A 138,337-nucleotide genomic window follows, 5' to 3' on the forward strand; every position below is an offset into this window, starting at 1 on the left:
GAACCTGGTTATGTGTGGGGAGAGGATTTGTAGTAACGTTGGGTTTCTCAGGGGGTAAAATCACCCCATTATCAATGAGATCTTGAATCTCATGACGTAAACGGAAGCATAGGTCGGTGTCGTGACCGTGCTGCTGGTGGAACGCACAATACTTGGCCGGATTGTGGGTGGCAGGCAGTCTTTCAGGTAAGGGCCGCGGCTCTAGGGGCTTCAGATGCCCTTTTCTGATCAAAACCCCCAAAGCTTTGGACAGGGGCATATAAAGTGGAGCGAAGGTTCTGGTGTTTCTGGGAGGGTATTTGGCTGTTTGTGAGTGGCTTCCGGACGCACCGGAGAATGGTGTGGCTGCCGTATTTCTTGGGGAAGGGTTAGTGGTGACCATACTTACTTCGGAGGTCCTGGCAGTCGTAGCGCCGCTCGGGCCTGCATTAGTATTACGATTGAAATTTCTGCGGGGTTGCTCCCGGTCATTATCAATCCACCCTTGTCTTAGGGCGTCCTCGATCTGTACCCCCATTTCATGCAGATCAGCAAAGGTAGGGAAGGGGACTATGATCATCTTTTGCATTAACTTCGGCTGGAGATTGCGCACAATCATCCGAATCTGGTCTTTGTCTGTGGGTCTCAAGGTCATCATCGAAGCCTTAGCCCGCCATCTGGTTACAAATTCTGAGAAGCTTTCCTTGGGTTCTTGCCTTGTTGTCTCGAGATCCCGGGCCGTGATCTCGATTTGTGTGTTGTATGAGTACTGCAGGATGAAGGCTTCAGCCATCTCGTCCCAACTTCTCTTGACGTCGTCCTCCAACTTGGCATACCATTGGCCTTAGGACGTCTGAGAATAGTCGCAGGTGTACCATGGGATCCTCAGATCCGTCAAAACGATCAATTTGTGGCATCTTAAACCGATCTGACAGCGTCACGGCCGTGTCGATGTATCCGTCTCCAATGTCCGGAATGGACTTCGCACCTTGAGATTTCTTGAACAACTTTTCAAGCTTGTGCATTTTCAATGCCACGGGGTCCACCTCGGACTCGAAGGGAGACTCCGATAGGTTGATGGGAGTGGGTGCCTTGGATTGCTGAGGCAGAATCGGGGGTGGAGCTGGCCCCGTTGGGATGCCCGTATCTTCTTGGACGTTCCGGGCGTTTGGAGTCTCTTCGGGTATCGGAACCCTTAGTGGGGGAGGGACTTGTTGTGAAGTTGACGTCCCAATTTGCTGCTGCAATCTCACAATTAACTCCGCTTGCTCACCCATAACTGTGCCTTGTTGTTTCGTGAATTTTGCCTGTCAGACAGCATCCTACTGTATTATTTTCATGCTTTCCTGAAGTTGGCGTACCATCTCCTCTAAGCTAGCCATACTGTTCTGCTCTGGTTGGATTACTGGTATGCGTTCCCTCTCTGTGGGTGAAACGGGATCCTGATCCCTACTGTACACAGGTGGGGTAGACGAAGCCCTCTGTACTGACTGTTGAACTGATGCTCTCTGCCTAGTTGCCTTCCGTTTAGTAACCGAGGGTAGAGAACGGTACACTGGTTGTCCTTCTATCAGATCCTCAGATCGATGGAGCCGATGACCTCTGATCCAGAGTGCTTGGGGAATGTCTACCGGGTTGGAAGCAATGATGCTAAACTACCTAGCAAAAAGATAAATAAAGCAATAAATAAACCAATAATCGGACAGCACAACGGCATAAAATAAACATGTAATACACAGTTGGACATTCAAAATACATAGTCGGTAAGCCGAACACACTGTTCCTCGGTACTGATCACTGTTCCCAAAATCTCTGTTCCCAAAACTGAACCTGATACCCGCAGATAACTGATTCATAAACTGATACCGATGCCCTCAGGCCTACTACTCAGTCCTGTAAACTGACATGCGCGTTCCTGTAGGATCACATTCTAAAAAAAAGCACATAGCAAGCAAAGAGAGCCAAAACACCCCTATGTTGGGGTAGGGTTTCCCTGTCCTATTTTGTCCGGAGCTAGGGTTTCACTACGCACACAGCGGTTTCAAATAACCTAAGATCGGGTAAGCAACCTGTCCTAACTTGGAATGGTCACTATGGATTCCGAATATGCACTAGGTCGAATGGTCAAAAAGGGTGCCCCGGTAAATCGGGGTTTGTGTTCCCATGCTGTCAGAGCCCATAGTCGGTCAGCCTTATGGACATGCCTTGACAAGGCAAGCCTCCGGCAAACCGTTCAGGAATGGCAGATGGCAAACACTATGTTCCTAGGCACACCAATGCACATGCAATGCAAAGAAACACATAAGCGAAATCAAAACAGGATATCACGGGTTTGAGTCAAGCTCTCTAAACTCCCCAGCAGAGTCGCCAGAAACTGTAGACGTCCCCGAACGCCCCGGGAGGATGAGTCCCGTTCTGTTCATTTGGGGTTACTACAGTTCGGACTCGACTTGTGTCACGGTTCTTAATCTGAACCAAAGAGTCCAAATCCGGCAAATCGTTTTGAGAAACAGATTTTTTGAAAAGAAGTGCCAAACATGGACTACTTTGCCAGATACAGAGTCGCCACCTAAATATTTTAAAATGGGAGAATTTAGGAAACCCTGACTCGGTGCCGAAGGCCACATGTCCGTCATCACCGGAGTTGTCTCGGCTCGGGAGCTAGGGTACGATTGGGAAAGGTCAGCTATGAGCACCCCCTCTCGCCCGATCCGAAGATCGGCCTCTACTAACTGTGATATCCGTTTTTGAAAACGTTATGTGTTTTTAAACCAATTGTTAGCCTAGAATTACTATGTTATGCGCGCAGCAAACAAGTATAGACCAAATCGCCCAAATTGGAACAAAACATTTCATGTTTGTTTTGAAAATGGTTTGCTACTCGCAAGTAGGCTAAAATGCAGATTTTGCCACCCTTAAGTGGGCTTTTAGAGAAGATGATTTTGCCACTATCTAGTGGGCTTAAAACTCACAGTTTTAATGCATTATTCCAATTTAGGTAATTCAACCTCCATCCACAGGCATTCAAGCAGTTTATATCACATAAGCAGCTAGCCTCATGGTAATCATGCTATCATGGTAACATTCACACGCATGCGATATGCTAAAGCATAAAAGCTTACCTAGTACTCCGTGCCAAAACAATAAACTAGTTAGCAAAATGTGCGTGTCCTAGTTCATGTTAATTTGCCTAATGCAACGCATACAAGATGCAATTTAGATAGGCTCGGTTAACCTAATCATGGCATATGTAATGCGATCAATTATCACATATTCGATTTGTAGATTGAAATACAAATGCAGTTAGCGTGATGTACCGAGCCTAATGCATGTAATACTAATGAATGCACGCATGCACAGCATAAGGTATGCTAATTTCAAAAAATGCCCTAATCTACCATCATAAGCAGGTAAATAAAAGGGAAGAAAGAAATGGGGATTGGAAGACATGCACACACTCACCCACACTTATTACATATTTACCCTCACTCAGAGGGTCCAAATGAATATTACAGTCCCAAAATAATAAACAAACGAAATTATTACAAAAAAAATTCTAATTAATTAAGAGAAAAGATGCAAAAGAAAGGAGAGGGTGGCCGCAGCCTCTGCCTCGGGATGCGCAGATGATGCATGCTCGGAACTTGACTCGCCCGAAAAACCCGTACCGTACCCCTGCCACCTCTGTTTGTACTGCCTTGTCTCTCTGAAAATTGCCCAAGTCCTGGAGCAGGTTCCTTACACGCTGCAGAGCACCACCAGCCAGACAGAATTTCCACCGGCACTCTACAATTTTCATCGGCTGTTCTTGGATTCATCGGCACTTAAAAGATTGCCGGTCGGCACTAAATTCTGCCGGTCGGCAGAAACTTCCTGCAGAAGACAGTTTGACAGCAAACAGAGAATAGACAGTGCATGGCATGGGGTTTTCAGGCATATGTAAGCATGGCCATACTTCCTATCATGTTTTGAACTCAAGGAAGCATGTCCTTCGATCTTCGAGCCACCAATGGTGCATGGTGGCTCAAGGAATCAAATTTGCCATTTGATATAAAGATGCATGCAACAAACAAAATGAAAACCGAAGCCTTATCAAGTTGGAATCAAAGGCCCCGGTGACCGGGAATCGAGGCACATTACATCACTTGAAGTATGAATGTTCCTTGATTCCCACACTTGGTTTGACACCCCAAACCAAGTAAATGCAATGCATGTTATGCAAACACGGCTCAACATGCAACATGATGCCAAGATGCAAGGCACAATAAGTACTATGCAACTAACATGACAAATGTGTAATGCCAAGCATGCAAGATGCAAATGTGATGCGAATATGGACCAATTTGGGAATGGGATTCACATGCTACGAGGCTTGATGGAACAACCATACAACAAACATGAAGCAAGCATGCAATGGGGGCCTTGAACCATAAAAGGACAGACCTTAGTCCACCCCAAAACAGCATCAAAAAGTGCTCAAAATGTTGGGCAACATCTCATGTTAACAAGCAAACTTATGGTCCTAAGGTTAAGGCACAAAAAGGAGACAACTTACCCCCACCAACATGACTTCTCATGGCATGATTTAGACAAATAAGAACAGAAATTTTACATGCAAAATGGGACTCCGAAACCTCCTAGTATGGCAGCTACAATACCTCTCATGAAATGCTACCACCAAGACTCTTTCCTAGGCATAAGAGAGTACACCCCCAAGGCATGAAAGAGGTCAAGCATGCACACATGCAAACATGATTCTTGGACTAAAATAGCATGGCAAACAACTTCAACTCATTAAAGTGGATCAACTAAGGTATGCTAGTGATTCATGTACTTGAGGGTTCACAAGCCAAAATGCATGGCAACCATATCAAACATGTCAAACATGACCAAATGGATAACCAACAGGTTTTAAGCATGAAAAAAAAAGTGCTAACATCTTCATAGAACCAACCCAACACACACAAGAATCATGGCCTAATCATGAGATACACTTCTAAGCAAAATGGAGCAATACAAAGCAAGTATTACAAGCATACAAGGAGGCACAAATCCAGCCGAAAACAGAGATCCCACATGACCTAAAAACACCCAAAAAGTTCTGAAATGAAGCAAAAACCAAGCAAGCATGCATGTCACCCTTTTGGGCCACAACTCAAGGAAACAAGACCATAAAGGGAGAGGGGTGTCCCTCCCCTATGCAAGACTTCAAACCGACTTTTTTAACACTAAAAATACACTGATTTTCAGTGGTGAAGGGATCAAGATACAAAGATGACCAAAGCTTAACCAAAGAGGCAACAAAAGTGGCCAAACAAGGCCTAATAGAGTGAGTTTGCACTCAAAACACCAAACCACCTTAATGAAAGTTCTAAAGCATGAAAATATAAACCTTTTTTATGTTATACACAAGAGCTAAAACAGCAAGCAAGATAGGTAGAAAACTATTGCAAGTTTGGGGAATAAAAAGCAAGATGCTCACCCTTGAAGAACCCTTGAAGAACAAATGGTCTAGCCCTCTTCTTTTGATCAAAACCAGTCCAAAAACTCAAGAAACAACCCTCCAAGTCCCTCAATCTCGGAATAAGGTGTAATAGTGTGTGTAATGGTGCAAAAGTAAGGTAAAAATCACCTTTTGAGCTAAGAAACACACACAAAGGAGGAGAGAGAGGGAGATATAGAGATGATATGTATCTATATCTCAAAGCTCTGATTTTTGGTTGCCAAAGTCTAACCTAGATCCAAGAGGAAAGCCCCTCTCTTAAAGGACTCCCTCTTGCAAAGCTTATACAACAAGCTTGGCTAGAGGGAGATCCCTCCATACACGTGTATGGAGGGGAGAAGAGTTGGTGCTAGCTATCACAGCTGGCACAAAATATCTCCATAAAGTGGATGAACAGTGGTCGGCTGCCCAAAAATGTCACTTCGACAAAAAACAGTGCCGACCGGCAACAAAATATGCCGACCGGCAATAAAATGTGCCGACCGGCAAACAAAAGTGCCGATGGAAGCAAAAACCAGCCGGTGGCCTCTAGCCATTGCCGGTGGTGGGTGGGGATGGTCCACAAACCCTACCCTGCCTCTCAAAGGCAAGACAAGAGTGTTCGGTGCAAAACCAGACACTAAACGGTCAAGTTCGGAGATCCTGAGGCAGGGCGCGCGAGCCGAGACCTCCGGGAACTCCAAACGAACACGAACATGGATGATCACCGAGTGTTCAAACGGTGACGTCCAAGTCTTGAGGACGGTCAAAAATGGGGTGTCTACACGGCAAGACTAAATGATAAGCTACCTTTCCAATCCACTCTAGGATCTCAAAAAGTTCAATAAATCTAGGAGATAACTTCTCACTCTTCCCAAACTTCATCAAACCCCATCTAAGCGATATCTTCAAGAAGACGTGATCTCCTACCGTAAAGGATAACGGTCTCCTCCTACGGTCAGCATAACTCTTTTGATGACTCTGAGCAGTGACCAACTTCTTATGGATAAGTGCAACTTTCTCCATCATTTTCCGGACTAATTCTGGACCCAACATAGGTGCATCGCCCACTTTGGCCCAACACACAGGAGATCTACACGGTCAACCATACAAGGCCTCAAATGGTGCCATGCCAGTACCTGACTGGAAGTTATTGTTATAGGAAGACTCCACTAAGGGCAAGCGTCTCTCCCACAACCCCTTAAAGTCAAGGACACAACCTCGAAATCCTCAAGAATTTGAATAGTGCGCTCTGACTACTTGTCAATCTAAAGATGATACGCGGTGCTAAAAGTCAATCTCGTGCCCAAGGCATTCTGTAGGCTCTGCCAGAAAAGAGCCTTAAAACGTGGATCTCTATCTAAAACAATTGTTACAGGGACCTCGTGTAACCTCACTATGTCCCTAACGTACAGGTCGCTAAATAATCTATCGAGTCACTCGTGCGCATAGGTACAAAATGCACTGACTTGGCTAATCAATCAACTACCACCCAACTGGCTTCATTACCCTATTGAGTTCTCGAAAGACCTACAACAAAATCCATTGTGACATGCTTCCACTTTTACTCAGCCATAGGCAAGGATTGTAACAAACCTACTGGCCTCTGATGTTCGGCCTTCACTTGTTGACAAGTAAGGTACCTCGATACAAACAAGACCACATCTCTCTTCATACCTCCTCACCAAAACTGGAGACTAAGGTCATGATACATCTTTGTGCCTTCCGGGTGCACCACAAGGCGTGAGTGGTGAAACTCTCGGAGTACATCCTCTCGGCAAGACTCCGACTCAAAAAGACGGTCAAGGTATCTAACACTTGAGTCAAAATATATGTTCAAGCCTTTCTCTAACTTCTCATTAGAGATCTTTTGCAGGAGGGTTTCTACCTCAAGGTCACCCCTCTGTGCTTCTACAACTCGACTCATAAGTGTAGGTTGAGCAACCATGGTAAACAAAGTTGCCGACTCAACAGACTCACCAAGATATAAGTCAAACTTGCCAATAACGCCCAACATCTCCCATTCCTGAAAGACAATACTAGCTACACTACTAATGGATTTCCTACTCAAGGCATCGACCACAACATTGGCCTTCCCCGAATGATAATGCAACTCAAATTCATAATCTTCTATAAACTCCATCCACCTTCTTTGCCTCAGATTCAAGTCTTTCTGTGTAAACAGATATTTTAGACTCTTGTGATCGGAAAATACTTCAAATTTCTCACCATACAAATAATGCCTCAAAATCTTCAAGGCAAAGATCACCGCTGCTAACTCTAGGTCATGAGTGGGGTAGTTCCTCTCATGTATTTTCAACTGTTGTGAGCCATAAGCTACTATTTTCCCCTCTTGCATCAATACATAACCCAAACCTTCTTGTGAAGCATCACAATACACCGAATAACCCAAACCCCTCTCCGGAATAATCAATACTGGAGTAGTGGTAAGTCTAACCTTAAGCTCTTGAAATGACTTCTCACAAGTCTCACTCCACACAAACTTAATTCCTTTTCTCGTCAATCTAGTCAATGGTGAAGCTAATCTAGAGAAATCGTTCACAAACCAACGGTAATACCCAACCAACCCCAAGAAACTACGGATCTCAAAGGCATTCTTAGGTTGTTCACAATCTTGTACGGCTTCTATCTTGCATGAATCTATAGTCACTCCTTCCCCGAATACCACATGGCCTAAGAACTTAATTTTTTTCAACCAAAATTCAGATTTTCCAAACTTGGCATACAGTTTCTGGGCTCTAAGCAACTCGAGTACAACTCATAGGTGTTCCTCATGCTCCTCCTCATAGGGTGAGTAGATCAAGATGTCGTCCACAAAGACGACCACAAAGTGGTCTAAGAACTTGCGAAAAATTTAGTTCCTTAAATCCATAAACATGATAGGTGCATTGGTTAACCCAAAAGGCATCACTAGGAACCCATAATGGCCATACCATATACGGAATGTCGTCTTCTGGATATCCTCCTCCCTTACCCTTAATTGGTGATAACACGATCTCAGGTCTATCTTGGAAAAACAACATGACCCTTTTAACTAATCAAATAAATCATCTATACAAGGCATTGGGTTTTTGTTCTTAATAGTTACCCGGTTCAACTGCCAGTAATTTATACAAAGTCGCAACGCACCATCTTTCTTCTTGGCAAAAAGAGTTGGTGCTTCCCAAGGCAAAGTATTAGGGTGAATAAAACCCTTATTTAACAATTCTTGGAGTTGAATCTTCAACTCACTCAACTCGACATGTGCAAATCTATACGATGCCATAGAAATCGGTGTCGTGCCAAGCACTAAGTGAATAGAGAATTCAATCTCACGGTGAGGTGGCAAACTAGTGAGATCCTCAGGAAAAACGTCCGGGTATTCACAAACTACCCTCGGCAATTCAACTTGGACTTTATCACACTCACTACCCAAGAAGTTTGCAAGAAGACAACTCAGCTCACTCCGACCATGCAGATCATACACCGGTGATAAAACTCTATTAACCTAGTCCCCTAAGAAATAAAAACAATCACCACTAAAGGTACATACAGCAACCTTCTGCCGGTAACAATCTATGACAGCCTGATACGATGACAACCGGTCCATACCTAATATAGCATAAAAACTTGACATGTTAAACAACACAAATGCAGAAGGAAGCCGGTGACTGGAAACCTCTATGTCATAACCCTGACACCACTGTTCCAAAACAATCTCACCACTAATAGATGACTCTACACTAAGTGGAGATGCTAACCGAGCCAATTCTAACCCCCATGTCGATGCAAATACAGACGAAATAAAAGAGTGGGATGCACCCATATTAGTCAACTCATTGGTAATAGAATTGCATAACAAAAAAGTGCCTCTCACAACTAAAGGTGTTGGCACTAAGTCTGGTGTGGTAACAGCATACACAAGCCCTGAAGGTCTCTGCTCTTCCTGCTCACCCCTCAGAGCATAAGCCTGATGTAGTGATTGAGTCGAAGAGGCTCCCTGATTGTCCATCAAGGCCTGTACTGACTGTGGAGGTTGATGGCTTTATGTCTGCCTCAAAGCAGATGCACTAGGTGTGCCACCCAACTGTGGGCAAAACCTCTTCATATGCCCTGATTGCCCACACTAATAACAAATAGGGGGCTGCCCTCTCCCTTGACTCTAGCTCTAAGAATGAGCCTGTAGACGTCCCCGAACGCCTCGGGAGGGATGAGGTCCCGTTCCGTTCGTATTGGGGTCACTATAGTTCAGGACTCTCAAATTGTCACGGTTCTAAATCTGAACCAAAGAGTCCAAATCCGGCGAATCGTTTTTGAGAAAACAAATTTTTTTGAAAGAAGTGCCAAACATGGATTGCTTTGCCAGATATAGAGTCGCCACCTAAATGTTTTATTTTTGGGAAATTTAGGAAACCATGACTCGTTTGCCTAAGGCCACGTGTCCGTCATCACCAAAGGTGCCTCGACTCGGGAACTTGGGTACGATTGGGGAAGGTCACTTCGTGAGCACCCTCGCTCGCCCGATCAAAGATCGGCCTCTACTAACCATGATATCTATTTTTGAAAACATTATGCGTTCTTATTCTGGTTATTAGCCTAGATTTACTATGTGATGCGCACAGCATACAAGTATAGACTGGGTCTCCTGAATTGGAACAAAACATTTCATGTTTGTTTATTTTGAAAATGGTTTGATGGTGCTACCCGCAAGTAGGCTAAGACGTGGATTTGCCACCCTCAGTTGGCTTAGAAAAAACATGATTTTGCCACTATCTAGTGGGCTTAAAACTCACAGTGAATGAATTGTTCCAATCCAAATAACCCAACCTTCACCCACAGGCATTCAGGCAGTTATATCACATAAGCAGTTAGCCTCATGGTAAGCATGCTATCATGGCAGTCACTCACACGCATGCAATGATGCTAAAGCATAAAACTTACGGAGTACTCCAAGCCAAAACAGAAGCTAATTAGAAATCCATGCATGATCCTAATTATACAGAAATGCCTAATGCAACACATGCAAAAGTGCAACTATAGCAGGCTCGGCTATTCTAGACATGGCATATGAAATGCTACAGCTAACATGTATTCAATTTGGAATTGAAAATACAAATGCAGTTAGTATGATGCGCCGAGCCCGGTGCATGCAAGACAGATGAAATGAATGCAAACATGCTATCATACTGTATGCTAATTGAAACATGCCCTAATCTAACCATCATAAGCGGGTAAATAAAAGGGAGAAAGACGTGGAGTTGGAAGACATACATCACACACACGCACACTTATTACAATATTATCCTTGCGCAGAGGGTCCAAATAAATAATATACAGTCCCAAATGAATAATTGCAGTCCAAATATGTACAAAATCCTAATTAATTAACAAATTAAATTAGGAAAGCAATAAATTGGCGTGCAAGCCAGGGACTGCCTCAAATCTGCTCCGGATGATAAATGATGCATGCTCCGGTTGCCTTTGTCGGAAAATCCCTTGTGATGCCCCGGTTTGCCTCTGTTTGCAATTGTTCTTGGAATGCGTGCCAAGTTCCAGAAGGCTGTCGATTTCTGATTTGCTGCAACAGAGAGCAACAAAGGGGCATGGCAAAGTATTTTCACCTATGTATGCATGACTACTCTTCAGGGAGTGTAATCCTCGATCCTCGTGCCACCAATCACGCACATCGATGCATGATGGCCGAGGAGTCGAATTGCACGACTCAATATGAAATGAATGCACATATAAACACAACAAGACCTAAACTCCATCATGGATAATCCGGAGTGTCGGTGATTGGGAATTGAGACACGTTCCGTCACTCGAAGTACGAAATTTCCCTCGTTTCCCATGCTCGGGCTAACTCCTATCCCAAACACAATGCAATATGCATGACATGCATGAATGCAATCCTAACATGCAACCTAGCATACGCAATGCTATGAAATGGCACACACAATGCATGATGTAGCATGGCATACACAATGCTCTAACATACAACCTAGCATACGCAATGCTATGAAATGAAATGGCATACAAAATGCATGATGGACTTACACTAACATGAGTGGATCTCAGTCACACTCACAGCAGTAGCCATGAGATGAAAAATGAGACACTCGAAATGCGTGCACATATACACGCAAACCGAGGACCGATCATAAGGCACAAATGCCACTCTAACAAGGCATGGCAAGGCACGAAATATGGCATACAGACATGCAAGTTTCAGCACTGAAATGTGATGCAAAATGATCCCAAAATATGGAAACATGGCACCCGATGCATGGAATGGCCCCGAAACACAAAACTAGGCATACGCATTGGCCTATAGCTATACAAAACATGCATTATTTTATCATGAAGCATGAAGACAGATGTAAGAAAGTCCCAAAACATGCATATTTCCAGTTTATAACAAGCCTAAAAAATGAACATAAATAGGGCTAATCTATCATGCGAAAATGGCCCTAAAAGAGAGATTAAACACAAAGGGACAGCAGATGGCACCAAATGGAAAAGAGCCCTTCAACAAAGTTTAATAGAGGCTCAAAAAAAGGCACTTTACAGTTTACATCAAGCCACAAAAATAATCACAAATAAGGCCAAACCATCATGCAAGAAAAGGCCTAAAATAGGGGTAAAGAGACAAGTGGCAGCTGTTGTTCCCAAAAAGAGGAGATCCCTTGAACAACGTTGAAGAGGGGCTTGAGAAAAGATATTTTACAGTTTATGGAAAGATTCAAAACAGCTCACAAATAGGTCTAAAATACTATGCAAAAATTGGCCTAAAAGAGAGATAAATAAGCAAGTGATAATAGGAGGCCTCAACCAGAGGATATCCCTTCAACAATGTTGAAGAGGGGCTCAAAATAAGATATTTCATAGTTTATGGAATGGTCCAAAACAGCTCACAAATAGGCCTAACATACTATGCAAAAATTGGCCTAAAAGAGAGATAAAGAAGCAAGTTATAGCAGGAGGCCTCAAACAGAGGAGAGCCCTTCAACAATGTTGAAGAGGGGCTCAAAGCAAGTTATTTTAAAGTTTATGGAAAAGTCCAAAACAACTCAAAAATAGTCCTAAAATACTATGTAAAAAAAAGGCCTAAAAGAGAGTTAAAGAGGCAAGTGATAGCTGCTGGCCTCAAACAGAGAAAGACCCTTAATCAAACATGAAAAGGAGCTCAAAATATAACTATTTACAGTTAGGTTCAGAGCCCAAAAATGCAAGAAACTAAGGGAAGAAAAGACTAGAAAAGGGAAGAAAATGACTCACCCATGTAGAACCAAACTTCAGCAGCTTTTGGACCAAGGAAAGGTGCTCCTAAACTCTGAAAAACAGCCTCAAGTTTCTGGAAGTGGAGTGTGGGTTGATAGGCTATGAGTTGGTGTAGAAATGGTGTAGGAGCAAGGGTATTTTGAGGCTTGGAGTAGAGGGAGAGGGAGGCTTCAATGCAAGAGCTCCAATGGATTTTTCTAACCCTTCAAAATGCAGCTGAGGGGCTGGTTATATAGGCAAAGGAGGAGAGAAAAAGGGGGGAAAAATGAATTCAAATTTCCCCCCAAAAGGGCACCCCCCGGATACAGGGTCTAGGGAGAAACAAAATACACAGCTGGAAGGAACCAGGTGACGGGATTCTGGCCGACCAGGTTCAGAAGGCTCAGGTGGCCGGCCGGCCACCTCCCCTGGTCGGCCGACCAGGGGTCAAAAAGGGCAAGTAGAATTACTGGTCGGCCACCTCAAAAAGGTGGCCTCCCATGTGTGCACAACACAACTATACGGTTGGAACCCAGAAAAAGTGAACCAGGAGAGAGAAAAGACCAATGTTTAGAGGGGGTCAAAAGGGTCAGGCACAATTACTGGTTGGCCACCAAATATTGGTGGCCTCCCAGATGTGTACAACACAAATATGGAGTTTAGGGTTCAAGAAAGTGGTCCCGGGGTGGTCAACATTGGCTTTCAAGTGAGGAAAACGGGCGTCGGAGGGCGATGAAGAAATAAAGCTGGCTTTTCAAAACAATGGCTGGCCTCCCACCCTCCTACAAGCTTCCTAACTATGAAAACAAGGTCTCCACCAAAAATGAACCAAAACGGAAGCAAAACGGAGGTTCGGGGACCGAAATGCGCGGCCCGGGGCCCCGAAAATGGGCTGTTAAGCATCGAAGGTGGCGTTCGACCACGAAGTTGGTTTCTCGGGCCACAGTGTTCCTCAAAAGGGAGGAAATAAGGTGTATACCAAAAACCGGAGCAAACGAAGATGGTTAGGCAGTCCCGAACCGAGGCACACGGCCGTCGGCTCCGAAAAAAACCGAAAACCAGGCTCCAAACGGGAAAAATGGCCTACGACCACAAAACGTAGCCTACGGCCACTGATAGATGATCTACGAGACCTCTCCCTCCCTTCGGGAAGAGAAAACAGAGCCTGGTTCGCAAACCGAGACAAGGCACAAAAGAGTCTGAAAGTCCGGAGACAAGGCTCGCAGCTGAGACTCTGAAACTTCTGAATGAGCACAATATGCAATATCACCGAGCGCTCAACTGGTGACGTCTGAGTCTTAAGTTTGGTCAAAAATAGGGTGTCTACAGAGCCGAAGACGATGCAGACCGCTGCCCTCCTCCTCTCTGGGAGCAAGCTGGAGACTTGTGGCCCAACTGGCCACACTTAAAGTGAAATCTCCCTGAGCACCTCTCCTATAACCCAAACTCAGTATTGGAAAAGTGGACCTCGATTGAGCTCCCTAGGACTGCTGTGGGGTAAAACTCCTCTATTTCTTACTGTCCACTTGAGCATCTTGATTCCGCCTAGAGCCCCTCATCCGTTCTTGCTTCATTTGCATCACGGTCTCAAGATGGGCCACCGACTCTACAAGTCGCCCGTAATATTTAATCATCGAACTATCTACTTTGAAAAGAAGCCCGGTCCTTAACCTTTTCTCGAACTTCATACAACGGCACTCCTCTATCGCCACTGACTCCGGTGCAAACCTTGATAGACTAGTAAATGCATCCTCAAACTCGGCCACTGGTGTGTTCAACGGCTTGAGCTATGAGAATCGTTCCCTTAACTTCTCCCTAACAGTGGGAGGTAAGAACTTGTCCTGGAAGGTGTCTACGAAAGCCTTCCAAGTTACTCCAATGCGCTGACGCGCGTACTCCCACCATTGACCCGCATCTCCCTTTAGCTGGAAGAACGCCAACGTCACTCTCAAACCACCATTTTTTATGCCAAGCATCTCAAACGTCTTCACCATTTGTTCGAGCCATTCATCTGCTTTCAAAAGCTCTTTAAGATCACCCAAAAACTCATTCGGGTTAGATCGAAAGAACTCTCTCTTCAAGAATGATGGCCCTACCTCAGCTATTTGGGCCTGAACTTGATTCTCAGCCCTGAGAATGTCCATAGATTCCCGCAAAGCTTCGGCCGTCTCACGAGTCAAAGCACCCATGGCCTATTGACTAACTGGTACGGACACATTAGCCTGGCCATCCCTTTCTTCTTGTGCCGAAATCTCGTCCGGTAAAGGCACCTCATGCCTTCTAAGCCTACCATGGCTACCACAACCACGTGCACGTCCTGATATCCTAATGAAGGTAACAAAAGAGATTAGCATATTTACAAATGTGCTGAAGCTAACTCACTTGTGTCCTAATGTAGTGGACAACAATACTTCACTCTATGTAAGCACGTAGTCACATAAACATATACGAATTTCCTTTCTAGATAATGACCATTCCGCGACATTACCAAAGTTCCAATTAGAAACAGCAGTGATCAAGTGCTCTTCTAATAGGACTTCTAGAAACCCGTAGACCCAATCAATATCTTAGGAATTAAATCTGATACCCATATAATCACATAAGCATGTTATCACATAGCATACCATACATACAAATATCTCTATCAAGCAAGACAAATCCATTGTGGTAATAACCACTTCCCACGTACCTAAAGTATTCAAACTGGATACGCTGTCATATCAAGTTGTAACGCCTCCAAATAAATACAGTATATCCACTTCATAACAACTAATAAATACTAACAAAAACAAAATAATAAGCTTTCATTAATCAGAGTTTAATATACGAAATGTGACACATGCGTTATACATTCATAAATAGTACATCTTGAATCTACAGCATATGTTACAAGGTAGGAAAAAGAAACGAAAGCTATGCAGATAACCATACGCCCTAATGGCTACATCTTTCCAAGTCAATGATTGGGTACATCAAAAGTGAGTCTTAAGCTCAATACAAATAAAACCCCAGGCTTGAACAAATTACATAAAAAATAACAACAATGAGCCTTCAGCTCCACAATCCTCCTAAGCTAAGTTCTTGGTGAAGGCATATCACCAGTACCTGAAAATGGTTTTTCCCACATAGGGTGAACCAAAGCTAGTAGAAACATTACAACACAATGTATAAATCTTAACAAAGCCATAAGGTTTTATGCATATGCAATGCCCATGTCAAAACGCTTTACATTTCTTTCCAAAAACAATTCTACGCCCAGTTTATATCACAATTCTCAAAATCATGTTCTTTACAATAGAAAACAATGGGGATATCTCAAACTAGTACAACCTTTCAAGGATATTTCGTCCATGGGAAATCGTCAAACAGCACCCATGTAAACATAGCCTATACAAATGCTACTATTGTCATTTTACGGATATTTCATCCGCTGAAATTGGCACCCATGTACACGTGCAGTTTTCGGGACTTTCACCCTAGGCACACAGGCCAACTTGTTTTGGTGATACACACCTCTTTCCAATGTTCACCCATTTTTCTCAAAATCATATACATTTCCAACGTATTAAATGAGCAACAATGTTCAATGCACATGGATAAGAAATTAGTTTTAGTTCACCTAATTCTCATGCAATTTGTCACGCCCTAATTTGTAATTACTCGGAAACATTACCAAAGTCTGTAATTTAGGTCCATTTTTTTTGTTTTGTTTTGTTTTTTTTTTGTTATAGATATATACAAATATCTATTACACTTGAGTAATAGAAATACAATATTACATGTTCTCCCTCTCTCAATGAATATTACAATGATAACAATACATGCCAATCTCCTATCGTGCTACAAATAAATAAATACAAATACAAAATCCATTTCCTTTACATCTACTATGAAATTATACAAAGTGACTCAAGAACTCCATAAATCTTCAATCAAATAATCCAAACTTTCTTCCTGTAAAAAGATAAAACAATATCGGGGTGAGCACTAATACCCAATAGAAATCTCATAGTTCTCAATCAATAACTAACACATAGATAAAAATGATCATGCATGCAGAGTGATACCATATAGTAGAGTCACGTTTTATAATTTCAAAATATCATAAGTAGAGTACCTTTTCTCAAAAACTATTTGAACACTTTTAAGAAAAACCTTCAGTCATTAAAAATCATCCCTTAACTTTAGAAAACCATAGATCCTTGTGAAACAAACATATTTAAGAAACAACATCATTTAAAAGATATTAACAAATTCCCAAGATATTTCTTATTTAATTTTCCATTAAACTTATTTAATTTCCATTTTTAATGCTCATCTTTTCCTTTCATTTTTCTTTTCTACTCTTTATTTTTAATTTAAATCCCCATAACTTCAGTTTCAGGTTCCTTTTTTACTCACCAACAATTCTCCTATACTCAATTCACACCGTTAATTACACCCGCAAAGTTTCATTTCAAGATAACATAATATTAATAAACCCCTTTCAATTCAATCCTTTATTTAATTACAGAACAACACTCACAATTTACTTTCATTAACACAACTACTTCCTTAAGTTTACCATCATAGTCTATAATCCTCATATCCATTTTTGGTTTCCATTATTTACAAATAATGCCTATGCACATTTCCTCTTTAAACCAAGTTACACATCAATATGTAATTTCACAAATTCAACACAAGTCACAAATAACATTATCAACTCAACACACTTCTCAACACATAGCTCAACACAATCTACCTTTTGCCGACATACTACGACGGAATAGCGGGCACCCAATTCATAACACTTTCCACCTTTCGCCAGCTACTATACGGCTGGAAATGAACTCCCAAAAACCATTTTCTCAAAAATTATTTTCTTTCAAAAACCATATTTCTCCAAAAACCAATTTTCAACTTTTTAAAACCATCCCCCACATTTGTCGGCTACTATACGGCGGGATGTGGGCACCCAAAACATTTTTGAAAACCATCCATTTTTCCACTTTTGCTGGCTACCATATAGTAGGACTGTGTGGACACCCAAAAATTATTTTTCCACTTTCGTCGGCTACAATACGGTGGGACTGTGTGGACACCCAAAAATATTTTCCCACATTCGTCCAGCGATAAGCCGAGACAGGGCAATTGGGCACCTTTAATTCAAACCACCCCCGCATTTGCCGGCTACTATACTGCGGGATGTGGGCCCCCAAAAACCTTTTTCTCAATTTTTAAAAGCCATTTTTCAACTCCCCGCACGGGTACCAACACAACACCACCCAACACAACTCAACCCAAACTCCACACACACAACACAACACAACACAACTCAAAATCCACACACCCAACACAACTCAATCCAAACTCAATGCACCCAACACAACACAACTCAACACAATTCATCATAGTTCAACACCATTCAATTCAACATTATTCAACACGACTTAATTCAACGTAAGTCAACACAACTTAATTCAACAATACTATTTACAATTCAACATAATTCATATAAATTCTTGAATCCCATTTCAACATTCCATAATCAAGTTTATGTCATCCATATCCTTAATAAATCATTTCCCCAATCTTCTTTGCACATTATAGCATGATTTACAATGTCCATAATAAGAGTTCAATCGCTAATTTTTAACATAATTTTGAAACATCTCCAAAATCCAATTAAACTTGTACATATATAATTCAACCTACCAATTTCATGATTCTACTTTCAATATGGGCAAAATCATTATTTATCATCATGAATCAACTTAGGGTTTCAAGAAAATCAAGAATTTCAAGAAAATTCAAACTTCTTAAATCACTACTTTTTATTTCAATTTTCCCATTGATTAAACACCTAAGGTTCATAACCCACCATATTAACCCAACAATTGAACCCCCAACACTTCAAACCCTAAACCCCCAAATCTCAAGATGTACACTATATGCTCAAAAATGTGGGTTTTATATGTATATAATCAAAATACCACAAATCTATCTATTTATGGAAGTATTGAAAAAGAACTAGGACCCCTACCTCAAGAATCAAGCAAAGGAGTAAGCTTTGACGAGATTCCTTCACAAATCCAAAATTCCAATTGGTTGAAAATGTTGATCTTCTCTTGTTCTCCATCCTTGATGCAAGATCCATGGTGGATTTGTTGGTAAAAATGGATGAAACTAAGGTTTTGAGGGCTAGGTTTTCGGACATGGAGTAGGGGAGAGGAAGAGAGGATGAAAGAGTAAAGTTTTTGGGCCAAAATGTCACTTTATAATGCCTGTTAGCGACTTGGTCGCTCGAGTGAAGAAACTCTCGCTCGAGCGAGCATGCTTTCAGCACAAAAACTCGAAATTCAAACATGTGTAACTTTCTCGTTCGGACCCCGTTTTAGGTCGTTCTTGTGTCCAAATCCTCACACTCGAATTCAAAGTATGGAAGGAGAAAAGGGTAAAAGAGTGACGGCTAGTCAAAAACTCAAACTCAAACTTTGGGCTTTTTATCTAATCTTACCTAAATACCATGTTAACGCTTCAATCAAGGTTCCAAACATCACCCAAGGGTCCTTAATTATAATATTTAAAGTTCACTTGTCAACCCATCAATATCAAGAGTCCAACAGCCATACAAGTTTTAAGGTGACAGGTACCACTTTGCATCAATCCAATGTGAATTAAAATCCAAGTCATTACACAATTTCTACAACATTCATAGCTATCCTCCACCGATAGCCCAAAACAGATATCTCTAAACAGATAAATAAATTTCATTAAAGATATACTTTTTTGAAATCTCAAGATGGGAGTGATAATACATATCCAACTCTGCCATCGTCATCAACATTACTTAAATTTCATAATTCTTAACATTAATTCCATTTTCTCTTTACAATCTCAAACTCTCACATTTTTAAGGAAAAATCCCTTTCACTTAGAAAATTAATTTCAATGTAGGAGATACCTCATTTTAACATATATCAACTCCAATTTCATAACAACAAGCTTTTCTAAGAAACCATTTGAAAACCCTTCTTTTTCATTTTAATTCCAAACCCTAGGTTTTACCCAAAACCCTCAAACCACTATAGTCTTTTGAAATAGCAAATAACTAAGGTAGATCTTATACAAGAGTGTGAAGAATCCCTACCTCAAGCTTAGAAGACAAGAGAGAGTGAGTGAAGAAAGTTCAACAACGCCGAAACCCAACTTTGTTCGGATGACACTGAAGCTCCAACTGAGCTCTACCTTTTTCTCAAAGGGAGTAAGGTAGAGAAATCAGTGGATCTAGGTGTTTTAGAAGAGAGAATGTGAGTTTTAGAGAGAGAGAGAGTGTGTAGATTTAGGGTTTTTAGAAAGTTTAGAGAGAGAGAGAGTGAAATAAAAATGTGATGTAAAAAGTGACTGTTACGGACTTATATACGCGTAATCCACTCGAGCACAAGAAGTGACGCCGAGCGTAAGAAACAAAAGATGTGACCGCTCGAGCACAAGAAGTTGTCGTTTGAGCGTGAAATACAAACTCTCAGCAGTTTTATAGACAAAAGACCAATGCTCAAGCGCAATAAGGGTCGCTCGAGCCAAGCCCGCTCGAGCGAAGAATACCAACTCCCAGTAGTAGTTTTGCAAACCTGAAAAAGTACTGAGAGTTCACAAAGACTGCTTGAGTGCAAGAAGTGACACTCAGGCGTAGAAACAAAATTCTAAGCAACAAGGTTTTTGAAAAACAAGTTACCAACATGTTCCAAATGCAACCAATACAACCCGAAAGCCAAACTCAAAGAGGTATAAGGGAAATAAGACATACATGACTATACAAGGCAATGAAACCCAAACCCAAAACATCAAATGGTTTAGGTCCAAACTAGAATCGCTATAGGCACTTGACCAACAAAACATAAAGGCCACATATGCCAACAATTAACAGAGCTATCTCTAGCACATGCACAAATCTGAGGTCATCTCAAGGTCATGGCATGTTCTCAACACTTCAAAATTTATTAACAATGTAGGGTGAACATATAATCTAGTAAAAAAATATTTATGTCTACTAATATGCATCCACAAAAGCATTTGATAATGATACTACACATATATGGGATGCTCAAATTTGTTTTCTATCAATAACAATGTTTACTTTCCAAATTTTATAAATTCTCAAAGTGTTTGGTAAGAAACCTCAATTGTCAATTCATTTCACTACATTCCATTGAAATCTTCTCAAGGTACATTCATTTGTTAGTGGCCATCACTAAGCACCATCTAAACACCAAACTTTACCGATTGCTGGCTGAAAGGACAAATGGGTACCTATTCTGTAGTGGCCCAGGTCAGGGCTGATCTATTTTATTCTCTCGGGTTGGGACACGGAATTATCCCAGGTGTTTGTGGCCTTGTTGGTGTGGTGTAAGGCCTCGAAGGGTCTTGGCTTGGCTGTGCAATAGAAACACAAAACTTTCTATTTAGGAAGGTCGTGTCCGCGACCATAGGGCTCACAGTTGCGATGGTCTAGTCTAAAGGTCGCACTAGCGATGGATTGTAACCAGGCCACAACGAAAACATAGCTTCTGGTTGGTTGGCTGGAGGGAGAAATGTGTTGTTCATGAGAGGCCATGGATTTAGGTCACGACTAGAGTAGTTGCACCAGCAAGGGTCCTGGTAGCACCTGTGACCAGGTATGCTAGGTGATCGCGCCTGTAGTGGTGCTGGTCGTGCCGACGACCTATTGAGGTGGCTAGTTCGCGGCCACAATGGTTCGTCTATTTATGTCATCAATGTTCTGAAAAGTCACGACTGCCATTTTGTTTATCTCTCTCTTCCGCCATTTTTGAACCCTTTAAGCTTTGGGTTTCATCTATTTTGAGTGATCTTTGACCCCTCGTTCCATAGACCAAAATGTAGATGGTTGTGAGGGCTTTGATTTAATCTGAGCAGATCGTATTTTTGTCGTTGGTGGATTTTTGAATTTTTTTTCCTCTTCGTGTCGAGAGGTAGGGATTGTAGAGGTTCATTTCAATACCCCGCTATAGATAGACCTATGGTACTTTTTACGGCATTTAAAAACATAGTTTTATTGTTGATTTTGTTAAAAAGCATATGGGTTGCTTTGGGTTTAAATTGGTGGGTTTATGGATTATATTTATAATTGATTATGGGTTATAAAAGTATGTTTAGGATATGGGGTTGGAAGGTTTGGTATTTCATTTGTAAATTTTGGAATGTTAAAGAAAAAGCTTAACGTTGAATTGAAATTGGATTATGTTGTGGTTGTTTACGAATTTGTGGCTTTGGATTAATGTTATTGGATGTTGGCAAATGTTGTGTATGTTGGGATTTGGAGTAGTGAGGATATGTTTTCAAAACAAAGAGTGATTAATTACCCTTTTTATAAAACATGAGAGTTTGGAACGAATAGGACTATGGAAATACCTATGGGTGTATTTATTGTTTTGATTATGTAATTGGTGTCTAGAGTTTTTTCCTTGGCCATCGGTGAAGGATGGTATTGATTGTTGCTAGACATATGTTATGAGTACTATTATAGGATGGGCTATATAATGTAAGATGATATGTTGTTGATTGTAAATGGACATTGTGAATAGACAATTGCATTGTTGAGTTGTGGATTACGTTGTTAGAGAAGGAACTGGAATGCTTATGGATGTGTTTATGTTATGAGACTATCATTGGATAGTTATGTTTTTGATGTTTAGTAATTTGTATTATGTTTTGGAAATGTAGAAAAACCCGTTGTTGAATGGTGGTGCATGGAGTACATTTTTAAAGAAGTGTGCTAATGTATTTAACTGTTAATAGTCGTGCTTGTGATAATTGGACTAAGTGTATGTATTACCCCCGTGTATTATTTATGTTGGTTAGCGTGTTATGCTTTTATTGTGATGTTGTTTGGGGGTCCGTTTCTCGCTGTATTAAGCCGGCAAAGCGTGGCGCCTTGACAGAGATTTCCTCGTCCCTTTCGGTTTGCACCCGGTAAAGTGTGAAAGGGGTCAGTTTCCTGCCGTATTTGAGCCGGGCAAGGGTGGCACCTTGTGATAGGTTCTTCTCCCTTCCGGTTTGCACCCAATAAAGTATGACCTGAAGGGCGCCTCCTTCCGAGTGAGGTCGAAAAAGTGTTATGTGTTATTTGTATTGTGAAATCGGCCATCTATGCTATATGCAGTGGAGATGGAATCAGTTATTTATTTTTGGATATATGTGTCATCGGTTTCGCATCGTGGTTGTATTTTTTTCTCTTGGGCCTATAGCTAGGGAAGATAGTAGATGTATTGGTGCATAGATGCACATAGTGTATTGAGATATGGGGTTCGGCTATGAGTTGCATGTGGGCTTGTGTTTTCAAAACAGATGTTTAAGTGAGATTCTTTTATGTTAATTTGGAAGGTTTTATTAGAAGAATGGGGTTTCGAAATGTTTTTAGAAGCAAAATGAGAATTGAAGAGAGAAAAAATAATTTTTATGTTGTGTTGTGTTAAGTGGAACTTTTTGGGAAAAACATATTTATACAAGTATACTTTTGGATATTAACTGTCACATTACATATATGGTCGATTATGGTGCATACATGATCATTTCTAGCTATATGTTGTGATTGGTTAGGATCTTTGGAATCTCTACTGGGCTTAGTGCTCATCCCACGTATTGACAAATTTTTCATGTACATGGCTAGAAGATTTTTCAGGACTTGAAGTCTTGTGTTATGTTTGGCCACAAGGCTTTTCTATTTGTTGGCCGAGTGCCATGTAAATATTCAATGTAAGCCTAAGGACATTGTACCATGTTTTATTTATATATCATCATTATTGTCGTAAGAGAATGTTATTATTTATTCTTGATTCATATTCTTGAATGGAATGAAAGGTTTAAAATGATAAAAATATAAAGGATTTGGTAATGGATTCGGGTACTAAAAATTGAGGTGTTACATATTCTGTGCAAATTTTCGGTCCTCTCTCACCAACTTAATCTCATTCCTTTATATATTATATGGATTCACCATGACCATTCAATTTAAAATAATGATTACTCAATGCAACAACACATGCAATTTTAACGGATTTGCATCTCATGAATTCAACAATTCAATATACATCACATGAGTTTCAATTCATCATATACTGATGATTTCTACAATGATGTCATTTTTCCACCAATGGCTAATAATAAATATTTACAATATGCTAGAATTTGACAATTTAAAGGTATTCAATTGAAACAAATTAGGTATGGCGATCGATCACCCCAACTTTGCGATCAATCGTTATGCCTAGAAAGTTTGGTTTCAACTCTCCTATACTAAAGCAGATTTCATAAAGCAGATTCAAGAAAATGAAGAAGAGTCAAAACAGATTTTTTTTTATTAATTGTCTAAATCAATCTGCACATGTACAGTATTTATAAACTAATATACTCTACCTAACTATAGTTACAATTAACTATAGTTCTAACAACTTTACAACTGCTATAGTTAATACTAACTAGTGTTGACTAATCTAACAGACTTCAAACAGATTGATCATCATGCTGTGAATTCTGCAACTGATCATGCTGTGAATTCTGCAACTGAGATTGCGTAACATATACAATGCCACTAACACCAATATCAACTTCTCAACTCCCAGACATGATTTATTGTTTTAGAAACATCATGCACGTGTGATAATGATACATATAAGCAAATGTACGTACAAGACTAAAAAGGGTTGTTCCTAACATCAAACAAATATGAGTAATTAGGTCAAAAAAAGACTGAAGTGTTACAAATATGGGCAATAACACATGGATAGATAGGTGGACAAATAAATGACACTTGAATCGATAGGTAATGTGGATAGATAGACAAATAGATAGGGATAATATGGCCTTTTCAAATTATTGTATACTTTTGAACTTACAAAAATACTAGACCTTGGGGTTATGGTCCCAAAAATTTTAAAATTAGACTTTGTGAAGAAAAAAAAAAAACCAACTTTTGCAATAAAAAATAAAAAAACCACCCAACTATTTGTCATCAACTAAAAAATCAAATATCACATCAAATATTTTTTTTTTCATTAATCAAAAGTAGGTTTTTAGTAATTTCCCGAACACATTTTAGGGCTTTTAATTTTTAAAAAAAGTCAAAAATCAATTAAAAAACAAACTTAAACAAAGAGAAAAGTGGGTTTGGTAAATTTGGAGAAAATGAAAGGAGTTGAGCATCATGTTATGGTGGTAAGTTATGACATTTGTGGTGTTGATTATCACAAATTAATGTCATAAGTAGATCATTTTAAGTTATAATTTAAAAAAAAAATTAAAAAAAAGTCATAACCAAATCACATATAAAGTACGGAAAACGACTTTTTTAAATTATAACAAAAATATTGTCGTAATTGTTGGAAAATAATGGTTTTTAACAACTTTAATTCAAAATTAAAGTGGGATCCAACTGCCGATTGAGGTAAGTCTGAGTGATTTTGTATTTCATTTCTATTTAATTTATTTTATATATTTTTCATGTATTATTATAAAAAAAATACAAACAATAACTATCATCTCAATAGGTTATAATCAAATTATAACTAATATTACAATAACTCATAATCAATAATTCCGAAAGTAATAATTGAAGCATAAAATCTATATCTAAAAAGGTGTATATATCATAGAATTTCTCTAATTTTTAATTTTTTAATTATGATAGCATTAGCAGCCACATGGAAAATGAAAAAAAAAAACAAACTTTAACAAAAATCAATTAAAAAAACAAACTTAAGCAAAGAGAAAAGTGGGTTTGGTAAATTTGGAGAAAATGAAACGAGTTAAGCGTCATGTTATGATTTCAAGGTATAACATTTGTGGTATTGATTATCACAAATTAATGTCATAACTATATCTTTTTTAAGTTATAATTAAAAAAAAAAAAAAAAAAATCTATAACCAAATCTGATATAAGGTACGACAAAAGACTTTTTTAAATTATAACACAAATACTGTCACAACTATCATCTGAGTAAGTCATAATCAAATTATAACTAATATTACAATAACTCATAATCAATAATTATAAAAGTAATAATTGGAGCATAAAATAAATATCTGAAACGGTGTATATATCATAGAATTTTCTCTAATTTTTAAAATTTTAAATTATGACAGCATTAGCAGCAACAGGCGGGTCACATGGAAATTATAAAATCACCTACACAGTAAGAGACAGAGAATCGAAATCTGTAATAATTGAATAGCCGGGCATTAATCAAGATCTGTGTCATTATATTTTATTTTTAATTAAAAATGTTATATATTGCTGGTTTTTTTTGTCCATATTTTGTATTACAGCCTATAAAGAAGATTCATGGTTGATTATCTTAAAGAATTACTTAATACAAATAATTTCTTATCACATATATCTTGATGACATACAAATCTAAAATAAAATAATATATAGGACGTGTTTGGGTAACATTTACATTTACAGTTATATGTTTATGGTTACAGAATTTTTAAAAATTTTATTCAAAAACTCCTTTAATTTCTGTTTTTATTTTCAAAAAGTTGTAATTAGTTTAGTAACCACAAAAAAAAAACAAAAAAAAAAGAAAAAACAAAAAACAAAAACAAAAACAAAAACAAAAAAGAAGAAGTTGATTTCACTTTATTTATTTATTTATTCCATTTCTTCTTTTTTTCTCCAATCTTTTTCACCCACCCTTATTGCACATCACTACCATCGACCACTATTGCGAATGACCTCATTTGCCAACCACCTCCCTCGACTACAAGCCACACCTTCTACCACTGCCAACTACCTTCTTGCGATAACCACTTTTGCTAATTGATCACAATCTCTGATCGTCGACAACCACTTTTGACCATTCATTTCCGTGGTCGACAACCACTTCTAGCCACCACCAATTACCTCTTACCAATGACAGCCATCTTTAGTCACCGACTCTCGCGTCCGCTAACCATCTATGACCGTCAACAATTACATCTTTCACTTGTTTTCAAAATACAATTTTATAATACTTGTGTACTAAGGATGAGTTATATGGCACCAACAATATATCAGTGACATGACACCATTTATATTATTGAAGTGAATTATATATATATTTTTCTAAACTTTCATCATTGTAAGGCACATTTGTTACTAAAAAGAGGAAATAAATAATTGCATGTGAAAAGTCCATACTTATGAGGTCATATATGTTATTTGGTCTAAGATTTAATCTTTTTTGGTGATAAGGGCACGCTTTATCGTTGCAATAAAATTGGCCAAAAAAAGTCATTGGGCATCGAAGGAGGTGGCTGGTGGCAATGAGGTGGACAAATATGTGACATTAGCCAGATATGTGACATTTGGACAGATTGGTGTCAGCTTTTGGACAAATAAGTTACATTTGAGTAGATAGATAGATAGATAAACTTTTGGACAAATAGATGTGCTTTCCAACATGTAATGTCTTGTTGGCCCCAAAAAATTTACGAATGGGGCTATTGGCCCAATAATTTAAGAAGTAAACATTTGACTTGAATACCATATTTTATTTCTAGATCCACTGGAATCATTTTTCGAACAGGCTAGAGAGCATGGATAGAAAAAAAACAACATTGCATCCTTATAAAATGGTGCTTATATAAAAATAGTTGCATCAATAGATAAGACAATGTCTTGTATTGGAGTTTTGGCAGCTTGAAAATGATCACACTTTTGGGTGTTGGCACATCCATTTGGGTAAGGTAAAAGATTGATCATAGGGGTTGATTAGAAATCCATCTTTCGAACATAGCACAACATTCAACAGGCTTGTCCTGTGGAGCTATATGTCCTCCTCCCTGTTAACACACATAGAGTTAACATACAAAAACAAAAAGGAGAGGGGGTTAATTTCACTTTCTTTTATCCTTTTAACAATTGTCATTTTTCCTTTTTAGTTTTATTCTTAAATTATTAATTTTATTTATTTAGTTATTGAAGTATTGAGTACAAACTCATCTAAAAGCTGAGGTTGCTTGATAAAATGACAACTTTATTATTTATATTATATTTTTAACATGCCCCCTTACTTGCGCTTGAACTTTTATTCTTCATAACAAGCCAAACATATGCAAACAAGTTTTAATTATCAGGTAGGCGGTGGGGCTCAAAGACATGATATATTGTCTGCTCATATACCATATTGAAATATTGACTACAAAGTCAGCTAAAAGCTCAAGTTGTTAGAGGGAAAGGGCAATTTATTATTTATATTATATTTTCGACATTATTCTATACAGTGTTTTATTTATTTATATTTCAGTTCATATGATCCAGTTCAAGATAAAATGTACAATTGTTAGAGGGAAAGGGCAATTTATTATTTATATTATATTTTCGACATTATTCTATACAGTGTTTTATTTATTTATATTTCAGTTCATATGATCCAATTCAAGATAAAATGTACAATTGTGGTGGAATTCTAACATATTACATCCATACAAAAGGTAGTTTTATAATCCACACAATCTAAATTATACAATCAACCATTTGTCTTCTCACTCACATTATACTAGACAACTCACAACCTATAACCAAATAACTCATATTCTTCTTCACTCCTTATTTCAAAATAATAAGCAAGAAAAATGAGTGTCGTGTTGGGTGGTTTAAATTGTATAAATTTTAAAATGACATTTTTACCCATCAAATTAGTCTTAGTGGTTATATTTATTCTTCATTTGGCTAGCTTAAAAGCCAACTTATTGGTCAAAAAGGTTTCTTTTGCTAAACAGTCTTATATCTTCTAACTAATTCATGTTTTGCAAAAAAGTGAACTTTAACTACTCAATGAACGTTAAGAATATGCCAAATAAATTAGTTTTTTATGTTTTTTTGTTGACTTATTTTTACCCAAGAAACTAGTTTTGAAACTAATTTTCAATAAACAATCGTCTCCAAATAGACCAAGTCTACCCTCAAATTAGAAACCTAGCAATGAATTTGACAAAATTGATACAAATAGAATAAATCACGATGATTTAAGAGATAATAGTGAAAATGACCTAAAAAAATACGAAGAACGTAAACAAAAAATAAAGAAAGAAAAAACAAAAGAATAAAATAATGCACTTCACCTTTTGTACTATTTTCATTTTTTTTTCAAAAAATTAAAAAGAAAAAGAAAAATGATGCAGAAAACTTGTTTGACTATTGGTTTTTTTTAAAAAAAATATTTTTCAAACGTCTCCTTTTTGTAGAAATACTTTTCTCAATTTTTAATAATAACTATTTTCACAAAAAATAAAAAGGAAAGTGTTTTCATTTTTTGTAATTATTTTTATTTTAAAAAACATGAAAACCAAAAATAAAAAATTCGAAATGATACCGAACACATTTGAAAAATATGCAAAACAAGTGAAGAGGAAAAATATCATACCTTAACCGTAGCAAATGTCATCCGATTGGAGTAAGTCCTTGTATAACTACACATTGTCAATGAAAAAACTAAATAAATAAAACAACATTTGCAATAAGCTTTCATTTAAGAAAAATGAATATGAAAAACTGAAGTGAACCCACCCGGCAACTTGACCTTGGACCCACCATGAACGCCAGTCATCAACAATGGAATAGTTGAGAGCTCTAATCCATGCTTGGGTTCCCAAGAATGGAACTACCATGTCGTGATCACCACTGTTTCAGCCATCATTACACCAACAACTTCTTTATTATTATCATTATTATTATTATTATTACTAATTTATTGTTTTTGATGTTGTCGTTGTGTGCAGGAACCAATTCTCTACCATTAAAGAAAAATTCGGTTATGTCTGGTTATGTCTGACTTTAATGATCTAAACAATTTATTATGTAAATTTTTTGCATATTGACTCTTCAAAAAAAAAATATTTAATTAAATTAAATTAAATTTATCTAATAAGGATTATTATATATAATTTCATCAGATTTAATTTCAGAAAATAAAGGTAGGTTCTTTTCACCATGAATCTTAGTTGTTTAATTGTGTTTCAAGAAAATATAATGAAATCATGTAACAACAATTTATTACTTTTTTTTTTTTGGGTGTGTGTAGATGATCAATACTCAAAAGACCTATAAAAATGAAGAGTTTGATAATTAAAATGAAATCCATGACAAGACTGACTGCCAATTGGACACAATTAAACTTCTCTCCATGTAGAAGCCAAATCCTTTTTTTCTTCTTTTTGGTTTTTGTTTATGAGATCCTTTATTTGTCCGCACAAATCAGTCTCTTTACCCTCACCATTTTATAAATTTTGTTTAATACCATTTTATCTCCAAGTAAATTACCATTTAAAAATTGAAACCTGAAAATGATACAAATATTGCATCATTGCTAAACCCCCTCCCTTTGTAATCCCATTCTCGATAACCTCTTCTTTACACCTCACTACCCTTCCCCACTTGCAACCTGCTCTTCCCCACCTTATCACCATCTGCATCCCTAGCAACACCTGCCTCTTCTTCTCCTTCCTTCCTTGCCACACTTGTCCACCTCATTTCTACTCTTTCGCACCAACTATCCGCTACCATTCCTCTCTTTCGCCTTCCTCATCTTCTTACTTGCAATATCTTTCATCTCCACTACCCTATATCTTCATTCCCTTACAATCTACGTGACATCCCCAGTTCCTTCCTTGCTCTTCTCACAACCTCCACCACCTAAAATCCTAGTTATCGTCATTGATGTTGCCTACAAAACCCTCAATTGAGAGATCTAGGTTCATCTTCTCCTATATATGAAGTATGAGAGAGGACAGAGAGTAAAGAGAAAGTGAAGAAGAGAATGGATGTAGAGAGATGGAGTGAAGTTAATATTGGACCTAAACTCATCCCTAATTTTTTTGTTACAATATTATTCCCATTTCTAACTTTTCAAACCCTAACCCTACCTCTACACCACCCATTGCCACCATCTTTGGCTGCCACTCCTAGCCCTTACTAACCTTCTCTTACTACTCCCTACCACCATTAACCCCTTCCTACCTCCACACTCTTTTCTGTCTTACTGAAAGTGAGATAGTGAATGTCCCAAAAGCATGTATTGACTTCTTGGGCCAGTCCTGGTTTCGAATCCACATCAGGAAGGCAAAGCCAGAAAAGAAGGGAATGAGGATGGCATAGAATCATCTATGGTCTCAGCTATGATGGCTCTTGCTTACCCCTAGCCGCAACCTAACCCTCTTTGTAACACTTTGTACTTCTTAAACTCATGGAATTGCTTTTGACACTCTTATTATTGTACTTGGAGCCTCTTTGGTTGATGTTAGAGTATTGATTGGGGTGATATCACAATGGTAAAGTAAGATTGGACCAAAAACATTGATTCAGATAATTGTCCTGTGAGTAGTCTTCACTCTTTTGCCATTTTCTCTTTCCACATTTTGAATTTGAATGTGCATCTAGAACCATTGGAACGCTTGTTTTCGGGGCTTCGGTTTGGACACAAAAATGACCTAAAATGGAGTTCGAACAAGAGAGTTATTATCACGACCCGAACCCGCCCCTATGGGTTAAGGCCATAACCGGCCAGTAATCACGAGATTACCTACGGCCTCAAACCAAATAAGACAAGACTCATCAGAGTAAAAGGGGCCAAACGGAAGCAAATTTAAAACTTTGTCCATAGAGCTGTGTTTATATGCACACCATAACATTCCATATGTACATATGTTAATAACTCACAACAGAAAGTGTAATGACATAAGATTCTATACAGACAGGATCATCCAAACTAAGTCAACCCATGAAAACTATTTATAGACGTATTCAAAACTTCACCAACCTGACAAAATGTAAATACATAACAAAAGGGCGAAGATGGGTCTCGTGAGTGAGACACAAGGGCTGACTCTCTCAAAACCTTAGTTGTTCCATACAAACTTCACTGAGGTTGGGTTTGGACTTCTCTTGGCTCACCTACAAACACATGAATGAGCGTGAGCGAAAGCCCAGTGAATAATATCAAATCAAATACAAAAGTTACATAACAATGTAGAACAACATGTTCCAAACGGCCTTGGGCCCAATTCATATTTCTATTTAACAGATATATAACTATACGAAATTTAAATCAAGTGACTGTAGTTCCAAACATTCTGGCCTTTGGCCCATTCAAATTTCTATTCATGTCAAAATGGCCTTCGGCCCATTCATTTATGTCAAAACGGCATTTGGCCTATTCATTTCTGTCAAAATGGCCTTCGGCCCATTCGTTTACGTCAAAACGACCTTTGGCCCATACATTCATGTCAAAAATGGCCTTCGGCTCACTCATTCATGTCAAAACGACCTTAGGTCCATTCATACATGTCCAAATGACCTTCGGTCCACTCATTTCTATCAAAACGACCTTTGGTCCATTCATTTCTGTCAAAACAACCTTCGGTCCATTCGTTTACGTCAAAACGGCCTTCGGTCCATACATTCGTGTCAAAACGGCCTTCGGCCCACTCATTTATGTCAAAACGACCTTAGGTCCATTTATTTCTATCAAAACGACCTTCGGTCCATTTGTTGACGTCAGAACGGCCTTCGACCCATACATTCGTGTCAAAACGGCCTTCGACCCACTCATTTATGTCAAAACGACCTTAGGTCCATTTATTTCTATCAAAACGATCTTAGGTCCATTTATTCATATCGAAACGACCTTCGGTCCATTCATTCGTTCATGTCAGACTTTTGTCCACAATCCCAATTAGCAACTCATAAAGCTTATAAGGGAATAAACAGTTGGACATTGCTAAGCTTTCAAATATCGATATTACTCACAGTGACCGACTTGTGGATTTTCCCTGGAGCTTGACCCTACACATTTCATGAACACAAAAGGGTCACTAACAGTTCAATCCATTCTTTAATTCACGCATTCCTCTTTAGGCTTTATTCTTATCTCGTTAACTCATTTACAATGCTCAATGCATGCCTAAGAGTGCTTACAAGTGAAAGAGAACGGAAAACGAAACACAGAACGAGCATACAAAATTTCAGAAAACAGGGTCCATGCTCGAGCGTGGACTTACCCGCTCAAGCGGACCCGAGAGGCCTGCAAAAGTACTGGTTACCTCAAAATTACGCTCGAGTGTGAGTTAGGGCGCTCGAGCGGAATGCTTATCTATAAAAGCTCCCCGCTCGAGCGTTAAATATTCTGCTCGAGCGAACATCCAACTCTGTAAAAAGTGCTGGGAGCACGATTTTCCCGCTCGAGCGGCAATCACCCCGCTCGAGCGGACATCAAAAATCTGGGTTTTCCAGATTGAGTTTTTGAGTTCCCTTCAACATTCAAACCATCATTTCTTGTCTTTAATGGCTCCAATTTCTCATATACTTGTACTAACATGGTATACACACCAAAACACGCCTTCATGGAGCCCAATTTCATAAATCAAATACATGCATGGCTCAATTTAATTCAAGCTCAATTCTATCATACACATTCATGCATTCAAAGCTCCTATCTTTAATTATTCAAACATGCATGCTAATCTTGACTTCATTTCCATTCCAAATAATGCAAATGGTGTTCATTCTCATGGAACTCAACAAAAACATGCTTGATTATGCAAAATCATGGTGATCCTACACATGCATGTGCACATTAGCTTCAAATTCATCAATTGTAGCACAACTCTTGTTCTTGATCACCAATTAGTCTTTAATTCACAAAATTACAAGTTCAATCTCATGAATTTACTCACCTAGGAGTTTAATCTTCCAAACCCTAGTCAATTCTTGGACTTAATCTTCAAGATTCCCAAGCCTTGAGCCAAAACCACACAACTCTCTCCCTTCTCTCTCTAAGGCCGACCCCCCTCTCTCTCTCTATTCTTGAGTTCAAAATCAGCCAAGGTGTTAAAAAGAGGAGGAATTGAAGTGTAATGGCCCTTATGTATAAGCCCACTAATCAAGTTTAATAATAATAAATAATATGACACTAATTCATTAATTAAATCAATGTAATCTGGTCTGAATCAGTTTTTCAATTAAATTTCACCGTAAGCTCTAAAAATTATGCCAATCACAATGGCGTAATCAATTTTGGATTCTGTGGCCGATAAGGCCTCCAATTTAATTTCTGAAGCGGTAAAATCAAACAGATATTCCTACAGTGAATAGATAGAAATTCAAAACCACATATTTTCACATAATGACATACAAAATCATAACAAACACATAATCGTATACAAATTAAGGACCAATTAGCATAGTACGGAATAGGGGTATCACAGTTATGTTTGTTTGAAATTTGAATATTTGTGTTGGAAGTAAGTCCGGTCGACTGAACTTTGCACCGCTCGAGTGGTATGTGCGAATTTAAGAGATTTTAGGAGTTTCTTTTCACCGCTCGAGCCAAGCTTCAACCGCTCGAGCGGTCTGGTCGATATCAGGCACTTTAAATTCACTTTTTGGTTGAAAATATTTATTCTTTCTTCATCTCTTCTCTCACTTTGTTCAATACCCAAACCCTCGGGCCCCAAAACACTTGATTTCTCCAATTTTTACCTTAGATCCACCTTAGATCCTTCAATGAGGTTGAAAGGCAAGCTTGGATCAAGAGTTCTACTGATTATTTCATAATTTTGCCAAAGTTACAAGTGGATTCTCATCTTCAACTTCTAATCTTGAGGTTGAGGTGTCTTTAACTTGTTATATCTTTAATTTGAGACCCACATGTGGTAATTTCATTAGATATTCATCCTTATATATATATATATATGTATGTATATGTGTATGGAGTGTGTTGGTTAATAAATGATTTGGAAGGATGTGGCCAATAATTCATTCATTTTGGATGGAACTATGTCTTTTATTGATGATTTTCGATGTTGATGAGGAAAAGTAGTCCTTAATTCATAAAAGAGAGAAAACCCCAAATTTTCCATAAACCCTAGTTTTGAGATTTGTTCAATAAAGAGGGGTTTTGCTCAATTGGTTTCAAAAACATGAAATTGAATGTATTTACTTAACTTTAGGGTCAAAATGTGAGATTTGAACTTTTCTCTATATACACCTTGAGTTGGTTAAGGTTGTTAATGAGGTATCCTCTATTATTGATGTGTAAAGTAGTGACTTATTATGAATTGAAATCATTGTAGGGAAAATTGAAGATTTATAAATTCATGCATCATATGCATTCGAAATTTCTCTTTTGACACTATGATGAAGTGATTGTTGAAAAACGGAAGGGGGTAAATAGTCTATAAGTCTAAGTAGTGAGTCGGGTTGGTTTTTGAATTGTGTAATGTAATTGGTATCTGCGCGGGGAGTCAGGGTGCCCAATTGCCCTATCTGCGCATATCACTAGATGAATACGGAAAAAATATTTTTTGATGTCCACGAACCCACCGTTTCTTGAGCTGGAAAATGTGGAAAAACATGGTTTTTGGATGCCCACAAGCCCGCCATTTCTGGAGCTAGCAAATGTGGAAGGGAAAATGCTTTTGGGTGCCCATCGCCCCGCCGTTTTTGGAGCCGGCAAATGTGAGACTTTTTTCAATATACAAAACTACATTTATATATGTATGCTTTGATTTTTGGTTCATACTTGGGATGTCATAGTATATTTACCACCCGTGGATAACGTGGAAAGATTAAGCAATTTTCATGCATTGCATGTTTTCACTCACATACATAGACACTTATATACATCTTCATTTCTATATTTCAAATGTTTTCATTGCATGATCATGTGTCTTTCAATTAATTATATAATTTGTTAAATTCATTACCTACTGAGCTTTGCTCACCACAAAGCTAACCAATTTTAGAAAATGAAGACTAAGCATCTCCTAAGTGATTTCTTGAGAAGAAGAAAACCCTTTCGGAGTGTGAAACCTTTTGTTGAAATCTTTTTATGTTCAAGACTAAGGTTGTATTGTAATTGGATGTTAGTTTTATGCTAGTGTAACAAAGGACACATTTTTTAAAGAAGTCAACTTGCGACTTGTCATGTTATATATTTTCTTACTTTTGAACTATTTTGTTTTGTTTATGGATGTAATGAGACAGTATTGTAAATCTTAGGGGATAGATTAAAAGGGAATGAAATGTAATAAATGTTATTTCATTATTTTTGTCTCTATTGGTATGGTGTTTTATATGGCGGGAATGCCCAAGTGAACAGGATTGGGAGGTGTTCTCCCAAGGAATTACATTCTTTAGTCCTTCTTTACTATTTATTACCCCTTTCTGGCCTATCCTTACCCTCTTCAACCTCTACCTCATCCTTTCACTTCCTTGTGCAACCCATTTGATAAAGAAAGAGGAATTGTATAAGAGTGCATTCGATAAAGAAAAAGAGGGGAGGAGGAGAAGCTTAAGAAGAAGAAAAATGAGAGGCATCGAGGGAGGATAAGTAGGGGTTGATGTGCTAAAGAAGAAAAAAGAGGGGCTAGGGAAAGGCATGGGAGGGTGTAAACGGGGTCGGGAGCTAGTGGTAGTAGGTAGAGGTGGGATGAAAGGTAGCGATAAGGTGAGGGATGGGTTACTTGACGTAAGGTAGGGGTAGGGGCTAGGGTTACAATTTCATATGATAGGAATGAAGGTAGAATTGAGATTAAGGTTGGTGTTCGAATTAGGGTTTGTGGGGGTGGGTGAGGGCGGGCTTTAAGGCGGTAGAGGTATGGGGGATGGGCTACTTGAAGTAAAGGTGGAGATAGAGGGCTAGGATTAAATTTTCATATGTTAGAGATGATGATAGAATTGAGATTAAGCTTGATGTTCAAAATCAAAAAAATAAAATAAAATAAAATAAAAATTATGGTGGTGTTGAAAGAAGATAGGGGTCCCAAAAAAATAGATGAGTGCTATTAGCAACATTATTTTTAAATAGTCACAATGAAGTGAAATATTGTGTAACTAGAAGCACCATTATTTATTGCACTTAATTTTTTTGTTTTAATGCAAGAAACATAGTGATCTCACCTGTATATGAGAAACTTGTAACCTTTAGTGCTGAGGTTCACATGATATTGGAAACTGTTCCAAATTGATTGAGTGTAAGGCAATCCATCGGTGCACCTATTCCATTCCTTTATGCTTCCCTATTTTAAGAAATACAATTCATTTTCATGATATTTTTCTTATAAATAGTTTTAAATATCGATAGAAACATAATTTTTTTCCCTTGATACATTTCAACAAATCAATGAAAAGGAAAAAGGAGAAGAAAAAATACATGTATATTGGCCAATTCCCAATATGTAGCAATTTGTACCTAATACCATTGCTTCACCATATTGATACGACAAGTTATGCTACCATAAAACACATTTTTTTCACGGTTAATGATTTAAAAAAATTCACAACCCATCTCTTAATTTTGAGACACTTCACTTGATCTTCTCAATACTAATTTTTCTCTCAATACAACTATTTAAACTTCTTATTCTAAACAAACAATCAAAGATGTACCTTTCGGATATGAAGCGCTTCTCGGACTGTATCATCATTAAGCCACAAATGGGAAAGTTTCAATGCATCAATCTACAATCAAGGAAGACAAGTGAAATAGTCATACGACACAATCTCTTTCTCAAACCATACTTATGCGATCATTGGGATAAAATGCAATTTCAAATGATATATTAGAGCATCAACAGTGCTAAATCTCATTGTCATATTTTAGCTATGTGACAATACAAAAACTCAAAGTTTAGGAACCGTGCTCCAATTGAATAGCGCAATTTAAGGTTTTCCATTAGGGTTTTCACCCGTCTTGGCCATCATCTATTTGTGGAATACTTTATCATTTTTTAGACAGCTATCCAACTAATGTTGTATCTCTATATAATATAATATATATATATAAAAGGATCATCCAGAGGAAAGATGGACTCTGGAAAGTGTTCTATTAACGGAGCAATTTGAAGAAATGCAGGGACTTTTTACGGTTTTCGTGGATAATCTTCCAGGAGCAACGAATGCTGAGTCTTTGTTCAAACTCTTCACAAAGTTTGGCATTGTGAAGAATGTCTTTATACCTCTTAAAAGAAGAATAGTGTCAAAATCAAGATTTGGGTTTGTAAGATTTGATTGCCCCGTTGCAGCAGACATTGCCATCCAACAAGCGAATGGTATGTTGGTGGATGATATGGTGCTACAAGTCAAGAAAGCTACACATGCCAGGGGTAACAGAGATGACCAAAACAGAGGGTTATCACAGAATACCAAAAGATTCTTCACAACAACCAGCATGAAAGGTAAAGCTCCATATGTAGATCAAAGATCCTTTGCAGAGGTATTAAAAGGGGAACCACCCACTGCAGCTGGTAATGTTAGCATGAACATAAAAGTTGATGAAGTTGGTCATGGATGGCTATATGATAGTGTAATAATCAGACTCAATGCTAAGTATTCCACTCATGATATTGGTAAAGCTCTGAAGGCAAATGGTCTGGACCAGGTTCTAGTTAGACAAGGGGGAGGCTGTGATGTAGTTTTAACTTTCAAATCTTCAGAGGAGCTGAAGTCTAATATCTGTAATATTAAAGATTGGTTCAAAGATTGGAGCCAGTTTGTGGTGGAATGGAAACCAGATTTCCACTATGAACAAGAGAGATGCTTGTGGTTGAGATGTTATGGCATCCCCTTAAATTGTTGGAACAGAAACACACTTAACAGCATTGGAAGTATTTGGGGCTCTGTTCTCAATTTGGATGGGGATATCTGTCAACCAAAATCCTTCTCCTACGCCGAAGTCAGAGTGGTTACGTCATGTATGGAGCCTATCAACAAAACTATTTTGCTGGAGTGTAAGGGTAAAGTCCACCCCATCCTTGTGTGTGAAGATCATAGTGCAGATCTTAGCATCATGAAGCTTAATGGTATGGAAGATTGTAGTTCTAATGTTCTTTGTTCTAGTAAAGAGGCAGAGACTTTCCTAGAGAAGGGCTGTAGGGAGTATGAAGATGATGATGAGGTGGCAGCAGGATGTGACAAGCTTGCTGCTGAGTTGGTATACACCAATGAGGTAGTACCGAGGAAGGAGCCTACTGCATGTCGCATTGGAAAGAAGGCAAACACGGTAGTTGAGGAGACAAAGTTGGATTCAGAAAGCTGCAGCAAGGAGGGAGCGTATGTAGAGGTAATGATGCTGGAAGAGCCTATGCACAGTCCTAAAAGTAATGATGGCAATCAGAGGTGTGTTGAGCAAGTCTTTACACAGGGTTTTATGAAAAGCTTTAGTGGGTCTAGAGAGGGTCTCCAGCCTGGCATTAATCTGGAAGTGGATCTGGCCCAATCAATTAGCAACAACCTTGTTAGTGATCCTTTCTCCAGGCCTATTGAGCCTTGTAATGTTAAACCTGGTTGTAATGGGCTCTTGGCTTTGTGCCTAAACCATTCAGGCCATATTAGGCAATCAGCTGCTATCTCAAAACCTCTTCGAAATGTAAAGAAAAAGGGGAAACAAAAGGCCCACCTAGAGGGTTTTACTACCTTCTCCAGACTCCATGGGTACAAAGCTGTCAACAAACCCACCTCAAAATCTATCATATACAGACCAGCAGCAGCAGCAATTGCACAGTCGGAACTGTCTGAGTCTGAATCAAGCCTGAATAATTACCTTCTTCAAGAAGCCACAGCTACCATCCAATTGGGGAAAACTCTTGGTATCAACTTCAATGGTCAAGAGGATGTAGCCTTAAATAAGATCATGGACCTAGAGCGTAAGGACAAAAAGAGAATCATCAAAGAGGGGAAGGTCAAACAGTAAGGTGCTGTAAGTTGCTGTACAAGGGTGATTATTAGGGGGCTAGGAATAGGAAAGATTGTGAAGAAAGCTGTGCCAGAAGATCCAGTTTTTGGTGGTTTCAGTTTGTGCTGCTGGTCTCAGTTTTTTGGTGGTCTCAGTTAGTGCTGCTGTAAGTTGTTGTACAAGGGTGATTCTTAGTTGTGCTGCTGGTCTCAGTTTTTGGTGTGAGCTTGTTCGGTTTTTGGTGCTATTTTGATGCTCCAAGTTTCTGCAGTTTTTTTTTGTGTTTTTTTTATCTTTGTTTTCCTTGTTTTGTTGGTTTCTCACCAACTTGGAGTTTCACCAACTTGGAGCTTCTTCTTGTTGGTTTCTCCTCTTTGTTGATGTAATTCGGTTGTCTTTCATCAATGAAGTTTCTCTTTTGCCGATCAAAAAAAAATATAATATATATATATATATATATATATAATTTTTAATAGTAATATCAAAACTTTGGCAATCTACCAAAGCTTGTGCCAACTTGGCATAAATAATAGCAATGCTAAAATTTAGAAACTTCGATGGTAGCCTCATTAGAGCAGCCAGTTAATTCAAATAGTTGCTATAATGTTTTAAGCTTCAAAAATATTTGATGGACAGGACTATGTTTAGTGCATTAGATTGTTTAATGTCAGTTGTGAGAGGCTTATGGTTCCAACAACACCCATGAGGCCAGCTTTGGGACCCGCAGGCATCTCACATCCGTGCAATGGACACAAGTTATTTTTTTTTCTTTGAAGTTCTTCAATTGGGCCTAATTAGTTACATGCGAACCCCTTATACTAGGATGTTTGGCATCTAGTTGAAAAAGTCGTGATTTTTTTCTAATTTTTTTTTTATCTTTTAGTATTCTTTTTTTTCAAATTTGTATCAAAATTTTTTATTTTTCCGATTCCTCTAGTGTAGAAAAATCTAAAAATTAAAATATAAAAAATACCATAATTAAAAACCAGTTCAATGAAGATCCAAAAAAAGTTTTAAAAGCCAACTGTTTCTATTTCCTTTTTTTTTTTTCTTTTTTTTTTTTTTTTTTGTAGTAGTAGTAGTAGTAGATTTTTTTTTTTTTTCAAATTTATTTATTCATTTACTTTTTGGTTCTTCAAGTTGATTAGACTATAAACGTTTAAATTTTTTTTTTTATTTATAAATTCACTAAAGATGATAAAGTAAAAAAATAAAATTGATAACTCATCTTCTAATGTTTAAAAAATCATAAAACAAACTATTTAAATATAATTTTGCATTGCTATAAAATTTTAAATATGAAATAGAAGATAGCTTATAAAAATCCGATTGAATATCAAAATTTGATCCATTGGTTTTTCTTAATGCCATGACATATTGCCACTATTTTTAATATTTTTTAATTGATATACCATGCTAAATCTCTATTGGGACCGAATTATTGGAATTAGGAAGGCTTACAGAACTAAAATCACAGGGCGATGGTTGATGAACAACAAGCTCTATGTTTTTCTCATCGACAGATCTTCTTTCACTAAACAATTCTTGTGATTTTGGAGAAGCAAAACCACACGATGGTTCCAGAATTTGAAGTGTGTTAAGTCCATCAATACACTACAAAGGCAAACAATGAATTTTCATCAGCTTAGTATGTAAGTAAGGCACAAAATAAGGTAATGGAAAGGTTTGTAGAACAGACTAGAACATATATATCAGTTTGTTGACCTGAGAGTAAGCTTGATAATCCTGCAAACACCGTGCATTACTAGGATCTATATTAAAATACTGCCCTTGACAACTTCTCTGCAATGACTGAAAAAAGAATAAAAAGAAAAAAAAAAAAAAAAAAGATTGCTTTTAGGAGGTCATGGATTCAAATATGGTCTCTCTCCTTATCTGTGCCATTGGGCACTCAACATATTTTGGCTATTCTTGTCTTTTACGAACTGAGGTCGCACGTGATTAGGGAGAGTTCGGCTATACAAGTTTTTGTGGCAATTCGTTGCAACAAATTAAGGTTTTAGAGACTACTTGAGGGACAAAATCACATTTCAGGGATGAAATATTTTTGTTGTCAAAAGTATATTATTATACTTTTTATCCCTAAAAGTGTATTTATTAGTGACAATTAAAATTCCTTTTTTGGACTTTTTGAGACGACATTTTAACAACTATTCTCGCGACCACAGGAATTGGTCTCCAAGTGTTTTTTGCAACAGAATTTTAGCTTTTGGAGATTTAAAAAAAAAAAAGGGTTCCCAAAACTCTTATTTGTTGTAGTGTGATGTCACACGTGATTGGGGGTCATTTTTTACCATATAAGTTTTTGGGATTATAGCGATTTAATACCACTACAACAAAAAACACAAACGGCGACTAAAAAAAAAAAATTCGTCGCTGAAAGTGCATGAAATGGCGACTAAAATGGAATTAGTCGCCGAAAAGCAGGTTTTTAGCGACTAAAAGGGTTTAGTCGCCGAACAGCGTGTTTTTAGCGACTAAAAGGAAGTTTTGTCGCCTAATATACGGTTTTCAGCGACTAAAGTTTGTTTAGTAGCCAAAAGTCACGGTTTTTAGCGACTAAAATAATTTAGTAGCGAAAAGGTAGGGTTTTGGCGACTAAAAACAGGTTTAGTCGCTGATTATAGCAGTTTTGCCGACTAAAAGCAATTTAGTCGCTGAAAGTGGAGGTTTTGCCGACGAAAATCCATTTTAGTCGCCGAAAGTAGTGGTTTTGGCGACGAAATTTCTGTTTAGTCGCCAAAAGTGCTGATTTTTAATTGAGAACTTGTTTTTTTAGCGACAAATAAATAATTAGTAGCCCAAAATAATACAATTAGCGACTAAAAAATGGTTTTAGTCGCCAAAAGTCGCCTAATTTTTTTTTATTAAATAATTTATTTTTTGACAAAAATTATATTGAATTAAAAAAATTATATTTATCAATATTATTTTGTATTAATTGCGGTTAATATAGTATATAAATAATATATATTGCATATATGATCATGTGATGATGTACTGGCATAGTGGAGGGAGTGTTGTGCAAAGGGTTTGGCGTGTGCAAAGGGACGTCGCAAGTTCGAAACCTTGTTGGGAGCAACGGAGGCGAAATTTTTTTTTTCTGAAAATACTTTCAGCGACTAAAGTGAATGGTCGCCAAAGGTATTAATAATAAAATAAAAATGAACTATTGGCGACTAAAAGTTTAGTCGGCAAAGGTATAATTTCCAATACAGAAATTGACTATTGGCGACGAAATATTTAGTCGCTGAAGACATATATATTGGCAACTAACAGTGTTTTAGTCGCCAAAGGCATTCGCGACCATTTATTGGCGACAACACGGGCGACTAAACTTTTTTGTCGGGAAAAGTGAAATTTTGACATTTGGCGACTAAAATCGGACCTTTGGCGACTAAAAATTTAGTCGCCAAAGGTGTATTTTCTTGTAGTGTACCATGGTAATGAAATAACATTATACATGATATTTGAGTGGATTTTGGAAAGAGAGGGAAGGGATTAATTTCAAAGTAGTAAAGCACCTCGTAGAGTTCATCTGAAATAAGTCCCATTCCATGAGCAAATGGGATTGCGTAATTTCCGTCATCGAGAGTTGTTAATGGGTTGCCAAGTATGTATCCCTGAAACCATTTCCAAACGACAACAAAAACACTTTGTAACTTTGTAAAGCATTAGAAAGAAACTTTGAAAGGATAAATTACACGGTTGTTCCCTCTAGTTTGAATGAAATTTTGTTTTGGTCCTTATAGTTCTAAGGGTTATTTACATTGAGACCCCCTAAACTATAAAATCACACAAATGGACCCCTTACCCTATTCTCAAGTATCACTTTACCCCCTAAATTATAAAAGCATACAAATGGATCACGTAAATTATTGGTGTCATTACTTTGACCCCTTCTGTTAGGGGGTTCCAATTTGTACTCTTTTATAGTTTGGGGGTCCATTTGTACACTTTTATAGTTTGGAGGGGGAAAGTTACAGTTCTCAATAGTTTAGAGGGTCCATTTATATGCTTTTATAGCTTAGGGGCTCAAAATGATATTTTCAATAGTTAGGGGTCTTCATGTAAATAACCCTAGTTTTAATTTGAACCATTTGGCCTTTATACTCTTATTTTTGTTGCAATGAGGTCCCTCGGTCAAGCATTGTTAACATTTTGAACAAAAGAAAATCATCTTAGGGGTAGTTTCATCAAACTTTCCAAATCTACTTAAATTACAATGAATATTCATTTATTTGAATGCTGGCATCTTCCGATTAGGCAGTTATTTTCGGTACGAACAATGTTCCCCTCAAACATTTCCTCTATTATGTGCAATTAAGAGGAGACATTTGATTGATTTCCATTTCTAGAATCTTTTTGATGTGTGGGGATCTGAAAAGGGGGGCCTCGACGGCTGTACATTCCTCGGGCGACCGGCCTTGTGTCTCGCTCACGATGAATAGGATCGGTCAGGCGTGCAATGTGGGATATGAGCGAATGGCCTAGATTTAACATATCCAATGAAAATCCACCAATCAAACGGGAGTGCTAAATTTAAATCAAACCTGAGACATGGAGTTGCCACCTAATCTATAAAGGAAAACTAGGAAACCTTGACTCGTATCGAAGGCCAGTGTCCGTCATAACTAAAGGATTCGGTCCGAGATTTAGGTATGAGTGGGGAATGTCATTAATTGAGCAACCCCACTCACTTGATCAAATATTGGCCTCTACTAGTTCTTGATATGAAAATTATTAACACAATATGATCATATGACCCAATTGTTAGTGTTAAGCAAGCATAGATCGGATCACCTACTTTGGAATAGTCTAATCTCTTGCAATTTGAGAAGGGTTTGAAAGTAGAAAACTCATAGAAATGTGAGGTAACTAGCGTGCAAAGAAATTAGAATCATTCTCACTTAAGTAATGAGGCCTCCATACAATGAGCAATCACAGAGATATATCACGTAAACATGTAGCCTCATAGCAGTATACTAGACATAATAAGAAGCAAACACACACAAGACTCAATAGAAAGGGGCAAGGCTCACCTAGTACTCCATTCACATTGCCATAAGTAAGGGCTTAGAAATCCATGAATGATCCTAGATGCCATAGTCTAGGGGATAATATGCAATGGAATAAAAAAAAGGCTCACCGGATACTCTAGCCAAGTGTGACATAAAACAAAGGGTTAGAAAAGATGCAAGATCCTAGATACGATAATCTACAAAATGCAAACACACGCATGGAATAAATCTTACGAGCCCAATCACAACTATGATGACATGTGAATCACTAAGGAAAGCATACCACATAACAATATTTACCAAAACATAATTATTCGGGCTCAGATGCATGATCCTAATTTAATCATGTGAATACCATGATGACAACTCAATAATCGAAGCAAAGTAAATAAGCTTAAAACGAGAGAGAGAGAGAGAGAGAGAGAGAGAGAGAGAGAGAGAGAGAGAGAGAGAGAGGTAGGTAGGTAGGTATAGAGAAAAGAAACCCATTCCAACACACATGATTATGAACTACCCGAATCCATGAAAAATAGGTTTAAGGGATAGGTTCAACCTATCCTTGTAGAAGAAACCGTCCTAGGTTTCTCAAGATAATAAAGACGACTAAATCTAGAAAATCATAGTAATAACAATCACCTTAGTGAGAGTGAGGAGTAAGGTTCCAAATCGTGGTATCGGGTAACGTAACGGTATAGATCGCGGAGTATCGGTATCGGTAGTATCGATCGATACGTATTAGGAATCGGGTGTCACGACGATGAAATTTTAAAAATCCTTTCACAGGTTTTTCAGCTTTTTCTTTCTTGTATCAATCCAAATCGGTGAATATCAGCCCATCGCGGCTTGTGTAACGGCTTGTGTAACGGTTACAGACCGATACGTACCAAGCCTCGACCGATACTCCTGCGATTTTCAATCTCAGTGGTATACCGGCCTATATCCGTTACGGTACCCCATTTTTTTGATACGTATCGGCCGGTATTTAGAACTATGGTCAGGAAGTTCTACTTCTCAAACACATGAAAAATGGTATAAACTTCCCAAATCAATGAAAAAGAGTAAGAAGAGGGGAGAATCAACTCATTCTCACTGAAAAAAGCCGTGATTGGGCTCCTATAGCATCAAAAATCAACGAAAAGACAAAATAAAGAAGGCTCTGACGAGGATAAAGAGATTATCACCCTCAAACACATGAAAAATGGTATAAACTACCCAAATTCATGAAAAAGAGTGATGAGATGGGAGATTCGGTTTATTCTTATAAAGGAAACCTTGCCTGGATTTTTATAACAACAAAAATCAATAAATCAATAAAATGAAGGAAACTCTAATAAGAATGGAGGAATTCTACCCCTCAAACATATGAATAAGGGTATAAACTACCTAAATCCTTAAAAATAGATGACAAGAGGGGAGAATGAAACCATTATCATAGAAGAAGCTATGCCTGGGCTTCTAACCCATAACAAAGAAAGAAAAACAAGTTGGACTTGGCCAAAGTCTCTATATTGGAGGCCAAAATGACTACAAAAATGGGTAGAGAAAGAGAGGATCCAACTAATCTATCAACAACAACCTAACAACGATCTCAAGATCTCAAGAAGATTTCAAAAAAAAGAGGAAAATGGATAAAAGATGAAATAAAATGGAAGCAGGGATTAACTCTAAAGCTAGCAGAGATAGCGCCCAAGCTAGTCACAAACTCCAATCCAAGCTTTCTCATGCTGATTAAGATCTCTAGCTTCAAATCTTCAAACCAAAGGATGAAGAAGAGAGTCCAAGTGTATACGTATCTTAGATATGTGTAAAACTCAATGTCCCTTAGATTTAACAACTAGAATCAACAACTCTTTTTTACAAAATTCACCAACCCCTCACCCCATAAAAAATGAATGATTATATAGGCTTTGGATGCTTGGATTATGCAATTTGGGCCTCAAGGATCTGGATGGTATATTCCAAGAAATTAGGGGACACCTCATGAGAAATATATTTGGCGATTGTTGGCGGACTTGGTTAGACAAGAATTTGTACAGCCGACCTAAAGTGGTTTGTCGTGTTTTCTCAAAAAAAGTCTATCAGAGCAAAAAGGGTTCAGATGTGCTTATCGAAATAGAAGTGCTTGTGACATGCTTATCCTAACGAAAGTTGTCCATCGTGTTTCTAAACAATTGTCCAGCCAATCACGTCCCGTCCGGCCACACTTTTCTCAAAAAATTTTCCCATCTTCTCGCTCATTCCAGCTTTTTAAGCTCACTTTTCTAAATATAGATAAATACTTTTTGAAAAACACAACACTAGAAAGAACCGAAAAAATGAGAAAGTATCACTCACCTTAAGTGTAACGCCCTAGAAAGAACCATTCTAGATCATGTTCTCCCAAGCGTTACCAACACACCATACTAAAACAATAATAAACATAGTAACAAGATCATAGCATTCTTTTCCATTTCTTACCCTTTGAAATATCTCCCAAAATAATTTTCAATGTCACTTTCTTACATACATAATACAAAAAAAAAAAAAAAAAAAAAAATTCAAAGAGTGAGAAACATCTACAACCATTACATCCAAACTGAACTTCTTACAAAATGTACATCTTCAAAATATATCAACATATAATTACAACCCTTGTAAACCAAGTTCAACAAAATATCCCAAAACATGCTATCAAGCTCCCAAAAAGGTTCATTCTTATCAAAACAATCACTTGATGGGCACTTCATCATCATTCTTTGAAATTGTTATCTTTAGGGTGAGCATAAGCCCAGTAGGTGATGAATTTAACAAGTTATATAGTCATTTGGAAAACATATGATCATGCAATGCAACATTTGAATTATAGAAATGAAAATGGGTGCAAGTGTTTATGTATGTAAAAGAAGAGATGCGATGTATGAACTTTGTTCTATCTTTGCCACATTCGCTTCGGGTGGTAAACATACTATGACATCCCAAGTAAGAGCCAAAAGTCAAAACAAATATATATAATTATAGTTTTTTATACTGAAAATAGTCTCACATTTGCCTGTTCCAAAAAGGGCAAGGTAATGGGCACCCAAAAACATTTTTCCATTTCACATTCGCTGGCTCCATAAATGGCGGGGACGTAGACACCCAAAAGTATGTTTTTTCACATTTGCTGGCTCTAGAAATGGCGGGCTCGTGGACACCCAAAAATATTTTCCCACATTTGTCCGGCAATATGCGCAGAAAGGGCAATTAGGCACCTTGACTCCCCGTGCAGGTACCAAGTACAATATACCACTCAACTCAACCCCGACTCACTACCTAGACTTGTAGACAATTTACCGCCTTACAACCTTTTAATCTTCATTCCATTATGATGTCAAGAGAGAATGCAAGAAGCATATGATGCGTGAATTTTGAAACCTTTAATTTGCCCAAAGATAATTCCAAAACATAACAGTTTTACATTTCTCACATCAATAATGAAAGATATCTCATAACCAATTCTCATTATCATCAATGATTATATATGGGGAATAGCTTCAAATCTTACATTCCATCCTTAAAGTTAAATAAATATATTCAATTTCATGTTTTTGAAACCAATTAAGCAAAACCCCTCTTTATTGAATAAGTCTCAAAGTTAGGGTTTAGGAAAAAATTGGAATTTTCTCTCTAATGTACAAATTGGAGATCGACTCTCATCATCACTTCTATAATCTTCAATAATAAACATGATTTCATCCTTAATCATAGAATGTCACCAAATTTTTCCCAAATCACTTACTAGCACACAATTTATACATATACACACATATATACACAACATGAATAGCTAATTAAATTACCACATAAGTGTTTCAAAGTGAAAATATAATGAGTTAAAGACACCCCTACCTTGAAATAGGAAGCTAGGCTTGCGAATGACACTTGAAATGTTGATGAGCTCATGAAACAATCGGTAAAAATGTTGATCTAGGCTTCCTTTCAACTTTCCTTGGATGATATTGAGGAAATCTTGGGCTGAAGTTAGAGGAATTTAGGGTTTGTGGGTTAGGGTTTTTTTAGGAAAATTAGGTTTGAGAGAGAGAGATATATATGAAAAAGTAGAGAGAAAAGGAGTAAGAATTAACTTTTAAAAATCTGCTGTCCCAGCTGACTGCTCAAGCGTAACTTCCTTCGCTCGAGCGAACAGAACAAATTCGAAAGGGTTGCTCGAGCGACACTTCCTATGCTAGAGAGAAAAATGAGAGGTCCCAGAAGTTTTGCAGAGCTACAGTGAAATTACTGGGAGTAAACATTCTACACTTGAGCGACAATTTCTTTGTTCGAGAGATCCGCTTGCAAAACTAACAATTACTGGGAGCAAAGATCTACGCTCGAACGAAAAAAGCGTCGCTCGAGCGGTCCGAAAAAACCAGGTGTCATAACCTACCCTCCTTAAGGAATTTCCCTTCCGCCCCCCAAAAAAAAAAAATTCAATAATCCCAATCAAAAGCAACCCAAACAATTCCCAAGAAGACAAATACTAGTCTTGTACTCTCTATAATCATCATAACATCATCACAAAACAATAATTCAAATTATGAATAGCTAAAGCTCGTGAACTTCTCATAATTACAACACATGTTGCCCACAAAAAGTTTATTCATATTCTTTAGGCCACATTACAAATATCAACATTATAAAGTCAATAAGATTACACATTAATTTCTAAACAACTCAGGGTTTTTTCTCGAACTTCAACTTCTCTCTCCCAAGTGGCTTCTTCTACTCCATGATGGTGCCATAGTACTTTGACTAAGGGAATCATCTTACCTCTCAATACTTGTTCCGAGTAGTCTAGGATCTCTATGAGTTTTTCCTCGTACAAAACATTTTCATCTACCTCCAAGTTCTTCCAGTCTAGAACATGAGAAGGATCTGGCTCATATTTGCAGAGCATTGAGATGTGGAACACATCATGTATCTAAGATAACTGTGGAGTTAAAGCAGGGTGATAGGCAGCCTCTCCTACTTGTTCAATGATATCAAAGGGACCGATGAATCTAGGTGATAACTTTCAAACCTTTCCTATGTGATATCTTCAAAATACATGGTCACCTACTTCAAAGGATAAGGGTCGTCTCCTCCTATCTGCATGGCACTTTTGCCAACTTTGTGTTGTGATTAACCTCCTCCGAATGAGAGTTATTTTTTCCGTGGTCTCGCGAACTAAATCTAGACCAAGCGTGGGTGAATCTCCTACTCCAGTCCAATACATGGAGGATCTACATGGACACCCATACAAAGCCTCAACATGTGCCATCCCAACACTAGCTTGAAAACAGTTGTTATAGGCAAACTCAGCTAATGATAGATATTTCTTCCATGACCCTTTGAAGTCAAGTACACAGGCTCTCAACATGTCTTCTAAGATTTGAATTTTAAGCTCAGATTGACTATCGGTTTGAGGATGGCAAGCGGTGCTAAAGGTTAATTGAGTTTCCATGATTGTTTGTAAACTTTGCCACAACCGTGTTTTGAAGTGAGGATCTTTATTCGAGACAATACTCATCGGAACCCCGTGAAGATGAATAATCTCCCTAACATACAATTTTGCTAGATAAGCAACTGAGTCACCCATGCCATTGCAAGAAAATGTGCCAACTTTGTCAGTCGATCTACTATGACCCAAACAACGTCATTACCCTTTTGAGTTCTAGGAAGACCCGAAACAAAGTCCATCGTAATGACCTCTAAATTCCATTTTGCTACAGGTAAGGGGTGCAACAACCTCGGCTAGCCTTGATGTTCCGCCTTGACTTGATGACAAGTTAGACATTTTGACACAAATTAAGCCATATCTTTCTTCATGCATCTCCACCAAAATTGATGGCTCAAATCACGATGCATTTTTGTATCTCTAGGATGAACAGTAAAGTGGAAGTGATGGAAGTCTCATAATACGTCGTCTCTACAAGATTGTGGAACAAATAGACGATCTACATACCGTATACTTAAGTCAGAATGCACCTTTAGTCCCTTTTTCTCTTTTCCTTGCAAAATTTTCTCTTTAATAGCCTCCACTTCTAGATCATTTTGTTGTGCTTTTAAGACTTGGGTAATTAATGTTGGTTGGGCTAAAATTGAAAATAAGGTAGCTTGACTAGGTGGTTCGCCAAGTCGTACATCAAACTCGTTTAGGTCTCCTAACATCTTCCACTCCCTTATGGCAAGGCTAGCAACCATACTCATAGACTTTCTGCTCAAGGCATCTGCAACTACATTTGCCTTCCCTAGGGTGGTAGTGCAATTCAAAATCGTAGTCCTCTATATGCTCCATCCATCTCCTCTGACGCGAGTTTAAATCTTTTTGAGAAAATAAATACTTTAGGCTCTTATGATCAGAAACTACATCAAATTTCTCCTCATAAAGATAGTGTCTCCAAAGTTTCAAGGCAAAGATGACTGCGGCCAACTCCAGATTGTGAGTGGGGTAATTTCTTTCATGAGTTTTTAGTTGACAAGAATCGTAAACTACAACCTTGCCCTTTTGCATTAAAATGAATCCCAACCCCTCTCTCAAAGCATCACAATAAACGGTATAACCTCTTCCTCTTTTTGGGATAATCAGGATAGGTGCAGCAGTTAATCTACCTTTTAACTCTAGAAAGGATTTCTCACATGCATCATTCCAAACAAACTTCACCCATTTTCTGGTTAATCTAGTCAAATGCGCCGTTAGAGTAAAAAAATCCTTTACAAAATGCTTATAATACTCGGCAAAGCCCAAGAAGATACAAATCTCAAAAACATTTCTAGGTCATTCCCACTTTTGCACTGCTTCAATTTTAGAGGAATCTACTGTAACTCCCTCATTCGAAACCACATGACCCAAAAATTTCACTTCCGAGAGCCAAATCTCACACTTCTCATATTTGGCATACAATCGTTGTTCTCTAAGGAGTTATAAGACAATGTGAAGGTACTTCTCATGCTCCTCTTCAGAAGGCAAATAAATAAGAATGTCATCTACAAAAACTACCATGAACTTATCAAGATAATCTCAGAAGACTCGATTCATTAAGTCCATGAAGGTGGCAGGAACGTTGGTCAAGCCAAATGACATCAAAACAAATTTATAGTGGCCATATCGGGTACGAAAGGTCATCTTAGGAATGTCCTCTTTCTTCACCAGCAATTGATGATAACCAGATTGTAAATCTATCTTTGAGAAACACCAAGAACTCTTAAGTTGGTCAAAAAGATCATCTATTTGGGGTAAAGGGTATTTGTTCTTGATTGTGACATTATTGAGCTTATGATAATCGATGCACAACCGCAACGATCCATCTTTCTTTTTAGCCAAGAGGGTCAGTGTTCTCCATGGTGAAGTGCTAGGGAATATAAAGCTCTTGTCTGACAATTCTTGTAACTGCTCCTTTAGGACAAGTAGTTCTACTGGGGCAAATCTATATGGTGACATAGTGATGGGTGTTGTTTCAAGCACTAGATTTATAGGAAACTCTACCTCACGATGAGGTAATAACTTGGTGAGATCCTCAGGAAAAACATATGTATATTCACAAACTACCTTAGGAAACATCCCCCGAACCACATTATTCTCATCATCTATGATGGTTGCAAGAAGTAAGCTGAGTTTGCCCCGATTTCGTAGGTTATACAATGGTGACAACCCTCCGTTAGCTCTATCCCCTAGAAAATAAAAATAGTCCCTTTCTACGGTACACACTGTAACCCTTCCACGATAGCAATCTATAATAGCACGATAAGAGGACAACCAATCCATACCAAGAATAACATCAAAGCCTGACATTTCTAACAACACAAGATTAAAAAGAAGTTGACTTTCCGCTACCTCGATTATACACCCATGACACCCCCAATCCAAAATGACTTAACCCTCAAGTGGTGACTCAATCATAAGTGAAGATTCTAACCATTCTACGTTTAGACCTAACGTGGATGCAAGTGCAGATGCTATGAATGAATGCGATGCCCCGGTATCTATCAATACATTTGCCCAGGTGTTATAAACGAGATAGGTACCTCTCATCACTGATGGCCGGGATGACTGTTCGGAAGCAGAAACAACATAGACTCATCATTGGGGCCTTTAATCACCCCGATCACACCTCGAAGTATTGGCCGATTGCGTTGATCACCCCTTTGCACTGCCCTCGTTGTCTATCCAAACTAAACCGGTTGATAACTCTATCTCTATCCTTGGCGTGACTGATGTCCCCCAGAATTTCAAGACCCTGAAGTACTCCCCACTCCAACCAATTATGGACAAGATCTTTTTATATGGCCCGATTGCCCGCAATGATAGCACGTAGGCAATTAGCCCCTTCATTGGGCTTGGCCTTGAGAGCAAGTTGGTTGTTGGGGACTCTGATTCTGTTTCAATCGAATGCCTTGTGACCTTACTAGCTACATCTGAAATAAGTAACACAGTAGGGACCCGCACTCCCTGAACTCCTCATGGAAACGGACCTCGATGATTTGACTTGTTAGGGTGTGGACTAGGAAGATGAAGAATAAAAATCCCTAGATTTCTTAGAAGATCCTGTATCACCCATAGATTCAACATAATTAGGCCTCCTTTGCTTCTGTCTTACTTCTTCGGCCTCAAGCATAATCTCTACATGAGCCACAGCCTCCACCAGTCTGTCATACTCTCGGTACAAATTATGCATCACTTTCATTAAAATTTTGGGCCTTAATCTCTTCTGGAATTCCAAACACCGACGTTCTTCGGTCGTTGCAAGCTCGAGTGCAAAATGGGCTAAACTAGTGAATGTGGCCTCAAATTCTGCCACTGTCTCAAGTCTTCAAATTGTTTCCTCAACCTATCCCTTGCTGTAGGAGGCAAAAATTTCTCCTGGAAAGCATGGGTGAATGCCTAGGGTTCGTCAAGAAGCTCAACTTGATCTTGATTTGAGCAGCTATTAGAGCAATATCAAAGGGCACTTATAGTGCCATTTTTTATAACTTACAACCTTTTTTCCCTTTTATATCCTGCCCCCTTCTTTGGTCTATCTTCGCGGGTCACTAAACTCACTCTGGTCCACTTTGGTTGTGGAACTAATCTTCTTTGAACCTCCGACCAAACTCAGAAAGTCCGACCAATGTATTTCTTGGTCTAATCTTTTTTCCTCTCTCTCTTCATTTCTATCATTTTCGTCCGTTTAAGCTTTTTAAACTTGGGTTTCATCTATTTTTACCCACAATTTACCCCTGGTTTTGTATACCAAAATGTAGAGCTCGACGAGGGCTTCTTTTTAATTTGAGCAGATCGCCATTTCGTCGTCGGTGATTTTTCCAGCTTGTCTCCTTTTCGTTTTAAGAGGTTTGGTCTATTTCTTAAACTTGATGTGAGTTTGGTAGTGTATTTGTGGCGTACTTTGATATAGATTTTGTGGTCATTTGGTTTATTTTGGAGTTATGTTTTGTGGGTTGGGGGTTTTATTAAATTAGGGGTTGTTGGGCTATAGTTTTACTACTAAATCTATTTTTGTTATACAAAATTGCATATGCATTTCTAAAAATGGAAAAGCCCCAACTTGTGAACAACCCTAAATGATATTGTTGTTGGGAGTTGGGTTCATTCTGGAAAATGGTTTGGTTGGAAAGAGATGGAAAGAAAATGGTTATGGGATTTTGAAAACAATGAGTATTATTACTCTTTTGGAAAATCTTGAGTTGTTGAGACATATATGGGTTTTGAAACTGTTGGGTTATGTATCTATATTGTTATCTTTTAATTATTGTATTAGAGATAACTATTTTGGCTATTGGTAGAGGATAGCATTGTCGTGTGTTAAAAATTGCATGTGGATTAGGCAAACGGAAACATTTATGAAACCATTCACATCATGATGCATATCATAGATTTGGAACTTAAAATTGTATGTTTTGAAAAGGCTGTTTCGAAACGTTTGTATTATGTTTTAAAAACATTTGTATGGTTTTGAAAGTATTATTTTGGAACACATGTATTGTACAAAGGGGTACATACAGTGGTAAAGTTGTAAGGAGTTGTTAGAGACAAATTAAGTTGGCCTGTGTGGCCTTCGTGCAAGACCAAAAACCCGCGTGGTAGGTGTCGATTCCATCCAGAAAATCCTGTGACGTATATAGTTACTATTATGAACACTAGCCCTAGAGATTTACCCATTTTATTTATTATCGTTTGGTTTTGAAAAGGATGTTTTGGAAAATGTTTAGCAATGTATTTGCTGGTTGGTATTGAGATACCTGGATTTGTTTTGAAAATGAGTTTTTATCAAACAGATGTTCTGATTTTGGAAAATGTTTTGATTAAATGGAAAGGTTTTGAAGATTGAAAAGAAAGGGTTTTTGTGTTGAGAATCAGTGGAATTTTGAAAGTGCATTTGACACATTGTATATATGTATTGCATCATGATCATATATGCTAGTGGAACATATTTAGTTTTTGAAATATACTCTATTGGAATTTATGCTCACCCTACATGGCTGAAAATGTTTTTCAGGTGTGTTGCATGTACAGATTTGGAATGAGACAATGGAGTGTGATTGGAGCTAAGTAGGGTAATTCCATTATTTGTAGGTTGCGGGCCATTTGTTCATTTATTTGGCCTCGTACCATTTTTGTAAGGGTTACACCCTTTGTATATGATGTAAGCCTTTGGGCATTTCAATTATGTATGACATCGTTGTATGTGTTATATAAAGAGCACTCATACCACTTAGATGTTGAATGTAAGGTGCATAAAACCGGATGAATTCATATATTGTCTAAGTTTATAATAGAAGTCATTTGCACAAGAGATGTTATTTTATTATATCTTATTGTCGTTTTTATTTATCGGTTTTGGATTTGTTCACATGGATTGAACCTTGTAAATCCGGGGTGTGACATGAAACTTCATGTAGAAGGTCTTTAAGGAGATAGTTTATATCACAACGAAAATATTGAGTTTCATCTCCAAATGATCAATTTTATCCATGAGCTAATCAATTGTATAGTTCAATCAACTTTTTTCTTTGTACCCCCAACTGCACCCTTCCATAGAAGATATAAAATATAAAGGCATACGTTGAGATTTTATCTAGTCAATATGATAAATCTCATTTTTAAAGTTGTCAATCTCATCTTCGCACCAATGCACAGCTTCTTTACAATGCCAAATTGCTAATTCTAACTAAAGATAACGAATTGATATAATAACAAATCAGCATATTCAACCACTTAAATTCCTTAGGGGTTCCAATGGACATAGCAAAATATGTTTGAACAAAAATTGGCAAAGTAGGGAGATTTGGGATACAGACGTGCCAAGGAAACATATTACCTGAGTGAAAATGGATCTGATTGCTTATCAAGAGATTGTGCTAGGGCCAAGGGGATAAAAGCCCCCTAGTCCTTTACTCGCCTCAATGAAAAGGACTTAAAATCTCCTAAAGGTTATAAGATAAGAAGAAAAGTTAGCAGAAGGAAATACAAATAAGAAACTATCAACTTCAATGTACTCAAAAGGATTGAACATACACAAAGTGGCAAAAACAGTTTTACATAAAAAGCAATTGAGTTACAACAGATTGTAATTACAATTGAAGTAAGAAAAATCAGCCACAAATGACAAAACTAATCTACATTGACACTGATGTTAATGGCACTGATGCCAAACAACTAACTATTGCATAGGTGCCTTAAAGATGAACTAATGGTAAATACTAAGGCTAAGTTGACATTAATGTTGTTAAATGTTTTGTTAATTTAAGTTGGTGTCGATGCGTTGAACTTGAGCTTGTAAATGGCCTTTGTACAGCCGCTGGGTGCCTTCTGAAAGTTACAAACGACCTCCTAAATTTTTTCGGCCACTTTGCTTAGTAGGATGCTAGGTTGATTCTATGGCTACCATGTGCCCTATGAACAAGTCTTGAAGCCCAAAAATTTCAAACATGTGTTGAATTTACATTTACTGAATTTTCTAATTTGCAGGAAGAATAGTTTCTGCCACATTCTTCTTGTCGTTGAATCATAGGTAGTGGGACTCAAGATGTGATGGATGAATAACATATGTCATAATCACCAGACCAAATCCCAAGATTATAGCTCTATGGTGGTCTGAAATAATGGTCAATAGCCATATCTTAAAATATTACGAACACATTCTGCTAGAGATATTAATAGAAGAATATCTCTTAACTAATTCCTATAAAATTGGAAACAATCACCACCATTATCTGATAAGCATTTTGATAGAACCACCAAGAACTTTTAGTTTCATAGATCAATAGCGCAACGTGTCACCTTCTGTTTTGGCTATTCCTCCTAGAAAATCACCTTAAGGGTAGCTTTATCAAACTTGCCAAATCTGCTAAAATTACCATGAACATTCATTGATTTGAATGATGATCGCCAAGTGGCATCATCCGATTGGGTAGTCGTTTTCGGTACAAATAGTTTTATGCAAGGTCTTTTCCAGTTACAAATTTAATGGTAAGTAACGAAGAGATAACATTGCAACAAAATCAAAAGTGTAAGGAATAAATTCTTCAAATTGAAACTATGGGAACTAAAATGACATTTCACTTAAAGTATAAAAACTAATGGTGTAATTTACCCCATAAAGAGCTACCAACCTTGAGATTGATAAGTGGTTCAGTGCTAACTTCATTTCCTGCATTGCAACACAGTTAGTACATTTGAAACATCAGCAAATAGAGTTTTCCTTCACTTTTTTATGGTAATATTGTCCTCCTAGCCAAATGATTTTAGGAAAAAGTTGCACTTGATTCATCCATCGCTTCTTCAAATTGCTACCAAGTCCTACTTTCAACTTTGAAAAGCTTGCTATTTATTTATTTATAACAAATTCAACATATATATTTATATCAAATATGGGTATTTAGTGTGGATATGTATTTAAGTGTCCAATTCATCTGATCACACATCCAAGGACATGAGGACACAACAAAAAAGATCATGTTTGTTAATTTACTTCTTTAATGTTTCAAAGTAAAATAATGGAAACCGGGGTTACTGTTGTAAGTAAGCCATATCAGTAGCAGTTGTGACATCTATGGTGACTTTTCCTAAGCTTATTTGGATAGCCCAAATGTTTATATTGCAAGGTCCATCAAGTAGATTGTTTATGAAATGAATCATGTTAGTCGGATATTTAGTCCCTTAACAAGATCACATTGTTGTTTGTAAAAAAATAAATGGCTAGCATGATTTTGATAATGTTTTTAAAAATAATTAGAACTCGATAGGGTTACAAATATTTGATTAACCTAATTTTTTAGATGGATGATATGTTCGACAAACCTTACAATATAAATAGTTTGGATTATCAAAATAAGTCTAGAATAATGTTCCACGGAAGCTCACAACAGTTACTATTGTGACTTACCGTAGTAACATTGAGTCCAAAACAATATCAAATGATCATTTCCTTACCCACATATTCATATGTCAAGTATTTAACATGAATACTTTATTTATGTAGAAAATGAAAAAATATGTGTAAGTGTTTGTACAAAAAATGACAGCCCTATCAGATGATACCACATGGCATTGATTATTCAAATAAATGAATGTGCATGGTAATTTTAATCAATTAATAGATTTGTAAAGTTTTATAAAGTTATCTCTATGGTGTTTTTCCCAGAGTAACCTCCAAATCAAGGGGTGATACGTTGTGTGGGAGACCCATAAGAGTGAAGGTGCTTGGTAATTTTATCAAGTATGCTTAAGTAATGATGGTTTCCTATTAATATGTTGAGATATTAACTCATTATATCTAGAAAATCATGTACCTATTTTCAAGGAGATGTTTATTAACTATTCCTATTGACCACCATGGAGCCATCATCTTGGGATATGGACCGGAGATATGGACATGTGGCACCCATTGGAGGTATTTATTGACCAGGCTGATCCGTCAAAACTAAGTCGATCCAGCCCAATCCACTCACTTTTAAGTGGTTTCAATAGTATGGGCAAGCAGATGCGGATGCAGATTTTTCTAATCTGCTTATGCGCAGATGGATGGCAGATAAGAAGCCACTCGATCCACCAACCCTCCTTAAGAAAATGATGTTATGTTTTCATGATTTGTATGTTAAAAAAAATGACATTTTATTTAGTAATAATATTAGCTACTTATAAAATATGAAAGTTTGGCCTTTATTTTAATTATTAAAAATGAAGACTAAAAATTTTTTGACTCAAATAAAGCCCAAAATAGTAAAAAAATTACTCTAAAATAGTTCAAATATATATATATATATATATAAACAGTAAAGCCCAAACAGCCAAAAAGGTTCACATCCACCCGCCAATCCACACGGCCTACTCAATCCACATCTACTAACTAAGCAAATGAGTACAGATTGATTTTTTATAATCCACCTAAGTACAAATGGATGGCGAATGGGAGGCACCCAACCCAACCCGATCTGTGAGCACCCTTAGCACCCATCCATTTAAATTCAAGACCTCTTACTACTTGGTCCAACAACTAGGAGAAAATGAGGCAATCATCTGCATCTCTTGAGGGATACATTAGAGATATTAGGGCAACATGGTTGTTGAGGGACACTTGGCACTCTAGGAGGTGTTCTAGAAAACCACTAACCATAAGTAGTTGAGGGATATATTAGGAGCTAGCTCAAAACGGCTAGAAAAGCATATGAAACCCATTTCAAGATGGGAAAACCCCAACCAATCATCTAGTCAATTCAGAAAATACTTAGCAGTTATCTTTGAAGATTCAGTGTCATTTCAACTTTAGATTACTAGTAAATTCATTTGTTGGGATCTGGGATCCCGCCCAAGACCTTATAGAAATCATTGCAAGCAGAAAAACACACCCACACACAAGGAGACACAATATTTTACGTGGTTCGGCCCAATGCCTACGTCCACGGGAGAGTAACCGGTTATCACTATACCAATGAGGAGATTACAGAAAGATTACAATAGAGGAGGAGCTCACACTCTCCTCACTCAGCCACTCACCCGTCTCCCTCGCTCACACCGAGGGAGACGGTCTCTCCGCCTCACATCTCTCGCACTCTTTGGTTCACGGTTTTCTTCCTCACTTACTCCACATTTTGCTCTCTCCTCTCAACCTCCATTTATAGGTGAGGGAGTAGGTGGGAGAGCCTTTGGGAAGCCTCCATGCTTGACTTCGGCAGCCTCCTTCTTTGACATGGTTGGTAGCCTCCTTCCTTGACCTTTGTGTGTGTTCCCATGGAAGAGAGACACCTCCTTTACATGGGGTGAATTCAACAAATCACCCCCTCAACCCATGTGAGGTGATCCACTGCACATACTGCTGCTAATCTTGTCACGCCCAAATTCAACATAGTTTGCATCTCCTCACTGAGACGCTGCATCCCCTGAAGCTAGAGATAAAACACCAGAGATACAAGAGGAGGAGGGAATCCGACATCCTCAACTCAACTCACACCACTCTCTGATTTGGAGAGAGCCACTGCTCCTATCTCCCACAGATCTCTTCCATGCTTCCTGTCTCGGATGTCTATACCTGCTATGCTTGAACTTGCGCAACCAAGATATCCGACACCCCCTGATTGGATGTCCTGCACCCCCTGCTGGAATGCCCTTGACTGTCATGCATTACCTCGCAGGACTAGTCATTGGAGCAATAGAAAACTCGTTGTTTATCTCATCAACGTCCTCTGTCTTCTTTGCTCGGAGCTTTTCCTCTGAACTTTCAGCCTTTGCCCTCTGCACTTCTGAACAACCTCCTGGCGTTTCCACATACGCTTGTTGTCTGTGCCTTTGCAATCCCTGATTTGCTGTCCAGTAGATTGATGGTTGACAGTAGCTCCATCTGTCAAAGCATCGTCAGCTATGCAATTCCTTGCATAGTGCCCGTACCCATGGCTTCTGGTCTCCTTGCGTCGAGCTCGCCTGAGAGATCCGCATCAACTCTATCATCTGCTGCCATGGAACTAAAGAAACCACCATAGAGAAATAAGACTTGCCACTCCTTGGCACGCACTCTTGCGTTTTACCTATCTCAATTTCTCTGTCTGGAAGTTCCTGTGAACTGTCAACAACCCGCTGCTGCACACTCTTCTCGCGCCTCTGTACGACACTCTAGCGTACCCTTGCACTGTTGCACGTCTGCAATTGTACTTCTGCGCTTAGTATGCTCCTCTGCAACTATTGTTCTACATGTCCACATACCATTAGTACCTTCTCGTATACAGTAGCTCCAACAGCCACAGTATTTCCCTGAGCCTGTACTGGCTGCCAAATCATCTATCCGTCGATGAATGGTCTTCTCTTTTGATTGAACCAGATCCTCCGATCACCTCAACAACCAGGAAAGTTCCCAGGAAAGACTGGTGGGGTCACAACCGGTCCCACTTAAGAACCAGTCTCCTTAGACAGTGTCTTTTTGACAGAACTTTCCTAGACCTTTGATCTTGAGATAATCATGTCTGCAATCCTCTGATCGCCCCTGACCAATCCTGATCTCCCTCGATCTGCCATTTGATCAAGCCTGATCTCCTCTGGTCTTCAATGATCTATATCAATCTGTATCTGGTTGTCCAATCTGGTCAGAATCTGCCCATTCTAACCTCTTCAGTGAATCCGCAGCGTTCCACAATATCCGGCAACCTTCCTTCGAGTATTGAAGATGAAAAACTCCCATGTTTTGACAATCTTTCCAAACCGTTCAGAATTTCACTATTCTGACCTCGCGGTTGCGTCCGGAGCGGTCCGTTTAGCTAGGACCAACCTTCGCTGCATTTCCAGGGACCTCACTGAAAAACTTTCCCCGAAAACTGGGCCACACCACAATTTTTTGAAAATTCTGGGCCAAATTGAAATTTTCAGAAGTTCAGGGAATATTCCGTGTACCAACAGAATATTCCGTCCACTGCCCCTAACGCCGTCTGCCACTTTAATCTGCCTTCTTTTTACAGAAACTTCATCTCCAAAATCTGACCGTACGGATGTGTCCGGAATACTCCAAATAGTCTGAAACCACTATTGGATCACCAAAAACGGACTCCAAATGGCTTCGATCTAGCCAAAACATTTTGTACGCCTCAGATCTGCGGCTGCACCGTAGCCGCGAAGCACTGGATTCTTCCTCCTGCCTCTGGTTGACTGGTCAACACCACGCTGACGTGGCAGACACGTGGCTGCCACGTGGATGACACGTGGCGGAGATTATGACACGTCGCTGCTGACGTGGGTCCACGTGGCGTGCGCGTGGGCCTGGCGCGTGTCACGGACGCGCGTCTGCATAGTCACCTTCTTCCTCTCGCCGCGCGTGTGGCGCGTGCCTGAGACTGGTCCGACGCGCCGGCTGCCTTCACGGCGCGTGGAGGCGCGTGCCGAGACTGGTTCTCACGCGCCTTCTTCAGGCGGCGCGTGGGGGCGCGTGCCAACTCCTCTGGGTGTCTGCTTTATATGGTTGGACTCCTCTTCTCGAGCCCTTGCTCCTGGTATGCTCAAAACCTGATTTCGAGCAACTTGATTTCTGGGCAGTTTCGGACAACACGTTGTTTTTGTTCCGAAACGCCACCGACGAGGCTCTGATACCACTTGTTGGGATCTGGGATCCCGCCCAAGACCTTATAGAAATCATTGCAAGCAGAAAAACACACCCACACACAAGGAGACACAATATTTTACGTGGTTCGGCCCAATGCCTACGTCCACGGGAGAGTAACCGGTTATCACTATACCAATGAGGAGATTACAGAAAGATTACAATAGAGGAGGAGCTCACACTCTCCTCACTCAGCCACTCACCCGTCTCCCTCGCTCACACCGAGGGAGACGGTCTCTCCGCCTCACATCTCTCGCACTCTTTGGTTCACGGTTTTCTTCCTCACTTACTCCACATTTTGCTCTCTCCTCTCAACCTCCATTTATAGGTGAGGGAGTAGGTGGGAGAGCCTTTGGGCAGCCTCCATGCTTGACTTCGGCAGCCTCCTTCTTTGACATGGTTGGTAGCCTCCTTCCTTGACCTTTGTGTGTGTTCCCATGGAAGAGAGACACCTCCTTTACATGGGGTGAATTCAACATCATTTGCTTGCCATATTTTTCATTTCTATTTCAAAAGTTAGCTTAGTTTGTTCCAATTATTGTGCCTTAATTTGTTTGGATATAATAAAATTCTTGTTGTGTTCTCTTCTAACTTCAAGCGCTAAGGAGATTCTAAGTCCTATTCATTGACACAACAAATAAACCAAGAAGATTTTTATCCCTGGACCTCACATATTCTCTTCAGAAGAAATCAGCAATATTCATCAGATCGGACTATACTTAGTCCTAGCACACCGCTCACAGGCTTCTGCAGCTTCTATCACTCATTTACACCCATTTTTGTGGAGACAGTAAAATAACAACAACAACAACAAAAGAAAAGGAAAAAAAAAAAAAAAGAAAAAAAAAAGTAAATACTAATGTGCCGTTTGGTAATACTTACGCTTTCAGTTTTCTGTTTATATTTACAAAAATTTTAAAAACTCAAATAAAAACTTATTTGGTAAATTTTTGATTTGTAAATCAGTGGCCTCAGTTTATAAATTTGGCTAAAAAATGTAAACTCAAAAAATGTGTTTTTGTTTTGAGTTGAGTTTTTTTTTTTTTTTACCACCCAACACTAGCCACCACCCGTCACCATTTTCCACCACCGTCTTCCTCTACCACCACTCACCACCCACCTCTCACCACCACCTGCCACCACCACTCACCACCCACCGGCCACCACCCACCTGCCACCCACTCGCCACTACAACCCACCTCTTGCCACCATCACCACCACCACCACCCGCCACCTACCCGCCACCACCACCCATCTGCCACCACCATCCACCACCTGCCACCCACCATCACCAGTCACCTGCCACCCACCCGCCACCACCACCACCACCTACCACCCACCCGCCACTCACCTGCCACCACCACCCATCACCCACTCGTTACCACCCGCCACCGTCACCCACCCACCCACCACCACCTGCCACCCACCACCCGCCACCACCACCACCACCACCACCCACTCGCTACCACCCACCACTGTCACCCACCCACCCACCATCACCACCCACCACCCATCCGCCACCCACCTGCCACCACCACCTACCACCCGCCACCGTCACCCACCCACCCACCACCACCACCTACCACCCGCCACCGTCACCCACCCACCCACCACCACCACCACCCACCCACCACCACCACCCGCTACCCACCATCCACCGTCATCACTTTCCACCACCGTCTTCCGCCGCCACTTGCCACCACTTGCCATTTTTCACTTTTTTTTATATTTTTAAATTTTTTAAAACATTTTGTCAATTACTAAACGCGTTTGTAGTTTATGTTTTTCTAAAAATAAATAAAAAATAAACAAAAATCAGTTTATAAAATTTTTGTAAATATAAACTGAAAACGTAAACGTTACCAAACAAACCCTAAGTTTATCACCGATTAAAGAAGTTTATTTCATTTTTATTAGTCCAACTTAGAGGGTGCTTTTTTTTTTTCTTTTTTTAATCTTGCTTTTTCCCTAATTTTAAAGAGTTAATTACAAGACCAACAACCACTTCGGAAGAGGACCAATTTGACACAGAAAGGTAATATATATAGAAATGGGATCAATGTATGGGACTCCTGGTAGAGCAAGAGACTTCTATCTAGTAGAGTATTTTCTAAAGAGCACAAGATATATGCAGTTTTACTCTATTTTTAAAGAGATTAATTTATGACTCAAACTAACATCATGAAGGATGCTAGAGACAAATTTTAAAATAGGACCAAGATAACAACCTAATTTTTCTAAATTTTCACTGACCTGATAGTTTCTTACCATTTGATATTAGTTGAACGATTATTGGAACCGTAAGGCCAGTGTATGAGTCTCCACCCACATAAATAGGGTTCGAGAAAAACTCTGAATGATCAATCAACCACTGCAAAATGTTTTTTTTTTTTTTTAAGCAATTGATAAATGGATACAAAAATAAACAAAATCTACTATTGATAGCCAAAAAATATATATATATATATATATATTTTATGAAATTGTGTACAATTGTCCATTTACTACCAAAATCTACTCTTAAGCATTGTTTCTTGTTGCTTTTGTTGGAGAGTTAACAAATTACCTTCCTGAGAAATTCGTAGGCTTGGTCACATGATTGCAAATCGGTAGATTTAGAAGCAAGAGAGGTAGTTCCATAGGAGAATCCAGTACTAACAGGCAAATCTACAAAGAGTATGCTCGCCACCTGATATTTAACATCACCATGATTTAACATCGCCAGAGGAGATTGGCTTTCTTCAGTCAATTGGGCATGCAGTGCAATTTTTTGTGAGAGGACTGGTAAAATAATAATAACAATAACTTGAAGATCTAAACAAATTTTTGTGTGGGACCATGTGTGTAGATTATTTATATAATAATAACAATAAAAAATTTGTAGCCATATGATTGACTTTAAAAATAAATAATAGGATAAATTACAAATATGTCCCTTGAGGTTTTCTTAAAATATTATGATTCTGAAAATTACATTCCACGCTATCAAGTCTCTAATTTTATAATAAATGACTCATTTTATTAATAAATTATAAAGTCAATTAATAATTTTTAATGATATCAGAAATATATTTCAATTAACAATTCAGGTAATTTTGTTGTTGTATAGAAAATCAATTAGAAATTTCAATTTCTGTTTATTCTGTTAAAAAAATTTTTTTGACAATGGGGTATTTGTAATTTTTCATAACCACAGGAATAATATGTATTTTAAACAAATTTCAAGAGGTGTATTTGTAATTTTTTTAAAATAACAAATAGACGGCAAAGCAAACCTTTTATTCTTTTAAAGATAAATATTATATGGTTATAATCAATCAATCAATTAGATTTATTTATTTATTTATTTATTTATTTATTATTATTATTATTATTATTATTTTGGAGTGATAAAACCACAATGTGAATATATCACCAAAGTAGGACACATGGTGGATCCTATGACCCCAACAACAATGTGTAGTCACAGATCGTTAGACTAGATGTTTGGTTTACTGAAGAGAAACTCATCCCTAATCTGTATATGCACATGTAGTTATACAATTTCTTACAAAATAGGCCAGTTGTTAAACAAACTATGGTTGCTGTCAAGGCAACATCTAACATTTTAATGCTTCAGATAGTTATATATAATTGCTCTTGACAGCATATAAAATTAGTATGACAATAATAGTGTCAGCCTTCTTGTATTCTATCTACCTTCGTCCATGAGTTTGGATTCAAGACTAAGGTAGGCAAACTTCCATCATTCTGCTTGACCTCGAAATATAGTGGACCTGCAAATTAGCTAACCGATTATATATTGTCAATAAATCAACAGTTCAAATCAATTAGACATAAGATATTGTATTAATTATTTTTGTTATCAAAATCGGATTGTAATGGTGTATTTTATTGTGTGAGGCTATTTTGATAATTTGACTCATTCACTCAGTCCCGTGCATCAAGATTGAAAGCTTCGCTCCATTACCCACTCAAGTAACAATTTCATTCATGTTTTAAATGTCTGTTAAAAAGGTTTTTCACAAAACAAACAAACAAAAAAAAAAAAGAAAAAAAAAAGGGTGTTCGAATCAAATAAAAACATGTTTTGAGAACATGTGCAAAATTGATCCTACTAAAGTGAGAAGAGAAGATCTTTAGGTTTTTGTTCATAACCAATGTAAAGGGCTTAGTGAATTATGTGAGAATCTCGATGCATAATTCAATCACTATTGTTCTGAAATATGAAATAGAAGAATTTGAGGAGAGAGAAAGTGAGCATGGAGAAGAAAGATTACCTATTTCATAAATGAAAGCAGAGAAGGCAGAGCAGCCTGGGCCTCCTGTCAACCAAAGAATCAGAGGGTCCTCTTTGGGGTTGGATTCAGACTTAACAAAGTAGTAAAAAAGCTGTACATCCTCTGATTTATCCACACCCACATACCTGATCATTACACACATACATGTATGCACAATACATATCATAACATAAATGAACTATATATTCATGCACAAAGACAGAAGAAGATGATGATGAATCGAGTATGCTGAGTTGACCCACCCACCCGGTTTCAAGTTCAAAGGGAAGGGGTCCTTCAAATCCTGGGAGAGACTCAACCACAGAGTGACAGAGTACCAGGTTTGAACAAGCAATTATCAAAGTAGAAAGCAGCAAAATCAGAAGCAAGTGTGCCATTTTTTAAGCCATGTTTGTGTTCAATTGGGAAGCAATTATTAATAGGGATGTTTGAAGCATGAAATATGGGTAAATTACGCTTACGTCCTCTAAACTTTACAGAAAATACAGATTGTCTCACATTTTTAATATAATTATTGCGACTTCTCTTCAGGTTTTAAATCATATAATACTTAAGTCATTTTTCATAATTAATTCGTGAGTCGTACGAATAAAAAGATATATTATCATATCTGTTTTACAAAAATATATATTTATTTTGTTTATTTGGGTGTATCAAAATTAAAGAGTTAATTCTATGACAATTTATGCATGATGGCACACAGATAAGAAAAAGGGACAGGAAGGTGGGTTTTTTTACCCCCTTCTCTTTATTTTCTTTGGACTTTCTTTCTTAATTTCTTGCTGATATGACGGCAAATAAATTCATGTATTCTAGTTTCTTCGTGATAATGACAAATAATTATATTTTAACCATATAAAAACAATGACAAATAATTGTACGTGTCAAATTTGTTTTCGTACATAATTTTAAGATAAACTATCATGTATGGCCTTGTTGTTTACTTTGTTTTTTAAAATATATATTTTTTAATTTTGATCATGAGCTAATAATTTTTTATTTTCTTTTTATTTTAAATATAATCCAATTGTTACCCACCATCTATGTTTTGAGGAAAAAGGGACACTTAATATTAACACGTTGCTAACTCAGCCTCAGCTCAAGAACAATTTTTAGAATGGGTCTAGCTCTTCTCCAGTCCAGAAATATTGTTGAGCCATGATGGGTCTAACTCCGGCCTCATCTCGATAATTCAAATCGTTCAATGTGTAGAACTCGTTAAGTATATAATTTTTTTTTACAAAAAATCACATTAATCGGATATCGATAACCACTTGATCAGTTTGCATTTGTGTCTGCAATTTATTTTTCAAATCATAATTGCTATTGAAACAAATGCAATCTGTGATTAATGAAATTGATGAATGGTTTTGTGTGCTTCAAAACAATTTCATTAATTATGTCTTCATTTCCATGAAAAGGTCACCAAGCAATTTCATTAATCTGCCATTTGTTTAGTTGTATGTTTTGAAAATAGTTTTGTAATTTTGTAATTGGAGTTTTATAGTTTGGGTTGATTTGTAGTTTTTTTTTTTTTTTTTTTTTTTGGGGGGGGGTAATTGAATACATGAGTATGAGAGAAATAGTGATTGAATGATGTGTAGTTAGCAAATGCAATTTGCGATATCACTTTTTTATGAAAATAAAGACATGATTAATGAAATTATTTGGTGAGAAGAACAAATTATTGTTTTGATGAAATTTGTTTTCTAATTTATCCCCCTGATACTAGATCACTACCAGACCACCTCCAATGTTGGAAAATTTACTAGAAAAATGGTCGAAAATGCCGCCGGATGTGGGGACTAGTGGTGGTGGTGATATGGACAGATAGACAGATTACCTGGATAGATAAGTGACATGCGGACAAATATTGTCACCCCTTGGATTTTCGAGATCCAAACTAAAATATATATTCCTGCACAATAAAGGAAAAACAATGGATACTGAAAATAAAATATCATTCTCCTATGTGTGTATCATTTAATACATTAAACATATTTATTACATACATCCTATATTCTATATGGCATGAATCTACAATAAATTAAAAAATATCAATATTCTTACAAAGGAGATGCCTTTAGGCTTATATAAAAAAATGTGTAATCCTTAGCAAAAATATAGGCACTCGACCTACAAAATATAAAGGGCATATAGTCCAACAATTAACAGAGCTGTCTCTAGCTTATGCATACATCTGATGTCAACTCAACGTCCTAGCACGTTCTCAACACCTAAAAATTTATTAACAACGTAGGGTAAACATATGGTCCAATAGAAAATTCTTTATGTCTACTAAAATGTATCCACAAAAGCATTTGATAATGATACTACACATATATAGGATGCTCAAATTCATTTTCTATGAATAACAATGTTTACTTTCCAAATTTCATAAATTCTCAAAGTGTTTAGTAAGAAACCTCAATTCTCAATTCATTTCATTACATTCCAATGAAATCCTCTCAAGGTATGTTCATTTGTCAGTGACCATCACTAAGCACCATCTAAACACCACACTTAACCCGTTGCTAGCTGGAAGGACAAGTGGGTACCTATTCTGCGCAGATTTTCAGTCTTTCATTGTGGACTCTCTCGCCAACTTAATCTCATTCCTATATATATTATATGGATTCACCATGACCATTCAATTTAAAATAATGATTTTTCTAACCTCAATGCAACAACACATGCAATTCTCATTTTCATCTAAAATATATTCAACAACACTTTCGCTCATCTACGGATTTGCATCTCATGAATTCAACAATTCCATACAAGTCACATGATCAATTTCATCCTAAAATGATGATTTCTACAATGATGTCATTCTCCACCAATGGCCAATAATCAATCTTCGCAATATGCAAAAATTTCAAAATTTAAAGGTATTCAATTGAAACAAATTAGGTATGGCGATCGATCGCCCCAACTATTGATCATTCTGCCCGCAAAGTTTGGTTTCAACTCTCCTATTCAATGCCACTAATACCAATATCAACTTCTCAACTCCCAAACATGATTTATTATTTTAGCAACATCAAGCATGTGTGATAATGATACATATAAGCGAATCTATGTATGAGACTAAAAGGGTCGTGCCTAACATCAAACAAATATGGGTAATTGAGTCGAATAAAGACCCGAAGTGTTACAAATATAGGTACATGGATAGATAGGTGAACAAATAGATGACACTTGGACGGATAGGTGATGTGGACGGATAGTCAAATAGATAGGGATAATATGGTCTCTTCAAATTATTATGTACTTTCTTATCATGCAAAAATACTAGACCTTGGGGCTATGGTCCCAAAAAATTTTAAATTAGACTTTGCAAAAAAAAAAAAAAAAAAAAAAAAAAAAAAAAAAAAAAAAAAACACCAACTTTTGATGTACAATATACATATATAATCACCAAACTGTTTGTCATTGACTAAAAAATCAAATATAACATCAAATATTTTTTTTTTCATTACTCAAAAGTAGTTTATTTAGTAATTTCCCAAACACATTTGAGGCTTTTTAATTTTTATAAAAGCCAAAAATCAATTAAAAATACAAACTTAACAAAGAGAAAAGTGGGTTTGGTAATTTGGAGAAAATGGAAGGAGTTGAGCGTCATGTTATGGTTGCAAGTTATGATATTTGTAGTGTTGAATGTCACAAATGTCATAGCTAGATCCTTTTAAGTTATAATTTAAAAAGTAATAATAATAATAATCAAACCCCACATAAAGTACGACCAAAGATTTTTTTAAATCATAATAAAAATAATATCATAACTATCATCTTAATAAATTTTAATCAAACATAATTAATATCACAATAACTCAAAATAAATCATTAAAAAAGTAATAATTGGAGCATAAAATACATATCTAAAAAGGTACATGTTTCATAGAATTTGTATAATTTATAATTTTTAATTATGATAGCAATTGGCAGCAACACGCGGGTCACATGGAAATTATAAACTCACGTAGAGTGCAAGACATTGAGAATCAAAAATCTGTAATAATTGAGTAGCCAGACATTAATCAAGATCTATGTCATTATATTTTATTTTTAATTTAAAAAATGTTATAGATTGCTAGCTTTTTTTGTCCGTATAGCCTATAAAGAATAGGGTGATTATTCACACACTATTAATACTTTCAGTATCATTATAAATCATTAATAGATTAAATTTATATTCCAATGATATTCTCTAATGAAATGACCATTAAAGACAACATGATGTGCATTCTATCTATTCAAAAATTTCATACTCAAAAATACAAAATACTTTTCCCATATCATCATTCCTATGTGCTTTAGGGTTTTAATATATAAATATTGTATTTTTTCATCATCTTCACTATTAACATACACTTATAATATCATTTATTATCAATTAGCTCACTTCTTTCTCTTATTCATTATACTTATTTTTCAGACTCAAAACATTATTGCCTTTGAAGATTTGCATACAATGGATGACACTGAGATGGTTAGTTCTGATATAAACATTGAAAACATTGATTTGAACATTGAAAATGTTAGTTTATGATTTAGTTTTTTGATTTTTTATTTATCTCGTTCGTATGTTGGAAAGCTAAGTTTGTTCGTCGTGTTCGAATAACCAAAGTTGAACTTTTATACAATGTTCGATTATTTATATTTGAACAAAACAATTTTGTTCAAATTATTAAGATTGATAAAATATTAAATATTCATATATAAAAAACTGAAAATTTTAAATTAATTCGGTTAAAATAAGTTAAATTTTATTCATTGTTTGGACACAAATTTTGAACACATTAAATTTGTTCAACTCTGTATTTATGAACATGACTAATTTAATGAATTTGAAATGATGACGAGAGACGAGAGTTCAAGACTGATAATGACGATCAATACCGGCGAATATGAAGGCTGAATAAAACACTCTATCGGTGATTTGAAACAACGAGATGACGAGATGAGGCATGATGATAGTTCAACACCAACTATGGAGATCAACATCATTGAAGATGGAGGCCAAATGAGACCTTCGTCGGCAATGAAGATCAAGACCGACGAAGATCGTCTCTGTTGGTCTTTGTTTTGAAGATTATGGGTTTTTGTTGTGTGTAGTGGTGAAGATGAAGAGTTTTTTATGTGTGTAATGGTGTGTGAAAAATCTAGAAATCCCCTAAATATTGATTTGTGATTATGTATCAATTTTAACGAGTAAATAATAATCTCAATCAAACAATCAAAGATAAATCGACACAACGATTTAAGGTGAAAAAACCAACAATTGGAGCGCCTCCAATTGTGATAAAAAAAAAAACCATAGGCAAAACCCACAAAACAATCCAGTAAGAAGACATAAAGGAATTACACAAGTATACTCTCAATTACCTAGAGAATTCACGTCTGAATCGAACGACTCCTATGTGCCTCTTCCAGCCCCGTCTTTATCTCGGAATTATCTTGCCCAACGTTGAATCCACAAACATTGATGTCGAATCACAATGATGAGCTACTCCAAAATCTACCAAAGCTTCAGGCCCGAATTCCACGGAATCCACCGAAGAACAACACTTTCTTTTGTATTGAATGAAACAAACAATCCTTTGATGTATACTTTTCAAACCAGATTTAAACTCAAAAAAAATCAAAGAAACTAGCAAAGAAGCTCCAGATATAAACCCTAATATCCAAAAAGAAGATCTGGAAGTTGTAAACCTAAAAACGAACTGAAACTCATATTTATAGAAAATAGGGCCGCGATGGTCGCATGAGCGAAGGATCTCTCGCTCGAGCGAGGAAATTAAAACGCGTGTTTTTTCAAGAGTCTTCGCTCGAGCCACCAAAGTGTCGCTCGAGTTAGAAATGCAACTTCACAGAAATTTTACAGTCAAGGAAAACTTCTGGGGCCAAGGATTCTTCGCTCGAGCGAACAAACAATTTCGATTGTATTTTTGCGTTTTGCTTCGAGGGTGCTGCTCCTCGATCCCCGACATAGTTAGCGTAGTGGCAAACATGAAAGAATTAACTTCTGAAATTTCTTTGCAAGACACGATTCGAATTGGATTCACATCTAAAACTCATAGCCTCACTTAAATATAAGATCAAATAAAATTACAATAAAAAAGAGTTTTGTCAAACGGGATTGCCAATAATAAAAACCTAGCAGTGTGTATTCAAGGAGTTAGTCGTGTGTTAATATAGAGTTAGTAATGGAAAGTTAAGGTATTAACTAAGATATTTTTTAAACCCTAAAAATAATTTTGTGTGTATACTAAGTAATGGTGTGTATTAAGAGTACTAGTGACATGTAAATAGAATCACCCTAAAAAATACTAATGATTGATTATCTCAAAGAATAAATTAATACAAATAATATCTTATCACATACCTCGGTGATATAAAAATGTAAAATAAAATAATATATAAGGCATGTTTTGGTAACATTTACATTTACAATTATATGCTTATACTTATAGAATTTTTAAAATTTTAATCAAAAACTCCTTTAATATTTGTTTTATTTCCAAAACGTTGTAATTAGTTTGGTAACCAAAAAAAAAAAAAAAAAAAAAAAAGAGTTGATTTCACTTGTTTATTTATTTATTCCATTTCTTCTTTTTTTTCTCCAATCTTTTTCAACCACCCCCATTGCACATCACTACCACCAACCACTATTGCGAATGACCTCCTTTGCTAACCACCTCCCTCGGCTACAAGCCATACCTTCTACCGCTGCCAACTACCTACCTGTGATAACCACCTTTGCCAATTGATCACCACTCTGACCATCAACAACCACCACGGTCGACAACCACATCTAGCCACCACCAACTATCTCTCCTTGATGGCAACCACCTTTAGTTACCAACTCTCGCGTCCGGTAACCAACTCCGACCGTTGACACTTACAGCTTTGACTTATTTTCAAAATATAATTTTAAAATACTTGTGTACTAAGCACGAGTTAAATGACACCAACAATATATCAATGGCATGACACCAATTATATTATTGAAGTGAATTATATATTTTTTTTCCTAAGGTTTCATTATTGTATGGCATATTTGTTACTTAAAAAAAAATAAATAATTGCACGTGAAAAGTCCACACTTATGAGGTCATGTGTTATTTGATCTAAGTTTTAATCTCTTTTGGCGATAAGGGTACTTGTTGAAAAGTTGCCGTTGCAATAAAATTGGCCAAAAATAGTCATTGGGCACTGAAGGTGGTGGTTGTGGGAATGAGGTGGACAAATAGATGCGTTAGCCAGATAGGTAACATTTGGATAGATAGGTGTCACCTTTTGAACAAATAAGTTACATTTGAATAGATAAACAGTTGGATAAGCTTTTGGACAGATAGGTGTGCTTTTGAACAGGTAATATCTTGTTGGCCCAAAAAAATTTATGCTTGCGCCTACTAGCCCAATAATTTTAGAAGTAAACATCTGACCTGAATACCATATTTTATTTCTAGATCCTCTAGGATCATTTTTCGAACAAGCTAGTGAGCAATCACTTTCTCATAGAAATATAATAAACATTGCATCCTTAAAAAATGGTATTTATATAAAAATAGTTGTATAGATATGACCATGTCTCATATTGGAGTTTTGGCAGTTTGAAAGTGCTCATACTTTTGGGTGTTGGCACATATATTTGGGTAAGGAAAATGATTGATCATGGAGATTGGTTAGAAATTCATATGTCGAACATAGCACAACATTCAACAGGCCATGTACTCTGGAACTATATGTTCTTCTCCGTGTTAACACACACACAAAGTAGTCATTTTTCTTTTTTAATTTTATTCTTAAATTATTAATTTCATCTATTTAGTTATTGAAGTGTTGACCACAAATTCATAAAACCTGAAGTTGCTTGATAAATTGATAACTTTATTATTTATATTATATTTTCAACATGCCCCCTTACGTGTGGCCGGGCTTTTATTCTTCATAACAAGCCAAACATGTGCAAACATTTTTTAATTATCGAGTAGGTGGTGAGATTCGAAGACATGATATATTGTCTGCTCGAATTCCATATCGCAGTGTTGACTACAAACTCATCCAAAAGTTCAAGTTGCTAGAGAGGACATTTTTATTGTTTATATTATATTTTCAACATTAGTTTATAGCGTTTTATTTATTTATATTTCATTTCATATGATCTAGTTCGAGATAAAATGTTAAAATTAATAGTGGCAGAATTCTAACTTAATACGTCCGTAGAAAAGGTACTTTTATAATCTGCACAATCTAACTCATATAATCAACCATTTGTCTTCTCACTCACATTGGTCCCGTTTGGTAGAGCTGTGGGAAAGTGATTATAGATTATAACTTAACAGATTATAACTTACAGCTGTGAATATAAGCTGGTAACCTGTTTGGTGCAGCTGTGGGATTATGGATTTAAGCAACAGAGTAGTGTTTGGTAAATAAGTTGTAAAATGGATTTTTGCTGTATAATTGTCATTTTTGCCCTTATAGGATATAAAATTTGTGATTTTATTTATAATACATTTTTTTCATTTTCATTTTCATTTTATTTTATTTTCTTTTCTTTTTCACCTTATTTTCTTTTCTTTTTTATTTTTTTTCTTCTTCTCTTCTTTCTTTGTTAATTTTTTTTAATATATTAATTCATTAAAATTAATATTCATGTTCTAATTTATATTAATGTATCAATTTTTCCAATTTTTTATTATTATTATTATTATTATTATTATTATTATTATTATTATTATTATTATTCATTTTAATTATTTTTAGTAATATTTCATTTTTTCTTTATATTAATGTACCATTATTATTCTTTATATTAATGTATCAATTTTTCCAATTTATTATTATTATTATTATTATTCATTTTAATTATATTTAGTAATATTTTATTTTTTCTTTATATTAATGTATCATTATTAATTTATATTAATGTATCAATTTTTCCATCAATTAATATAAATTACATATATTCATCAATATTATTTTTTTTTCATCAATTATTACATAAATTACATATATTAATATTATCAATTATTATTAATTTTTTCATCAATTACATATAAAATTTTTTCATTTTTTCATTTTAAATTAATTAGTCTCAATTAATTAGCATCAATTATTATTTTTTGTTCATTAATTATTTTATTTTACTTTTATTAAAAAAACACTGAAAAACCTCAACCAAAAAAAATAAAGTAATGAAAACCCTAGCTCTGGCGGGAGGAACCAGCGTTAGGGTTTGATTCAGATCCACAGAAAGAGCGAGAGAGAGCTAGGGTTCAGATTGCGATGGTTCATCCCGCCAGCAGCCCGTTCTTTTCCTCCTCCTCCTCCTTATCTCACTGCCGGCATCGATCGCGATGGTCCAAATTGCGATGGTTCAGATCTCCTCCTTCTCATCTCATCGTCGGTGTCGATCGCGAAGAGGGAGACAGACGGGTTCACGCTGTCGATCGTGATGGTTGAAATCACGATGGAGAGCGATCGGAGAACAAGGGGGAAAGACAGAGAGAGAGAGAGACAAAGAGAGAGAGAGAGAGAGAGAGAGAGAGAAGAGACAAAGCTCAGTCGCCGGAATGTTCGCTGGAAATTGCCCTAGCTCGTCGGAAATCGCCTCTCTCGTTTGTGTGAGAGAAGAAGAATGAGTAAGAAATGGTTTATATACATGGCACACTTGTAATTAGCATCAATTAGGAAGGGCATTTAAGTCATTTTACATCTCCCATTTCAGCTTCCCGTATAAGCTGATTCAAGAAGCACCCCCTGAGGTGCATATAAATTTAAGCTGAAAATAGATTAATAAAAGTTATAATCTACCCCTTTAAGTTTTACCAAGCACACCAAAATGACTTAATTTGCTTTTAAGTGCTACCAAACAGCCCCATTATACTAGACAACTTATAACCTATAACCAAATAACCCATATTCTTCTTCACTCATTATTTCAAAATAACGAGCAAGAAAAATGAGTGTTTAATTGTGTGGTTTAAATTGTTTAAATTTTGAAATGACATTTTTGCCTATCAAATTAGCTTCAGTGGTTACTAATTTATTCATTTGGCTATGGCTAAAAAGCAACTATTGGTTAAAAAAGCTATTTTGCTAAAAAGTCTTATCTCATCGGACTAATTGGTGTTTTTCGTAAAAGTGAACTTTAACTGCTCAAAAGCCTATAACAAAACCATAAACGTTAAGAATATGTCAAATAAAATAGTTTTTTTAGTATTACGTTTTTTGTTGATTTATTTTACCCAATAAACTAGTTTTTAAACTAATTTTCAACAGACAATCATCTCCAATTAGACTAAGTCTACCCTCAAATTAGAAACTCTAGAAACTAATTAAACAAAATTGATAGAAATAGAATAAAGGACGATAATTTAAGAGATAAAAGTGAAAATGACCTAAAAAAATATGATGTAAACAGAAAATAAGGGGCGAAAAAAAAAAACAAAAAACAAAAGAATAAAAGAATGTACTTCACCTTTGGTACTATTTTCATTTTTTTCCTTAAAAAAAAAAGAAAAGAAAAGAAAAGAAAAGAAAAGAAAAATGATGCAGAAAGTTTGTTTGGATACTTGTTTTTCTTTTTTTAAAAATATTTTTTGAGCATCTCCTTTTTTTAGAAATACTTTTCCTAATTTTTAAGAATAACTATTTTCATGCAAAAATAAAAAGGAGAAGTGTTTTCAAATTTTTTATTATTTTTATTTTAAAAACATGAAAAGCAAAAATAAAAAATTTAAAATGATACCAAACACATTTGAAAAATATGCAAAAACAAGTGAAGAAGAGAAACATCATACCTTAGCTGTAGCAAATGTCATCCGATTGGAGTAAGTCCTTGTATAACTACACATTGGCAATGAAAAGTAAATAAATAAATAAATAAAACAACATTTGTAATAAGCTTTTAATCTAAGAAAAATGAATATGAAAAACTGAGGTGAACCCACCCAGCAACTTGGCCTTGGACCCACCATGAATGCCAGTCATCAACAATGGAATAGTTGAGAGCTTTATTATTATTATTATTATTATTATTATTATTATTATTAAATTTTATTTTATTTTTTTGTACGTGTGTGTAGATGATCAATTTTCAGGAGGCGTATAAAAATGAAGAGTTAGATAATTAAAATAAAATCCGTGACAAAACTAACTGCCAATTGGACGGAATTAGACTTCTCTCCATGGTGAAGCCAAATCCTTTTCTCTTCTTTTTGGTTTTTATTTATGAGAGCCTTTATTTGTCCCCACAAATCAGTCTCTTTTTTTTGGGTGAATAAAATCAGTCTCTTTGTCTTCACCATTTTCTAAATTTTTTTTATTACCATTTTATCTCTAATCTCTAATTAAATTATCATATAAAAATTGAAACCTTAAAATGACACAAATATGGGATATTTATATACAAGTCTTAATTTATAAACTTATAATCCATTAAGTCCTAACTAAGATTTTTTTGAACCTTCATGTCTCATTTAATTTTTAATAATCGGAATTGCCTTTCAAACAATGATTGTTCATTATTTATGATTATTTATAAAGGAAAATGATGATTTGACATTTATTTTGATTTTCAAATTGAAAAAACCAAAAAAAAAAGCTAATTTCTTTTTTTTAAAAATAAAAAATTGATTTTTTTTTTTTTTGTAAAAATCTGAAAATTTTGTGTCTATAAATGAGTATGATGATGGAACATTGATATACAAAACTGAAAAAATAAAAAAAAAAACTTAAAAAAAAAAATTGATAATGTTATTAGTTTTAAAACTAGAAAAAAGCTGCTAATATTCTCAGTTTTATTGGACAATTGAATCAAACCAATAAATAGAAGGGCAAAAATGTTTAATCTCATGCTCTGTTTTTTTTTTATCAGTTAGTTAAACAATTATCTAGAATATTATTATATAAAATTGATAATGTTCTTAGTTTTAAAAATTGAGAAAAACTGATTATATTTTCAGTTTTACTAAATAAGACTTATTCGTTCAAGACATTTGAAATAAAACCTGAGTTACCATAACATTTGTAAATGAGACTTTTAGGTAATTAACTCTTTATATATATATATATATATTTGTAAATATATTTTTTTAAATCCAACTAAATTGTAATTCTTCCTAATTTTTCATAAGGAAATTACAATTTAAGTGTATTTTAAAAAATAATTACATAAACACGAAAAAAATGTAATTTTAATAATTAAAATTTATAAATTTTATCATCAATTTGCGAAAATTTTTCAATCATCCACCTATGGTTATTCCCCCCCCCCCCCCCCTCTTTCTTTTTTTATTCATGATGGCAATTAGCAGCAACACGCGGGTCACGAGGATCATCCACTTATGGTTATTTTCTCCTTTATTTATTTATTTATTTTATTCATGATAGCAACTAGCAGCAGCACGCGGATCACCAGGAAAATTATAAAGAGTTAATTATTTAAAAGATCTATTTATAAATTGTATAGTAACTTAGATCTTATTTAAAAAATTTTAAATTAATAAATTGTATTTAATAAATTGAGAATGTTATCAAATTTTTTTTTTAATTTTTAAAATTAAGAATATTATCAATTTTACATAGTAATTTTCTAAATAATTGTTTTACTAATTGATAAAAAAAAATAGATTATGAAATTAAACGTTTTTGCCCTTCTACTTATTGGTTTGATTGAACCATTCAATAAAATTGAGAACATTATCAGTTTTTTCATTTTTAAAGTTTTTTTTTCGCATTAATGTTCAATCATCATACTCCTTTATAGATATAAAATTTTCAGTTTTGCACAAAAAAAATAATTCAGTTTTTTTTTTAATTTTGCGCATATTTTTTGTTTAGTTTTTTCAATTGGAAAGTTGATATTTTAAAGTTTTGAAAATTAAAATAAATGTCAAATCATCATGTTCTTTTATAAACATCATAAATGATGACCAATTATTGTTTGAAGGTAATTTTAACTACTAAAAATTTAATAGGACTTCAAGTTCTAAGAAAATCTTAATTAGAATTTAATGGAATATAGATTCATAAATTAGAATTTGTGAGTGAATGGCTCAAAACAAATTTAGCATTTTGATTATTAATATTTATTAAATTTATCATTTATGTGTAACTTTTTTTTAAGTATACACTGCATTGCATTTTTTCTTAAAAATTAAAAATTAACACGATATGTCTAACGATATATTGAAATTTGAGATTATGATACAATATTGTAATATGATTGTCATATCTCGAAATATTAAAATCATATCACAATATGTTACGATCACTACAAGAAAAAACACTTTCCGTGACCAACATTTTGGTCGCGAAAAGTACCATATTTAGTCGCTAAAACCTTTTCGCGACCAAAATATGTTGGTCGCTAGTTGGTCGCTAAAGCCTCGTCACAGATAGTTTTCTGCGACCAAAAAAGCCTTTGGTCGCCAAAAGTGACCATTCGCGACCAACTTTTTTGGTCGCGGAAAGACCAATTCATATTAGCCAAAAGTAAACTTTTAGCGACCAAAGATAAGTTGGTTGCCAAAAGTCAGCACCTTGACCCAAAAAAAATAATTCTTTTGTGCTGCGTGGGACTTGAACTCCTGACCAAGGAGTCACCATGCACCCAATCCACTTCTTGTTCATATTTAGCAAAAAATATATATAACCCATAAAAATTGGGTTATATATTATTTTATAAAACTTTTAATGCCTAAACAGAAAAATAGCATGTAATTACAGTAGTATCATTTTTTGTAAAATTTATCCCGCCATAACTTTCCGCGACCAACTTTTTTTTTTTGGTCGCCAAAGGGTAATCTTCTGCGACCAAAAAAGCCTTTGGTCGCCAATAGTATATTTTCCGCGACCAACTTTTTTTTTTGGTCGCCAAAAGGTGATCTTCTACGACCAAAAAAGTCTTTGGTCACCAATAGTATACTTTCCGTGACCAACTTTTTTTTTTGGCCGCCAAAGGGTAATCTTTCGCAACCAAAAAAGCCTTTGGTCGCCAATAGTGTACTTTCCGTGACCAACTTTTTTTTTTGGTCGCCAAAGGGTATACTTTCTGTGACCAACTTTTTTTTTGATCGCCAAAAGGTGATCTTCCGCGACCAAAAAAGCCTTTGGTCGCCAATAGGTATACTTTTCGCTGCCAACTTTTTTTTTGGTCGCCAAAAGGTGATTTTCCACGACCAAAAAATTGTGGTCGCCAAAAGTTAAATTTTGGTCACAGAAAGTGGACTATTTGTGACAAAAAAAAAATAGATGGTCGCCAAAAAGTGTTTTTTCTTGTAGTGGATGCATAATATTGCTTTAGTATTGGAGAAAATTCTAAAAGTATTGAGCGGCTTTAGCAGCATCCAAAAAAGTTAATATATCTTCTCCAATTTTATGTTGTAAAAATTAGTGTTATTTACATACTACGAAATGAGCACAAGTTATATATCACAATATTGTGACTTAGACGGCTTGTGATCCTCTTTATTTTATATTTGTAATAGAGAAGTTTTATTTTATCATCCAGCAGTGAATGTAATAATCTTTTTTAATTTAAATTAATTACAAATTTACATTCTAATTATTACCTCAGAAAACTCTTGCTTACTACTCAGATCTTGCTTACCAACCAGAAATTCCTGGGGGGCAAATGTGTAGGCTTGTGTTTATATGTTTGATTGCAAGCGTGCCAAAACTTGTAAACCTAATTCCAAATGTAGGAATGTTTAATTATTTTTGACTTCTAACACCGAAAAATGATTTTGTGTGGCTTAGAAGAGTCGCCGTTGGTTCATATCTTGCTCCAATAAATAGGACTTTTATTAAATTTGCTAGGTGATAAAGATAGGCTAAACTAGAATTGAATTTTCATTGATTGATGAATGAAGTACAATTGACTAGTCTAATTGATCTATATTGAGCTAAGAAGTTAAGTTACAACTTTGAAGATAAGATAAATATATTGAAAGATTGTTGGTCGAGTTGTTTGGTCCGGAGCCCTTTGAATATTGCACTTACAATTTTTTTTATAGTGTTAAGGAAACCCTTATTTTTGCTCAACTACAAGAAACATTATAGCCTTTCCTGCTGACATGTGTCCTTGATCCTTAGCTTGACCCCCCAAGAATAGGAATGATTTTGACCTACATGGATAATGCCTATCTTTATAGATTAACTTGATCTATCAGGCTCCTTGAAGCCACCATGTGTCTCTCAAGAATCAAATTTGAATTTATTTGCATGATTTAGAGAAAAATCTCTTTTGGATTGATCCTCAAAGTCTCTTCATTTTCCGTATATGTTTATCCACCAGAAACCTAAAAATCCAATCTTGCATTATTGGAAAAATGGTTCCTCATTTGTAGTATACTGTTATCTCAGTCCTCCTTCCAAGCTGACACGTGTCCCATAAAAACCCCACTTGCCTTGAGTTGGGAAAATTGGTTATACTTTTATACCTTTGTTGTTCATTTGCTAAATCTTCAAATCCATGTAATTTTCATACATAGCAACAAACTTAGTAACAAACTAAGAGATAAGGCACCAATCTAAGAGATAAGTCTCAACAACCTCCAAATTCTTAGGAATGGTTAAGACTTACCTTATCTATCAAATCTAAATTATTTTATTTAATTAGTTAATTAATAAAACCAAATAATTTCTCTTTGCTCAGTAGCCATTTGACTTCGGTGATGGATCCCAAAAAATCTTCGACTCTTCATCTTCCACCACCATATGGCATTAATAATTTAGAAAATTATCGCATAACAATTTTTCCCAAAAAAAATAAAATAAAAAATACAAACACATTCATATTTCATAGTTATTAGACATGCATTGAGGATCTTTTCATAGTCATTAAATTTGCATTCCTATTAAAGAGTTAAATTTTCAACTCTTTTCATTCCATCCAAATTACAGTTTACATTTCTCTGGTTAACTCATCAAAACCTTAACACTAAATTTTTCTTTCTAATTAGAAAATACGTAAAAATTAAATAGAGAAATTTGATTAGAAATCCCTCATCATAAGATTTTAGTATCCAAATAACATCTAAACTTTTGTTAATGTGTAAAGTCCTTAACAACTTTTTTTTCTTACATGCGTTGAGGACATGGAAAATGAACACCTCTTTCTTTTAGACATTTTTGGCCATCATGAAACCATTCATCAAGGATTTCTCTTCAGTGCTCCCCAACAATTCTTTTGTCTGTCTGAACTCCATGGCCTCGACGAGATGTGGATTGAAGGTTTGGTTCCATGTCATTATTCATATATACACTACAAGAAAATGGAGCATAAAACACGGGAGTTTTTGCGACGGTGCGCTTCCCGTCGCAAAAAATGATTTTTTGCGACGGCATTTTTAACCGTCGCAAATAAGCGCTTTAGCGACGGCGTTTTACCGTCGGTAATAAAACTACACGGATAAACAGAAGTATTAGCGACGGCGTTTGTTGCCGTCGCAAATAAAAATTTTGTTGAGACGGCATGAGTTGGCTGTCGCAAATAGTGGTCCATTTGCGACGGCAAAATGTCCGTCGCCAAAAAAGCTTATTGAAACGGGGTCGGTTTAGCTATAATAATTTATCATTTGCGACGGTATAAAATGTACCGTCGCAAAAAGTAAAAAAAATTTGCCGCTCTTATCCCTTTTATCTTGGCGCTCGCATTTGGGTCGAAAGCCCTAAATGTTTGAAATCCCTAAATGTTCGAAATCCCCAAACGACGAACGGCGAGCTTTTTCCCCCTCTGGACGAGCGACGAACGGCAAGCAAGTTAGCGGTGGTGTGGTGGTGCGGCGACGACGACAACGAGGGCCGGACTGGCGACGACTTTCTCACTCTCTCTCTCTCTAATCATGTGAAGCAGCTTCTCACATTTTATGACAAGGAACTTCTATGAACAAAACTTTTGAAAACCTGAAGCATTGAGGTTCATTGTAAGTGTACGCCACTTGGTCCACTCAGCAGAACACTTTCCGTATCCCAAACTGTCTGCCACAAACCCCTCAAGTAGAAGACGACTGTCCCAACTTGCTCTCTCTGTCTCTCTCTATGGAGTCCACGAGGGTCATGCTTTGTTTGATCGGTAACACTGACTAACCCTTTCTCGATTCTTTTGATTTTTTACTTCACCACTACTATTGTCATAAACCCTAATCTTCTTTGTGATTTTGATTGGATTGTTTAATAAGGTCGATTTGATGGTTGAAAAAGCTTCAGAGGTCATGGATTCAGAGTCATCATCATCACAATCGGAGATTGGTTCAGCAGAGGATGTGGTACAGGCATTGCTGGACTACTTGGTTGCTCCTATGTTGCCTTTGAAGTCCGCTGGCTGTGAAGTTCCTTCTCTTGAGCAACAACAATTGGTCGCCAAACAGGTCTCTCATTCATTTGCTTTTATTCAAATCAAACCCCATTGTTTTTTCCCTTAATTTCCCTTAGTTTTTGGCTCTTAAATTAAATTAATTTAGTGTTGGTCTGTAAAACAGTTGATCCCAAGAAAAAAAAAAAACCAAAAAAAAAACTCAGGGTTCGATTAAAGCCTATTGTTAAATTTTAGGGAAAATTGCGAAAAATAATTAAATTTTTATAGGGTTGGTAGTGAATTAAACCCAAGTTTTTTTAATTTCATCAATCTAAACATTGTTACACTTTGCCCTTTATGTTTGGTCTTTTTTTCAATCTTAAAGTTTATTTTTTCTTTACTCCAAAGGTAATTTTTGTTCAAAATTAGACAGAAAATATCACAATAACTATCAAAATTAGACAGAAAATATCACAATAACTGTCAAATAATATATTGACAAGGAACTTCACATTTTATAACATCTATTCTCTTCGCACTTTCTTGCCAATTTTGGATGCCATCTAAATCAGAGTATGTTAAACATTTTATAGTCCCCACTTGTTCATGAGAAAAAAAATGGTAGAATCGATTGAGGATAAACTAACAGTTTGGTCTTGGACATGGGAAACAAGGGGAGGGAAGAAGAATCACTCCTTTGGTATTCACGTATATGATTTAGATTGTTAATTGCATGAATGTATTTTTTATGCAGAAACATTTTTGACTTATTCCATCATTAGGTTATATATGTCCCATAAGTGGAAGTCTGGTTTATTTATTTTTTATGTCACTACAAATTGGAAAGATTAAAAAATATAAAAAATAAAAAGAAAAAAGGTGTTTCTGTAGAGTTACAAATGCCCTATTTATCATTTGCTTTTACTATTTAGCATTTTGAAATTGTACCTATGAATCTGCATATAGGTTAATTGTATCTTTTTAAAATCTATGTTCATAGGGTTTCCTAAATCTGAATTCTTGTTGGCTTGTTAGGTGTCTACATATCTTTAAGAATTTTGTCTGTGCATTTTGTATTTTTCATATAGTCTGTGCAAAGAAAATGAGTACACATGTAATACATTTTTTTATCTATTTATTTAGGTTGGTGCAATTGTTCTATACACCTATGTTTATCAGATGCTTGAACCCCCTCCTGAAGGTACCTTCGACATTGAGGAAGGAAATCTTCCCATCAAGTACACTGCTAAGGATAGCACTCCAGTGGAAACTCCTTTGCTTACGGAAGAGGTGGTTCCAACAAATTCAGATGCTCCAAAGAAAGGAAAGGTGAGAATCAACTATATTTGCTTCAAGATGTTGTGGCACTGTATTTTTTCTTCAGCTCCGCCGAAATCATGGTTGTTTATACACCCTCCCCCCCCCCCCCAAAAAAAAAGAAAAAAAAATGAAGAGCAAAATGCTTTACCCTTACTGTAATGGAAATGATATTGGCAAGGAAAGAATTAGCTTGTAAGTATCAATATGTAGATAAGTATCATCCTGACCAATTTAGTAGCAAGACACAATGAATGATCACAATTTCATCCCCTCACTATTACAACAACTTATTAGGATTAAAATGATAGAATGCATTGAAATCAGGGGGGTAGACATAGAAATGCAGCCCTCTGTCCATTTCCTGGATTTAGGAATTACATATTGGGGGTGATCCTTCACGTGTATCCCATTGCCTGGTTGGGATTTTGGTTTACCAGTGTCAAACCACTGCTTTAGGATATGGCAAAGTTTATGCTTCATTATCTGCTGGCAAGTTTTGATAGTTGACCTGAATGTGTACCTTTGATGGTATGTAAGGGTACTCCTCTGAAATGTTTTTCTCCCCCTCGGGATCAAAAATGATCTAGTTGAATCAAAACTAGCTTAAAAAATGTTTAAAGAATTCGTTCGTACTGGAACTTCCTTATAGAATTATGTTTGTAATACTAGTTTGCTTTGTTCCAATAACGTTCTATTCTTTAAACTCTTGTGCATTGGAACGTTCTATTCTTTATGTAACGTTCTATTCTTTAAGAACTCTTTAGCACTCATATATGCAACATCAAACAGTTGGTCACCATGGCAGCTTTGCATCTGCAATACTTGTATCATCCAAGAAGAAAGATTGCTAAAAATGAAGATTGGGTATGTGGGGACCAATAAATAACATAAATTATGGTCTAAGATAAGGAACATATTTACCAGAAATGATTAAAATATTATCGCCTTCATTCTTTTGAATTCATAGCTGGCATATTTATCCATTACATATATAGCTGTTAAAGGAAAAAAGCATTTGGGTTAGAACTACTAAATGACAAGTGCAAATCTAATTAATATGCAATTGGAAGTGTGAACAAGAATACCTAATGAAGATATGCAGGTTAAGAAACAGATCTTGTGTTAAACAGATCTTGGTAATCTCACACATGCCATCAAAACAACCGATTATTCCATATATGGAATTTTAATATCCTGATTCAGACATCCATGAAGACCTTTACCAGCTCATCAAATATTCCTGTGGTGAAATTTGTACAAGTGAACAGCTGGATAAAGTTATGAAGATTTGGACAACCTTCTTGGAACCGATTATTGGGGTTCCTTGTCGGCCTCAGGGGGCAGAGGACACAGAAGATGTTGTAAAGGCTAAAAATCAAATTTCACAAAGTGGTGCAGCTAGTGTTGGAGAAAGTAATGGTAGTCCAGTTGGTGGTGCAACTGTCATTACTACCAAGGATTCAAATCCTTCCAAAACTGGAGATGAAAGTAATCCACCTGAGCAATTAAGTTCCTATCAAGCTTGGTTGGTAACTGGTGGTAATGAGATGAAGGAATATGTTGTCAATTAAAAATCAGAGTATAGTTTCTAGCAATAATTTCATGAAATTGGCATTCTTTGGTTATTGAGTAGGGTAACTCTAATCGGTCGAGCGCTATTGGTTTTGGCTACTTGTATTTTACTTTGATGTCTTTTTTTCCTACCTATTTCAATGAAGTACTTAATTACATCAAATTGGGCAAACAAATGCAGTTGGTAGATATCAAGGTAAGAGTTACAGATAAAATAACTAAGGCTTAAATTTTCAGGAACTGGCATCGGATTGTATTTGAGGATTTCCGAGGGTTGGTGTAGGTTAAGTTTCGCTATTTGTCATTTGGTATATATATATATATTAATGTAATTTTAACACTGAAAAAAGAGGGAGATTGTGAAATCAAGTTTACAGTCTCTAGGCTGAATTTTTCTTATTAAAAAAAAAAAATATTGGTGAATGACCCTCTGGCCTAAAGCCTAGAAAATATTTGAATCCCTAAACTTCCCTTCCCCATCACTTCCTTTTTACACACCAATTGAGTAGTTTCTAACTCTGCAACTAATTCTACACACACACACACACACACACACACACACATATACACATATCTTTTATGATCACTCATTAATCACATGATATTGCCTTGATCTTTCTAGTTTCAACTGAATAGGTATTAAGCCAGAAAGTTAGATATTTCTTTCACCGAAACACTGACTTTATAACTTAAGATTGTTGAAATGCTATTAATCCGCAAGTTTCCATCAAGTCCTGACAGTAGGACACTCTCTTGGCCTATTGATACAAGTTGGATTGCTTATGAATGACAATATTGTGATTGGGATATTGATGGTCTTGATCTTTAATATTGATTTATTGTTTATTAATGTAAGATCCTTGATCATCTTTGATGCTACAGGGTGGTTGTACAAGGCCAGTTTCATCTTCAAATGAGGTGATTGGGCACTTCAAAATTGAAAGAGAGGAGGGTGAATTATCTCCAAATGGAGATTTTGAGGATAATTTTGCAGCATATGGAGATGGTGAGGTGGAGGCTGCATGTAAATCCAAGGATAATTCCCCATTCTGAGATTTTTATTAAAACTGAGTTAAGTAGTGATCATTGGTTACCTTTGTGAACTCTTGTTTTGTTTGAATCGTGAATTTATAAATGAAGAAAAAAGTAATTTATATTCATTTATTTTGTGTTTATTTTTTTCATTTCTTTTATATTTTTAAATTTTATCGGAGGATAATTATGAAACATTATGTAGTGGGATAATTTTGTTGATGTGTAATTATGAATAGAAGAATATTTTATTATGAAGAAATTGTTATTTTTATACAGGAATTTTTATATTATTATGGAGAAATTTTAATATTTTTAATAATTTTATCGGAGGATTTTTTTTTTCTTTTTTGTGACGGCACTATACTGTCGCAAAAAATAGAAAATTGTATTATTTTTATTGATTTTGTTACAGGTTTTACTTTTTGCGACAACACTAAACTGTTGCAAAAAATAGAAATTTTATTATTTTTTTAATACTTTTTGCGACGGCATTACACTGTCGCAAAAAAAAAAAATTTCATATTTTTAATACTTTTTGCGACGGCACCACACCGTCGCAAAAACAGTGTTTTTGCCGTTGCAAAAAAAAAGACTATTAGCGACAGTATTTTTTGCCGTCTCAAATAACATTTTTAGCGACGGTAAAATAGTGCCGTCGCAAAAAGTCAAGAAATTTCAAATATTATTAGCGACTGCATAGTGCCGTCGCAAAAGGAAAAAATGCTGTCGCAAAAACATTAGCGACGGCAGTGCCGTCGCAAAAACTCTTTTGCAACCCCTCCATTTGCGACCCCCCTCTTGCCGTCGCAAAAAGTCATTTTGCCGTCGCAAAAAGTTTTTGCGACGGCATTAAGAGTATTAGCGACGGTATTTTACCGTCGCAAAAAGCCAATTTTTTTGTAGTGATATATATATATATATATATATTATGGCTCTGTTTGGAATGAAAGTTTCGGGTTAAAATAGCCAATAAAGATAAAGACCTCTTTTGGAAAGGTAAAAAAAAGTTCAACTGAATGGTTTGTTGGCTTATTTGGGTCATATCACATCTTTACCGTTTTGCACATTTTTTCATAATAAACCAATAAGTCAAAAAAAAAAAAGTCACTTCTCAAAATATGCCAAAATAGATTAAAATAGCCAATAAAATAAATGCCGCATCTAAATATAATTATTTCATTTTTTCCCACACAATTACCAAATCTATTATAAAAAGTCAATTATCTTCCTAAACACAACTTTATAAACTAGACTAAAATTATTAAAAAATTAAAAAGCCAGCTAAAATAGCTAACTTCTCAAACGAGCTCTAATTAATAATGAGAAAAAGGGAAGTTTCTAGATGGTGACAAAACTTTGGACAACACCTATATACAAGGATAGCTGGACTTAAAGGAGACATGTGGGGGTTCTTCCTACGATTTCTAAAGTTTCGTTTGGAAACATGTTATTTTAGTAATTTTTAACTTTTTATGAAAAAGAAATACAGAAAAATAGAGAGAGTGATGTGACTAACAAAAATTGGACAAAATATGATAAAAAAAATTAAGGGTCCATTTGGTTTAGTTTTAGAATTATAGTTTGAGTGTGAAGTTGTAATTTAAGTGTGCAGTTGTGAGTTGAATTTTGAAAAGAGAAAATTTGTTTGGTTGGGAGTTTTGAAAAGAGTTTGGAGAAGAGTTTTAAAAAGAGTTTTTTAATTTTGAATTTCGAAAAGAGTTTTGAATTGTATTTTGAAATTTTTTTGATTTATTTTTTAAAAATATGTAAAAATGTTTAAGAAAATTTTATTTTATTTTACTTTAAATATATAATTGTTATTTAATTTTTTTGTTTTAAATATTTTATTTTGTTTTGTGAATATTTTAATTGTTTTAATATTTTAAACTCAAAACACAACTCCACACTTAAATTGTAACCAAACGCATAACTCAAAACTCAATTCAAAAACTATTTTTAAAACTCATAACCAGCCCCATAGCTAAAAACTCATAACTAAACTTTTTTCAAAATTCTATTAAAAGAAAATTCAAATTAGCCTTAGTGGTTACTAATTTATTCTTCATTTGGCTATGGCTAAAAAGCCAACTTATTTGCTAAAAAGTCTAATCTCATCTAACTATTTCATGTTTTTCGTAAAAGTGAACTTAAACTACTCAAAAGCTTGTAATAAAACCATAAACGTTAAGAATATGCCAAATAAATTAGTCTTTTTAGTATTAAGTTTTTTGTTGATTTATTTTACCCAATAAACTAGTTTTTAAACTAATTTTCAGTAAACAATCATCGCCAATTAGACTAAAGTTATAGCGATCCGGGCATAGACCCGACCAATTTATTGCTTTCGAATTAGGGAAACCATATCTGTGGCGATCATTCTTTACTCTTCATAGTTAGTTTTGGCTTCAGGAGTCAACACCATTCTGGTTGGTGTCGACACTGCCTCATTTCCTTTGTCTTGCTCAGCTTCTAGGATTGACACTAGCCTTAATGGTGTCGACACCATCTTGCTACTGTGTTCTTGGATAGCTACTAGAATTTAGGGTTGACACCAGCCTTTGATGGTGTTGACACTTGTCTTTTGTTGTTGTTGGCCTCTGGGGTCGACACTAGTTTAGGAGGTGTCGACCCTAGTCTGGTGCTAAAACTGGAATTAGCAACTAAAATTTGGTGTTGACACCTCTCGTCCGAGGGTCGACACCCTGTCTGCTACCAATGTTGGCATTTCTTACTGAGGGTCGACAACTTTGGTCCGAGGGTCAAACCCTATGTTCATTTTCCAAATTTTAGTTCTGATTTGGGCCCTGCTTTTGGGGGTTTTGACTTATTCTTTTGTGTTAACTTTGGGACTTTATTTTACTTTAACCTAGTACTATAAATAAGGCCCTCACTTACTCTTTTCTTCACTTTACCTTCTCTCTCTTCTTCTTTAAACCGCAAATCTCTCTCTCTCTCTAAACTCACTTTTTCTCCCACAAGATCTTCAGATCTACTCATTTAGCAGCATCACCTTACCTTGCTTCTTTGGGAATAAGTGTAGAGCTTTTTGAGGGCTGCGCTTTGATTGGAGTAAATCATCATTTCGTCTCCATCGAATTTTGGATTTTTTCTTCCTTCTTGCTCTTCTAGGCTTGAGGTAAGGCTTTTCTACACGTTCTTATGATTTTTAACTTAGGTATTTGCTATTTCTAAAACAACTTTGTGATTTGGGAATTTTTGGTCAAAACTAGGGTTTTGGGCTTAAAAATCAAATGAGGGATTTTCAAATGAAATTTTGAAAATGGTTGTGGAATTGGAAATAGGGTCAAGTTGTGATAAAGTGGTTGGTTTTGACACTTGGACTTGATTTTGGAAGAAAATGGGGCTTTGCCCTAAATATCTTAAATGTTGATTTTGTATAAATATATGGAGTTGATGTTGGAAATGTGGAATTGGGTGAATATTGTGGAGGATGGTGGAGTTGGGGATGTATTACCACTTACATCTTGAAATTTGGAAAGTTATCTTTATGGAAAATTGTTTAACTGTTTAGAGATATCTGTTTTGGGCTGTTGGTGGAGGATAGCCATGATTGTTGTAGAAGCATAAGGATTTAGGTGAACTAAAACCAATTTCTTATTCATTTGCATTGAACATTGAAAATGTTATTGTTTTGAAAAAAATGGGTGAATATGGAAGTGGATGTAATCTTGTTGAAATAAGTTGGCCTGAGTGTCTATGGTGAAAGTCCTAAAAACTGCTCGTATACATAGGTGCTAATCTCGCGGACGAAATTTTCATGAAATGAAAATAGTACTGCTTGTACAACCTACGTTTACATGGGTCCCAGTTTATGGTTTCCTCTGGACGAAATTTCCAAGAAAGGTTGTATTGTTCTGAAATTCCCAAAATGTGATTCACTGTCCTGTTTTCTAAAGTAATGGAAGTGGTTACGAATTTTGATATAAACTTGACATCACATGGTTTGAATGGAAATATAAAATGTATTGGACGAGCATTGCACATGCATATCACCTTATATCTTTGTTAGGCTTCATAAATTGTGTTGAAATATTTCTACTGGGCTTTGGCTCACCCTGTGTGCAAAAAACATTTAATGTGCTGGTGATATGCCTTTGCCAAGGTAATAGTTTTGAGGGACTTGGAGCAAGGGCTTCATTTTATGTATTTGTCATACATATTTTTGTACAAGCCAAGGGCTTTAACTGTATTGGACCTAAATCCACTTTTGTTGTAACCAAGTGTTGACTTGGAAAGCTGTAAGCCTTTAGGGCATTTCTTATCTGTTCAACTTTCATCCTATTTCTGTATTTTGCAACATATGTTATAGATTCATAGCTAGGCTTGTGAATGTATACCCGCATATGTTACCCCCCTTTTTTTTAGCTCAATTGGACTTAATGGAAGATAATTACTTTATCATTATTGTCATTTATTGATACTGTGGATGGGTTGTTGTATTTATTTCGGGGCGTTACAACCTGGTATCGAAACGTACTAGGTTTGAATACTTTGGGTACGTGGGAAGTGATTTTTACCACAATGGGTTTATTTCGCTTGATAGAGATATTTGTTTGTATGGTATGCTGTGTGGTAACATGTTTCTGTGACTAAATAGGTATGAGATTTAATTTCTAAGATGTTGGTTGGGTCTACGGGTTTCTAGAAGTCCTGTTAGAAGAGCACTTGATCATTGTTATTTCTAATTAGAGTAACGTCGCGGGATGATCATTATATAGAAAGGAAATTTGTATGTGTTTATGTACTTATGTGCTTATATGGAGTGAATTACTGTTGTCCATCACATTAGGACTCGAGTAAGTTAGCTTCGGCACATTTGCAAATGTGCTAATCTTTGGTGTTACCTTTATTAGAATGTCAGGACGTGGGCGCAGTGGTAGTAGGCGTGGCAGTCCTAGATAGCAGGAGGTGTCGTTACCAGATAATATTCCAACTTAGGAAGAAGGGGATGGTCAGACCAACGTGGTCGAACTGGTTGGTTAGCATGCCATGGACGCTTTGGCCCGAGAAATGGCCGAAGCCTTGCGAGAATCTATAGACATTCTTAGGGCTGAAAATCAAGTCCACGCCCATATTGCTGAGACAGGGCTGTCATTCCTGAAGAGAGAGTTCTTCCAGTCTAATCCAGATGAGTTATAGGGGATTCAAAATGCCCTTCAAAGCGGATGAATGGCTCGAGAAGATGGTGAAAACATTTGAGATGCTAGGCATTGAGGATGATGGGTTGAGAGTAACCTTGGCATCTTTCCAGCTGAAAGGGAGATGCGGGTCAGTGGCGGAAGTTCATACGGGGACGCATTCGAGGGACTTGTGAGGCTTTTACTAACGCCTTCCAAGACAAGTTCTTACCTCTCACTCTTAGGGAGAAGTTGAGAGAGCAATTTTTGAAGCACAAGCAGTTTAGTTTACCAGTAGCCGAGTTTACCTGCTTAGTTTACCAGCAACTTAGGGAGAAGACAAGTTCTTACCTTTCACTAGCCTCTCAAGGTTTGCACTGGAGCTTGTGCAACGGAGGAATACCGTTGTGTGGAGTTTGAAAAGAGGTTGAGGACCAGACTCCTTTTCAAGGTGATAACGTCGATGATTAGGGATTACGGATGCCTTGTAGAGGCGGTAGCTCATCTGGAGACCGTGATCCAAATAGAGGAAGAGCGAATGAGAGCCTACAAGAGGAGTCAAGAAGTTTAGAGGGAAATGCACGACAATAAAAGGCAGAGGGGTTTTACTTCACAACAGTCCCAGGAAGCACAGTCTAGATCCACATTTCTTGTGTCGAGTTCGGGTTCAGGGAGAGGTAACCCAGGAGGCTTCTCTTGTTACAAGTCTGGCCAATTAGGTCACAAATCTCCAGCTTGCCCACAGAGAGAATGAGGGACACAGTCTACTCCATCAACGGCTTGTTCTCAGAGCCAGAGTCAAGGGAGAGGGCAGCTTCCTACCTATGATCAGTGTGGACAGTCAGGGCATATGTAGAGGTTTTTCCCTCAGTTGGGTGGCACGCTTGGTGTGTCTAGTTCAAGGCAGACACAGAGTCATCAGTCTACTTAGTCAGTACAGGCCTTGAGGGCCAATTAGGGAGCTTCTTCGGCTCAGTCAGTGCATCGAACTTATGCTTCGAGGGGTGAGTACAATCAAGGCAGACACAGAGTCATCAGTCTACTTAGTCAGTACAGGCCTTGAGGGCCAATTAGGGAGCTTCTTCGGCTCAGTCAGTGCATCGAACTTATGCTTCGAGGGGTGAGTACGTAGAGTAGAGATCTACAGGGCGTGTGTATGCTGTTACCACACCAGACTTGGTACTAGTGCTTTTGGTAGTAAGAGGTACTTTCTTGTTATGCAATTCTATTGCCAATATGTTGATTGATACGGGTGTATCCCATTCTTTTATTTCGTCTACATTTGCATCAGCATTGGGATTAAAATTAGGTCAGTTAGCATCCCCACTCAGTGTAGAGTCACCTGTTGGTGGTGAGATTATTTTGGAACAAGGGTGTTGGGATTGTGAGATAGAGATTGCCGGTCATCGACTTCCTTTTACATTTGCATTGATTGACATATTGGGTTTTGATGCTATGGGTATGGACTGGTTGTCATCATATCGGGTTGTCATAGATTGTTACCGTTAGAGGGTTATTGTATGTACCTCGAGTGGCGATTATTTTTATTTCATGGGAGACAAAGCTGACAGAGCTTCATTACCAGTATGTGATCCGCAAGGTCGGAGTGAACTTAGTTGTCTTCTTGCAAACTTCTTGGATAGTCAGTGTAATGAAGTTCGAGTTGAATTGCCAACGGTAGTTTGTGATTACCAGATGTCTTTCCTGAGGATCTCACTAGTTTACCACCTCAAAGTGAGAGTGAGTTCTCTATTGACTTAGTGCTTGGCACGACACCGATTTCTATGGCACCGTATAGATTTGTACTCGCCGAGTTGAGTGAGTTAAAGATTCAACAGCAAGAATTGTTAGACAAGGGCTTTATCTGCCCTAATACATTGCCTTAAGAAGCACCAACTCTCTTTTCCAGGAAGAAGGATGGTACACTACGACTTTTTATTGACTACCGAAAGTTGAACTGGATAACTGTCAAGAACAAGTACCCAATGCCTCGTATAGATGATTTCTTTGACCAGTTAAAGGGGTTTTGTTACTTTTCTAAAATAGATTTGAGATCAGGTTACCATCAGCTGAGAGTGAAAGAGAAGGATATCTAGAAAATGGCATTCCGTATGCAGTATGGCTATTACGAATTCCTAGTGATGCCTTTTGGGTTAACCAACGCACCTGCCATGTTTATGGATTTGATGAATAGGATCTTTCAAGAGTTCCTGGATTGTTTTGTGGGCGTCTTTGTTGACTACATTTTGATTTACTCATCCTCTGAGGAAGAACACGAGGAAAAAGGAACCAAGGTTACAATTTCATATGTTAGGAATGAAGGTAGAATTGAGATTAAGGGCATAGGTGATGACGGGCTTTTGGGTGGCAGAGGTATGGAGGATGGGCTACTTGAAGTAAAGGTGGAGATAGGGGGCTTGGATTAAAATTTCATATGATAGGGATGATGATAGAATTGAGATTAAGCTTGATGTTCAAAATCAATAAAATAAAAATTGTGGTGGTGTTGAAAGAAGATAGCGGCAAAAAAAAAAAAAAAAAGAGTGCTATTAGCAACATTATTTTTAAATAGGTACAATGAGGTGAAATAGTGTAACTAGAAGCACCATTATTTATTGCACTTAATTTTTTTGTTTTAATGCAAGAAACATAGCGATCTCACCTGTATATGAGAAACTTGTAACCTTTAGTGCTGAGGTTCACATGATATTGGAAACTGTCCCAAATTGATTGAGTGTAAGGCAATCCATAGTCACATCTTATCCATTCCTCTATGCTTCCCCATTTTAAGAAATACAATTCATTTTCATGATATTTTTCTTATAATAAATAGCTTTAAATATCGATAGAAACATAACTTTTTTTCTCTTGATACATTTCGAGAAATCAATGAAAAAGGAAAAAATACATGTATATTGGTCAATTCACAATATGTAGCGATTTGTACCTAATACCATTGGTTCACAGTATTGATACGACAAGTTATGCTACTATAAAACACATATTTTTCACGGTTAATGATTTAAAAAAAATTCACATCCCATCTCTCAATTTTGAGACAATTCACTTGATCTTCTCGATACTAATTCCTCTCTCAATACAACTATTTAAAATTTTTATTCTAAACAAACAATGAAGGATGGACCTCTCGGATATGAAGTGCTTCTCGGACTCTATCATCGTTAAGCCACAAATGGAAACGTTTCAATGCATGAATCTACAATCAAGGAAGACAAGTGAAATAGTCATAAGACACAATCTCTTTCTCAAACCATACTTATGGGATCATTTGGATAAAATGAAGTTTCAAATGATATATTAGAGCATCAACAATACTAAATCTCATTGTCATATTTTAGCTATGCGACAATACAAAAATATCAAAGTTTAGGAACCGTGCTCCAATTGAATAATGTAGTTAAAGGTTTTCCATTAGGGTTTTTGTTCGTCTTGGTCGTCACCTACTTGTAGAATAGTTTATCATTTTTTTACACAGCTATCCAACTAATGTTGTATCTCTATAAAATAGATATAATTGGTAATAGTAATGTCAAAACTTCGGTAATCTACCAAAGCTTGTGCCAACTAGGCATAAATAATAGCAATGCTAAAATTTAGAAACTTCAATGGTAGCCTCATTAGAGCACTAATTCAAATAGCTGCTATAATGTTTTAAGTTTCAAAAATATTTGATGGACAGCACTATGTAGTCGCCAAACTTCTCTTTAGTGCATTAGGTTGTCTAATGTCAGTTGTGAGAGGCTCGTGGTTCCAACAACACCCACAAGGCCATTTTTGGGACCAGCATGCATCTCACATCCGTGCAATGGACAAAAGTTTTTTTTTTTTGGTTTGATGTTCTTCAATTTGGCCTAATTAGTTACATGGGAATCCCACACTAAGATGTTTGGCATCTAGTTGAAAAAGTCAAAAAAAAATTCTAATTTCTTTTATCTTTTAGTATTTTCTTTTCCTTTCAAATTTGTATCAAAATTTTTTATTTTTCCGATTCCTCTAGTGTAGAATAATCTAAAATTTAAAATATAAAAAAAATCAAAATTAAAAAACAGTTCAATGAACCCAATAAAAGTTTTAAAAGCCAACTGTTTTTAACTACTTTTTTTTTTAGTAGATTTTTTATTAAAATTTATTTATTTATTTATTTACGTTTTGGTTCGTCTAGTTGATTAGACTACAAAAGTTTAAAGCTTTTTATTTTATTTTTATTATAAATTCACTAAAGATGAGAAAAGTAAAATATAAAATTGATAACTCATCTTGTAATGTTTCAAAAGTCAAAAAACAAACTATTTAAATATAATTTGGCATTGCTATAAAATTTTAAATATGAAATAGAAGATAGCTTATAAAAATCCAATTGAATATCGAAATTTGATCCATTGGTTTTTCTTAATGCCATGGTGAGAGGGTAATTTATATATAAATTGGCCCGAGCTGCGTAATGGGCCATTCTGTGGGCCACAGTAAGAAGGACTGAGTAAAAGGGCCTTGTAATTAGTCCAGTCCAGAGGAGCCTTGCAGATAGCCCAGTCTGAAGGAGCTTGGTGGTTAGCTCGGCCACCACGGTCGGTGCGGTGACAGTTAGCTCGGTCGTACTATATTGGGCCGAAGTATGTTGAGCTTTCCTCAGAACCTTGCTATTGGTTAGCTCGGTCCAAGCTCGATGTGATTAGTTCGGTCTCAGACAATACGGTTGGAATATGTCAAATTGAGGTACACGCAGTGAAAGGAAGAACCGAGCTATTGGGGCACGGTCTAGTCTGCGGCTTTAGCATGGCCATGTTATCTTGGTCGTATTGACATCCAACCTTGGTAGAACCATCTCACTTGGTTTAAACAGTGAGGGGGGTGTTGAAGAATAAACATTATCTTTCAAGAAAGTGATTCCTAGGAGGACTCTACATGGAGGAGTAAGAGTCCTGCTTGGATTGTGCCACACGGAACCTATAAAAGCTCACAATATCACCCATGGAGAGGTAACACAACTTTGATTCTCGAATACACAGAGCTTTTGTCTATTTGTCTATTTTGCTGACTTAGCAATCGGAGAGGTATCCGGTACACACCCGCCGGCTAGCTCACGTTTGCGTTTTCAGGGAGTAAAGCGACGACGTTTGGAGGAGCGCGGATTTGATCCACAGGATTATACGAGAAGATTATTTCTTGCTCGTACAATTGGCGCCGTCTGTGGGAATTACAGAAAGAACAAAACCTCTTGATCAAAGTTTTTCTCACTAGATTAGACGCAATGACGCACAATGAGGATTTGCCGCAGTCCGCCATTGACAGGCAAACCCTAGAGGGAGGTGGGAGGCGCGAAGGCTTGCCATCCATCCTTCCCATGGCAGATCTGGAGCCCCAGTGACAGAATCCCCGGAGGGATGCAAGGGGAAGGTGGGGTAACAGCCCCCGTCGCTCATCAAGTCCTAACAGACAGAGGCGGAGGATCGACCCTCAAGTTTTGGAGGATCGGGTGAAGGAGCAGAACGAGTTAATCAGGAAGATGGCGGCGGACATGGAATTGATGAAGCGCCAGATAAAAGGGAAAGGGGTGGCAACAGGAGAGGGGCGCAAAAGCAATACGCCCTCTCGCCACTCTAAAGATCGTGGTAGGCATACCACGCCATCACAAGCAGAAAGTAAGAGCCTCAGAACAGGCGATAGTCAATCAAGGACTTCCAGAACTTGTTACTCCAGGTCTGAGAGAATGAGATCATTGAGGTCTTACACTGACGGAAGCACCTATCGACCCTCACATACGCACCAGACATCATCCAGGCAAACGGAGTTGCCTAGATCGTTCGACTTACGGACTGTGCTTGAAGAAAGGGCACGACGGAAGGAGGATGCTAGGGCACGCGACCCATACAGAGTTTCAGCCCTTCAGCGGTTGGCTCCTTGGACGTATGGAAGCGTCGAGGTAGGAATGCCAATACCGCACCTTGCCTACGAACCAACAGATAAAGCATTGGCAAGGCTACACAGCTCACCGTTCATTCCAGCGATTGAAAACGCACCCTTACCTTCAGGCTTCATCCAGCCTAAGTTTACGACGTACGAGGGGAAGACAGACCCTTACATGCACCTAAGCCACTTTCGCCAGGTCATGGCAGTATACCAGCAGAATGAGGATTTGATGTGCATCCTATTCCCATCCAGCCTTAGGTTTAACCTGGTTCGAAAGGCTACCAGAAGGCAGCATAGCCTCCTAGACGCAATTAGCGAAGGCGTTCGTGACGAGGTTCAGAACAAATACCAAGACGCCAGTAGAGATCGACCAGCTACTCTCCATTGACATGGGCGACAAGGAGACATTGAGATCCTACAACAGTCGTTATTGGGAGACCTTCAACCAGATAGGAGATTGCCCCACAAATCTCACCATCGCGCAATACCAAAGAGGTCTTCCAGTCGGGAACAGGCTAAGGGACTCAATTACCATGACACCTCTCGTCACAATGGAAGCCTTAATGGAGCGGGTACACCAGCACATTCGGATAGAGGAGAATAGCGCCCGTGCTAAAAAAAAATCTGGTACAACCGCAATACCAGATAAAAAGACTTCGGCAAAAGTCAACGCGGTAGAACGTCCAAGCAAAAACGGGCGAGGCAGGCGAGACAACGGAGAGGACCAAGATAAAAGGTGGTTGACAGTCCGCACTGCCATTACCACGGTGTTCAAAAAACTGATCTATCGAATTCTCAGTGAGATACGTGATGAACCTTTCATCAAATGGCCAGCTAAATTGGGAGAGGCACAAAAGGACTATGACGAAAGATCCTGGTGCATCTTCCATAAGGAAAAAGGGCACCGCACTGAGAATTGCACACCATTGAGGCAGCACCTGGAAGAGTTAGTGGCAGTTGGGCATCTAGACAAGTACATTGAGGGAGGGACGCAGCCAGCGCCCCAAAACCATGATCATCCAGATGGAACGCCGATCAAAGCCCCACCTCAAGGTGTGATAAACGTAATACATGGGGTATTCGAGCCTGAGCGAGTATGTGAGCTCAGGGGAATGATAAAAAAGGCTGAGCACTTAAGGGAAGTATTAAGTGCGCAGCCCACCATTAAAAAGGGGAGAACAGAGGCCACAAATGTCATGTCTTTTTCAGACAGTGACTTGGCAAGGATATATTACCCTCACAATGATGCACTGGTCGTCACTCTCCGCGTCAAGAATTACGACGTCAAGCGAATTTTGATCGACCAAGGGAGCTCATGTGAAATAATGTAATACGAAACTTTCAAACACTTGAAACTGGAAGACAAAGACTTGGCGCCTGCCGTATCTCCCCTGATCGGATTCAACTCAATGCCAGAGTGGCCAGTTGGCAAGATTATCCTCCCAATTAGAGCAGGAAGCATGACAAAACAAGTGGAATTCTGGGTATTGAAAATCCTTTCCACTCACAACATAATCTTGGGGAGGACATGGCTGCATGCCATGCAATCGGTAGCATCAACCTACCATCAAGTAATGCGGTTCCCCAACGAAGCCGGAATAATTGAAGAGGGCTATGGGGACCAAATTATGTCCAAGCAATGCTTCGTCACAGTAAATGGCAGCCGAGCTGCCAAAGGGTTTGTTCAGATGGTGGAAAAACCTGAAAGCAATGAATTGTTTGCGGATGTTGGCAAAGCCGCTGAACAGAAGGCAGTGGAAGACTTGGTACAGGTAAGAATAGATGAAAAGGACCCGAAAAAGTTCTTTTTGCTTGGCTCATCTATGTCCAGCACCAAGGGAATAGAGGTCATGGAATTCTTGACCTCTAACATCGAAGTATTTTCCTGGACGCCGTATGACATGCCTGGCATTGACCCAAACTTCATCTGTCACCAATTGAATGTCCACCCAATTGCAAGACCAATCATACAGCGCACTCGCAGATTAGCACTCCACTACGCCGAGATAGTGGCGAAAGAAGTGGGAAACCTTCTAGAGGCAGGAGCTATCAGAGAGGTGCACTATCCCAAATGGATATCCAACACAGTAGTGGTGCCAAAGAAGAATGGAAAATGGCGTATCTGTGTGGATTACAAAATAGCCAACAAAGCGTACCCAAAAGATAGCTTTCCCCTGCCACGGATAGACTAACTGGTAGACCTCACGGCAGAACACAACCGACGTAGCTTTCTCGATGCATATAGAGGTTATCATCAGATCGCTATGTATGAACCAGACCAGAAGATCACATCTTTTACAACGCCAAGAGGTTTGTATTGCTACAAGGTCATGCCCTTTGGCCTAAAGAACGCAGGGGCAACATTCCAATGGATGATCACCAAGATGTTCGAACCATTGTTAGGCAGAACAATGGAGGCTTACATCGACGATATGGTAATCAAAAGCAAGGATGAGAATGACCATCTCAGGGACCTAGGTGAGATGTTTCAGATCTTAAAGAAACACAAGTTGCGCCTTAATGCATCTAAGTGTGCATTCGGCGTAGGATCAGGCAAATTCCTAGGCTTCCTGGTAACCAACCGAGGTATAGAGGCAGACCCTTCTCAGATCAAACCAATCTAGGATCTAGAGAGGCCCAACTCAGTAAAACAAGTACAGCATCTCACCGGTATGACAGCCGTGCTAAACTGGTTCATAAGTCGATCGTCAGACAGATGTCGATCATTTTTTCAAGCATTAAAGGCCAAGTTTGAGTGGGATGAAGAATGCGACCGTGCCCTGGAAAGTTTGAAAGAATACATGTCTTCTCCACCATTCCTAGTGACCCCAATACCTGGAGAAGAACTATTTTAGTACCTGACAGTTTCACAGCACGCAATTAGCGCAGTGTTGGTCCGAGCGGAAGGAATCAAACATTTGCCCATCTTTTATGTCAGCAAGATATTGCTAGGCGCAGAAACCAGGTACTTACCATTGGAAAAACTGGCCTTAGCCTTAATGATGGCCTCAAGGAAGTTGTCGCACTACTTTCATGCCCACACCATAATCGTCTTCACAGCTTTTCCATTAAAAGCCTTGTTTGAGAGGACGAACTTTTCTGGGCGAATCTTGAAGTGGGATGTCGAGTTGGGACAGTTTGACATCAAGTTTCAACCCAAAACCGCGATAAAAGCCCAAGCTTTGGCAGACTTTGTCGCAGAATTCACACCAGGAAGTCATCATGTCTGCCTAGTTGACTTAACGGGTATAACCGAAATAAAGATGGAAAGTAGCGCCGGAATAGCGCAACCCCTAATACAGAATACCCAGCTACATCCCAGGACAGACCAGAGTGAACAACAGGAGGGAGAAACAAACTATGCTATACCAAACAAAGACCCACCAACAAATAAAGACTTGGTACAATCAGATAGCAAGGGGCAAACAGTAAGTGTGGACTTTGAAGAAAACACCTGCAACACTCAGGACCCCAGGCATCATCCGATCCCTCTACTTGCTGGAAGCTGTTCGTTGGAGAGATGTGGAAGCTCTTTGTGGATGGAGCATCCAACAGGCACGGAGCAGGATTCGGCATAGTCCTCATCTCACCAAATGGCCTAGTAGTGGAGCAGGCAGTCAACCTTGGCTTTCCAGCATCAAACAACGAAGCGGAGTATGAAGCGCTTCTGGCAGGACTAAAATCAGCACTCTACATGAAGGCCACCGAGCTAATGGTTTACAGTGACTCACAGCTGGTGGTAAACCAAATTTCAGGTGACTACGAAGCAAAGGATGAAAAGATGGCCAAGTACCAAGAGTTAGTCAGAAAAGAGATTATGAAGTTTGAAGTAGTGCGGATAGAGCAGATTGGCAGAGCAGAAAACAACAGAGCAGACGAATTAGCAGACTTTGCTTCAATGGCAGACACATCCATCCCATATCCACTAATGATCGACTTCCTACCCAGACCAAGCATTGAAGAACCTGAAGTAGAAGAAGTATGTTGCGCCGAACTGAGCCCTTCATGGATGGATCCCATCATAGTGTTCTTAAAAGACGGCATCTTACCCGAAGAGAATAAGGAGGCCAACAAGATAAGAGCAAAGTCACAGCAATTTTGGCTCTCCCTATCAATGGCCTTGTACAACAAATCCTTCACAGGACTTTACCTAAAGTGTGTCCATCCTAGCAAGGTCGAAGCATTCCTGTTCGAGATTCACGAATGCGTATGCAGAAGCCATCAAGGGGGGAGATCATTGGCTTACAGAGCAATTTCACAGGGATATTGGTGGCCTTACATACAAACAGATTCGAAGAAGTATGTCAAGAAGTGCGAGAAATGTCAGAAGTTCGCATACCAAATACATCACCCAGCCAGAGTAGCTTTTACCTTTAACTAGTCCATGGCCCTTCGCAATGTAGGGCTTGGACATAGTAGGACCACTTCCAACAGCCCCTGGCAACAGAAAGTTCTTCCTCGCAGCAACAGACCACTTCACAAAGTGGGTGGAAGCAGAAGCACTAGCATCAATAAAGAAGAAAGATGTGAAGAAGTTCGTCTGGCAGAATATCATCACTCGGTTCAGCATACCCAAGGCGTTGATATCAGACAACGGCATCCAGTTCGACGACAAAATTTTTAGAGGATTTTGTGAGGAGTACAAGATAGAATTCTACAACTCTACACCAGCATACCCCCAAGCAAATGGCCAGGCAGAAGCATCAAACAAAGTTGTCTTGGATGGATTGAAGAAAAGGTTAGAGAAAGCAAAAGGAAAGTGGGCTGAGGAGCTTCCTCATGTTTTATGGGCTTACTGTACCACATCTCGACAATCAATGGGAGAAACACCATTCTCCGTAGCCTACGGCATGGAAGCAGTAATCCCACTGGAAGTTGGCCTCCCCACCATTCGAAGCGAAAATTTTCATCCAGACTTAAATGGAGAAGCCATCGCATTAGAGCTCGACCTTGCAGAAGAAAGAAGAGAAAGAGCACTGGTTCACATCGCCTCATACCAACAGGAGTTATCCAGGAAATACAACAAGACCGTACATCCAAGGCAATTCAAGATCGGAGATTGGGTACTGCGCAAAGTAATGGGGAACACCATGGTACCCGGAGATGGCAAGTTAGGTCCCAATTGGGAAGGACCTTACAATGTGGTTGGATTAACTGGCAACGGGGCATACCACTTGGAAGACGAGGACGGCAAAGCCATTCCCAGGCCATGGAACACTGCCAATCTCAAACTATTTTATTTTTAGCTTTTCTTTTAAGTATTTGTAATTTTTTCTTTCTCAATAAAACAAGTAGTTCCTTTTCAGTATAGTTGTTTCCTTCTGTAAAAGATTGTTTTAGTGAGTTAGGCGCACTGAAAGCATAGTTGGCCTGAATAACCAACCTTGCAGTCTTTTCAGCTAAGATTAGGATCAGTACTGAAGAAGTTGGCTGGAATAATCAACACCCCTCCTAAGCCCAGGATAAGGATCCAGGCTGCAGGACGTTTGGCTAGAAAAACCAAACACTTTACTCTAGGTTGGTAGGAATAGCCAACTTAAAGGTTGGCTGGAAAAACCAACACCCCTCCTAAGCCCAGGATAAGGATCCAGACTGCAGGACGCTTGGTCGGAGTAACCAAACACTTTACTATAGGTTGGCAGGAATAATCAACTTAGAGGTTGGCTAGAAAAACCAACACCCCTCTCCTAAGCCCAGGAAAAAGATCCAGGTTGCAGGACGTTTGGTCAGAATAACCAAACACTTTACTCTAGGTTGGCAGGGATAACAAACTTAGAGGTTGGCTGGAAAAACCAACACCCCTCCTAAGCCCAGGATAAGGATCCAGGCTGCAGGACGTTTGGTCAGAATAACCAAACACTTTACTCTAGGTTGGTAGGAATAACCAACTTATAGGTTGGTTGGAAAAATCAACACTTATTGTGCTTCAGCCGAGATAAGGATCTAGGCTGAAGAGGTTGGCTGGAAAAACCAACACTTATTGTTCTTCAGCCGAGATAAGGATCTAGGTTGATGAGGTTGGCAGGAAAAACCAACACTTATTGTTCTTCAACCGAGATAAGGATCTAAGTTGAAGAGGTTGGCTGGAAAAAACCAACACTTATTGTTCTTCAGTCGAGATAAGGATCTAGGCCGAAAAGGTTGGCTGGAAAAACCAACACTTATTGTTCTTCAACCGAGAGAAGGATCTAAGTTGAAGAGGCTGGCTGGAAAAAACCAACACTTATTGTTCTTCAGCCGAGATAAGAATCTAGGCTGAAGAGGTTGGCAAGTACGAATAGCTAGATTACAAAGTTAAGACCGCGATAAAATATCTTGGCCAGAGAATTTACTTCATTCAGATTATATCATAGACGTAAACTGAACAAACAGTTGAAGAAAACAAGAGACGATTTCATTGAGAATGCAAATCAAGAGTTACAAAAGGGTGGGATTTTAGCCTGGTTACAGTTTTCTTTCCAAAAGTAAAAAAAAAAAAAATACAGAGTCAAGCAAACAGATCGTCAAGATCAGCATCCAGTTCAACTCGGAGCCTAGTTTCAGTTGGTAGCTCAGTTGTCAAGTCTTCCATCGGTGGTTCCACCCGAGTTGACTGGATGGCAGGATCATTGATGACCGGGGCATTATTAGGCACGGTCTCTTCATCATCATTCTCAGATTCAAGGAATTTTTGTTGAATGGCGGCTACATACTCCGCCATACAACTCGGTATGAAGTACGATGGAGGGTTCAGGAAAACCTCAGTCTCTGGACCGTGATCGAGCTGTTTTACCGTTGCCTTCCACACGCACTTAAAAAATAGATCCTTGGCAGCTTTGCATTGCAGAATGTAGGTTACTTCACCTTCTTTGAAGTCGCGGTCTTCTGTATCGCCGATCTTCTTCTCAAGTTCAGTTATCTCGGCTGTCTTTTTCTCCTCAATTGTGGCAAGCTCACGCAGGTAGTAGTCTTTCAGCTCGGTAAAAGCTTTTTGTTTCTCTACTTCGGCTGAGTCAACTACACCGGTGAGGTGGGCGACCTCAGATTGAAGCTCGGCCATTTTTTGTTTAGCCTCGTTTAGCTCGGCCGTCTTTTTGTTAGCCTCTGCCAAGGCTTGCCTTGTTGTTTTGCGTAGCTCTAGCACACGCTTATAAGCAATTTAGTTCTTTTGCATAGCCTGCATAGATATGGTAAGCAATTTAGAGTAAGAACCGAGCCAACAGTTGGACAAAATAGGAAAACAAAGGAGAGAGTACTCACCAGCACCATTGATTTGGTGGCTGAGCGAATAGCGTTTAGCTCGGTAAGGTGGGCGTGGTGATCCATATCAGGGGGCAGACACACACTCTTAGCCAGGTTGAAGGCCAGCATGTGATCCTTATCTGCCACCACTGAATCTATTGGTCTGATGGCTCGGTTCTGATATGTTAATCTCAGTGCCCAATCAGAGGAGTTAGCTCGGTCTGGGCTCTCAGGTTGTGGGCTCGGTACTTCGGTGGGGTGAAGCACAGGCTCGTCCTCATCGATGAGGCATGGCTCGGTAGTGGAAGACCGAGCGCGCTTGCGGGTTCGAGATGATTCAGGTTGATGGGATGGCAGGGCTACCATGGTCTCCTGGGTTTGATCGGCTTGTGGTACCTCAGGCTAGTTTGTCTCGGTAAGGAGTGCTCTTACGGCTCTCTTCTTGGCCATTTCTTGTTCGGCAGTTAGTGGGATCAAGTTGATTTGAGACATGGTTGGATCCGGTTCAGGAGAGGCTTCCAACAAAAAGTCAGTTACCCTGGTCTTTCGTCTGTTGCTGTATCTATACATCGGTTCAAAATTCAGTAGCTCGGCCCAACTTCTATTAGGGTATCGAAGTGCGGCGCGAAGAGTGTTTAAGTTGGGGTAGCTGTACTAAGACTTGAGGAAGTTCAAATCTGCATGAAGGAAGGAGACTACAGTTAGTACGGTTCAAGATAAGAAAACCGAAGTAAAAAAAAGCATGGAATTGAGCCGAGGTAATCCTACCGGCTTCACCCTTGTTCCAATTTATTCTGTCGCTCGGGATCTGGGCTTGTTGGTCCTCAAAGTCCCAGATACCCAGAAGAAATCATCATCATTGACATCCTTATCTGGGGTATTTTTTATTATCTTTTCACGCCGGCGCCTTATTCTTAAATAGTAAACCCAGCCGTCTTCATTTGATCCTATGGAGTATTGGTGAAAGATCTCGGCTAAACCGAGGTTAAGGCCAGCCCGACGATTTAGCTCGGCGATGCCATTTATTATGCGGTATGAATTTGTGGAATGTTGGGTAGGGCAGAGGTTGGTTTGTCTGAGAAACTCGCATAGAAGGGGCTGTACAGGGAATCTTAGTTCGGTTTCTACAATGGAAAGAAGTGTAAAGGGAACAAAGCCAGGGTTTCCCCAAGGTATGGTATCTAGTTCTGCTAGAGTGAGATGAACATCATCGGGGATATGGTAGTCCTTTCGGAACTCGGCCATAGCACCTGGTGAGTTCACTAAAAACCTATATTTACCCATACGGATTTAAATTATGTATAAATTAGCCTGGAGTATTAGCTCGGCACCAAGCAGATAATGGGTATCTCGGTTGGACGTGCAAAGGAGTGCCTGGGCAACCTAGTCAGAGTTTGCAAAGTGAAAAAGAAAGGTGTTAAGCACAGATCGTGGGACCGTGCTACAAGAAATATAGGCAAGATAAATGAAGTCCTAGCTCGGTTACACAGAATGCTATCCAGTCTTAGCTTGGTTTAAGCAAGGGGCTTTAGCTTGGTCGAGCCATTGGGCAGCATTCTTAGTTCGGTCGGTGGTTGAGGCTTTCTAGCGTGGTATTGCGCAAACCTAGTACGGTGCGATAGCTCGGTTAAAAGAAACAAAAGGTCCCCAACTTATGGAAACCACAAGTATGGCATAAGTTTTAGTGCGGTTGTTGGTTGTGGCTGGGCTTGCATCTAATACAAACAGTATCCTAGTTCAGTTGATGTGTGATTTTGGATCAGATACATCGTTCTTCAGTTTATTCATGAGTACCAGTGGTTATATTACAAAGGTTTTTTCAGAAAATGGAAGCAAAAATGGAACATATGCTTTAAAAAACATACAAGCGAAACATGCTTTGTGTTGCAAAAAGAGGTGCATAGGATCAAATGAAGACATTGAAGATGGAGGTAGTATCAGCATGAACATGAGCTCCACAGTTACAAGAGAATAAGGGAGAAGAAGTTCGAAGAGAAAGAAAGTAATGAATAGTGGAGTGATAGATTCAAAATGAGTGGTTTTTGTGTAAAGAAGGAGAAAATTGGGCGGGACTGTTCAAATTACGTGAAATACGAAGACGGCGTGATAGCTGCATTGGGCTAATGATAGTGTGCCACGTGTTCTTGGGATAAGAAGTGATTCAGTTAGACTGAAGAGACGTTTTGACTGGACAGATTGGTAGCACGATATAAATTTAGCTCGGTTGGAAGGCTAAAGTTTTTTTTAGCTCGGCTGGTAACAAGTAATCCCTATCATGCTGCGCAGATGGAATTAAGGGGCAATTGAGAGGGTAATTTATATATAAATTGGGCCGAGCTGGGTAATGGGCCATTCTGTGGGCCACAGTAATAAGGGCTGAGTAAAAGGGCCTTGTAATTAGTCCAGTCCATAGGAGCCTTGCAGATAGTCTGGTCTGAAGGAGCTTGGTGGTTAGCTCGGCCACCATGGTCGGTGCGGTGATAGTTAGCTCGGTCGTACTATATTAGGCTGAAGTATGTTAAGCTTTCCTCAGAACCTTGCTATTGGTTAGCTCGGTCCAAGCTTGATGTGATTAGTCCGGTCTCAGACAATACAGTTGGAATATGTCAAACCGAGATACACGCAGTGAAAGGAAGAACCGAGCTATTGGGAGCTCGGTCTAGTCTGCGGCTTTAGCATGGCCATGTTATCTTGGTCGTATTGACATCCAACCTTGGTAGAACCATCTCACTTGGTTTAAGCAGTGAGGGGGTGTTGAAGGATAAGCATTATCTTTCAAGAAGGTGATTCCTAGGAGGACTCTACATGGAGGAGTAAGAGTCCTGCTTGGATTGAGTCACACGGAACCTATAAAAGCTCACAACATCACCCATGGAGAGGTAACACAACTTTGATTCTCGAATACACAGAGCTTTTGTCTATTTGTCTATTTTGCTGATTTAGGCATCGGAGAGGTATCCGGCACACACCCGCCGGCTGGCTCACGTTTGTGTTTTTAGGGAGTAAAGCGACGACGTTTGGAGGAGCGCGGATTTGATCAACAGGATTATACGAGAAGATTATTTCTTGCTCGTACACATGGCATATTATCACTATTTTTAAATTTTTTAAATTGATATACCATGCTAAATGTATATTGGGACCGAATTATTGGAATTAGGAAGGCTTAAAAGGCACTGGTTGATGAACAACAAACTCTATGTTTTTCTCATCGACATATCAGCAAAACCACACGATAGTTCCATAATTTGATTAGTGTTAAGTCCATCAATACACTATAAAGGCAAGCAATGAATTTTCATCAGCATAGTATGTAAGGCACAAAACAAGGTAATGGAAAGGTTTGTAGAACAAACTTGAACATATATGTTGATTTGAGAGTAAGCTTGATAATCCTGCAAACACCGTGCATTGCTAGGATCTATATTGAAATACTCTCCTTGACAACTTCTCTGCAATGACTAAAAAAAGAATAAGAATAAAAAGAAAAAGATTGCTTTCAAGAGGTCATGGATTCAAATATGGTCTCTCTCCTTATCTTTCTCATTGGGCACTCAACCTATTTTGTTTATTCTTCTCTTTTATGAAATGAGGTCGCACGTGATTAGGGAGAGTTCAACTATACAAGTTTTTGTGACAATTTATTGCAACAAATTAAGGTTTTAGACACAACTTTAAGGACAAAATCACATTGATCATTGATAGAGACCCCTTCCAATCACCACCCCCACAACCCCCACACACACGTGACGGGTGGTGATTGGAGGAGAAGGAAAAAAAAAAAAAAAAGCAAAAGAAAAAGTAGCCAATCAAAAAAGAGAGGGGGTTCAAAGGAGGTGAGGGGAAAGGGGGCCTTAAACATTTTTGAATCACATTTTAGGGATGAAATATTTTTGTTGTCAAAAGTGTATTATTATATTTTTTATCCCTAAAAGTGCATTTGTTAGCGTCAATTAAAATTCCTTTTTTGACTTTTTAGAATGACATTTTAACAAATATTCTCGCGACCATAGGAATTGGTCTCCAAGTGTTTTTTGCAACAAAATTTTAGTTTTTGGAGATTAAAAAAAAAAAAGTTCCCAAAACTCTTATTTGTTGTAGTGTGAGGTCACACGTGATTAGAGGGCATTTTTTACCATATAAGTTTTTGGGACAATTGTGATTTATCATGGTAATGAAATAACATTATACATGATATTTGAGTGGATTTTGGAAAGAGAGAGAAGGGAATCATTTCAAAGTAGTAAAACGCACCTCGTAGAGTTCATTTGAAATAAGTCCCATTCCATGAGCAAATAGGATTGCATAATTTCTGTCATCGGGAGTTGTTAATGGGTAACAAAAACACTTTGTAACTTTGTAAAGCATTAGAAAGAAACTTTGAAAGGGTAATTTTACACGATTGGTCCGTATAGTTTGAATGAAATGTTATTTTGGTCCTTGTAGTTTTACAGGTTATTTACATAGAGACCCCCTAAACTATTGAAAAGCTTCACTTTGACCCCTTAAACTATAAAATCATACAAATGGACCCCCTACCCTATTGCCAAGTATCACTTTGTCTCCTAAATTATAAAAGAATATAAATGTATCACCTAAATTATTGGCATCTTTTACTTTGACCCCTTCTATTAGGGGTTCCAATTTGTACTCTTGTATAGTTTAGGGGGTCCATTTGTACACTTTTATAGTTTGGGGGGCAAAGTGATATTTCTCAATAGTTTAGAGGGTCCATTTGTATGCTTTTATAGCTTAATGGCTCAAAATGATATTTTCAATAGTTTAGGGGTCTGCATGTAAATAACCCTAGTTTTAATTTGAATAATTTGGCTCTTATACTCTTAATTTTGTTGCAATGTGGTCCCTTGGTCAAGCATTGTTAACATTTTGAACAAAAAAAAAAATCATCTTAGGGGTAGCTTCATCAAACTTTTCAAATATACATAAATTACAATGAATATTCATTTATTTGAATGCTGGCATCTTCTCATTTTTGGTACAAACAATGTTCCCTTCAAACATTTCCTCTATTATGTTCAATTAAAATGAAACGTTTGACTAATTTCCACTGCTAGAATCTTTTTGATGTGTGCAGATCTGAAAATGGGGGTCTTGATAGGTGTACACTTCTACGGGCGACCGGCCTTGTGTCTCGTTCATAATGAATGGGATTGGTCAGGCGTGTAATGTGAGATATGAGCGAATGGCCAAGATTTAGCATATGCAATAAAAATCCACTAATCAAACAAATGTGCTAAATGTAAATCAAATATGAGACATGGAGTCTCCACCTAATCTTTAAGGGAAAACTAGGAAACCTTGACTCGTACTGAAGGCCATTGCCCATCATAACTAAAGGATTCGGTCCGAGATTTAGGTATGAGGGGTGAATGCCATTAATTGAGCACCCCTGCTCACCCAATCAAATATTGGTCTCAACTAGTTCTTAATATAAGAATTATTAACACAATATGATCACATAACCCTATTATTAGAGTTATCTTTACTATGTGGAGCAAGCAAGTATAGATTGGATCACCTACTTTGGAATACTTTAATCTCTTGCAATTTGAAGGTTTGAAAGTAGAAATCTCATAGAAATGTGAGATAACTAGCGTGCGAAAGAATCATTCCAACTTAGGTAATGAGGCCTCCAAACAATGAGCAATCATAGAGATATATCATGTAAGCACGTAGCCTCATGGTAGTATGTTAGACATAATAAGAAGCAAACACACACAGGATTCAATAGAAAGAGGCAAGGCTAACATAGTACTGCTCTGCACCATGCTATAAGTATGGGCTCAGAAATCCATGCATGATCCTAGATGCCATAGCCTAGGGGATGATATGCAATGGAATAAAAAGAAGACTCATCGAATACTCCAGCCAAGTGTGACATAAAACAAGTGGTTAGAAAAGATGTATGATCCTAGATACCATAATCTACAAAATATAAACACACACATGGAATAAATCTTACGAATCGCAACTAAGATGACATGCGAATTACTAAAGAAAGCATACCACATAACAATATTTACCAAAACATAATTATTCGAGCTCAGATGCATGATCCTAATTTAATCATGTGAATACGATAATGACAACTCAATAATTGAAGCAAAGTAATAAGCTTAAAACAAGAGAGAGAGAGAGAAAGGGGGGTAAAGAGAAAAGAAACCCATTCAACACACATGATTATGAACTACCCGAATCCATGAAAAAGAGGTTTGAGAGGATAGGTCCAACCTGTCCTTGTGGAAGAAACCGTCCTGGGTTTCTTAAGATAATAAAGACAACTAAATCTAGGAAAATCAAAGTAAAAACAAGAACCTTAGCGAGGGTGAGGAGGTTCTATCCATCAAACACATGGAAAAGGGTATAAACTTCCCAAATCCATGAAAAAGTGTAGGGAGGGGAGAATGAACTCATTCTTACTGAAGAAAGCCGTGATTGGGCTTCTATTGCATCAAAAATCAATGAAACGATAAAATAAAGAAGGCTTTGATGAGGATAGAGAGATTCTCACCCTCCAACACATGAAAAATAGTATAAACTACCCAAATTCATGAAAAAGAGTGACGAGAGGGGAGATTCAGTTTATTCTTATAGAGGAAACCTTGTCTCAATTTTTATAGCAACAAAAATCAATAAATCAATAAAATGAAGGAAATTCTAATGAGAATTGAGGGATTCTACCCATCAAACACATGAATAAAGGTATAAACTAACCAAATCCATAAAAATAGATGACGAGAAGGGAGAATCAAACTATTATCATAGAAGAAGCCATGCCCAAGCTTCTAACCCATAATAAAGAAAGAAAACAAGTTAGACTTGGCCAAGTCTCTATATTAGGCCTAAATCACTACAAAAATGGTAAAGAAAGGGAGGATCCAATTAATCTATCAAAAACAACCCAACAACGATCTCAACATCTTAAGAAGATTTCAAAAAAAAAAAAAAGAAAAAAAAAAGAAAAAAAGGAAAAAGGGATAGAAGATGAAATAAAATGGAAGTAGGGATTAACTGTAAAGCTAGCAGAGATGGGGCCCAAGCTGGTCACAAACTCTAATCCAAGCTTCCTCAAGCCGATGAAGATCTCTAGCTCCAAATCTTCAAACCAAAGGATGAAGAAGAGACTCCAAGTGTATAGGTATCTTAGATATATGTAAAGTTCAATGTTCTTTAGATTTAACAACTAGAATCAATAACTCTTTTTCACAAAATTCACCAACCCCTCACCCCTAAAAAAATGAATGATTATATAGGCTTGGGATGCTTGGAATATGTAATTTGGGCCTCAAGGATCTGGATGGCATACTCCATGATGCTAGGGGACTCCTCATGAGAAATTTACTTGGCAATTGTTGGCAGATTTGGCCAGACAAGAATTGTTATGGCCAACCTAAAGTGGTTCGTCGTGTTTTCTCAAAAAAAGTCTATTAGAGCAATAAGGGTTCGGATGTGCTTATCCAGACAACAGTGCTTGTGACGTGCTTATCCTAGCCAAAGTTATCCATCGTGCTTCTAAAAAATTGTCCAGCCGATAACATCCCATCCGGCCACACTTTTCTCAAAAGGTTTCCCCATCTTCTCACTTATTCTGGCTTTTAAGCTCACTTTTCAAAAAAAAAAAAAAAATAGATAAATACTTTTTGGAAAACACAATGCTAGAAATAGCTAAAAAAATGAGAAGGTATCACTCACCTTAAGAAAACCATTTTGAAAAATAGGCTTGAAGGTCCGGAAAACTCTTTGGCCAAAATGGGTGTAGGAATGCTCATCTCTCTTCATCTATGACTTGTACTTGAACTAATCTTCGTTTTCATCATCGAGAGCTCTTCACGGAGCACTCAAGTCTGAAGGCCAGTCAAAAAATGCGATGTCTACAATATGCTTTTATTAAGATCTCCAAAAATGAAACTTAAGAAGTACTTCTACATCCTTGCTAGACCTCTTGGATTAAGTTGTACAGATTTGTCAACCCTTCTGGATTACCTCTTACAAATTTGACAAGATTTCATCATGATCTTCTCAATCCATATCAAACCTTCTGAATTAGTTCTTGCAGACTTGATAAGCCTTCATCAAGAGCTTCTTAACTACATTTTACAAGCCTAACAAAGCTTCATCAAGACCTTCTAAATTCTGAGTACCTCTTAAGTATACACCAAGACTGTTGACCTTCTTATCCAAGCCTAGGTATTCACAAACCAACAGCTGAACTCTACAATTCTCTTTTCTTTTAACCAGGCTTAGGTGAGTTTCTTACAAGACAAGGTTGAAGTGGACATGTAATTCTTCTGAGTGAAATTCTTGACATACTCTAAGAAGGCCCGTTCACTGTGCTAGAAGGTTTGAAATGTTGGTCAAACTTGAAACTTCCATTAGGCCTTTTTCGACATTCTAAAAAGTCAAAACTGTTGCATGAAATGTCTACTAAACTATAAGGCCCATTCATTGGGCTAAAAGGCCTGAAGTACTTGTTAGGCCTGCAAAAGATGTTGGGCCTTCTCAAACATTCTGAAAGGCTAAAACTTTGGTTCGTCTCTTCAACATGAGATAACTTGCTATTTTTCTTCAAATAGCCGAATTTATTATAGGTTGAACTTTTTTACTTAATTTATACACTTTGCTTCCTTCAACACCTCCTTTGAGTTTTTTTATGAATCATTTTGAAAGAATGAAGATGGTTGTTCATGTACTAAACCAAAAGTTGATACATGCATGTAATGCTTTTGTTCATGTACTAAACCAAAAGTTGAAACAATTTATGTGACTTGAGACTTCTTGCACTAACCTTCTTGTTTTGTGTAAGCCATGTAAATAGTATTCTCTTTTGAAGTGCTCCACAAACCCAATGTGGATGTAAGTTTTCATGTACTAAACCAAAAGTTGATACATGCATGTAATGCTTTTGGCATTTTGAGAGTTGTAGAAAAGGTCTTCATCCGATAGAGGAGGAGGAAGAGGTTCTTCATCGCCTTCAATGATATCATGCTCCCCATGTAAAATATCCTCGAATTCTTCAACTCCATTTTGTCCCCTTGTGCACTTTCTAGGGAAAAACATTGTTGGATCTCCTAACTATTTTTCAGGCCTTTATTTCAGCTTACCTCAAGCTTGACTTTTGACTTGAATTCAAAGTTGACTTGAGGCTCAATCTCTTATCTACATCTTCTCTCATCACTTTTGAAAATTATGTTGCAATCAAAGATTGTTAACTTTTTTTTCTACTAGGTTCATAAGTTTATGGGTAGGTTTTTTACTGTAAACTTGATCATTGGCGGGGTCGTCTTTACCTTTTGACGGCCTATGAAGAAGATGCTCTCATAATACTTGTCCTTACCCCCCTGGATTGGGCTATGGAATGATGAAGCCTGATAGAATCCCATGAGAGATGGGTATTCAATAGTTGGTGGGCCAGAAGAATTCACCTTTGGAGAAACTTCTAGAGTACCAAATTATGGGATAACAAACTACCTATTAGTGGAGTTGTCTCTCCCTTTTGGCAACTTATGAGAATGATGCCCCCTCGTGTCCAAGTCTTGTCCTTCTAGAACAGAAGTTCTCGATGAAGATTCTTAATACATTTTACGAGGATGTGATAAGTCAACAACTAGTGCCTTTGGAAAATCTACTCCTAGAACAAGAAGTCTTTGCCTTCCCATTTATTATAAGGGTGACCAATTAAACCTACTATTTTGGAGTTCTAAAATGCCCTCTTGCCTTCATTGTATGACTAAATTCGTTAGGCCAGACATGTAGTGGCCCAGGTCAGATAAACTCGACCTTTTCTATTTCTGGCTAGGACACCTGTCTCAAGTGACGTGGACCATTTTCGGGCAGTTTAGGCCTTCGATTGTCTCTGGTTGCCTGCTGGGCAGTAGCCTAGGAGTCACTGGTTTTGGTTGGTCGAGCCCACAACCAAAGTGTCCACGGTCGTGATGTGTAAGGGTGGAGATCACGCCCGCGAGGAGACATGACCAGGTCGCGATCATTTTGGGCCTTCAGGTCCTTTGGTTGGGGGAAGGTGCATTACCTGTGGTGTGGGTCGCGGTGTGGGCCGCGAATAACATAGTCACATCTGCAGTCTTAGTGGTCATGCCCATTACCTGTTTTGTCACCATAGTCGCGGCCGCCGTGTGGCCTTCGTGACCATGATCTGTGTGCCTATAAAAGCCTCTAAATGTTAGAAATATCAATTTTCTTAGTTAAATCTTCTTCCTCGCTCTTCTTTTCTCCCATTTTCAACCCTTTAAGCTTTTCAAGCTTAGGTTTTATCTATTTTTACTCACTATTGACCCCTAGTTCCATATATCCAAATGTAGAGCTCGGTGAGGGCTTCCTTTTAATATGAGCATATCGTCTTTTCATGGTCGGCGATTTTTTCGACTTGTCTTGTCTTCGCTTTAAGAGGTAGTGTCTATTTCTTAAACTCGATGTGAGTTTGGTAGTGTATTTGTGATGTATTTTGATATAGATTTTGTCATCATTTGGTTGATTTTGGAGTTATGTTTTGTGGGTTGAGGGTTTTTTTAAATTGGGGTTTGTTGGGCTATAGTTTTGCTATTAAAACTATTTTTGATATACAAAATTGCATATGGATTTCTAAAAATGGAAAAACCCCAATTTGTGAAAAATCTTAAATGATATTGTTTTGGGGAGTTGCGTTGATTCTGGAAAATGGTTTGGTTGGAAAGAGATGGAAAGAAAATGGTTATGGGATTTTAGAAACAATGAGTATTATTACTCTTTGGGAAATCTTGGGTTGTTGAGAAATATACGTGGTTTTGGAACTATTGGATTATGTATCTGTATTGTTATCTTTTAATTATTGCATTAGAGATAACTATTTTGGCTATCGATGGAGGAAAGCATTGCCGTGTGTATGAATTTGCATGTAGATTAGGCAAACGGAAATATTTATGAAACCATTCACATCATGATTCATATCATAGATTTGGAACTTAAAACTGTATTTTTGAAAAGGTTATTTCGAAAATGTTTGTATTATGTTTTAAAAACATTTGTATGGTTTTGATAGTATTATTTTGGAACACATGTATTGTACAAAGGGGAAAATACAGTGGTAAAGCTATCAGGGGTTGTTAGAGACGAATTAAGTTGGCCTATGTGTCCTTGGTGCAAGACCAGAAACAAGCGCGGTAGGTGCTGATTCCATTCAAATAATCCCATGACGTGTATAGTTACTATTATGAACACTAGCCCTAGAAATTTACCCATTTTGTTTATTAGTGTTTGGATTTGAAAAGGATGTTTTGGAAAATTTTTAGCAATGTATTTGCTTTTGTTTAGTAATGTATTTGCTTTCAGTTTAGCAATGTATTTGCTAGTTGGCATTGAGATACCTAGATTTGTTTTGAATATGTGTTTCTATCAAACAGATGTTTTGATTTCGGAAAATGTTTTGAAGATTGAACAAAAAAGGTTTTTGTGTTGAGAATATGTGGAATTTTGAAAGTGCATTTGACATATTGTATATATGTATTGCATCATGATCATTTATGCTAGTGGAGCATATTTAGTTTTTGAAATATACTCTTCTGGGCTTTATGCTTACCTTACATGGCTGAAAATATTTTCAAATGTGTTGTGTGTACGGATTTGGAATGAGACAATGGAGTGTGATTGGAGCTGAGTAGGGTAGTTCCATTATTTGTAGGCCTCGGGCTATTTGTTCATTTATTTGGCAGCGTGCCCGTCTTATAAGAGTTACACCCTTTGTATATGATGTAAGCCTTCAAGTATTTTAATTATGTATGACATCATTGTATGTGTTATATAAAGAGCTTTCATACCACTTAGATGTTGAATGTATGGTGTATACAACCGGATGAATTCATATATTGCCTAACTTTATAATAGTGGTTTAGAGTTGTTATTTTATTATATCTTATTGTCATTTTTATTTATTGGTTTTGTATTTATTCACGTGGGCCGGACCTTGGAAATCCGAGGTGTGACATGACACTTCATGTAGAAGGCCTTTAAGAAGATAGTTTATATCACAACGAAAATATTGAGTTTCACCTCCAAACGATCAATTTCATCTATAAGCTAATGAATTGCATAGTTCAATCAACCTTTTTCTTGGTACCCCAAACTGTACTGTTCCATAGAAGATATAAAATATAAAGGCAAAAGTTGAGATTTTACCTAGTTAATATGACAAATCTCATTTTCAAAGTTGTCAATCTCATCTTCGCGACAATGCACTTCTTCTTTACAATGCCGAATTGCTAATTCTAACTAAAGATAATGAATTGATATAATAACTAAGCGGCATATTCAACCCCTCAAATAGCTTAGGGGTTCTAATGGACATAGCAAAATATGTTTGCACGAAAATTGGCTAAGTAAGGAGATTTGGGATGCGGGTGTGCCAAGGCAACGTATTGCCTATGTGAAAATGGATATGATTTCTTATCAAGAGATTGTGCAAGTGCCAAGGGAATAAAATCCTCCTAGTCCTTTACTCGCCTCAACGAAGAGGACTTAAAATCTCCTAAGGGTTATAAGATAGGAAGAAAAGTTAGTAGAAGGAAATACAAACAAGAAACTGTCAACTTTAATGTACTCAAATGGATTGAACATACACAATTTATGTGCTTGGAGATGAATAATGATCAAGCAAGGGAAATCTGGATTTGCTAATCGAAGCCGCAAAACTTATCTCTGGCGAGTTTGAAAACGACTACCGATTCAAAAAAGGGAAGTGAGCAAAGAGTTTTGCAGAGAGACAAAGAACGAAACGATGATGGATACAACAACAACATGAACACCTTTGATACAATAGCATAGAAGAGAAGAGAAGAGATGAGTGTGTATCGTCGATCGTCGCCGCTGTTGAACCAATCTCATCATACTGTCAATCGCCACCGCCGCCAAAGAAAGATTGAAGCCCTTCGAACCAGTCTCTTTTATGATTAGAAGCTATTAGAAGCCAAAGAGTTAATGTATATGTTTTTTTTCTAATATTTTTTTTTTTTGGTGATTAGCGCAAGAAATTTTATTTTGGTGCTTATTTTTTTCGATCATACCATTCATGACATAAATTTTGCGCCGTAAAAAGTGCATTGCTTTTAACAGCTAGCGTTTTGTGTGAAAAGTACAAAACTTTTAACAACTGGCATACGAGTGTCGTGTATAGTTGATGTATTAACGGCATGCCATATGCATGTCATAGAAAGTTTTATTATTTATCACTAACATTGCAAGCCGTAAAAAAATCATCATTATTAGCATTCATGGGCTACACAATAGATACGTCGTGGTTGGAAAATTATTTACGACATGCAAAAAAGCAAGTCGTAAAAGTAAGAAATTACGGCTTGCATTTATTGTATGTTGTTGATGCGGTGCCATAAAAAATCAATTTTGTTGTAGTGAAAAACAATATTAAATAAAAAAAAAAAAACAATTGAGTTACAATAGATTGTAATTACAATTGAAATCAGAAAAATCAGCCACAAATGACAAAACTATTCTACAATGACACAGATGTCAACGCAACAATGCCCAAAAACTAAACTATGGCACAGGTGCCTTAAAGATGAACTGATGGTAAATACTAAGGCTAAATTGACATTGATGTCGTTGAGTGTTTTGTTAATTTAAGTTGGTGTCAATGCGTTGAACTTGAGCTTGTAAATGGCCTTTTATAGCCGCTAGGTGCCTTCTGAAAGTTACAAACGACCTCTTAAATTTTTTCGGCAACTTTGCTTAGTAGGATGTTAGGTTGGCTCTATGGCTGCCATGTGTCCTATGAACAAGTCTTAGAGCCCAGATATTTCAAACATAAGTTGAATTTACATTTACTGAATTTGCTAATTTGCATGAAGAATACTTTCTGCCACATTCTTCTTGTCGTTGGATCATAGGTAGTGGGACTCAAGATGTGATGGATGAATAACATATGTCATAACCACTAGACCAAGGCATGAAATAATGGTCAATAGACATATCTTAAAATATTAGGAACACATTCTGTTGGAGATATTAATAGAAGAATATCTCTTAACTAATTCCAATAAAATAGGAAACAATCACCACCATTATCTGATAAGCATTTTGATAGAACCACCAAGAACTTTCAGTTTCATAGATCACTAGCACAACGTACCACCTCCTGATTTGGCTATTCCTCCTAGAAAAATCACCTTTTTATCAAACTTGCCAAATCTACTAAAATTACCATGAACATTCATATATTTGAATGATGATCGCCAAGTGGCATCATCCGGTTGGGTAGTCGTTTTTGGTACATATAGTTTTACACATGGTCTTTTCCAATTACAAATTTAATGGTAAGTAATAGAGAGATTACATTGTAAAAAAATTAAAAGTGTAGGGACTAAATTATTCAAATTGAAAGCATGGGGACTAAAATGACATTTCACTTAAATTATAAGGACTAATGGTGTAATTTACCCTATAAAAAGCTACTAGCCTTGAGATTGATAAGTGGTTCAATGCCAACTTTGTTTCCTGCATTGCAACATAGTTAGTACACTTGAAACATGAGCAAATAGAGTTTTCCTTCACTTTTTTATGGTAATATTGTCCTTCCAGCCAAATGATTTTAGGAAAATGTTGCACTTAATTCATCCATCCCTTCTTCAAATTACTACCAAGTCCTACTTTCAACTTTGAAAAGCTTGCTATTTATTTATTCATTTATAACAAATTCAACATATATATGTATATTAAATATGGTTATTTACTGTGGATATGTATTTAAGTGTCCAATTCATCTGATCACACATCTAAGGACATGGGGACACAACAAAAAAGATCATATTTGTTAATTTGCTTCTTTAATGTTTCAAAGTAAAATAATGGAAATTGGGGTTATTGTCGTAAGTAAGCCATATCAGCAACAATTATGACATCTGTGGTGACTTTTCCTAAACTTATTTGGATAGTCCAAATGTTTATATTGTAAGGTCTGTCAAGTAGATTGCTTATGAAGAGAATCTGGTTAGTCGGATATTTGTAGTCCCTTAACAAGATCACATTTTTGTTTGTAAAAAAATAAATGGCTAGCATGATTTTGATAATGTTTTGAAAAATAATTAGAACTCGATTATAGGGTTACAGATATTTGATTAACCTAATTTTTTACATAGATGATATGTTCGACAAACCTTGCAATATGAATAGTTTGGATTATCAAAATAGGTTTAGAATAATGTTCCGTGGAAGCTGACAATAGTTACTACTGTGACTTACCGTAGTAACACTGTGTCCAAAATAATGTCAAATGAAAATCTCATTTCCTCACCCGCGTATTCATATGCCAAGTATTTAACATGAATACTTTATATATTTAGAAAACAAAAATATATAAGTGTTTGTACCAAAAATGACCGCCCTATCAGATGATACCACATGGTGTTGATTATTCAAATAAATGGATGTGCATGGTAATTTTAATCAATTAATAGATTTGTAAAGTTTTATAAAGTTATATCTAAGGTGTTTTTCCTAAAGTAACATCCAAATCAAGGAGTGATACGCTGCGTGGGAGACCCATGAGAGTGAAGATGCTTGGTAATTTTATCAAGTATGCTTAAGTAATGATGGTTTAATATATGTTGAGATATTAACTCATTATCTCTGAAAAATCATGTACCTATTTTCAAGGAGATGTTTATTAACCATTCCTATTAACCACCATAGAGCTATAATCTTAGGATATGGACCGGAGATATGGACATGTGGCACCCAGTAGGGGCATTCACTAACCAGATTGATTCATCAAAACTGACCCGATCCAACCCAATCCACTCACTTTTAAGTGGTTTCCATAGTATGGGTAGGCAATTGTGGATGCAGATTTTTCTAAACCGCCTATGTTCGGATGGATGGCAAATTAGAGGCCACTCGACCCAACTCGATCCACCAACCCTCCTTAAGAAAATGATGTTATGTTTTCATGATTTGTATGTTAAAAAAATGACATTTTATTTAGTAATAATATTGGCTACTTATGAAATATGAAAGTTTGGCCTTCATTTTAATTATAAAAAATGAAAAATAAAATAATTTGGACTCAAATAAAGCCCAAAATAGTATAAAAAAAAAATTACTCTAAAATAGTTCAAATATATATATATATAACAGTAAAGCCCAAACCACCAAATAGATTCGCATCTACCAGCCAATCCATATAGTCTGCTCAATCTGCATCTACTAACTAAGTAGATGATTGATTTTTTTATAATCCACCTAAGTACAGACGAATGGCGAATGGGAGGCACCTAACCCAACCCGATCCACGAGCACCTTTAGCACCCATCCATTTAAATTCAAGACCCCCTACTACTTGGTCCAACGACTAGGACAATATTAGGCAATCACCAACATCTCTTGAGGGATACATTAGAGATATTTGGGCAACATGGTTGTTGAGGGACACTTGGCACTCTAGGAGATGTTCTAGAAAACCACTAACCAAAAACGGCTAGAAGGTCAAGCATATGAAGGCCATTTCAAGATGGGAAAACCCCCAACCATCATCCAATCAATTCAGAAAATACTTAGCAGTTATCTCTCAAGACTCAGTGTCATTTTAACATTAGATTACGAGTAACTTCATTAGCTTATCGTATTTTTCATTTCTATTTCAAAAGTTAGCTTAGTTTGTCCCAATTATTGTATTTTAATTTGTTTGGATATAATAAAATTCATGTTGTGTTCTCTTCCAACTTCAAGCGCCCTAAAGATTCTAAATCCTCTTCATTAACGCAACAAATAAACTAGGAGGATTTTCATCCCTGGACCTCACATATTCTCTTCAGAAGAAATTAGAAATATTCATCAGATCAGACTATGCTTAGTCCTAACACACCGCTCAAAGGCGCCTGCAACTTCTGTTGCTCATTTACACCCATTTTTGTGGAAACAGTAAAACAACAACAACAACAACCCAAAAAAAAGAAAGAAAAAGGTAAATACTAAGTTTATCATAGTCTAACTTAGAGGTTTTTTTTTTTCTTTCTTGTTTTTTCCCCCTAATTTTAAAGAGTTAATTACAAGACCAACAAGTACTTGGGAAGAGGACCAATTTGGCACAAAAAGGATTACATGTAGAAATGGGATCAATGTATGGGACTTCGAGTAAAGAATGAGACTTTTATAGTATTTTCCAAAGAGCACAAGATATATGCAATTTTACTCTATTTTTGAAGAGATTAATTGTTGACTCAAACTAACATCATAAAGGATGCTAGAGACAAATTTTAAAATTGGGCCAAGATAAAAACCTAATTTTCCTAAATTTTCACTGACCTATTAATTTCTTACCATTTGATATTAGTTGAACGATTATTGGAATCGTAATGCCAGCGTACGAGTCTCCACCCGCATAAATACGGTTGGAGAAGAACTCTGAATGATTAATCAACCACTGCAAAATGTTCTTTTTTTAAAAAATAATTGGTAAATGCATACCAAAATATACAAAATCTACTATTGATAGCCAAATGGAAACAAAAATAACAAAAGTCTACTATTGATAGCCTAAAAATAAATAAATAAATAAATTTTATTTTATGAAATTGTGTACAACTGTCTAATGCTATGAACAATTCTCCATTTACTACCAAAAACTACTCTTAAGCATTGTTTTTTGTTGCTTTTGTTGGAGAGTTAACAAATTACCTTCTTGAGAAATTCATAGGCTTGGTCACATGATTGCTAATCAGTAGATTTAGAAGCAAGAGAGGTAGTTCCATAGGACAATCCAGTACCAACAGGCAGGTCTACAAAGAGTATGCTTGCCACCTAACATTTAACATCATCGTGATTAAATTCTATCATATGTGCTGATGCACATAATTGCCGGAGAAGATTGGCTTTTCTCCAGTCAATTGGATATGGAGTCCAATTTTTTGTGGGATTTTTGGTGAAAATCCCCCTTTTGGGATTTTTTTTAGGGTAAAGGACAACTTAATTAATTTTGTTTCATAAAGTCCCTAAGGAGGAGGCACATGGCTCAATAAGGACAACCCTTAATTTTCCTTTTTTTCCCTAGACAATATTGCCCTTCCATAATGATTTCGAAGTCGATCATAGAATTTGAGAAGAAAAGAAGAAGATCTCTAAGTCACAAGAACCCTAGCATAGAGACTCGCCATCGGTCAAAGAAATGGCTACATGTTCTCTGGCGATCTTGAAATCTGTATCAACGAGATTTCGAAGCTCATGTTTCAAATTGTATCAAATTTATTATTGTTTGAGTGAATCTGAATGACATGCCAAAAATTATGAAGCAGATGCCACTGCTTCCGGTGAATCTGAATGAAGATCTTGCCATTCCATCCTTGGTTGGTCATGCTTGCAAAAGAATTCATGATCCTCGTTTCTAAGTGGTTTAGCCTAATAATGCTTCCAACACTTTCACTCAAGTTGGGATCTTTTGTTGTAACATGAAAGTAGAATGAATTGGTTATTTAAGTCTGAGTTCATTTTTAAGTTTGAAAATGGAGATTGAAGTGATTAATGTTTTTTATTGTATTTTGAATGAGAGTAAAATTTTACTCTGATATTAGTTGCTCTGTTTTTTTTTTTTTATAGAATGACAGTAAAATTTTACTCTGGTATTGCGTGCTTCTGTGATTTGTTTTTGAACTTGTATTGACAATAAAATTTTACTTTAATTGATAGTAAATTTTACTATGTAGTTGAATGATTGTCTATCCAATTTTCTGATTTGCTTTGTAGTTGAATTTGAAACTTTAAAATATTTTTTTAGTGTGGTTGAATTAGTTTCATGTAAATGAACTTATAATGGAGTTTGTTCAGTAGGGGTGAAGGCTTAGAGTAAAATTTTACTATAAAAAATAGTAAAACATTACTTTATTTAACATGAAAGTAAAAGTTTACTATATTTTAGAGTAAAAGTTTACTGTATTTCAGAGTAAATTATACTTAAAATGAAGGTAAAATTTTATTGTCAGACACAATATATGCGTCATATTGGAAAATATTTCCAACCTCTACCAAATTTACCGCAATACACAAACTCCTTGTTACCTCATCAGGCAATCTTTGTGCAAAAATAATCTAACAACAAAACTACATATATTATCAAGATTCACAAGTATAACTTGTATCATTGTATTCTATCCATAATGATGTTTGTTCTTAGTCAAAACAACATTATGCTATAATAATGTATTAATCACCAAACCACAATAAAATTTACTAGAACTATAGACTTACCATGTATCATCTTTACTCTTTTAGCATTCTTTCACTTACAATTACTCTTTTAGCATTCTTTCACTTACAATTACTCTTTCAGCATTCTTTCATTTACAAAAAACAAAAGCACATTTATCATTCACATCAGATACAAAAAAGTAGTTTCCAAGAGTTGTCCACATCGTTGTCCTTGAAGTCTTATTCCTCAGCTATTTTTCTTTTGAGATTGAACTATTCTTCACTCTGTGTTTTTGGAGAATCATTAAAAAATTGATGCACTATTGATGCTCGAAAATTGTTAATTTCATCCCCTGCCATAGACTTTACAATAGGCTTGACTCTCATGATTTGACGCATGATATAATCAACAAGAATTCTACAATTAACACTGTTAATAGAAAATCAAGATCTTGTTAGATTTACTCAAATTTGAAAAATAAATGAAGAATAATGCAAAAATAAATAATAATAATAATAATAATAATAATAATAATAAAAATAAATAGAGTGGGAAGGGGAAGCATAAAAATGCACAAACATTGTAATGAAACAGTTAAGTTTTATTATGAAAGTAAAAATTTACTTTGATTAGAAGTAAAATTGGAAGTAAAATTTTATTTTAAAATCATATGTTACACTAATTTGCTTTAGTCATATAAGACATAAACACTAGCCAATAACCCAAAATAGAGGTTTCATGAAATAAACCCCATGAACAAAATCTTAGAATACAAACTAAACCCAAGCATACCTAAAGAATACAAAAACCAAAAATCTCTTAATTCAACCTGCAATCTACAATATCAACTGAACAAACTAAAATTCACCATAGGTGTAAAAATCTCATAAAAATGTACAATCATTGTAATGAAACGGTAAAGTAAATTTTTACTCTGGCTGGAAGTAATTTTTACTTTGATTGGATTGTCATTTAACGCATTTTCCCGATAATTCAACAACATTGCACTATGCAGTCCAATCTTTTATCGACCAAGCAGTTCTATCATCACTTCAATTGAATTCGAATTTAAAATCACTCATTTTATGAAGAATTTAACAACATTGCAACATGCAATATCTACAAACCAGAAATTGAGATCAAGAACCACAAAAAAAAAAAAAAAAAGTATAGTAAGCTCATTTTTAACTTTGTTATAGAAAGGGCAAGCTTTGTATTGATGAAGAACAAGCTCAGGCAGACGCTCCTTGGCATACGCCTCCTGGAACAGTGACGTGGCTCCTAAGACGGTGACTAGAGCTCCGGTGAGTCTGAGAGATGTGATTTTGGCCACGTTGCTAGATAGGGAGGCATAAAACCAATGGCGTCGAGAGAAGAAGCTGGTGCACCATTGCCTGTAGTGGTTCTGTACAAGACGATGTGGAGGAGGTGGTGGTGGAAGAAGGGTTTTTGATTTTAGGGTTTCGAACAAAGAAACAAAGCGAGGAGGAGAGAAACGATTCAATTGCTTCAAATTTTGCCCATTTATATGAAAGGGCATTTCAATCTTTTCATCCTTTTTTTTTTATTTTTAATCTCAGGGGGTTTTGGGAGCAATAATATATTCTGTGTCCTTTACACAAAAAAGGCCCAATAGGAGGGGATTTTCACCAAAATTCCCATTTTTTGTGAGAGGGCTGGTAAAATAATAATAACAATAACTTGGAGATCTAAACAAATTTTTGTGAGAGATTGTGTGTAGATTATTTATATAATAATAATAATCAAAATTTGTACCCATATGATTTTGACTTTAAAAATAAATAATAGGGTAAATTACAAATATATCCCTTGTGTTTTTTTTTTAAATATTATGATTCTGAAAATTACATTCAACCCCATCAAGTTTCTAAGTAAATTATCAAGTCAATTAATAATTTTTAATGTTGTCAGAAATATATTTCAATTAACAATTCATGTAATTTTATTATTGTATAGGAAAACAGTTAGAAATTTCAATTTTTGTTTATCCTGTTAAATAAAATTTTTTAACAATGAAGTATTTGTAATTTTCATAACCACTGGGATAAGCAGTATTTTAAACAAATCTCAAAAGGTGTATTTGTAATTTTTCTAAAATAATAAATAGATGGCAACGTAAGCCTTTCATTTTTTTAAAGATAAATATTATATGGTTATGATCAATCAATCAATTAGATTTTATTTATTTATTTTGAAGTGATAAAACCACCATATGAATATATCACCAAAGTAGGACACATGGTGGATTCTGTGATCCCAACAACAGTGTGTAGTCACAAATTGTTAGACTAGATAGTTTGGTTTACTAAAGAGAAACTCATCCCTAATCTATATATGCACATGTAGTTACACAATTTCTTACAAAATAGGCCAATTGTTAAACAAACTATGGTTGCTGTCAAGGCAACATATAACATTTTAATGCTTCAGATAGTTATATATAGTTGCTCTTAACAGCATATAAAATTAGTATGACAATAATAGTCTCAGCCTTTTTGTATTCCATCTACCTTCGTCCGTGACCATGAGTTTGGATTCAAAACTAAAGTAAGCAAACTCCCATCATTTGCTTGACATCGAAATATAGTGAACCTGCAAATTAGTTAACCCATTATATATTGTCAACAAATCAACAGTTCAAATCAATTAGACATAAGATATTGTATTAATTTTTTTTGTTATCAAAATCAGATTGTAATGGTGTATTTTATTGTGTGAGGGTATTTTGATAATTTGACTCACTCACTCAGTCCCGTGCATCAAGATTGAAAGCTTCGCTCCATTACCCGCTCAAGTAAGAATTTCATACATGTTTTAAATATCTGTTAAAAAGGTTTTTCACCCCGAAAAAAAAAAAAAAAAAAAATTTCAAATCATATAAAAACATGTTTTGAGAACATGTGCAAAATTGATCCTACTAAAGTGGGCAATCAATAACAATTTGGAGCAATCGACTACACATTTAGCGTGGCTAGCGTTCGATAAACACTCAATCGGCCATCAATTGCACCTTGTGCAGTAGCAAGCGATCACTGAGATATCGATTGTTAAGCATAGTATAGCTTTGGCTTTCTTGCATACTCGTGTGATTGATTGTGCATGTGTTAATTAGCTTAATTGGTTAAATTGAACATAAAATTAACTTTTTTTTGATTGGATAGCCTACTCATTCCCCTCTAGACACAGAATATTCAAATTCCAATATTTCAAGAAACTTAATAATTATATTCATAATTTCATACATAATTCCCCTTTTACTAATATATTTTTGTTCCCTTAAAAATAGGATTGGTCCAAACGTACTATTGCTTTGGCCCTCCGGAAAACCGGCACCAAGACTTTCAAAAACAAAGTAGAAAGAATAAATTATACCTTCAAATTCTTTTATCGTTCCGTCCTAAAATACTTTAATTAATTACGCAACAGTTCAAAAATTTCAAAATCTTCACATGATTCATTAAGACATAAGAGAGACACGCACAAATATTTGAGAAAAGAAGATCTTTAGCTTTTTGTTGGCAACCAATGTAAAGGGCTTAGTGAATTATGTGAGAATCTTGATGTATAATTTGTAAGAGGGGCTAATTTGAGCCCACTAAATTATTTAGGCCCAATAGCCCAAGATTAGTGGGCCCGAATTTATCGCAAGTCCAAGATTGTTGGGCCCGGATTTATCACCATCAAACGGGCTGAATCGCTCTAAGCCTCGAAAGGGTTCGGATCCACGAACTTAGAGACTTACTCGGACCCGGACTCGAAAGGGTATTGAGCTATCCTAGAGATCTGAGGCACTCGGACTCGAAAGGATTCGGATCCACGAATCTAGAGATCCGAAGCAGTTGGCTTCGAACGGATTCAGACGCAATCTAGAAGTCGCTCCGTTAATGAGTCCCAGAACACTTGCGGGCTCGGAGCTTTTCGGGATCTACGCACCAGAACCATGGGCGTAATGGAGTTCGAACAAAGGACCCGATCCCGAGAACGATGAGTGGAGATAAATTCACTCTTCGGTTAAACTAGCCTATACCCGGGTCGAGGTGGCACGATCTAGGGGGTCCCTGAGACTCGGCAATATTTGCGGCAGGGCGTTCTCTTGAACTACCCCTGACCCTTATGCGGCAGGACGTCCTCTGGGACTACCCCTGACCCTTTGGGATGATTGGGGATCATTGGTTAGGTGTGGCTAAGAAGAAGGGTTCACCGAGGAGTTGATCTCCTCTTCGGGGTTTTCCTCATTCTTGGAGAGGTCACCTCCTCGAACAAGGTGGTTAGAGAGAATATTCCCCATGTGCCTTGCACATGGGCTCTATCCTACATCATGAGGTGTCTATAAATAGCACCCACCCATAGCTTTACAAGGGATGGATTTTGGAGAGTTAACTCTTGAGAAAGAACTAATTTCCCATCTCCATTACCAACCTTGAGAGTGAAAGTGGGAGATCCATGGGAGAGCCTTGTCATTATTCTTTCTCTAGCCATTTTGCCTTCTTCTTCACCCAATCTCTTATCTCCATCATCTCCTTTACTCTTGTGTTCTTGAGTTGAGACCATTGAAAAATCTAAGCCTCTCACATTTCTTCTAGAGAATTCAAAGTTGTTCTTCAAGGATCTTCGAAGATCTTCGAATTTTCCAACTCCTTTCTTGAACCCTCTCCTACATAATTCAAACACTATTGTTCTGAAATATAAAATAGAAGAATTGAGGAGAGAGAAAATGAGCATGGTGAAGAAAGATTACCTATTTCATAAATGAAAGCAGGGAAGATAGAGAAGCCCAGGCCTCCTGTCAACCAAAGAAGCAGAGGGTCCTCTCTGGGGTTGGACTCAGACTTAACAAAGTAGTAAAAAAGCTGTACATCCTCTGATTCATCTACACTCACATACCTGATTACACACATACATGTATACACAATGCATATCAAAACATTAAAGATCTATATATTCATGCACAAAGAGAGAAGAAGAAGAAGAAGCTGAATCAATTATGCTGACTTGACTCACCCACCCGGTTTCAAGTTCAAAGGGAAGGGGTCCTTCAAATCCTAGGAGAGACTCAACCACAGAGTGACAGAGTATGAGATTTGAGCAATCAATTATCAAAGTAAAAAGCAGCAAAATCTGAAGCAAGCAAAGCAAGTGTGCCACTTTTGAAGCCATGTTTGTGTTCAATTGGGAAGCAATTAATAGGGATGTTTGACGCTAGGAGTGTAAAAATGGTCCGCGGCCCAGGGTAGGCCTTGCTCGTTTAGGCCCATTTGGGCCCAGGCCTGAGCCCCTAGGCTAGGGCCTAGGCCATCATTTTGAAGCCCGACCCTACCTGTGGGCCCGACCGGTTAAGGCCCACTCAACGCCTGGCCCGAGGCCTGGCTCGCCTAAGGCCCAGTGTTTTTTTTAGTAGAAAATTTTGGTAGAAAAAATAAAAAAAAATAAAAAATTTGTTCACGCCAGCCCTAAGCCCCGAGCCCAGGCCCACCGGTCTGTCCAAGGCCCGAATACCTCCTTGGCTTGGGCCTAATTTTTTGGCCCTTGGGCCAACCCAGTCTGACTCGAATTTTGGTTGGAGCTTGCGAGGCCCGACATGGCCCGAGCCGAGCCAAATTTACACCCCTAATTGACGCATTGCTGACCCAGCCTCAGCTCAAAAATAATTTTTAGAATGGGTCTAGCTCCTCTCTGGTCTGGAAATTTTGTTTGGTCATGGTGGATATAACTCTGGATTCATCTCAATAATCTAAATTGTTTAATATGTAGAACTCGTCAAGCACATTATCTTTATAAAAAAAATCACGTTAATCAGACATCGATAATGACTTGATTAGTTTGCATTTGTGTGTGTAATTACTTTTAAAAACATAATTTCCGTTGAAACAAATGCAATCTGTGATTAATGAAATTGATGTATGGTTCCATGTGCTTCCAAACAATTTCATTAATCATGGCATTATTTCCATAAATAAGTCACCAAACAATTTCATTAATTTGCTATTTATTTGGTTGCATATTTTGAAAATAGTTTTGTAGTTTCGTGATTTGAGTTTTATAGTTTGGAGTTTTTTATTTTGTGATGATTTGTAGTTTTTTTTGTAATTGAATAGATGGGTATGAGAGAAATAGTGATTGAATGATGTGTAGTTAGCAAATGCAATATGCGATTGACTTTTTATGAAAATAAGGACATGATTTATGAAATTGTTTAGTAAGTAGGTCAAATTATTGTGTTGAAGAAATTTGTTTTCTAATTTATGCCACTGATGCTAGATCTCACTACCAGACCACCGCCAACGCTAGAAAATTTCCAGAAAAATGGTCGAAAATGTCTGCTGAGGTGGCGACTAGTGGTAGTGGTGATATGGACAAATAGACAGATTATATAGACATATAAGTAATTTGTGGATAAATACTATCACCACCTGGATTTCCAAGATCTAAACTAAAAAAAATATTCCTGCACAATAACGGAAAAGGCAATAAATATTGAAAATAAAATATCATTCTCTGTGGCTATATGTATCTTTTAATACATGAAACATATTTATTATATACATCATATATTCTATATGGCATGAATATAAAATATGTAAATAAAAAAAAAAATCATTATTTTTACAAAAGAGATGCCTTTAGGCTTATATGAAAAACTGTGTAACCCTTAGCAAAAATATAGGCACTCGGCCTACAAAATATAAAGGCCATATAGGACAACAATTAACAGAGCTATCTCTAGCTCATGCACACATCCGAGGTCAACTCAAGGTCATGGCATGTTCTCAACATTTCAAAATTTATTAACAACGTAGGGTGACCATATAATTCAGTAGAAAATTCTTTATGTCTACTAATATGTATCCACAAAAGCATTTGATAATGATACTACACAAATATAGGATGCTCAAATTCGTTTTCCATCAACAACAATGTTTACTTTCCAAATTTCATAAATTCTCGAAGTGTTTAGTACGAAACCTCAATTCTCAATTACATTCCATTGAAATCCTCTCAAGGTACATTCATTTGCTAATGGCCATCACTAAGCACCATCTAAACATCACATTTTACCAGTTGCTAGCTGGAAGGACAAATGGGTACCTATTCTGTAGTGGCCTGGGTCAGGGCTGATCCATTGTATTCTCTCAGGTTTGGACACGGGATTGTCCCAGGTGTTTGTGGCCTTGATGGTGTGGTGTAGGGCCTTGGAGGGTCTTGGGTTGGCTGTGTAACAGTAGCACATAACTTTCTGTCTAGACAGGTTGTGCCCGCGACCATGGGGCTTGCAGTTACAATGGTCTAGTCTGGAGGTCGCGTCTGTGATGGTCCTCGGCCAGGCAACGACCAAAACATAGCTTCACGTTGGTTGACTAGGGGGAAGAGTGCATTGCCTGTGAGAAGCCACGGTGTCAGGCCGCGACTAAAGCAGTTGCGCCCGCAAGGATCTTGGTATCCCTCATGACCAGGTATGCTAGGTGATCGCACATGCGATGGTGTTGGTCTCATTCACGAGGTGTTAGATCATGGCCACGATGGTTCGTATATTTAAGTCATCAATGCGCTGAAAAGTTACTTTTTTGGGTTCTCTTTGTCTCTCTTCTGCCATTTTCGAACCCTTTAAGCTTTCAAGCTTGTATTTCATCTATTTTCAGTGATCTTTGACCCCTAGTTACATAGACCAAATATAGAGGGTCGTGAGGGCTTCGATTTAATCTAAACAGATCGTATTTTTGTCACTGGTGGATTTTTTACTTTTCTTCTCTTTGTGTCGAGAGGCAAGGATTCTAGAGCTTCTTTTCAATACCTCGCTATAGATAGACTTGTGATACTTTTTATGGCATTTAAAAAAAAAATTATAGTTGATTTTGTTAAAAGACATATGGGTTGCTTTGGGTTTAAATTGGTGGATTTATGAATTATGTTTATAATTGACTATGGATTGTAAAAGTATGTTTAGGATATGGGGTTGGAAGGGTTTGGCGTTTCATTCATAAATTTTGGAATGGTAAAGAAAAAGCTTAATGTTAAATTGAAATTGGGTTATGTTGTGGTTGTTTACGAATTTATGGTTTTTGATTAATGTTATTGGATGTTGGCCAGTATTGTGTATGTTGGGATTTGGAGTAGTGAGGGTTTGTTTTCGAAACAAAGTGTGATTAATTACCTCTTTTATAAAACAAGAGAGTTTGGAACGAACATGAACATGGAAATACCTACGGGTGTATTTATTGTTTTGATTACGTAATTGGCATCTAGAGTTTTGTCCTTGGCCATTGGTGAAAGATGGTATTGATTGTTTCTAGATATATGTTATGAGTACTATTGTATGACGGGCTATGTAATGTAGGATGATATGTTGTTGATTGTAAATGGACATTATGAATAGACAATTACATTGTTGAGTTGTGGATTATGTTGTTAAACAAGGAATTGGAATGCTTATGGATGTGTTTATGTTATGAGACTGTCGTTGGATAGCTATGGTTTTGATGTTTAGTAATCTATATTATGTTTTGGAAACATTTTGGAAATGTAGGAAAACTTGTTGTTGAACGGTGGTGCACGGAGCACATTTTGAAATAAGTGGGTTGATGTATTTAACTGTTAATAGTCGTGGTTGTGATAATTGGACTAGGTGTATGTATTACACCATTATTTATGTTGGTTAGCGTGTTATGCTTTTATTGTGATGTTGTTTAGGGGTCCGTTTCCCGCTGTATTGAGCTGGCAAAGCGTGGTGCCTTGACAAATGTTTCCTCGTCCTTCTGGTTTTGCACCCTGTAAGTGTGAAAGGGAGTCTGTTTCCTGCCATATTTGAGCCGGCAAAGTGTGGCACCTTGTGATAGGTTCTTCTTCCTTCCAGTTTGTGCCTCGTAAAGTATGACCTGAGGGGCACCCCGTTCCAGGCAAGGCCAGTAAATTGTTATGTGTTATTTGTATCATGAGATCTGCCTGTGATAGTTGAGTTTTTCGGGCCGCTTGAGTGGTCATTTGGTCACTCAAGCGGTGATTTTCAGCTCCCAATAGTTGGTTATTTTGCAAGCAAGATCGCTTGAGCGGTGAAGTTGTCGCTAAAGCGTAGAATTCATGCTCCTAATATTTTCACTTTAGTTTTGTAAAACTTCTGGGACTTCTTTTTTTTTTCCCTTGAGCGCTGGAATGATTGCTCGAGTGATCGCTTCAAATTTGTGCTGTTCGCTCGAGCATAAGAAGTTGTCCTCAAGTGGTTTGTTCGGGATCAGCCAGCATAAAAGCCACTTTTTGCTCTTTTTCTCTCATTCTTCACTTTTTTCTCTCCCTTCCCTCTTCATGACCGAAAACCCTAGCCACAAAACCTTCAATTTCACCTTATTATACCAAGGATCCACCTTAGATCATACAAGATTAGTGATGATAGAGTGAGGATCTTCCTCTTGACCGATTGGATTACGATTTCGTTAGAGTTTGTGCTTGGGTCTTTATTGTTTGTTTACGTTCTTGAGGTAAGGAGTTCTCTTAACTCTAATCTTTTAAGATTTAGTTCGATTATGTTGTATTATGGAAAGTTTGCGTTGATTTGAGTTTGAAATCTTTGATTTAACAGATGTTTATATTCAAAAATTGGGTTTTTCACTCAACCTTTGAAATATTTAGAATGCTTTGGTACTTTGATGGTTAGCGCTTGATGATTTGAGAATTTAACAAAGAAATGAGGAAAACCCCTAATTTTATTCAAAACCCTAGTATTGGGTTTTTTAAATTAAAAGAGGTTTGAGTTAATCGGTACCTTGTGTTGAAAATTAAAGTGATTTTCCATGTTGATAAGTGTGTTGGACAAATTTATTGCCTATGATGATATTATTGGTGATTTAAATAAGTTGAATTGTGTAAATACTAGGAATGTTGAAAGGATGTAAGGTAATGTTTTGCAAGGATTGATGGTTGGTAAAGAGTAGAACATGGAGTCTTAAAAATGAGAATAGTTCATTAGATTTTATGTGTTGAACTCTTGTGCAATTAAAAAGGAATTTCGAGATAAAGAGGAAGGTTGAGAACTCATGCATTGCATTGATTTTCCATGGAGTTGGACTAAATATTGGATCATTCCAAGGTGTGTGTGTGTGTGGTTTTGAAATGCGTTGTGTGTGTGTGTGTGTGTATGTGTGTGTGTGTGTGTGTGTGTGTGTGTGTGTGTGTGTGTGTTGAGGTGCCCAATTGCCTTTCCAAGCTCAGTGGCCGGTAAATGTGGGGGATGTCATTGATATTTTGGTACAGGTGCCCAATTGCCCTTTCGTGCTTGGTAGCCAGTGAATGTGGGGGAAATGTGAAATGATTGATGGATGTCCAATTGTCCCTGTGTTTGGTGGCCTGAAAATGTGGAGATGCTTTTAAAATGAAATGGATGTCCAATTGCCCCTCCATGCTTGGTGGCCGGTAAATGTGGAGGTTTTCAAAGAAAAAAAAAAGTAAAAGGTGCCCACTTGCCCTACTGTGCTTGGTGGCCAGTAAATGTAGGGGGGGAATTTTGAAGTGTCTTGCATGGAGTTGGTTTCAAAATGAAAGTTCTTGGTTATGATGATGGGTAATGAGTTGAGTCACATGGGTTATAAATTTTGTATTTCAGAATTTGGTTTCTAAACAAAGTTAAGTGGTAAACATGGCATGACATTGTATGAGCATAATTATATTGTATATTCATTCACATTGTTAAGTTTACTTCCTACTGGGTGTAAAAGCTCACCCCCGTTTTATAGGCTGGATGTCCTCGAAGTCCATGTGATGAAGGTGACCCAGGACATTGTTGATAAGTGAATGGAATTCAATACGGAGCATTGAAGCTTCTTTGATGTTGTTTGCCTACAGTTATCGAGCTTACTTGTCAAGTTAGGATTTTGTTTGTTGAAATCAAGACCCTTAGTCTTGAAAGGTGTAAGCCCTTATGGAAATTTGGATGTATTTAATTCTTCTTATATGTATTTCTGTGCTTTGTAAATTATTATAAAGAACTTGAAGAGGAACCTATGAGAATGTGACAGACTCCAGTTTACAAAGTTATTTACTTTTATTTATTGTTCACATGTATAACCCAAAAATTAGGGAAATTAATATTGGATTATTGGATAGTAATGATGTGGTATAAATCGGATCATTACAACTTGGTATCAGAGCGCACCAAGTTTAAATACACTGGGCTCGTGGGAAGTGACGTTTATTGCAATGGGTTAAGAGTTTAGAATGGGACGTTTTAGTGCTTACTCTGATTTGTGTTTGCTAATGTGATTATGTGGGTATGGGATTAAACTCTTGACATGAAGTTTGTGCCTATGAATTCTTAGGCGTCTTGTTAGGAGGGCACCTGATCAATGCCATTCTAAACTTGAATTCTTTGAATGTTGTAGGATAGATTAGCATCTTAGGAGGATAATTCGTATGCGCTTTATGTGACTGTGTTTATGTGGTTTGCTATTGTGAGATTGTTATGTGTATATACATGCTTAGATATTTTGGGTAGAGTGTGGGGTTCCATTCAGGTTAAATTCTGAGTTAAGTTTTATCTTATTCTTATATAGGATGTTCGGGCATAGTGATGGGAGTCGTGGTAGACCTCGTCGTGGTGGTCGAGGTGCTTCCTCTCGAGGAGAGGGGGTAGGCCAAGCAAGTATAGCCGAACGGGAGGTACATGGTGTTATGGGCTTGTTTGCTCGAGAGTTGGTGGGTGCACTTCGGGAATCTATGAATATCTTGAGGGCTGAATAAGTGGCATGGGCCGCCGTAGGAGAGGCTAGATTCTCTTATTTGGCTAAGGAGTTCTTTAAATCTAATCCCATGGAAATTCATGGTGGTGCTAATCCCCTTCCAGCGGATTAGTGGCTTAATTTGAGGTGTTTCACATAGTAGATGATGAGTTTTGGGTCACGTTGGGGGCTTTTCAATTGAAAGGGGACGTGGATCAATGGTGGAAATATGCCAAAGATTGTATAGTGCACATGTGGGTGCCATTCACTCATGCCTTCCAAGAGAAGTATCTCTCACCCACAGCCAGAGAGCGTCTAAGAAAACAGTTCGAAGAGCTCAAACAGCTTGACACAATCGTAGCAGAGTTTGAAGCCATTTTTACTAGTTTGTATAGGTTTGCACTAGAGTTAGTGGCAACCAAGGGGTGCCATTGTTTGGAGTTTGAGAAGAGACTTAGGTGGGAGATTAAGATGAAAGTGGTTGGTAGTATGATTCGGAACTATAATAGACTCATGGAAGCAGCCACACATGTGGAAATTACTTTGGAAGGGGAAAGGAAACAGAAAAGTAAGAGACAAGGATAAACCGAGTCACGGAGTGACTTGGGGACATCCTAGTCGAGGGGTAGCATTAGCACACCTTTGCAATCACAGCGAACTGAGCCTCAGGGTTTGGTAACGGGGATAAGTTTAGGGAGTATCAGTCAGAATAAGATGACTTGTTTTTGATGTGGCCAGCAGGGTCACAAGGTTTCAACTTGCCCTCAACGGGAGGGAAGATGACTATAGTAGCGGTTGGCTCCTTCATAGAGTTAGTTTCAGGGTAGTGGTCGGATATGCATTTGCTACTAGTGTTGACAACAAGGGCATGTGAAGAGACTTTGCCCACAGTTAGTGGAAGTCCCTAACATCTTGGGATCTCAACAGTCGCATAACCATCCACCAGTCTCGAACTGGAAACAACTCCACAAGTCAACCCAATCACAAGATAGGGGACCCTTTACTTGTTTGAAGTGTAATCAGCCAAGCCGTGTTAAGCATAATTGCCCCCAGAGTGGATGGGACCCATTCAATTATTCTAGTCTAGATGGTGATGTTATGAAGGAGTAACGTGATGTATTGTTGTTTTAGTATGGTAATGTTATGGTATTGTAGGTAAGGCAGTGTAATTACAGATGTTGCATATGTATGAATATATGTGTGTGTATTTTCCAAAGGAATTGGACGGTAATTATTTGTAATTTTATATGTTCTGATGAATCCTTGTTAAGTTTGTAATCTTAATCTTGTTCCGAACACGTTATTGCTTCGTAAGTCGAGTGTGTGAGGTCTTGTGAGAGTTATATGTAATTAAGATGGGATTGTTGGAATTTGGGATTTATATTGAGATGTTAGGAATGGAATTTCTTTTATTTAGGTATATAATGCGAGGGCGGTGTGACCTCTTAGAGTTCATAGAAGGAGAGAGTGGTTGGGAACAAGTTGGTGCGAGGAGTGAGTTATTGTAACTCTATCAGTCTATTGTGTAATGTGAGAGGTTCGA

The 138,337-nt window shown here is 37.2% G+C and overlaps 2 protein-coding genes across 6 annotated transcripts; one reads left to right on the plus strand and one right to left on the minus strand.

The window, feature by feature from the left end:
* Positions 1-27,232: 27,232 nt before the first annotated feature.
* LOC114263950 (serine carboxypeptidase-like 7) lies at positions 27,233-67,118 on the minus strand. Of its 4 annotated transcripts, none has more exons than XM_082874019.1 (14): positions 66,592-67,118; positions 66,325-66,470; positions 65,744-65,820; positions 64,611-64,733; positions 64,313-64,415; positions 57,081-57,118; positions 42,978-43,076; positions 41,158-41,244; positions 40,894-41,046; positions 37,149-37,220; positions 36,660-36,778; positions 29,271-29,384; positions 29,128-29,173; positions 27,233-27,544 (listed from the first exon to the last, which is right to left on the minus strand). In XM_082874019.1, the coding sequence occupies exons 1-14, from the start codon at positions 66,720-66,722 to the stop codon at positions 27,461-27,463; spliced, it is 1,392 nt and encodes a 463-aa protein (XP_082730145.1). In that variant the 5' UTR covers positions 66,723-67,118; the 3' UTR covers positions 27,233-27,460. The 4 variants fall into 4 exon arrangements, with proteins under 4 accessions (XP_082730145.1, XP_082730144.1, XP_082730147.1 ...); XM_082874018.1 differs by having other exon boundaries at positions 64,298-64,415; positions 66,592-66,854; XM_082874021.1 differs by lacking the exon at positions 42,978-43,076 and having other exon boundaries at positions 66,592-66,762.
* Positions 67,119-83,024: 15,906 nt separating this feature from the next.
* LOC145792707 (uncharacterized) lies at positions 83,025-87,714 on the plus strand. Of its 2 annotated transcripts, none has more exons than XM_082874022.1 (4): positions 83,025-83,440; positions 83,547-83,735; positions 84,806-84,991; positions 87,437-87,714. In XM_082874022.1, the coding sequence occupies exons 2-4, from the start codon at positions 83,556-83,558 to the stop codon at positions 87,605-87,607; spliced, it is 537 nt and encodes a 178-aa protein (XP_082730148.1). In that variant the 5' UTR covers positions 83,025-83,440; positions 83,547-83,555; the 3' UTR covers positions 87,608-87,714. The 2 variants fall into 2 exon arrangements, with proteins under 2 accessions (XP_082730148.1, XP_082730149.1); XM_082874023.1 differs by having other exon boundaries at positions 83,301-83,440; positions 84,842-84,991.
* The last annotated feature ends 50,623 nt before the right edge of the window (positions 87,715-138,337 follow it).

Source organism: Camellia sinensis, chromosome 6 (assembly GCF_055761805.1).
Source record: "Camellia sinensis isolate YWXY chromosome 6, ASM5576180v1, whole genome shotgun sequence".
NCBI classification, from domain to species: Eukaryota; Viridiplantae; Streptophyta; class Magnoliopsida; order Ericales; family Theaceae; genus Camellia; species Camellia sinensis.

Bases quoted from the DNA above. Each gene is read 5' to 3' on its own strand.
- LOC114263950 (XM_082874018.1), bottom strand. From the start codon at position 66,722: ATGGCACACTTGCTTCTGATTTTGCTGCTTTCTACTTTGATAATTGCT. The intron at 43,077-57,080 runs GTTGGTAGCTCT...AAATGGTTTCAG, and splicing joins AACCACTTATCAATCTCAAG to GGATACATACTTGGCAACCC. The intron at 41,245-42,977 runs GTGCTTTACTAC...TTCTTTTTTCAG, and splicing joins TTTCAGATGAACTCTACGAG to TCATTGCAGAGAAGTTGTCA.
- LOC145792707 (XM_082874022.1), top strand. From the start codon at position 83,556: ATGGTTGAAAAAGCTTCAGAGGTCATGGATTCAGAGTCATCATCATCA. The intron at 83,736-84,805 runs GTCTCTCATTCA...CTATTTATTTAG, and splicing joins AACAATTGGTCGCCAAACAG to GTTGGTGCAATTGTTCTATA. The intron at 84,992-87,436 runs GTGAGAATCAAC...TTGATGCTACAG, and splicing joins ATGCTCCAAAGAAAGGAAAG to GGTGGTTGTACAAGGCCAGT.